We start from the raw sequence: 125,767 nt of genomic DNA, 5'->3' as shown, positions 1-125,767 counted from the left end.
TAGGCAGATGGCACAAGGAGCTGCACGACAGGTTTCATCATCATTTATGGCTTCCTGAACAGAAGGAAAGGCTTGCATCGTCGTGATCGGGAAAGGTGTCTCATCAGCAGCAGGCCGCTTTAGACTGAAACGCACTGCCCAGGGATGTCGTCTCCTGGGTTGAAAAAAGGAAGATTCATTCTCCCAAATCATGCATGGAAAGTCTTGGAGAATTATCGGAGAACAGGAGAAGTCTGTTAAAACCTGAATACTTTTTGTTGGGTATTACCGATTTTGATATGGACGATAATGAAAATAGAATATTCTTTCACATTTCGACAGCGGCCAGAATCCAGCTGGCCAGTCTGGAAATCCAATGAGGTCCCTACAATAGAACAATGGATACTGAAAATGTATGATGTGATGAATCTATTGACTCAAAGGTTAAAAACGAATGGAAATAAAGAAAAACAGACAAACTGGGACATCTTCACAGAATATCTTGACAAAGAAAGATAAGACCATATGAAGACAACAAGACATCTCGACAACCATAAAGAAAGACTCTTACTAAATTGTAGTTACTATAAGCAATGTTATCACTATATGTACTAGATGAGAAACATTATTGAACTGTTTCAACTTGGAAGCTTGTAATTTTTTAACTGCCCCCTACCTGTTGTTTCTTGTCCAAGATGTTCTCCCCCCTCCCATTCCACCCTTCCCACTCCCTATTCCCAGCACTTCACCCCCCCTAACTCCCCAACCCTCCCTCCACCCCCCCTCCCTTACTCACCTCATTTGTCTACCTTCCCTTTTGTTCTTCTTTTTTTATATGCATTGAAACTCATAATAAAGTTTATATAAAAAAAATGTAAGATACTACACTTAGGCAAGAAAAAGGAAATGCAAAGATACGGAACAGGTGACACCTGGCTTGAAAGCAGTCCAGGTGAGAAAGATCTTGGAGTCTTCGTGAACAACAAGCTGAACTTGAGACAAGAGTGTGATGCAGCAGCTTAAAAAGCCAATGGAATTTTGTGTTACATCCAAAGGAGTCTAGTATCTAGATCAAGGGAAGTAATGGTGCCTTTGTATTCAGCTTTGGTCAGACCTCTTTACCTGAAATACTGTCTCCACTTCTGGGCACCATAGTTCAAGAAAGAGATTGATTCTAAGCTGGAAGGTGTCCAGAGGAGGGCGAGTAAAAGGATCAAATGTCTGGAGACCATGAATTCCTCTGAGGAGCATCTTAAAATAATTGGTCTGTTTAGCCTGCAGAAGAGAAAGTGGAGAGGGGACATGAGAGCCATGTATACTTATGTGAAAGGGTGTCATAAGGAAGAGGGAGAAGGCCTGTTTTGAGACTGAGGGTGCTTCCAGACAGCAACAAATTACGAGTTTTAATCAGAGGCAAAAAAGAGGTCCACACCTCAACCCATTACGCAAAGTAGGTATTTGCAGTATAGTTGATTTTGCCCAGGGGTGCTCTTGAGGCGCTCTTGGGGAAAAATAGACCTTGACATATGTGAGTTGTAGTTACTGGGATGTATAGTTCAATCAAAGAGCATTCTGAACTCCACCAATGATGGAATTGAACCAAATATGGCACACAGAACTCCCACGAGGAACAGAAAATATATATCAGTGACTGGTTGGGGGGGGGGGGGTGGGGGTCAAAATACTGTTTGCTTACCATTGAAAATTACCTAGGGCCGCCTCTGGGTCCACATACAGACCTATTGGTTCCAGGATTTCTGCCTCCATCGTCCACACTTGCTGCTTTGTTGTGGGATTTAGAAGCTCCTAAGATAGCCACCACAGAACTTCCACTGGAAATTTGGGCAGGTTTTTTATTTAAAACTTAAGATGCGAACATGTGAAGCATTGTATAAGTTCAGTTCCTGGGTTATATAAGCTGCAGGACCATCTGTGTAGACAAGGTGTTTTTCCTGAGTTATACATGTCTGTCCCTGATTGCTCTTATTGTGAAAAGATGTACGATGTTGACTAGGCAGCCACAACTTTGTCCTGGCCAGAGAAAACGTGCCCTCTACACGTTTCATAAAGTTTCTGGAACACAAAGTTTTCACATTCTACTCAACTGTCACCTTCTTTTTAGGAACCCACCAATCAGGAACAGGCATTTAAAACTTGGGAACAAACCTAGATTAAAAAATCCTATGATTTCTGAGTGCAGAAATGATTTGAAGATATGGATTTTTGGCTCAGAACCAGAATATCCCCACACCTGAAAATCTCACATTTTTGCCATTTGTAGTGATTGTTTCCACATTTACAGGGAACAGTGCCTGGCCACCCTCCTGTTTGCTGCAGAAGTTCCTGGGATAAAGGTACATTCCGGACACGCCCTGGGACTTGGAGCAATGGTTCAATCAACTGGAAAGGAGATTCCAATGAACATTAGGCAGAACTTCCTGACTGTGCAAGCTGTTCAACAGTTGAACTCTCTACCTGGCAGTCTGGTTGGAAGCACCTTCCTTGGGGACTTTTGAACAGAGGGTGGATGGCCATCTGTTGGGGGTGCTTTGATGGTGCTTTTTCTGCATGGTAGAAGGGGTTGAACTAGATGGCCCATGGGGTCTCTTCCAACTCTATTAATCTATGATGGAGAAACAGAAATTTTAAAGTGGAACCGAGTATCCCAGGGATGTAACTCCGCTCTGTGAAATAGCCTCTGAAACCAATGCCAAGCAGAATAGTCTCCCCCTCCCCCTATCTACTCTTGCACCTCTTCCTCTCCCTACACAATTCAGCCTCCTCCTTGTCTCCTCGGCTGGACAATTGCCGACAGCTTTTCTTCGGATGTGGGCTGATTTCGTGCGCCAGAGAGGCATCTCGGTGCCAACGTCGTCTAACGAAAGTGTGACTATTCTGGGAAGTGGGTACCTTTTTAGCCTTTTCCTTTTTGGCGGCCCAAGGCCAGAAGGGGAGAGAAAGTGGGTACATGCTCTGGCTACTTCCCTGCTATTTGAAAAGCAGTGACTCAGCATGGAATGCCAGCGGCAACAACAATCCATCGCACCACCTTAGTTACGGGCTTTCCACACAGCCATATTACCCAGAATATCAAGGCAGATTCTCCACAATATCTGCTTTGAACTGGGTTATCTGAGTCCACACTGCCATATAATCCAGTTCAATGTGGATTTTATACAGCTGTGTGCAAGGGGCTGAAGTTAGAAAGGCAAAGGATGAATTGAGACTATTGGAAGGCCACGTTTGCTGACTTCGCCCAGCAATTCCTTTCTGGGTTGCTGTGAGTTTTTTGGACTGTGTGGCCAATATGTTCCAGTAGCATTCTCTCATGATGTTTTGCCTGCATCTGTGGCAAGCATTCTCAGAAGATGTGTTGGCAGTGTGGAATAATGTTTGGAGTGGGAGAAAGAACCCTTGTCTGTGCAAAGCAAATTATTATTATTATTATTATAACTTTACTTGTACCCCGCTAGCATCTCCCAAGGGATTCGATGCGGCTTACACAGGCCGAGGCCCCAAAACACATACAACAATACAATACCTAAAGCAAAATAAAACAGTTAAGCAGGAAAACAATAACAGTAACAATGCAACAAGACACTATTAAAACTGGGCCGGCCGGAGTAGGGGTACAGGATTAAAAGTGCTGATGTGGCGGGAGGGATGTAGGATTATAATATAAGTGCGATGTGCAGTGCGCAGTGATCTTGGTTCTACTAAAGTGCTTCTAGGATTTGGTGCTGGAGGTTCCTAGTCTGAGAAGGCACATCGGAACAGCCAGGTTTTCAATTCCTTTCTGAAGACTGCCAATGTAGGGGCTTGTCTGAGATCTTTCGGGAGGGCGTTCCAGAGTCGGGGGGCCACCACAGAAAAGGCCCTGTCTCGCGTCCCCACCAAGCGCGCTTGCGACGCGGGCGGGATCACGAGCAGGGCCTCTCCAGATGACCGGAGTAAGCGTGTGGGTTCATAGACAGCGATACGGTCACGCAGGTAGGGTGGTCCCAAACCGTTCAGGGCTTTATAGGTAAGCACCTGCACCTTAAATTGGGCTCGGAAAATAAACAGCAGCCAGTGGAGCTCCTTAAACAGGAGGGTTGACCTCTCTCTGTAATGAGCCCCGGTTAACATCCTGGCTGCTGCCCGTTGGACCAGCTGGAATTTCCGAGCCGTTTTCAAGGGCAGCCCCACGTAGAGCGCGTTGCAGTAATTCAGTCTAGAGGTGACCAAGGCATGGACCACCCCGGCCAGATCAGCCTTCGCGAGGTACGGTCGCAGCTGGCGCACAAGTCTCAATTGTGCAAAAGCCCTCCCGCCTGAGCTTCAAGCGTGAGCGATGAGTCCAGGAGGACACCCAAGCTACGGACCTGTGGCTTCAGGGGGAGTGTAACCCCGTCCAACACAGGTAGCCACCCTATACCCTGGTCCGGTTTGCGATCAACCAGGAGGACCTCTGTCGGGATTGATCTTCAGCTTGTTCGTCCTCATCCAGATAGACACAGCGGCCAGGCACTCGTCCAACACTCGAGAGGCCTCCTTGGAATTAGGTGGAAAAGAGTAGTAGAGTTGTGTGTCATCTGCGTAGAAATGGCACCCAACTCCAAAACTCCGGATGACCTCTCCCAGCGGTTTCATGTAGATGTTAAAGAGCATGGGAGATAGAATAGAGCCTTGCAGGACTCCACAGGTCAAGGGCCAGGGATCTGAGCAGGGGTCTCCCAGCTTCACCATCTGGGTTCGTCCTTCCAGGAAGGACCAGAGCCATGACAGAACCGTGCCCCCGAGACCCATCCCGGAGAGACGACCCAGAAGGATACCATGATCGATGGTATTGAAAGCCGCTGAGATGTCCAAGAGAACCAGCAGGGTCACACTCCCCCTGTCCAGTTCTCTACAGAGGTCATCCACCAAGGCGACCAAGGCTGTCTCGGTGCCGTGACCAGGCCTGAAACCAGACTGTGCCTGATCTAGGTAATTGATGTCATCTATGAAGCCCTCGAGCTGGGAGGCGACCACCTGCTCCAGCACCTTACCCAAAAAAGGAAGGTTGGAGATTGGCCTATAATTGTTCAGCACCGTGGAGTCAAGGGAAGCCTTTTTGAGGAGTGGGCGAACCACAGCCTGTTTCAGGTTAGATGGAAAAATCCCTTGCTCCAACGATGCGTTAACAATCAACACAAACCAATCAACCAACCCTTCCTTGGCAGATTTAATAAGCCAGGATGGGCAAGGGTCTAGAGCCGAAGTGGTTGTCCTCACAGCCCCAAGGACCTCCTCTACGGTCTCAGGAAGAACAAGCCTAAAAGAATCCCAGAAAATTGGACAAGCAGATGCCTCAGTCACCTCCTCTGGCACTGCGATGAAATTGGAGTCGAGCTCAAGGCGTATCTGAGCAACTTTGCCTGCAAAATGGTGTGCGAAGTCGCAACACCGAGCTGCTGGGTCGTCAACGATCTCCTCCACCACAGGTGGGTGAAGGAGCCATTAGCAAGCTTGAATGTTGCCATTAGCAAGCTTGACTACACAGAGAAGCCATTGAAATCCACAAGCACATGGACAATTTCAACAGAAAGTAGGAAAACATGAACATGAACAAAATCTGGCTACCAGGATTTAAAAAAACAAACAAACACCAGAATCAAGACATTAAATAATGAACACCACTCAGAAACAGGGGAACTCCAGACAACAAGCAGTCAAGTGCCAGTCAACACCTCTCAAGCAGAGGGTGTCTCCAGGCAACAACAGCCAGACCACCTCTATGCAGATACCCTCACTGGTTGACTTTGCAAACTTCATGGCTACTCTGTGCTAATCATTCACACTTGCTTCACAAAGACAAGGGTTTTTTTTCCTCCCATTTTGGGCATTATTCCACAGGTATCTATATACACTCTACTTACTTCACTACCTCTATGAAGATATCCTCTAGATACCCTCACTGATTGTCTTTGTAAACTTGTCTTTTCAATGCTTAAAACTTGCCAGTTGCAACATCCACACTCACTTCAAACAGAGAAGAGTTCTTTCTCCCACCCTGAACATTATTCCACAGATATATATACTCCACTTGCTACCTCTATGGAGATATCCTTATTGATTGACTTTGCAGCTTCATGGCTACTCAATGCTAATCAAGCTTGCTAATTGCAACATGCACACTTGCTTCAAACAGACAAGGGTTCTTTCTCCCACCCTGGACATTATTCCACAGGGATATACACCGCACTGGCCTCATGTCCAACAGAAGATGCCATTAGCCACAGATGTAGGTGAAACATTAGGAGAGAATGCTGCTTGAACATGGTCATATAGCCTGAAAAACTCACAGCAACCCAGAAAAGAATTGCTGGGCAAAGTCAGGAAACATGGCCTTCCAATTGTCCCAATTCATCTTCTGCCCCCTCCCCCCAACTTCTCACAGCAAACTCTTGGGGCCTTTCTCTACGGCACGATTATAGTGTTATCATTCCACTTTATCTTCTCTCCTATGGCATTTTGGATGGCTTTCAGTGTGATTTTGGAGCCAACGTTTTCAAAACAGAGGAGAGACTGGTGGCAGGGGCCGTGGAAAAGTGGCTTGTATTATTTAGGTATAATTTGTGTACCCCGCTTCTACTTTCTGGAATGTTGCAAAAAAATTAAAAATAATATCTGTGTTTCCAGCCATTCAAAGGTTGGTTCCTGCCTCCGACAGAACAATTAGTGGCTTTATGGGAGGCCTAAAGAAACTGCAGATGTGTCCTTGAGGGGAAAATGGGAGCTGGGCTTCTTTCTGATGGATGGAGGGTGTCTCCAGATAAGAGCACCTGGCTTGCAAGATTTCCCACTATGTGATGTATCAGCGAGTAATGCGTGCAGATCCCAGTAGGGTGGCCTTTTTCAGCTGACAGATGGCAATTTTGTCAGCGTCGATTGTGTTTAAGTGCAGGCTAAGATCTTTAGGCACTGCACCCAGTGTGCCGATCACCACTGGGAGCATCTTTACTGGCTTGTGCCAGAGTCTTTGCAGTTCGATCTTTAAATCCTCATATCGTGTCAGCTTTTCCAGCTGTTTCTCTTCAATCCTGCTATCACCTGGGATTGCAATATCAACAATCCATACTTGGTTTTTTAACATGATCATGAGGTCAGGAGTATTGTACTCCAAAACTCTGTCAGCCTGAATTCGGAAGTCCCAGTGTAGATTGATGTGTTATATTATTATAATATTACTAGCTGTCCCCTGCCACGTGTTGCTGTGGCCCAGTCTGTTGATCTGGAAAATAAAGTAATGAGAAAGTGCTGGTTTCTAATATATGTAATTTCTTTATGCTGGTGGATAAACAATATTTCTTGCTGTTGAGGTGGAGAATGTCTGATTTGCCTACTCTGGAACATGCAACATGTAATTGTCCTTCTTCAGGGGTCCCTTTTCAAATCTATGATACTATATCTGTATGTGTGTGAATCATATCTATCTATATCTATGGCTGGATGGCTCTTTGTCAGAAGGGCTTTGATTACGTTTTCATGCCCTGGTGAAGGAAGTTGGACTGGATGGCCTTGAGTATTTTCTGTTGGTCATGGGGGTTCTGTGTGGGAAGTTTGCCCCAATTCTGTCGTTGGTGGGGTTCAGAACACTCTTTGATTATAGGTGAACTATAAATCCCAGTAACTACAACTCCCAAATGTCAAGGTCTATTTCCCCCAAACTCTATCTATTTTCATATTTGGGCATATGGAATATCCGTGCCAAGTTTGGTCCAGATCCATCATTGTTTGAGTCCATGGTAGTCTCTGGATGTAGGTGAACTACAACTCCCAAACTCAAGGTCAATGCTCACCAAACCCTTCTAGTGTTTTCTGTTGGTCATGGAAGTCCTGTATGCACCAGTTGGTTCAATTCTATTATGCTATTTGAGTGTAGGTGAACTATAAATCGCAGCAACTACAACTCCCAATCTATCTATCTATATATCTATCTATGGCTGGATGGCTCTTTGTCAGGAGGACTTTGATTACATTTTCTTGCCCTGATGAAGGGAGTTAGATTGGATGGCCTTAAGTATTTTCTGTTGGTCATGGGGGTTCTGTGTGGGAAGTTTGCCCCAATTCTGTCGTTCATGGGGTTCAGAATGCTCTTTGATTGTAGGTGAACTATAAATCCCAGTAACTACAACTCCCAAATGTCAAGGTCTATTTCCCTCAAACTCCATCTGTGTTCATATTTGGGCGTATTGAGTACTTGTGTCAAGTTTGGTCTAGATCCATCATTGTTTGAGTCCACAGTGCTCTCTGGATGTAGGTGAACTACAGCTCCCAAACTCAAGGTCAATGCCCATCAAACCCTTCCAGTATTTTCTGTTGGTCAAGGGAGTTCTGAGTGCCAAGTTTGGTTCAATTCCATTGTTGATGGAATTCAGAATGCTCTTTGATTGTAGGTGAACTATACATCCAAGCAACTACAACTCCCAAATGACAAAATCATAATTTTTGTTTTAGTGATGGTCACTCCTTGTGTTGTGAGACATTTTGTTGCCAAATTTGGTGTGATTTCATTCATTGGTTCTTTTGTTTTTAAGGTACTCATTATACACAGAGCATTTATATATATATAGATTACTAGCTTTACCCGCCACACGTTGCTGTGGCCAACCTTCTCTCCCTCTTTCTCTCCTTCTTTCACTCCTTCATTCATTTCCTTTTCCTCTTTCCTTTCTTCCTTCTCTACCTGTTTACTTCCTTCCTTAGCTTTTTGCTCCCAACCTTCCTTCTCTTTATTTCTTTCCTTCCCTCCCTCTTTCTCTCCTCCTTTCTCTTCTTCCTTTGCTCCGTCTTTCCTCTCTTCCCTTTTTTCTTTCCTTCTCTCCTCCTTCCTTCTCCTCCCTCCCTTTTTCCTTCCTCTTTCTCTCCTTTCTTCCCTCTCTGTCTCTTTCCTTCCTTCCTTCGCTCTTGACTTCCAGACTTCCTTTTCCTTCTTTCTTTTCTTCCCTCCCTTTCTCTTCTTCCTTCGCTTTTTTCCTCTCTTCCCCTTCCCAAATTCCCCTTCCTTCCTTCCTTCCTTCCTTCCTTCCTTCCTTCCTTTTGACACCTTCCCTTCCCCTTCCCTTTTTTCTATCTTTCCTTCCTTCCTTCCTTTCTCCCTTCTTTCCCATCCTCCTTCTCTCTCTTTATTCTTTCTTTCCTACCTTTCTTCTTTCCTATACCTTCTCAACTTCTCCTTCCTTCCTTCATACACCTTCACTCCCTTCCTTCCTCCCTTCCGTCCTTCCTTCCTTTCTTTCCTTCCTTCCTTTCTCCGTTCTTTCCCATCCTCCTTCTCTCTCTTTATTCTTTCTTTCCTATCTTTCTTCTTTCATATACCTTCTCAACTTCTCCTTCCTTCATACACCCTCCCTCCCTCCCTCCCTCCGTTCTTTCCCATCCTCCTTCTCTCCCTTTCTTCTTTCTTTCTTATCTTTCTTCTTTCATATACCTTCTCAACTTCTCCTTCCTTGCTTCCTTCATACACCTTCCCTTCCCTCCTTTCTTCTTCCTTCCTTCCTTCCTTTCTCCATTCTTTCCCATCCTCCTTCTCTCCCTTTCTTCTTTTTTTTCTTCCTTTCTTGTTTCATTTACCTTCTCAACTTCTCCTTCCTTCCTTCCTTCCCGTTTAGGGGCGGGGAGGGTGAGGGTGGGAGTGAGGCGTGAAGTTGGGGGGCGTGGCTGGGGGAAGAAGAAGGAGGGGGAGGAGGTAAGGTTGGGGTATGGGCGTTTAGGGGCGGGGGAGGGTGGGGGTGTGGTGTGAACGTGGGGGGCGTGAGGGCGTGGCATGAACATGGGGGGCGTGGCCGGGGGAAGAAGAAGGAGGGGAGGAGGTAAGGTTGGGGTATGGGCATTTAGGGGTGGGGTGGGGGAGGGTGGGGGCGGGGCATGAACATGGGGGGCATGGGGCGTGGCGTGAACGTAAGGGACCTGGTCGGGGAAGAAGAAGGAGGGGGAAGAGGTAAGGTTAGGGTATGGGCGTTTAGGGGCGGGGCGGGGGAGGGTGGAGGCGGGGCGTGAATGTGGGGGGCGTGGGCGGGGAAAGAAGATGGAGGGTGCGTTGGAAAGAGGGCATATGGGAGGGTAGGGGCGGGGCGACGGTGGATGGGGGCGTGGCTTGCACAGAGGGTGCATTGGCCGGCCGGCCATGTGCGCACGCCGGGGACTTGCAGCGGGGCGCCTTTGCGCATGCTCAGTTGTTTTTTGTGATTGTGTGTTGAAATGTTGTTTAGAATTTTGAATCGGTTTGTGCATACCTTGTGGGTTGAGGTATGTGCATGGTAAATTTGGTAAGTTTTCGTCGAGAGGTTTTCGTGTTTTGCTGTCCCGTTGAACGCCCTTTCTCTTTTTATATATATAGATATGCATTATTATATTATTATTATATACTAGCTGTCCCCTGCCACGCGTTGCGGTGGCCCAGTCTGGTGATCTGGAAAATAAAGTAATGAGAAAGTATTGGTTTGTAATATATGCAATTTCTTTCTGCTTGTGAGTAAACAGTATTTCTTGTTGTTTCTTTGTCAGTGTTGATGTGGAGAGTGTCTGGTTTACCTACTCTGCAATATGCAACATATCATAGTCCTTCTTTAAGGGTCTCTTTCAAATCTATGATACTATATCTGTGTGTGTGTGTGAGAATCATATCTATCTATATTTATGACTGGACGGCTCTTTGTCAGGAGGGCTCTGATTACATTTTCTTGCCCTGGTGAAGAGAGTTGGACTGGATGGCCTTACGTATTTTCTGTTGGTCATTGGGGTTCTGTGTGGGACGTTTGCCCCATTTCTGTCATTTGTGGGTTTCAGAATGCTCTTTAATTGTAGTGAACTATAAATCCCAGTAACTACAAATCCCAAATGTCAAGGTCTATTTCCTCCAAACTCCATCTGTGTTCATATTTAGGCATATGGATTTTTTGTGTCAAATTTGGTCCAGATCCATCATTGTTTGAGTCCACAGTGCTCTCTGGATGTAGGTGAACTACAACTCCCAAACTCAAGGTCAATGCCCTTCCAGTTTTTTCTGTTGGTCATGGGAGTCCTGTGTACTAAGTTTGGCCCAATTCCATCATTGGTGGAGTTCAGAATGCTCTCTGATTGTAGGTAAACTATAAATCGCAGCAACAATTCCCAAATGACAAAATCATTTTTTTTGAGTGGAGGACATACATTGGGTTGTTAGGTGTCTTGTGTCCAAATTTGGTGTCAATTCCCCCAGTGGTTTTTGAGTTCTGATGGTATCACAAACGAACATTACATTTTTATTTATATAGATTATAATTTTACATTATTATTATTATTATTATTATTATTTAATATAATAATAATATTATATTATTATATTATATTTTAAAATAATAGTAATAATAATAATTATTATTATTAGTGTTACCCTTTTTGCAACCTATTCCAGTCTTCCTTTAGTTTTTAATCACATCCTCTCCTTCAGGGCTGCAATGCCTATGTCTCCACCTCAAGGCCGTTGTTTCAATTAAACATTGGATGACAGATCTATGAAAGAAATTCAAGATAGTGCACATCTGTGCAAGGGTTTTGTAACCAATTGCAAAGAAGCCGCACTGGTTGCCATTGGAGCAACGCAGGCTCAGAAACAGACCTTTCAAGAGATTGCGTGCCTCTTTGCTTGGAGCAGATAAAGGGGCTTTCAGGATGTTGCTTGAGTTCTTTCTGGCCCTTTTCTGCAACTTCAGCAACCCTATCGAATGGGAAAGAGGCAATTGCACTCCTTGTCTTCCCAGATCTGTCTCCACACTCCTTGGGATTATTTTGGAACATTTTCTTTCTTGGAGACTTGGAGGATCGTTCATCATATCCCACAGAAGCCACCCATGAATCCAGTGCTAAAAATGGTAAATATTTTTATACTATTAACATATCATATATATATCATATCATATTAATATAATATAATAAAAAAGCCTGTCTTTCCCTTACTGTCTAAATAATAATATAATAATGTAATAAATTATATAATATATATACTACATTATATAAATATATTCTAATTACAATAAGCAATATATATATATATATATATAATTAACATACTATATAATATTAATATATTATATTGTAATCTAAATTATATATATAATATTAATATAATATAATACAAATGCCTGTCTTCCTCTTACTGCCTAAATAATAATAATATAATAATATATTATTATTAATTATATAATATACATTCTACATATACAAATATAATAATTATAATAAATCACATATACTTTCAATATTAATATAATACAAATGCCTATCTTCCTCTAACTGTCTAAATAATAATATGATAACATTATTAACTAAATAATAATAATAATAATAATAATAATAAACTTTATTTATATTCTGCCCTCTCTCCCCAAAGGAACTCAGGGCAGATTCCAACAAAAGATGGCAAAAAATTCAATGCCAGATCCAAATCATAAATAAGAAACATAAAGCAAACAGTTAATCTACATCTAAGATAGCAGACATTACACATAAACTATATAAACACTTACGATTCTTTTTTTAAAAAAATTAAAATATAATGCAATGTTTTTAAACCCAGCAAAAATTTTAAAACCTGTTTGTATTTATTATTGTGATACTGTCGTTTAATTTTGTTTATGATCGTTTATATATGATATACTGTCTTTTTTATTTTTGCTTTTGATTTTCGCTTTGTTATGTATTGTGTTGATTTTGTTGTAAGCCGACCAAGTCCTTGTGGAGAGGGGGCTGGATATAAATAAAGTTTATTATTAAGTATTATTATTATTATTATTATTATTATTATTATTATTATTACACTGCCAGATAATCCAGTTCAAAGCAGATCATCTGGATTTTATTTGGCAGTTTTGAAGGGGCCATAGGCTGGATCTACACTGCCCTCATATCCCAGGACTCAATCCCAGGTGATCTGCTTTGAACTGGATTATACGAGTCTACACTGCCAGATAATCTGGGATAAGAAGAAAACCAGGGATCGGATCCTGGGATATAAGGACAGTGTAGACCCAGCCTTAGCTGAGCTGAAAAGAATGCTTGGTCAAGCTAGGTTTTCCAATACAATTGTGTCTCATCCGTTGGCCACCTGTTTGGCTTTACTTTGTTAATGTAATTAGCTGTTAAACTTGATGGATGGTTTTGACATTGCCTTTTTAGGATTGTCACATGGCAACTGTTTGAGTTGTTAGGATTGAATGATGGCTATTCTTTTTTAGTGCAGGGCACAGCTTGTTTGGGCCACCTTTGTGAAGATCAATGAATTTTATGGTCTAATGGTGCAAGTATTGGACTAGGGAGGCTAAAAGGTTCAGGGTTGGAATGCTTGTTCAACCATGGCAGCCAATAGCCAGATCGCACTCTCTCAGCCTCAGAGGAAGGTTAGAGCAAATCTTCTCTGCCCACGAAAGGCCCTTTTGGGACCTACAGTGTATTCCAAAGCAACCCTAGCACTTTCATGGCCGGAATCATTGGGCTGTTTCAAGTTTTCCAGACTGTATGGCCATGTTCCAGTAGCATTCTCTCCTGATGTTTCGCATGCATCTATGGCAGGCATCCTCAGAGGTTGTGAGATCTGTTGGAAACAAGGAAAAAGGGGTTTATATATCTGTGGGATGTGTGAAACCCTAATACCTTCTGCAAGCTCATTTGGGCTCTTTAGTTTTTCTTTGCAGCTGGCCTTGAAGAGTCATGCTTTCTTCCTAGTTGTGAGACACCTTGTACAACAGCGCCTCATACTGGCAAATCATGGTAACGAAGAAAGTGTGGAAAACAGTTGCCTAAAACCAAGGGGAAAGCTGGCACCTGAACTCACTTTCTTAGGAACAGAATTATTATTATTATTATTATTATTATTATTATTATTATTTAGATACACAACAAGATTAATAGACAGCAAAAATGTTCCAGAAGCATTCTGTCCTGACGTTTCACCTGCACCTATGGGAGCAATCCTCAGAAGTTGTGAGGTCTGTTGGAAACTAGGAAAATGGGGTTTATATATCTGTGGAATGTCTGGGGTGGAAGAAAGAACTCTTGTCTGTTTGAGGTGAATGTTTTAATTGGCTACCTTAATTAGCATTTAATGGCCTAGCAGTTTCAAGGTCTGGCTTCTTACTGCCTGGAGGAGCCTTTGTAGGGAGGTGATTAGCTGGCCCTGATTGTTTCTTGTCTAGAATTCCCTATTTTTTGAGTGTTGTTTTTATTTACTGTTATGATTTTAGAGATTTTAATACTGGTAGCAAAATTTTGTTCATTTTCGTGGTTTTTTCCTGTCTGTTGAAATTCTCCACATGCTTGTGGATTTCAATGGCTTCTCTGTGTAGTCTGATATGGTGGTTGTGAGAGTGGTCCAGCATTTCTGTGTTCTCAAATAATATGCTGTGTCCAGGTTGGTTCATCAAGTGCTATGCTATGGCTGACTTCTCTGGTTGATGTAGTCTGCAGTCCCTTTCATGCAAGCAGTAAGAAGCCAGACCTTGAAACTGCTAGACCATTAAATGCTAATCAAGGTGGCCAATTGAAACATTCACACCTACCTCAAACAGACAAGAGTTCTTTATCTCACACTGGACATTCCATAGATATTTAAACCCAATTTTCCTAGTTTCCAACAGACCTCACAACCTCTGAGAATGCCTACCATAGATGCAGGCAAAACGTCAGGAGAGAATGCTTCTGGAACATGGCCATACAGCCTGGAAAACTCACAGCAACCCAGTGATTCCAGCCATGAAAGCCTTCGACAGTATTAAACATAGTTTGTATTAAAAACAATTCAGTTAAATCCATCCATTAAAACAGGGGTCCTCAAACCTTTTAAACAGAGGGCCAGGTCACAGTCCCCCAAACTGTTGGAGGGCCAGATTATAATTGGAAAAAAATGAATGAATTCCAATGCACACTGCACATATCTTATTTGTAGTGCAAAAAAAAAAAACCACTTAAAAACAATACAATAATTAAAATGAAGAACAATTTTAACTTATTAGTATTTCAATGGGAAGTGTGGGCCTCCTTTTGGCTCATGAGATAGGATTGTTGTTGCATGCTTTCAAGTCGTTTCAGACTTAGGTTGACCCTGAGAGAGGGCCAGGTAAATGACCTTGGAGGGCTGTATTCGGCCCCTGGGCCATAGTTTGAGGACCTGTGCATTAAAACAACACAGATAAGATCAGGAACAGTATCTCCTTTTGTGCAATTCCAATTCCCAGCACAGGACATAGGGTTACCTTATGGTGTTAAATCGGTGGAGCGAGATGGCCCTCCATTGGGGGGCCCTGGATGGTGCTCTCCCACCAGGCAGAAATGGGTCAGACTGGATTCCCTTTGGAGCCAAATTGTCAAATGGTTCAATGTCCTTCTGGAAATGACTGGGGGGGGGGGGGTGATTTGAGACTGGAAATGCTTTAGGGACCCCTTCCGTACTGTCCTGATATCTCAGGATCCCATCCCAAATTATATGGAAACTCATATAATCCAGTTGAAAGCAACCCGAGATCAGACCCTGGGATATAGGGGTAGTGTGGCCGGGGCCCCTTTGACACTGCTATATAAAATCCACACGATCTGCTTTCAACTAGATATGGCTGTGTAGACTTAGATCATCCAGCTCAAAGCAGATCATGTAGATGGTCTGCTTGGATCATCTGGATTTTATGGCAGCGTAGAAGGCACCTGAGGGACTTTTTGAAAGCAACGATTCAAATGTGTGCAGATGCCTGCAATTTGTCTTTCAATGGCTTTCTCAGCTCAGGCATCTTGAAGAGGTGGTTTTGCCAGTTCCTTTCTTTAAAACAGAGCCAAGAGAACTTGGTCTCCCTTCCAAATACTAACAAGGGTTGACCCAGTTTAGCTTCATACCCGACAGACCTGGTGTGTCGGGTATGAAGGCCCCTGGGTATAGGATGTGCATATAGATCAAGTATGGACAAACTTGGGCCCTCCATGTGTTTTGGACTTGAACTCCCACCATTCCTAACAGCCTCAGGCCCTTTCCTCAGCTTAAGTGGCTGAGGGGGAAAGGGCCTGAGGCTGTTAGGAATGGTGGGAGTTCAAGTCCAAAATACCTGGAGGGCCCAAGTTTGCCGACATCTGATACAGATGTACAACTACTCAGCAGATATGACAGGAATATGATGTGAAGATCAGACATCAGACTGGGTTTCAACAGGCCCCTTCAACCTGTGGCCCTCCCAGTGTTTTTAGACTTCAGCTCCCAGAATTCCTGTTCAATGCACAAGCTGCCTAGGGCTTCTGGGAGCTGGAGGGTCACAGGTTATGCAGGCCTGCTGAGTGTATGTGTTGCAAAGGAAATGTAGGCACTGCACCTCCCCTCAACCCTAGAAGTCCCCACCCAGGCTTTCCTGAAACTCCATTTACTGAGGTTGGCTTGGAAGCACATGATAGCCATGTATAAATATATGTGAACGGATGCCCTGGAAACCAGGGCCCCTTCTACATGGCCATATAATCCAGATTATCTGCTTTGAACTGGATTATATGAGTCTACATTGTCATATCATCCAGTTCAAAGCAGATAATCTGGATTTTATATGGCAGTGTAGAAGGGTGGCCTTTGACTAAATGGAGGCACGAGTTCAAATTGCCAGAAAGGAGACTCCACCTGAACACTGGGAAGAACTTCCTGATGTAAACAGTGGAACTCTCTGCCCTGTGTTGTGGAAACGCCTTCCCTTGGAGGCTTTGAAACAGAGGCTGAATGGCCATTTGTCAGGAGTGCTTTGATTGTGCTTTTCCTGCATGAAGGCAGAAGGGGGTTGGACTACCCCCGGAAAAAATAAGAGACCAACATAAGCTTTCGGAGGGGTTTCCTCAAATGTTTATTGCATTGCTTCCATACGGTTTAGAATACCAATTTGTGAGGATAAACACCATTGGAAAGGGAAAAAGTAGAACGCAGGTAGCCCCGGAGCTGAGGCGTCTTCTTGACGATGGGCAGGAGCTGCGAGTCCACGGCCTTCTGGTCTGCCTTGCGCCGCTCTGTCACCTCATATTTCTGGAAAAATGGGAAGAGCAGTTTTTTCTTATTGGGGGAGTCGATGGGGCCCTCTCTCTGCCAAGGCTCAAGGCCCTTCCCTACGGCTGGACTACTGGGCCACCAAAGATTCCTTTGCAAGATGCCATGTGGCATCTTCGAAGAAAACTCCCATTGCGGCTGCGTCTTGAAACCCTTGCTTCCCAAAGGTCTAGGGATGAAAGCAAGGCAATAGACCTTTTGGACTTGGGATTCCTGATCCAAGGTTATATCCCAGGCCTAGTCATTCTGGTCTGTCCATAACTGAGAGCAAGGAACTCTCTCAAGACACCTGGCCATGGGTGGGATCCCAACACAGCCTTTATATACAAAAAACAGACCTCTCTGGAACTCCCTCCCTAAGGAGGTTAGAACTGACCCTTCAGCCCTCTCCTTTATAAAGCTATTAAAAACATACTGTATATACGGTTTTTCGGGTCTTTTTGAGGGCTGAAAAATCCTCCCTTGGCTTATATCAGAGCCTGGAGACAAGGCTCCGAAGCCGGCTGGCCATGGAGGAGGAGGACAAGCGGCGGAGGCAGCACAGGGGACCCCCGTTGAGGCTCCTATGCTGCCACGGCGCTGTTTCTGCCAATCCTCCTCCTCCTCCATGGAAGAGGAAGACGAGGAAGAAGAGGAGAAATGGCAAGGCGACACAGGGGCCGCTGCCCTTTCACCTCCTTTTCTCCTCCAGCTGGCCATTGAGGAGGAAGAAGAGAAGGGACTGCTGCCTCCGTTGCTCTTCTTCCACCTCCAGGGTGGCAGCCACCATTTATCTTCTTCTTCCTCCTCCTTCAGTTGGCCACTGAGGCAGGAAGGCAGCTGGTGGATCAAGGAGGGGGTATCTCCTCTGTGCTTTCATTTCCCACGATCAACCAGCTGCCTGGGGTCGCCTCCTCTTCCTCTCACTTCCACCCCTCAGAAGGGAGACGTGGAAAGCGGGGAGGGAAATGGAAGTGCACAGGAGACGCCTCCTCCCACAATCAAGCAGCCACCTCCCCACTTCTGTTCCCCTCCCTGCTTTCGAGGTCTCCCTTCTGGGGATGGGGGGGGGGGGGGGGAGAGGAGGAAGATGCAACCCCAGGCCTTGTCTCTCCTTGGCCAAGTCAGATGGCAGAGCAGGCTGCTGGGGAGGAGGAAGGGGAAGGAGAGCAGGCAGGCAGCCCCTTCGCCCCAGCAGGAGCTCCTGAGGTGCCTTGCAAAAGCAGGAAGCTCTCCCAGGCAGCCCCTTCCAAAGAGTCAAAGGAAGGATCCCCCCCACCCACAATTTCCCTCCCTAATCCTCCCCCCTCAGTTTTCCCCCACTTTTCTATCCCATTTCCCACCCCAGCCTTCCCTTTTTGTAGTTTCCCCCTTGCTATCCCTATTCCACAGCCCCTCTCCCTCCACTTTCCATCCCAACCTTTCCCAGGTTCCAGCATCTTTCCTATTTCAGTCTTGCCCCTTTTCCCACTGCAGTTTCCACTTTCCAGCCCCCCTTCCCACCCCAACCTTTCCCAGTTTCCAGCCCCCCTTTCCAATCTCAATCTTTCCTCCTTCCCCAGTTGCCCCCTTCCCACCCCAATCTGTCTTTTCCATCTATTCCCTTTTCCACCTCATTTCCCCATTTTTCAAACATCTCTTCCCATTCCAACTTTTTCCTGTTTCCAGTCCTTTCCCACCTCCTTCCCAAGTCAGTCTTTCTCACTTTTTCTTATTCATATACACACAGCATTTCCCCCAAAATGTATACAGTAGTTAAAATAAACGGTATAGTGATTATTGATTTTTTGTTACATTTATTTTACTCTATTATTATTATTGTTATTATTATTACTTTCATTTTATTCTATTTATTATTAGTAAATTTATTATTTTTCTCTACTATTATTATTATATTTCTTATTTTACTCTGTTATTATAATAATTATTTTTTCTCTATTATTATTATTACATTTCTTATTTTACTCTATTGTTATTATTACATTTCTTATTTTACCCAAATTATTATTATTGGAAGGCACATGTACACTGAAGGTTAGAATAATGATTTAATCAGAGTTGGACAGTCTTATATTAAATTACAGTTTTATGTAAATATGCAAAAGCATTTCATCTTACTGATGCCTCAATTATTGTAATTTTATTGGTATCTATTTTTATTTTTATTCTTGAAATTTACTAATAGCAGCTGCATTTTCCACCCTCGGCTTATACTCAAGTCAAGTAAGTTTTCCCAGTGTGTTTGTGGTAAAATTAGGTGCCTTGGCTTATATTCAAGTCGGCTTATACTTGAGTATACATGGTACTTGTGTACATTAGCTTATGGAGAGGAAGCGGAATAATATTTCATGGCCTCCATCCAACTGATCACCCTACTAGCATCCATTTATTTATTTATTTATGACATTTATATGCTGCCCTTCTCATCCCGAAGGGGACTCAGAGCGGCTTACAAGTAAAAAGTAAATACAATATATTATTATCATAGCACAATATTAATATTATATATTACATTGTACTATAACATTATACTGTAATATTAGTAATATTACATTTAATATAAAATATATAGTTGTATTACATTATACTATTATCAATATTATATGTCTATACAATATATTATATTATAAGCATAGTGCAGGAGACAAGGTGGAACTGCCTTCCTGGTCCCCCTCTTCACTCTTATCTCAGAGTAGCGGTTGGTGCTGGGGAGGGGCCGGCTCCCAACTGATGACACTGGAGGCAAGATGGAACTGCCTTCATGGCCCCTTCTCTTCATTCTGATCTCAGAGCAGCATTTGTAGTGCCACTCGTCATTTTATATTCATGCTCCTTTTTGAAACAGAACTTGACTGCTCCATGCATTCAATGAGGCAATAGTCTGTTTGCTTGTCAAGGATTGTTTTTATTCGTTTTGAATTTTATTTAGATGTTAATTTAAGATGTTATTTTATATTGCATGGGACATTGAATGTCCACCTTATTTTGGAAGCTGCCCTGAGTCCCCTCGGGGAGAGAGGGTGAGGTAGAAATATTATGTTCACAATTACATTAGATATTTTCTAATGTAAGGGAGCAACTTAATTTTTAGGGCCCTTCCACACAGCCATATAACCCAGAAGATCAAGGCAGAAAATCCCACAATATTTGCTTTATATGGCAGTGTGGACTTAGATAACCCAGGGCCCTTCCACACAGCCATATAACTCAGAAGATCCAAGGCAGCGAATCCACACTCTGTTTTGGACTGAGTTATCAGAGTCCATACTGCCATATAATCCAGTTCAATGTGGATTTTATACAGATGTGTGGAAGGGGCCTTGGACTGATCAATGGAGGTATGCTCTGATGTTCAGTGTTAACAATTCTAGAAAGCACTCGCATTTCACTAAAAAGGAACTTAAATATTAGTCGCAAATGGGGAGCACATTTCACCCAGCCTAGTCCTCTTGGATATTTGGAAGCTGCTTTATGGTGATTTATAAAAGGTGACTGGCACGGCTGCAAGTGCAGACTGCAACAGGGCTCCGGTCCTCCTGTCTCTGAAGGTCTTTTCTGTGGCACACACAAGCCCCTACCTCTTTCTCGGTGTCAAAGATTTCACCCTCCTGGTGCTTGGGTTTGCGCAACTTCTTCTTCTTGAAGTAGATGTCGTTGAGGTGCTTGGGGAGCTTCACGCTGGAAATGTCGACCTTGGTGGATGTGGCAATGACAAACTTCTGATGAGCCCTTCGCAGAGGAACACGGTTAATGGCCAGGGGCCCTGAAGGCAGGACAGAGAAACAAGATGGACTCTGAGGATTGTCACGGGGGTCCTCTGAGGCTAAGAGACGTGCCTCGCCCAAAGCCACCCAGCGGGTTTCCATGATGGATCAGGGGTTCAAAGCATGGGCTCTTAGAGGAGCCCCAGTCTAATGCTCAAATATCGATGCCAGAGGTTCTTAAAGTGTGCTCCATGAAACATATGGAGGGGCTCCACACTTCCCTCCCCCCTCCTAGCACCCCCCCCCACCTTGCTATTTCCCTCCCACTGCTCAAGGGTGCTTTGATTGTGCTTTTCCTGCATGGCAGAAAGGTGTTTCCCTGCGCTTTCTGCTTTTATTACTATGACTGCATTTTCGAAACTTATCCTGACAATTTTTGTGAATCTGTGCCGATTTTGATGAGGTGATATGCCATCTGAACATCATTTTGTGAAAGTTCTCGATAATCTCATTAGCTTGGCTAAATGTTAAGTGTTGAATCCACATCCTCCCCCCCAAATTGCTACATTTATTTTACAACCAATATTGTTTTTTAAATAATGTGGAAAGGGTAATTAGGCAGGGGTGGGGAAAGGACCGTGGAAGGGGAAATGATAGAAATGGGGAGGGAGGGTAAGCTTATAACTTCCAATCTTCTTAATCGGTTACTGTCCTTAATTATATGCTTTTCCTTTTCGCTCATCTTCCTTATGAGACAATTTTTCTTTTTATTGTTGTTCATTCGTTCCTGACTCTTCGTGACTTCATGGACCAGTCCATGCCAGAGCTCCCTGTCGGCTGTCACCACCCCGAGCTCCTTCAGTCAAGCCAGTCACTTCAAGGATGCCATCCATCCATCTTGCCCTTGGTCGGCCCCTCTTCCTTTTTCCTTCCATTTCCCCCAGCATCATTGTCTTCTCTAAGCTTTCCTTTCTTCTCATGATGTGGCCAAAGAACTTCATCTTGGCCTCTACTGTCCTTCCCTCCAATGAGCAGTCAGGCTTTATTTCTTGAAGGATGGACTGGTTGGATCTTCTCGGGGTCCAAGGCACTCTCAGAACTTTCCACCAGCACCACAGTTCAAAAGTATCTCTCTTCCTTTGCTTAGCATTCCCTAAGGTCCAGCTCTCACATTCGTAGGCGACTACGGGGAACACCATTGCTTTAACTATGCGGATCTTTGTTGCCAGTGTGATGTCTCTACTCTTCACTATTTTATGAAGATTGGTCATTGCTCTCCTACCAAGAAGTAAGTGTCTCCTGATTTCCTGGCTGCAGTCTGCAGCTGCAGTAATCTTTGCACCTAGAAATACAAAGTCTGTCACGGTCTCCATGTTTTCTCCCTCTATTTCCCAGTTGTCAAATCATTCTTGTTGCCATACTGCAACCCAGCTTTTGCGCTTTCTTCTTTCACCTTGATTAGAAGGCTCCTCAGCTCCTCCTCGCTTTCGGCCATCAAAGTGGTATCATCTGAATATCTAAGGTTGTTAAATATTTCTTCAAGCAATTTTCACCCCAGCCTTACATTCGTCAAGCCCTGCAAATCGCATCATGTGTTCTGCATGCAAGTTGAATAGGTTGGGTGAGAGGATACAGCCCTGCAGTACGCCTTTCCCAAACTTGAACCAGTCTGTTGTTCCATGGTCATTTCTTACTGTTGCTACTTGGTCCTTATACAGATTCCTCAGGAGAGAGACAAGGTGGCTTGGTATGCCCATACCACAAAGAACTTGCCACAATTTATTATGATCCACACAAAGGCTTTGGAATAGCCAATGAAACAGAAATAGATGTTTTTCCGAAACTCCCTGCCTTTCTCCATTATCCAGCGGATATTGGCAATTTGGTCTCTCGTTCCTCTGCCTTTTCTAAACCCAGCTTGAACATCTGGCAACTCTCGCTCCATGTGTTGCTGGAGTCTTCCTTGCAGGATCTTGAGCATTACCTTACTGGCATAAGAAATAAGGGCCACTGTACGGAAGTTTGAGCAGTCTTTCGCATTTCCCTTTTTTGGTATGGGGATATAAGTTGATTTTTTCCAGTCTGAAGGCCATTCTTGTGTTTTCCATATTTGCTGGCATATGGCATGCATCACCTTGACAGCATCCTCTTTCAAGCTGGGATCCCGTTGTCTCCTGCTGCCTTGTTGTTAGCAATGCTTCTTAAGGCCCATTCAACCTCACTCCTCAGGATGTCTGGTTCTAATTCACTCATCACTCTGAAAAACTATCCTCGATATTATCTTTCCTATAAAGATCTTCTGTATAGTCTCGCCACCTTCTCTTGATCTCTTCAGCTTCTGTTAGGTCCCTGCCATCTTTGTTTCTTATCATGCCCATTTTTGCCTGAAATTTACGTCCAGTGTTTCTAATTTTCTGAAAGAGGTCTGTGGTCCTCCCTATTCTGTTGTCTTCTTCCACTTCCATGCACTGCTTATTTAAAAATAGTTCCTTATCTCTTCTGGCTAACCTCTGGAATTGCGCATTTAACTGGGCATATCTCCCCTTATCACTGTTTCCTTTTGCTTTCCTCTTTTCTTGGGCTACTTCCAGTGTCTCAGCAGACAACCATTTTGCTTTCTTTTTCTTTGGGACGTGTTTTGTTGCCGCCTCCTGAACAATGTCGTGAAATTCTGTCCATAGTTCTTCTGGGACTCTATTTACTAAATCTAGTACTTTAAATCTGGTCTTCACTTCCACTGCATATACGCTAGGAATGTTAGTTACTGGTCTGTGTTTTCCCTGATCTTTTTAGTTTTATTCTGAATTGAGCAGTAAGAAGTTTGTGAGCTAAACTACTTATTAGATTTTACTATATTATCATTCTCCTTTTCTCTCGTAACATATTCTTTGAAAGGTAGTCCATCAGTTGGTTTCCTAGATTTTCCCTGGGACTTTGCTAATAATTAGGTCAATTTGTTCATACTCATAATAATTTCCACTATTTTTATTAGCTACTGTTCTGCTGAGGGTATTTCCTTTTCTCCCCAACTTCTTGAATAGACTATGCTTGCTGCCATTACTAAATAGTATGTCTTTATTTGTGTCCATAACCAATTATCTTGAGCCCATTTAATGAAGCATTCTTTGATTTGTTTTTCTTCTGGGGCACTGTAAGGCTCACACAAGGTTTTTGTAAGATGGAAAAAGTCCCCTCTTGGTCCCAAAATGACCCAGTGGAATCCAAACACTCAACGGAAATGGACCCAATGTCTCCAAGCAGGGTGCTGAGGTGTTTGGGGGCGGATGCACCCCCAATTGCCCACATCTGGTTCACTGGTGGAAGGGGCTGTTAGATCAAATATTCTATGGGTTGCTGTGAGTTTTCCAGGCTGTATGGCCATGTTCGAGAAGCATTCTCTCCTGACATTTCATTCACATCTACGGCAGGTATCCTCAGAGGTGGTGAAGTCCCTTGGAGACTAGGCAAGTGAGGTTTATATATCTGTGGAATGTCCGGGGTGGGAGAAAGAACTCTTGTCTGTTGGAGACAAGTGGGAATGTTGCAACTAGCCACCTTGATTAGCATTGAATTGCCTTGCAGCTTCAAAGCCTGGCTGCTTCCTGCCTGAAGGGAAACTTTGTTGGGAGGTGTTAGCTGGCCCTGATTGTTTCCTGTCTGGAAAGCCCAGAAATCTCACAGTAACCCAGTGATTCTGGCTATGAAATCCTTTGATAACACAAATATTATGTTTTTGTCTCCTCTTCTAGCTCCCATGACCCCAGGAAGGCACCCCCATGAACTCCGCTGCTGGTCAACCAGAGGAGCTTACCTGTTACGAGCAATAGCCCACTTCCAAGCTGCTTCAGGAAGACAACACGCTAAAAACACAAGATAGAAAAGGTTTGTGAAAAGGTAACCACGGGGAAAAGGCAACTCATCTACAGTGCTCACCTGCCCAAAGACAAGGGTCAGGGGGCTGCCCTTACCTTGCCTCGGTGGCGCCCGGTGAGCAGGATCACCACAGTCCCCGGGGTAATGGAAGCCCGCAGCTTTCTCTTATGGAGGGCAAAATTCTTCTTGCCGTGACTCAGCAGTTTACGGGGCACATCTTCTGTGGGGTAATATCGGGGCTGGAGGGAGACAAGAGTGCGGCGCAAACCTTAGGCCTGAACCTCATCACTTAGTTTTTCCTAACAAGTAAACATGGACCTAAAATTCTGAGTTTTGAGTTCACTTGCATGGCGGAATGCAGGCATTAAAAAGTACTGCAGAAAGAGAACGAAAAATTCTTGCTTTCTGAAAAAAATGGGCAAGCTTTTGACCCATTTTCAAGTGTCCCCAGTGGAAGCACTACAGTAGCCATAGATGCCCGGAAATCATGCCCAGAAGAGGGAAACCTCTTCTGAGCAGAATTCTGGGCACAATCAGCAGGGAAACCTGGCCAAAGGTGGAAAATATCTCCAGTCTTCTCCCAGCGCAAATCTGTGTGCAGTATGAAAATGCCACCGCTGCTTAGGTGTGTCCTTACCATTTTGCGAAGCTTGACCACCCGGTTGCCTCCATTCTTATCGCCTCCAACAGGTTTTGTGATTGTGGCTGGCTCCTTCTCTCTCTTCTTCTTCTCGATCTGCAAGGGAGACAAACATCAAGCGCTGTAAAGATCTCTGCAAACCAGCACACCTTCCACACAACGGCTCTAAGAACAGGTGCCTGCCTCCAAAGGACGTAGAATGACTACTGCTTCCCCAAAAGAATCAAGCCAGCTGTCTACAAGCGAGATCGAGTAAGTCCCCCCATTCTTCCCAACCCTCAGCTTCCAGACATCAGTAACATGGTAGCAAACATTGATGACTTCAATGTATTGTTGAAGGCTTTTATGGCCGGAATCACTGGTTTGTTTTGTTGTTGTGTTTTCCGGGATGTTTGGCCTCACAATCTCAGAGGATGCCTGCCACAGATGCAGGCAAAACATCAGGAGAGAATGCTTCTAGAACATAGCCATACAGCTCGGAAAACACACAACAAACCAATGTTGATTTCTCCCAGGTTTTATTACTTTTTTGAGATAATACCCATTTCAGGCTGTACAAGCCAATTCCTGACTTGTGGCAACTGTCTCTTAGGATTTCCTTGGCAAGATTCCCTCTGTTAGCCATTGCCTTCCTCTTAGGCCGAGAACCCAGTGGCTGAGCAGAGATTTGAAGCCAATCTCCCTAAATCCTAGTCCAATGAAACCACTACAGGGCATCTGAGCCCACTCTACATTTCTAGGCTGCGAGTATGTCCCCTTGCTCTACCCAAAGTGACTGTCTGTGGCTCACCCGCAATCCATGAGCCATTCTTTGCTAGTCTGCACTTTCCAGGAAAGTGTCATCATTGCTTAATATCAATGCAGTGCCAATCCTCATCACACTGGGGGGAAAAAACCCTTGTTCCTTCACATCAAATACTGTATTTACTCAAGTGTAATGCACACATCAATTTTCAAAACCCTGAAACCAAAATGTTTTTGCTGTTGAATGCACAGCGGCAAAAAGTCCCCTCTTTGTAATTTCACCCTTACAGTTGCTACCTGTTTAGAATTCCTTCTTTCAGAACAAAAGTGTGAGAACACATCATAGCTCCCAGTGATGGAAAGGAAAAGCTTGGGGTGCAGCTATGCTGTAGAACAGTACTTCTCAACCTTCCTGATGCCCCAACCCCTTAATACAGTTCCTCATGTTGCGGTAACCACCAACCATAAAATTATTTTTGTTGCTACTTCATAATTGTAATTTTGCTACTGTTATGAATCGTAATGTAAATATCTGAAATGCAGGATGTATTTTCATTTACTGGACCAAATTTGGCACAAATACCTGCTTCGCCCAAATTTGAATACTAGTTGGGTTGGGGGGAGTTGATTTTGTCATTTGGGAGTTGTAATTGCTGGGATTTATAGTTCATCTACAACCAAAGAGCATTCTGAACTCCACCAACAATGGAATTGAACCAAACTTGGCACACAGAACTCCCATGACCAACAGAAAATACTGGAAGGGTTTGGTGGGCATTGACCTTGAGCTTTGGAGTTGTAGTTCACCAATCTCCAGAGAACACTGTGGACTCAAACAATGATAGAGCTGGACCAAAGTTCGCACAAATACTCAATATGCCCAAATGTGAACATTGGTGGAGGTTGGGGAAAATTAACCTTGACATTTAAGAGTTGTAGTTGCTGGGATGTATAGTTCACCTACAATCAAAGAGCATTCTGAACCCCACCAACGATCGAATTGGGCCAAACTTTCCACAAAGAACCCCCATGACCAACAGAAAATACTGTGCTTTCTGATGGTCTTTGGCAACCACTTTGACACCCCCTTCACAACCGCCCCAGGGGTCCCGGCCCCCAGGTTGTGAAACACTGCTGTAGAATGAATCCACCTTAGTTGCCTTGCTTCAGTGCTAAGGAGTAATGGGGGTGTACTTTGGCCTTCTTTCCAAAGAATGCTGGTACCTCACCAAACTACAAATCCCAGGCTACGCCATGACAATTAAGCTAGAGGCAAGGATCTCTGGGTGATGCTCCTGAAGCAGTTTCCCTTTTGTCTTTGGCTCAGCAGTAAGAGGACCATATGGCACAAATCTCATGCGCACCCTCATTTTGGCAAGGTTATTTCGCCCCAAAAGGCAAGTGTTTGACTCAAGTAAACAGGGCCATGAAAGAAGCACTGCTGCAGAGAGCTTTAACATCCGCATCTCTTCTACCTTTGTTTCCGGAGCTTTGTATTTGCGTTTGTACATGGCTTTCCGGGCGTACATGGCCGAGCGGGAGTACTTCCCGATCCCTCGGGCCAGCACTGGGTTGCGGCTGGTGTGGACTTTCCGGACTCGCTTGGTTTTCTTCTCGCCTGCCATCTGAGTAAATCATAAAATGTTAGTCACTTGTATAATGCAAGGAAGAAAGGAGGGACAAAGAGGGAGTGAGAGAGGGCCACCAGAAACAATGACCAATCCGTCACGTTAGTCGGGACTCAGGCCCCTTCCACACAGCTGAATAAAACCTCGGATTATATGCCTTGAAATTCTGGGTTATATGGCTGTGTGGAAGGGACCTCAAAGAAATCTTCTATCAAGATCCCAAAGAAAATGTGTACAAGACAATGTCCCGATGGCATTTAACCCCTGCTCTCAAGCAAGACCATTTGGGAATTTGGATACAGATGTGACCAAACATTACAGTACACATCAACTGGAGCAAGAATGGTATATATGCACAATATTGGAAAAAGATAGAATCGCTGACAGCTGAAGATTTGATCATAGAAACTTTCTAAAGGACATAATTCGCAATGATGCACAGGGACAAAACCCAAAGTGACTATGGATGGACTGCCCCTCCCCTCCCCCCATTGCCCTACAGCATCCAATCCCAGATTATCTGCTTTCAAATGGATCATGAGTCTACACTGCCAAATAACCTGGGATCATATCCTGGAATATATATAGGGCAGCATAGATCCAGCCTGGGAAGCATTTTTGAACTTACACAATTGTGGACTGAAGGCTTCAAGTCAGTTTGAGGCAGGGGGAAATGTGTATATTGCAAATATCTATGCTAGAGAGTTCAACCTAGCATCCTTATCTTGGAAAATATTAGTCCTATGTATTCAAAGTAGTACATCTTAAATGCCCCTTTCCCAAAATGCTTGAGCCAGAAGCACTTGGGGGTTTTTTTGTCCCCAAAATGTAGATGTCTTTATTTAGCTGGAGTTGGAAGCCAAATCTAAACAAAGTACAATCAAAATTTTCCATAAGCCCCATTCAATATCGATGTATTGCATTTTAATCCTGCTTTTCTCCCCATTTAAGGACTCCAGGCAGTAAACAATCAGTATCCTGTCTCCAAAAGACAGCAACGTTTAGTCCAAAATTCAAAGCAGCCTGGCCCAAAGTTACCCTTCAACCTTGGTCCCACATTGCACAACCAACTCCATGGGCCAGTCTGGCTCTTTCTGCAGCCAAATCTCTGACATCATGGACCTGGTATATAAAAATATAACATATACAATGCAATACAAATATATGTGTATTTATCTATACCCTATTTCTCTCTCCAAGGAGAGGTAAAGCGGCTACATAATATATACACACACACCTACATATATTACATACACATGTAACATTGCATTGTATAAAGTATTATTTATTATATATGTTATATATCTACATATGTTATATACATATATGTTACAATGTAGAATGTGTATTACATGTAATATATATTACATATTACATGATACATTTTATTTTATATATATATATATACACACACACACACACACACATATATAAAATCTACATATACATCTATATGTGCAATGCTAGGGAAGGCTGGGAGTTGTAGCTTGGCCAGGGCTTCAAGGGCTGGCAGCTCCCCAAACTACAACTCCCACCATTGCCCTGCATGGAGCTTGAGCAGATCAACTGCATGGGATTCTACAGGCAGCTTACAAGCATGGTCAATGACCAGCATCATGTATCTGAAGATACATCCACCTAAGATATATAGGATTCCAAGACACAGGCCTAAGGCTAAAAGACACGAAAATAATGCAGGCCTATCATATAGAAGTTCAAATGGAAGCTTTGCAAGAGATGAGGTTCAAATGCAGGTTTACCCCGTAAAGCAGGCATGGGCCCATGTTTGACCATGCCTGCCGTAAGGCAAAACTGTCCCTAAAAAGACAAACTCAATGGCTCCGAGCGCGGCCTATCCTGCAGGGCGACGCCTTCCCGCTCTCCACTCCCAAAATAGCAACCCCTCGCCTCCCGCTAGACATCCCCGAAGCTCTCGGTGCCTCCCCGCCTCCCGGGCGGCGCTCCTGTGTGGAGGATGGCCGCGGATAACAACACCGAGATTCAACGGAGAAGAGCCGCGCCGCCGCCATCCTTACCTTCCGAGATGGAGCAAAAAAGGAGGCAACATCCGGGAACTCGGCACTAAAGGGAGTAAGTGACGTGACGTCAGCGCGCTGGCCGGAAAGCCTCGAACGTCCGACAGATGGCGCTCTGGACGATAGCCGATTGATGTTATTAAAGGTGTCAGAAGCTAATTGAGAATACACTTATAATGTGTAAAATACTACAGACAAAGTGCCCTTCCAGATAGGCCCTATATCCCAGGATCTCAACCCAGGTTTTCTGCCTTAAATCGGATTACGTGAGTCCGAACTGCCAGATCATTTGGGATAAACAGAAAACCTGGGATCAGATCCTGGGATATAGGGCCTGCCTGGAAGGGCCCTTAGACTGCATTATAGTCAGTGTGGTTTGTTCTCCTCCGCACTCGCATGTTGTGGGTTCCACTTTGTGGCCCCGTTTCTTAAGATTGTTGCTGCATCTCGTAGTGCCAGAGCGCAGCCTGTTCAGCACTTTCCAAGTCGTCTAGTTTTCTATGTGCCCAGGAGGGAGTCTCTCACCCAGTCTCAACCAATGATTCAAGTTGCAGGTTTTAGCCTGCCACTTTTGGACTATTGCTTGCTGAGGTATTCCTGTGAGTAGATCTTAGGAAGCTGTTTCTTGATATAAGGTGTTGGCTTGCTGGCTGATGTCTGAACAGAGGACAGGCCAGAGATGTCCTTTCATTAATGGCTGCTACTTCCCGACAGATGTCAGGTGGTGCAACACCAGCTAAGCAGTATAATTTCTCCAGTGCCACATCTACTGTTTTAATGTGATGAGATTTATTCCACGCTGAGCATGCGTATTCAGCAGCAGAGTAGCGAATTGCAAAGGCAGATGTCTTCACTGTGTCTGGTTGTGATCCCCAGGTTGTGCCAGTCAGCTTTCCTATGATATTATTTCTAGAGCCCACTTTTTGCTTGATAGTCAAGCAGTGCTTCTTTTGAATCAGAGCTTGGTCCAGGGTAACTCCCAGGTATTTGTGCGTGCTGCAATGCTCTAGTGGGATTTCTTAAGGTGAAAAGCACATGCCTGCGTTTCGGATGGATTAGGAATCAGCCAGATTTCGCTGTAATAGACAGTAAGAGCACCTAGAGCTTCAGAGAGCTTCTGTTCAACCATTTCAAAGCTCCCTGCTTGAGTGGTGATGGCACGATCGTCAGCATAGATGAAACTCTGTATCTCACTGCCAGTTTGAGACACAATTGAGCTATAAAAACATTAAATGCAGGCATTTCCTATCAAGACCAATCAAGAACCTTAAAGAAGTGCAATGATTTTTAACTTTGAATGTTTTGATGGTTTTGATCTGAAATTTTGAATGCTGTTTGTTTTTTTTGTTGTTCATTCGTTCAGTCGTCTCCGACTCTTCGTGACCTCATGGACCAGTCCACGCCAGAGCTCCCTGTCGGCCGTCACCACCCCCAGCTCCTTCAAGGTCAGTCCAGTCACTTCAAGGATGCCATCCATCCATCTTGCCCTTGGTCGGCCCCTCTTCCTTTTGCCTTCGACTTTCCCCAGCATCATTGTCTTCTCCAGGCTTTGCTGTCTCCTCATGATGTGGCCAAAGTACTTCAACTTTGTCTCTAGTATCCTTCCCTCCAGTGAGCAGCCGGGCTTTATTTCCTGGAGGATGGACTGGTTGGATCTTCTCACAGTCCAAGGCACTCTCAGAACTTTCCTCCAACACCACAGCTCAAAAGCATCGATCTTCCTTCGCTCAGCCGTCCCTAAGGTCCAGCTCTCACATCCGTAGGTTACGACAGGGAATACCATGGCTTTGACTAGGCGGATCTTTGTTGCCAGTCTGATGTCTCTACTCTTTACTATTTTATCGAGACTGGACATTGCTCTCCTCCCAAGAAGTAAGCGTCTCCTGATTTCCTGGCCACAGTCTGCATCTGCAGTAATCTTTGCGCCTAGGAATACAAACTCTGTCACGGCCTCCACATTTTCTCCCTCTATTTTCCAGTTGTCAATCATTCTTGTTGCCATAATCTTGGTTTTTTTAATGTTTAGCTGTTTGTGTTTAATTCTGTTTTAATGTTTGTATATTTGCAATTGGATACCAATGCTTTTATGTCAAGCCACTTTTGAGTCCCCTTTGGGGAGATAAAGTGGGGTGTAAATAAATATAACAATAAGAGCCAAGCTGAAGAAATGGGGCTAAAGTGGAGTCCACGACATGCGAGTGTGGAGGAGAGCAAATCCAGACTATCTACTACAATGCAGCTTGAGCCCTGCCACATACACAATGGAGGACCTTCTCACAGCGACACCAGAGGCACTCCAAGTGGGCAGCCCCTGGTCAAAGGACATTTGGGACAATGCCAAGTTTCTAACTTTGTCTGTGGTTTTTAAATACATTATCACTGTATTCTCGATTCGCTTCTGACACCAACGAGAACATAAAGCACACGGGTCTGTTTTCCCCCTAACCAACGAAGTCAGAGGCTGAGTTTGGCGGGAGTGTCCCGGATGTTGGGGTGGGGGAGGGGGTGGGGGTGGGCGGGGCTTGAGGCGGCGTCGCCGGGGGATGACGCGCGGAGGCGGGTGCAGCGCCGCTGGCCTGTGTGTGGCTGGCTCCCGCTCGGCTCCCGCGGCTGGCCCGGCTCGTGGGCGTCGCCTTTCCCCCTGCGAGGCCCCCGGGCCCCCCTCGGAGGACAACGCTGGCGGGGAAAATGACCTCCCGGAGGTAGGCCCAGCGGAGGGAGGGAGGGAGGGAGGGAGGGAGGGAGGGAGGGAGGGGGGTGGATAGCAGAAGGGGGGGTAGCACCAAGCTCCGCCCCTTTGGCTCTTCCTGTGCCCCCCCCCCCCCCCCGCCCTGCAAAGAGAAGAAGAAAGGACAGCAATCATATGTGTTGTCCAAAACTTTCATGGCCGGAATCACTGGCTTGCTGTGAGTTTTCCGGGCTATGTGGCCAGAGAATCATAGAATTATAATAGAGTTGGAAAAGACCCCATGGGCCATCTAGTCCAACCCCCTGCCATGCAGGATAAGCACCATCAAAACAGCCCCGACAGATGGCCACCCATCCTCTGTTGAAAGGCCTCCAGAGAAGGAGAGAGAGAGAATCCTAGAATAGTAGAGTTGGAAGAGTCCTCGTGGGCCATCTATTCCAACCCCCTTCTGCCAGGCAGGAAAAGCACCATCAAAGCAGCCCCGACAGATGGCCACCCAGCCTCTGTTGAAAGGCCAGAGAAGGAAAGAGAGAAATAGAATCCTAGAGTTGGAAGAGACCTCATGGGCCATCCAGTCCAACCCCATTTTGCCATGCAGGAAACACACAAAGTGATAATAATAATAATAATAATAATAATAACTTCATTTGTAACCCGCCCTATCTGTCTGAGGGGACTCAGGGCGGTTTCTAACAAAGCTGGCCAACATTCAATGCCAAAAAAACAAACAGGCAACAAATCAAATTGAAAACAAATAATAATAACTTCATTTATATCCCGCCACCATCTTCTTCCAAAAAGGGACTCGGGGCGGCTTAGGGACTCGGGCAACATCAATATAAACTTATAGTGACAACCCAAACATAACCAAAATTAAGAACTTTACAAAATTAAGAAATATACATAATATAACACTTCAGACATACTTACAAGTATAAATCTAATGAATAAAAAGCATTAAGATACAAGATAATTTACAGTGACCAAGTATCCCTGACAGATGGCTTTTAAACAGATGGCTCTGTTTAAAAGCCTCCAAGAAAGGAGCTTCCACTGAACTCCAAGGCAGAGAGTTCCACTGCTGAACAGCTCTTCTTACAGTCAGGAAGTTCTTCCTAATGTTCAAGTGGGATCTCCTTTCCTGTCGTTTGAACCCATTGCTCTGAGTCCCAGTCTCAAAACAGGCCTACTCCTTTTTCCTATGACACCCCTTCATGTATGTAAACATAGCTCTCACATCTCCTCTCAACCTTCTCTTCTTCTGCAGGCTAAACAGACCCAGTTCTTTAAGACGCCCCTCAAAGAGTTTATTCATGGTCTCCAGACCTTTGATCCTTTTACTCGCCCTCTTCCTCTGGACACCTTCCAGCTTAGAGTCAGTATCTGCTTTGAACTGTGGTGCCCAGAATTGGACACAGTATTCCAGGTAAAGAGGTCTGACCAAAGCTGAATACAAAGGCACCATGACTTCCCTCGATCTAGACACTAGACTCCTTTGGATGTAGCCCAAAATCCCATTGGCTTTTTGAGCTGCTGCATCACACTCTTGTCTCATGTTCAACTTGTTGTCCACGAAGACTCCAAGATCTTTCTCACCTGGACTATTGTTGAGCCAGGCATCACCCATCCTGAATCTTTTCCTAAGTGTGGTAGCCTACATTTGTCCTTGTTGAAATGCATTTTGTTAGTTTTGGCCAATCCGCTTTCTAATCTGTTAAGGTACTTTTGCTTCCTGATCCTTTTTTCTGTAGTATTAGCTCCCCCTCCCAATTTGGTCCCATCTCCAAACTTGATCAGCCTACCCTCTAAACCTTCATCCCAAGTAATTAATAAAGATGTTGAACAGAACTGGGCCCAGAACAGAACCTTCTTTATGGCACCCAAATAGTCACTTCTTTCCAGGATGAAGAAGATGAACCATTGGGGAGAATCACGTTTGGGTTCAGTTGCTTGACTTATTCCGGATCTACCTAACCATAGTTTTGGCTAGCCCTCATTGGACTAGTCTGTTTGCAAGAAGGTCATGGGGGATTTTGTCAAAGGCCTTCCTGCAATCAAGGTATGCTAAGTCCACAGCTTTCCCTGCATCTACCAAGCTTGTAACTATCAAAAAAAAAAAGAAAAAAAAAGAAAGAGGTAAGACTAGCTTGGCATGACTTGCTTTTGAGAAATCCATGCTGACTTTTAGAAATCACAGCATTCCATGTTCCACTAGCATTATTTTCTGATGTTTCGCCTGCACCTGTGGCTAATGGCATCTTCAGAGGTTCTGCTGCTGGTGAGTGAGGCAAATGGAGCGTGTATGTGTATGCATATATATATGTGTGTGTGTGTGTGTGTGTGTGTGTGTCTGTAGAATAATGTCCAGGGTGGGAGAAAGAACCCTCGTCTGTTTGAAGCAAGTGTGAATGTTGCAATTGGCCGCCTTGATTGACATTGAATAGCCTTGCAGCTTCAAAACCTGGTTGCTTCTTGCATGGGGAATCCTTTGTTGGGAGGTGTTAGCTGGCCCTGATTGTTTCCTGAACAGGTGGGATCCTCTCACCTCTGCAGGAGTCTTCCGCATACCATGCAGCTGTGGTCAAGTCTACAGGGAGAACACTTAACGCAGCATTGCCCAAACACGAATCAAGGAACATGAAAGGCACTTCAGACTAATTCAACCAGAGAAGTCAGCCATAGCAGAGCACTTGATGAACCAACCTGAACACAGTATATTGTTTGAGAATATGGAAATTTTAGACTTCATGTCAGGCTGCACAGAGAAGCCATTGAAATCCATGTGGACAATTTCAACAGAAAGGAAGAAAACATGAAAATGAACAAAATCTGGCTACCAGAATAAAAAAAAAAAACATCAGAATTAAGACAGTAAATAAAGAGCAACACTCAGAAAACAAGGGAACTCCAGACAGACGCAACCAAGTGCCAGTCAACACCTCCCAAACAAAGGATGCCTCCAGGCAACAACAGCCAGACTGCCTCTATGCAGATATCCTCACTGAATGACTCTGTAAACTTCATGGCTACTCAATGCTATTCAAGCTTGCTAAGTGCAACATTCACACTTGCTTCAAACAGACAAGGGTTCTTTCCCCCACCCTGGACATTATTGCATTTTCTACACTCCACTTGCTTCACTACCTCTATGCAGATACCTTCAGTGATTGACTTTAAAAACTTCATGGCAACTCAGTGCTATTCAAGCTTGTCAAGTGCAACATTTACACTTGCTACAAACAGACAGGAGTTCTTTCTCCCACCCTGGACATTCCACAGATATATTACACTCCACTTGTCTCACCTGCAACAAACCTCTGAGGATGGTTGACATAGATGCAGGCGAAATGTCAGGAGGGAATGCTACTGGAACATGGCCATACAGCCCGAAAAACTCACAGCAACCCACACCAATCATATCTTTCCTACCAGTTTTTAGGGTATCTTCTAGCCCAAGCCGCCCCCAGTTCCTCTTTGGACTACATTCCCCATCATCCCTCACCCTGGGCCTTATGGGCAGTGGAGTCCCTTTCATGCCTTCCTGGCCCTGGAGAGCCTTCCCCATTAGAAATAAATAGATAGATGTGTTCATTCGTTCAGTCGTCTCCGACTCTTCGTGACCTTATGGACCAGTCCACACCAGAGCTCCCTGTCGGCCGTCACCACCCCCAGCTCCTTCAAGGTCACTTCAAGGATGCCATCCATCCATTTTGCCCTTGGTCGGCCCCTCTTTCTTTTGCCTTCCACTTTCCCCAGCATCATTGTCTTCTCTAGGCTTTGCTGTCTCCTCATGATGTGGCCAAAGTACTTCAACTTTGTCTCTAGTATCCTTCCTTCCAATGAGCAGTCGGGCTTTATTTCCTGGAGGATGGACTGGTTGGATCTTCTCGCAGTCCAAGGCACTCTCAGCACTTTCCTCCAGCACCACAGCTCAAAAGCATCGATCTTCCTTCGCTCAGCCTTCCCTAAGGTCCAGCTCTCACATCCGTAGGTGACTACAGGGAATACCATGGCTTTGACTAGGCGGATCTTTGTTGCCAGTCTGATGTCTTTACTCTTTACTATTTTATCGAGATTGGACATTGCTCTCCTCCCAAGAAGTAAGCGTCTTCTGATTTCCTGGCTACAGTCTGCATCTGCAGTAATCTTTGCGCCTAGAAATACAAAGTCCGTCACGGCCTCCACGTTTTCTCCCTCTATTTCCCAGTTGTCAATCATTCTTGTTGCCATAATCTTGGTTTTTTTATGTTTAGCTGCAACCCAGCTTTTGCGCTTTCTTCTTTCACCTTGATTAGAAGGCTCCTCAGCTCCTCCTCGCTTTCGGCCATCAGAGTGGTGTCATCTGCATATCTGAGGTTGTTAATGTTTCTTCCAGCAATTTTCACCCCAGCTTTGCATTCATCAAGCCCTGCACATCGCATGATGTGTTCTGCATACAAGTTAAAAAGGTTGGGTGAGAGTATGCAGCCTTGCCGTACACCTTTCCCAATCTTGAACCAGTCTGTTGTTCCGTGGTCAGTTCTGACTGTTGCTACTTGGTCCTTGTACAGATTCCTCAGGAGAGATAGATAGATAGATAGATAGATAGATAGATATATGATATTAAAGATGAAAGTTCTTGAAGAGCAATCCAGGGGCTGCTGTGCTTGTTAGCTTTAAATGTCTTTCAGTGGTTTTTTAACTGGGAATTTTATATTTAATCCTTTTTTAATGTTTGCATATTTGTATGTTTTTGAATGGTTATGCTGATACTTTTGATGTGAAGCCCCTTTTAGTCCCTTTGGAGGAGATAAAGTGGGGTATAAATAAATATAATAAGAAGAATGTCATATATATGTGTGTGTGTATGTATATATGTGTGTATATATATATGTGTGTGTGTGTGTGTATGTGTGTGTGTGTGTGTGTATATATATATATATATATATATATATATATGGTGATGTGGATGCTTTGAGTCCCCTTTTAGGGGAGATAAATGGGGGCATAAATAAATATAATAATGTTTTGTATATATCTTATAATATAGGCATAATATAGATGTTATATATATATATATATAGAGAGAGAGTATATTCTCTCTCTCTCTCTAATATCTATGCTACACACACACATACACACACAAAAGCTTTGGTACCTGGCGTTGCCCAGGTTATTTGAAAACGTCAATTTTTTAATTGTACACAATGCATAAGGTTGTGGTGAACTACAACTCACATCATGCCAGGTTAAACCTGAAAAGCTCAATCAGTACTTAAAGCTTGTGATGCTGGACAAGTTTGCTGTAGATGCATCATCGGTGGGGTTCAATGTGCTCTTTGGCTATAGGGTAAACTACAACTCCCACTATGGTGAATCCCCTCCAGTAGGTTGAGTTGGTCATTGGGGTTCTGTGTGCCAGGTTTGGTCCAGATCCATCATCAGTGGTAGTCACAGTGTCTCTGCATGTAAGTGAACTATAACTCCCAGAAATGAAGGTCGGTTATACAAATATAAAAACATTCAAATATGTGTGTATATATGTATAACATCTACACACACACACACACACACATATACATTATATATATATATATATACACACACACACACTCGGAGACATACACATTATTATTATTGTTATATTTATTTATACCCCACATTTTCTGCCTCAAAGGGAACCCAAAGCATCCACATCATCATTTAAAATACATACATATATAAACATTCATATATATATATATATATATATATATATATAAATAACATAAATTATACATATGTATATATATGTTGTTATGATGTTTATTTATGCCCCATTTTATCTCCCCCAAAGGCACCAACATCACCATTATATATTATATATCTATATATTAAAAACATTATTATTACTGTTATATTTATTTATACTCCGTTTTATCTCCCCCGAAGGGGACTTAAAGCATCTGCATCACCATTTAAAATATATAAATATATGAATAAACACACACACACACACACATATATATATGGCCAGAAAGAAAGAAACATATTGGGAGGATTTATCAGTTTTTATTGAAATATGAAACAAGTGAAGAACAAGGAAAAGTCTGTGTGATAAATTGGGCAGGAGGTGGAATTGGGTATTTTTTAACACCAATCTTTATTAAGACGTGAAGGGGGGAAGAAAGGCGATGCCAAGAGAGTGGGGTTTTGTTACATAGAACAGTAAAATGGCTACAGCTTACCAAAGGGTACACTAAAACAGCGTCTCTCCAACATTAATATACATCCACTAGCACTCTCTGAACCTCACATGCATTGCCTGTTGATTTGCGCCCCTTTAGATCGTATATAGATGGATGGATGGCATCCTTGAAGTGACTGGACTGACCTTGAGGGAGCTGGGGGTGGTAACGGCCGACAGGGAGCTCTGGCGTGGGCTGGTCCATGAGGTCACGAAGAGTCGGAGACGACTGAACGAATGAACAACAAAAGATCGTATATTATCATAACTTTTATTTATATCCCACTTTATCGCTGTTGAAGAGGACTCAAAGCAGCTTAACATCAAAGCATTAGTGCACAATTTAAAATATACAAAAATTAAAACATTAATTAAATATATATATTATAATATACAATCTATAATATAATATTGGAAGGTGTTCCTCTGCTCCGTAAATCCAACCATTGCTAGGAGGAAGGGGTAAGCAAGTCCCAAATATTATATTTATATCTGTATATGTAATTTATACTGTATATAGTAAATATTTTACACGCACACACACACACACACACACTAGCTTGGATACTTGTCATTGCATGGATTATTTGAAAAAGTCATTTTTTTATTTTACAAAAAGCATAAGGTTGTGGGTGAACTACAGCTCACATTATGCCAGGTTAAGCTCATGAAACTCCAGTGCTTAAAGTTTGCCATGTTGGGCAAGTTGGCTCTCTAGATGCATAATCGGTGGGGTCTGTGTGGTTTCTGGCTGTAGGATAACCTATGGTTCCCACCATGGTGGGTCAGTCCCCTCAAATCCCTCCAGTAGGTTCAGTTGGTCATGGGGGTTCTGTGTTCCAAAATTGGTCCAGATCCGTCATTGCTGGTGGTCACAGTGTCTCTGGATGTAAGTGAACTACAACTTCCAGGAATGAAGGTCAGTTCCTCCCAAACCCCTTCAGCATGTTCAGTTCATCATGGTGGTTGTGTGTGCCAAGTTTTATTCAGGTTCATGGTTGATGGGGGTGGGGGTGGGGTGGGGGGGTCACAGTTTATCTGCTTGTAGGTGAACTACAACAACCCCAAATCAAGGTGATGGTCATGGGGGTTCTGTGTGCCAAGTTTGGTCCAGGTCCATCTTTGATGGGATTCAAAGTGCTCTTTGATTGCAGGTGAACTTTAAATCCCAGTAGCTACAACATCCAAATGTCATGGGCAGTTCCCCCCAAAACCCACCAGTATTCATATTAGGGCATATTGGGTATGCGTGCTAAGTTTGGTCCAGATCCATCTTTCTTTGGGTTCACAGTGCTCTCTGGATATGGGTGAACTACAACTCCTATAAATCAAGGTCAATACCCTCCAAACCTTTCCAGTATTTTTTGTTGGTCATGGGGGTTCTGTGTGACAAATTTGGCCCAGGTCCATTGTCGGGGATGGGTGGATCGGTCAAAGTACTCTGCCTTGATGCAGAGTGAACTACAACTCCCATCATGTTGAGTCAGTCCCCCAAACCCCTCCAGTATGTTCAGTTGCTGATAAATTCCTCTGTCTGCTGTGTGCCATAGAAAAGAGTAGGAAAGGGTTATGGGAGAGGTAGTGGGCGGGATCATGCAAATTCCACAGCAATGGAGAGAGTCTGAAACATTGAGATGTCTATGGTGGAGGAAACACATACAATCCAGGATGAAATTGTCCCCGCATGAGAGCATTCACTTGGGTGGTGGACAGTCTTGTGTTTGTGGAGGATATTGGCAGGGGTTTTACGTGTTCACAGTGCTCGCTATAACCTGCAATGTCATTGGAGGGAGGGCCTTTGGTGGCTCCTCATGGGTGGGGATCCTATCTGTTTGTGGAAGTGGGAGCCTGTCTGTGAAAGTGGGCATTCCAGCCACACACATGTGCATATTTTCACTTTTATTATGTGTATAGAAGATTTGTGTGTGTGTGTGTGTATGTAAAATATTTTGAATGCATTCCTCAGCTCTGTAAATCTAACAATTGCTGGGAGAAGCAAGTAAACAAGTCATAGAATCATAGAATCAAAGAGTTGGAAGAGACCTCATGGGCCATCCAGTCCAACCCCCTGCCAAGAAGCAGGAATATTGCATTCAAATCACCCCTGACAGATGGCCATCCAGCCTCTGTTTAAAAGCTTCCAAAGAAGGAGCCTCCACCACACTCCGGGGCAGAGAGTTCCACTGCTGAATGGCTCTCACAGTCAGGAAGTTCTTCACCGTGTCCAGATGGAATCTCCTCTCTTGTAGTTTGAAGCCATTGTTCCGCGTCCTAGTCTCCAAGGAAGCAGAAAACAAGCTTGCTCCCCCCTCCCTGTGGCTTCCTCTCACATATTTATACATGGCTATCATATCCCCTCTCAGCCTTCTCTTCTTCAGGCTAAACATGCCCAGCTCCTTAAGCCGCTCCTCATAGGGCTTGTTCTCCAGACCCTTGATCATTTTAGTCGCCCTCCTCTGGACACATTCCAGCTTGTCAATATCTCTCTTGAATTGTGGTGCCCAGAATTGAACACAATATTCCAGGTGTGGTCTAACCAAAGCGGAATAGAGGGGTAGCATTACTTCCCTAGATCTCTAGACACTATGCTCCTATTGATGCAGGCCAAAATCCCATTGGCTTTTTTTGCTGCCACATCACATTGTTGGCTCATGTTTAACTTGTTGTCCACGAGGACTCCCAAGATCTTTTTCACACGTATTGCTCTCGAGCCAGGCGTCCCCCATTTTGTATCTTTGCATTTTGTCCTAAACTTTCTTAAAGTTCATCCAACTCTACATGTTTCCATTGCATTCAGCTGTGACAGTTGAAGAGCTGTCAGATTGTATTCATTCTGCCTATTATTAGTATTATTATTATTGTTAACATTATTTTTACCCCGCCTTTCTCCCCAGAGGGGTCAAGGTGGCGAATGATCTTACACTTTAGTCGAGTTTCAAAAGCCCAATGTAAAAGTTTAAAAATATAATAATAATATTTATTATTATTATTATTATTATTATTATTATTATATTTACTTTACCCCGCTTTATCTCCCCAAAGAAGAGTTTCAAATATACACATATACAAACATTAATGCGGAATTATTTCTATTAATTATTTTTACTAATATTATTTTTATATATATATATATATATATATATATATATATATATATATGCCTTCTCGGATTTTTAATATAGGGTTTTTATGGACGACTTAGTGGCCTGAGGCCCAGGGAATTTTAGTGGTACATGTTGTATTTATTAAGCTTGTTGTATATGGTTTATGTAGTGTGTTATTGTTTATCTGTTTTATTTTTGCTTTTATGTCATGTGATTTCTGGTGTTTTAACTATTTTTTGCTGCTTTGAGTCCCACCCATGGAAGAAAAGCGAGACAAAAATAAATAAATAAATAAATAAATAATAATAATAATAATTTGGAGCCAGTTGTTGTTGGGAGACCCAGGCCCCTACATTGCCCTATATCCCAGGGTCTGATCCCAGATTATCTGCTTTGAACTGGATTATACGGAACAGAAATGGCTTTGGTTGCTTAGGTGGACGATCTGTAGGGAGAGCTTGATAGGGGGAGTGTGACCCTGCTAACTCTCCTGGACTTCTCTCTCAGCGGCGTTTGATACCATTGATTATGGTCTCCTTCTGGAGAGACTCGAGGGAGGGGATGGGGCTAGGAGGCATGGTGTTACAGTGGCTCCGATCCTTTCTCACGGGCTGAACCCAGAAGGTGGTTTGACCTCATGGCGAGTGAATGGTGGAGTCGCGCAGAGCTCATCGTTTTCCTTGGTGTTATTCAATATCCACATGAAGCCGCTGGGAGACATCTTCCGGGGTTTTTGAGTTTGGTACCATAGGTATGCGGATCATTCTCAACTCTATTGCTTATTTTCACCTGATGCCAAGGAATCAGTTCTGCACCTGAACTGTTGTCTGAAGTCAATAATGGACTGGATGAGGGTGAACAAGTTGAAGCTCAGTCCAGATAAGATGGAGGTACTGCTGGTCTCTCGGAAGATGGATCTGGGAATAGGGTTACAACCTGAGCTGAATGGGAAGCCCAGGTGGCAGTGCTGACTATTTGGCTTTCACACAATTCAAGCTTGTGCACCAATTGCGCTCATTCCTGGCCATAGTGGTACATGCAATGGTTCCATCAGATTGGACTGTTTCAACACGCTCTACGTAGATCTTCCCTTTAAAAGTTTGGTTCAGGGCCATCCTACTTGAGGGACCGCATCTCCTTCTACCAGCCCACACAAGCCCAGAGATCATTAGGAGAGCCCCCTGTCTCGGTCTCAGTCTCGGTCCCACCACCGTCACAGGTTCACTTGGTAGGAACGAGAGAGAGGGCCTTCCTTCTTGGTGGTGGCCCCACAGCTCTGGAACTCTCTTTCCAAAGAGGTGCGATCGGCCTCCTCTTTACTGGCCTTTTGCGCACAAGTTCAAACCTTTCTATGGAATCAAGCCTTTCCCGATAACCTATAATAGGCAATGACCAGGCAACTATTGATAAAGCACATCACTGAAGACTATCTCGGACTTGGCAATGTTTACACGGCCTCAAAAAGCGGAGCTTCTAGGATCCTCAGTTTAATGTTTTGATGGAAAACCTCAGTAGTCTGAGGCCCAGGGATTTTTAATGGTACATGTTATATTTATGAAGCTTGTTTATATGGTTGATGTAATGAGCAGTTTGTTTATCTGTTTTATTTGGGGTTATGATGTTGTGCTTTTTGTGTCATGTAATTTCCGTTGTTTTAACCATTGTTTGCTGCTTTGAATCCCACCCATGGGAGAAAAGCTGGGGATAAATAAATAAATCACGGTTACATCCAGATTGGATGATTGCAACGTGCTCAATGTAGGTCTGCCCTTGAAAAGTGCTCAGAAACAACAGTTTGTACAAAGGTCTGCAGCCAGGCTTCTAACGGGGACTGATCTCAGGGAGCATCCCATATTTACTGAGACAGCTCCACTGGCTGCCTATACATTTCTGAGCCCAATTCAAGGGGCTGGTTCTTACCTAGAAAGCCCTGCAACACTGTTTCTCCCTATACATCCCGAGGTGAGTGCTGAGATCCTGCAGGGAGACCCTTCTCTTGAAACGGGCCCCTCCACTAACATGTGTCTTTGCTAAGCCAGGCATGTTAGCAGAAAGAGAGATGTCAGTCTCTTGCGTTTCCTTCACCCCGATTCTACATCGCCTTCTCCTCGGGCATCCCCTCCCAGTGACCCCTTCTCTTCTCTCTCTTCTCCCCAACCTTTTCTGTATTTCTTTGCAAAGGAAGGCTCCCAAATGTCCTGCTTGCCCCAGGTGCTCGCTGCCTCGTCCTGAACTGCCTCCCCACGTTTTCCTGAAAGGCTGCTCTTTGCTGTGGCCCCTCCCTTGGGAAGAAAAGGGGAGGGCCAGGCAGCAACTATAAGCCCCCTGCCACAATCAAGGCCTTTCAACAGATGGCCATGCATCCTCTGCTGAAAAACCTCCAGAGAAGGAGACCCCCACCAGACTCTGAGGCAGCATATGCAACTGAGACTGGATCTACATACCCTATATCCCAGAATCTGATCCCAGATTATCGCCTTATCCCAGATTATCTGGCAGTGTAGACTTACATAGTCCAGTTCAAAGCAGATAATCTGGGATCAGATCCTGGGATATAGGGCAGTGTAGAAGGGCCCTGAATTAAATGGCCTTGAAGGCACACAACAAGCACAATCCTAATGAACTTGACTCTCTCCTCAACCAAAAGCAGGCCCACCCTTCCCATTGAAAGACATGTATTTTTACATTGGTTGAAATTGTTCTTTGTATAATATATATTGTATTGGCTTTCATGGTTTTTTTTCTGCACTACAAATAAGGCACATGCAGTTGCATAGGAATGCATTCCTTTTTTTCCCAGACTATAGTCTGGCCCCCAACAGGTGAAGGGATCTTGAACTGGCACTCAACTTCAAAAGTTTGGACACTCCTGGCCCAGAACCTTGCAATGGGTGGGATCCCGGCATGAATCCTGCCTCCGTCCGTGTCTCCGGAAGCCCTGAGCATACTTTGGGCTGCCCCCGGCCGCCTCCTGACCTTCTATTTCCAGCCTGGGCTGCATGCCTCTTCCCACTGGGAGCCAAATATACCTGGGGTGCCAGATTGCGAATCGAGAAGCGCCCTCGGTTCACACTGCAGCCGGAAGCGGCTACCTTCCTCCGAGGTTGGCTGCAGAGGGGCTTTTGAGGGTTTGGGCTCCATTTTGGCTTCTTTCCAATTGCATCCAAAAGGCATGGCAAGAAGGCTTTCCCACCCTAGCAATGCCTTTGTTTCATCCTGAAGCTAAAAGAATGCCCAGCGTCTAGGTTGATTGTAGGGGGCATTTACACTGTCGACTCAATGCAGTTTGACACCACGGTAGTCACCATCACTCAGTGGATAATGGGAGTTGTCGTTCGGTGAGGCATCAACATCCTTTGGCAGAGAAGACTAAGGGCCCATCCAGACAGGCTCTATATCCCAGGATCTGATCCCAGGTTTTCTGTTTATCTCAGATTATTTGACAGTGGGGACTCATATAATCTAGTTTAAAGCGGAAAACCTGGGATCAGATCCTGGGATATTGGGACTGTCTGGAAAGGACCTAAGGCCCCTTGTTACACTGCTGTATAAAATTCAGATTGTCTACTATGAACTGGATTATATGGCAGTGTAGACTCACATAATCCACTTTAAAGCAGATCATGTAGATTATTTGCTTTGATAATCTGGATTACATGGCATTGTAGAAGGGGACTAAAGCCCCTTGCACATGGATGTGTAAAATCCCACATCTGCTTTGAACTGGGTTATATGGCAGTGTGGACTCAGATAACTCAGTTCAAAGCAGATACTGTGAGATTTTCTGCCTTGATATTCTGGGTTATATGGCTGTGGGGAGGGCCCTAAAGCACCCTTTACACTGCCATCTAAAATCCAGATTATCTACTTTGAACTGGATTGTATGGCAATGTAGACTCAATGTGGAGTTATCTGCTTTGGATTATATGGCATAGTAGAAGGGGACGAAATATCTTGCAAAAATACAACATCCATTATTCAGTAACAGTGAGCCATGGAGGCTCAAGCATTGCCAAACTGGATTAATTCTGCAGTGTAGATGACCCTAGAATCTGTTTTTGATTGTTTTGCTGTTGTGCTTCTCATCAAGGAATTATTATTATTACTATTATTATTATGATTTAATCTATATCTATATATATAATAAAGAAGAGTGTTTGTTTGTATGGGAAGGACAGAGGTGCGGAGGGCGGAAGGTGTTTGTGCCAGCGTTCTGATTGGCTGCCGCTGTGGTGCTATTTGCATATGGTCTCTGATTGGGCAGCTTCAATAGGAGCCCCTGGTGGAGAAGAGGGTTCATGGCAGAAACGGGGCATGACAGAAGGAAATTTGCATATGGTCTCTGATTGGCCAGCCTCAAATCCAACATTCCGAGATGAGAAAGAGAGGAAAGGAAAGGCCAAAGGGGGCTGGGTCAGAACACTCCCAATACAGACCGAAATAGGCACACAGAGCCCCCATCACCCACTCTACATCCTACTGCAGTTTGGGGGAGGATGAACCATGGATGATGGGACTTGCAGTACCACCACTCACATTCTGAGACCGCTGTTAACCTCTTCCAATGACTGATCAGGACCAAACTTCGCACAGAGACCTCTCATGACCCACTTTACGTCCTGGTGTGGTTTGGCCAGGGATGGACCGTGGATTATGGGACTTGCAGTACCATTGCTCAATTCTTCAGACCACTGCAACCCTCATCCAATTACCAATAAATACCAAACTTGGCACACTGAGTCTCCATGACACACTCTACATCCTGGTGCGGTTTGGGGGAGGATGCACCATGGACGATGGGACTTGCAATACCTGCACTCCCTTCCTAAGACCATTACAACTGCCAACAATGATGGATCAGGACCACAATTTACACAGAGAGCCCGCATAACTCACTCTACATCCTGGTGCGGTTTGGAATAATTTGACAATGCATGATGGGACTTGCAGTCACTTCACTCACTTCCTGAGACCACTGAGACCCTCGCCAGTGACTCATCAAGACTAAACTTGGCACATGAAGCTTCAATGACCCACTCTACATCCTGGAGCAGTTTGGAGGACGACAGACCATGGATGATGGGACTTCAAGTACCTCCACTCCCCAAGACTGCTGCAAAACTCATCTAATGACCAATCAAGACCAAAGTTGGCACACAGAGCCCCCATGACCCACTCTACATCCTGCTGCAGTTTTGGAGAAGGGTGGACCATGGATGATGGAACTTCCAGTACCTTCAATCACATTCTGAGACCTCTGCAAACCTCATCCAATGACGGATCAAGACCAAACTTGGCACATAGACCTCTCATGACCCACTTTACGTCCTGGTGTTATTTGGAAATCTTTGGAGATGGATGATGGGACTTGCAGTACCTTTGCTCTCTTCCTGACACCACTGAGACCCTGGCCAATGACTAATCAAGACTAAACTTGCCACATGGGGCTCCAATGACCCACTCTACATCCTGCTGCAGTTTGGAGGAGGACAGACCATGGATGATGGGACTTCAAGTACCTCCACTCCCTTCCAAAGATTGCTGCAACCCTCTTCTAATGACCAATCAGGACCACACTTGGCACACAGAGCCCCCATGATCCACTCTACATCCTGCTGCAGTTTGAAAGGGGATGGACTTTGGATGATGGGACTTGCAGTACCTTCACTCACTTACTGACACCACTGCCACCCTCATCTAATGACTGATAAAGACCAAACTTGGCACACAGAGCCCCCATGACCCACTCTATATCCTGCTGCTGTTTGTAGGAGGATGGGCCATGGATGATGGGACTTCAAGTACCTTCACTCACTTCCTGAAAATAATGCAGCCGTTATCCAAAGACCAATAAAGACCAAACTTGGCATACAGAACCGCCATTACCCACTTTCTCTAATAACCCGGGCAACGCCGGGTCCCCAAGCTAGTATATAATAAAGAAGAGTGTTTGTTTGTATCGGACAGAGGAAGGACATAGGGCGGTGTATGTGGCAGCGTTCTGATTGGCTGCCGCTGTGGTGCTATTTGCATATGGTCTCTGATTGGCCAGCTTCAATAGGAGCCCCTGGTGGAGAAGAGGGTTCATGGCAGAAACGGGGCATGACAGAAGGAAATTTGCATATGGTCTCTGATTGGCCAGCCTCAAATCCAACATTCCGAGATGAGAAAGAGAGGAAAGGAAAGGCCAAAGGGGGCTGGGTCAGAACACTCCCAATACAGACCGAAATAGGCACACAGAGCCCCCATCACCCACTCGACATCCTACTGCAGTTTGGAGGACTATGAACCATGGATGATGGGACTTGCCGTACCACCACTCACATTCTGAGACCGCTGTTAACCTTATCCAATGACTGATCAGGACCAAACTTCGCACAGAGACCTCTCATGACCCACTTTACGCCCTGGTGTGGTTTGGCTGGGGATGGGCCGTGGATTATGGGACTTGCAGTACCATTGCTCAATTCTTGAGACCACTGCAACCCTCATCCAATTACCGATAAAGACCAAACGTGGCACACTGAGTCTCCATGACGCACTCTACATCCAGGTCCAGTTTGAAGGAGGATGCACCATGGACGATGGGACTTGCAATACCTGCACTCCCTTCCTAAGACCATTACAACTGCCAACGATGATGGATCAGCACCACAATTTACACAGAGAGCCTGCATAACTCACTCTACATCCTGGTGCGGTTTGGAAGAATTTGACAATGGATGATGGGACTTGCAGTCACTTCACTCACTTCCTGAGACCACTGAAACCCTCGCCAATGACTCATCAAGACTAAACTTGGCACATGGAGCTTCAATGACCCACTCTACATCCTGGAGCACTTTGGAGGACAACAGACCATGGATGATGGGACTTCAAGTACCTCCACTACCCAAGACTGCTGCAAAACTCATCCAATGAGCAATCAAGACCAACGTTGGCACACAGAGCCCCCATGACCCACTCTACATCCTGCTGCAGTTTTGGAGAAGGGTGGACCATGGATGATGGAACTTCCAGTACCTTCACTCACATTCTGAGACCTCTGCAAACCTCATCCAATGACGGATCAAGACCAAACTTGCCACATAGACCTCTCATGACCCACTTTACGTCCTGGTGTTGTTTGGAAAAATTTGGAGATGGATGATGGAACTTGCAGTACCTTTGCTCACTTCCTGAGACCACTGAGACCCTCGCCAATGACTCATCAAGACTAAACTTGGCACATGGAGCTCCAATGACCCACTCTACATCCTGGTGCAGTTTGGAGGAGGACAAACCATGGATGATGGGACTTCAAGTACCTCCACTCCCTTCCAAAGATTGCTGCAACCCTCTTCTAATGACCAATCAAGACCACACTTGGCACACAGAGCCCCCATGATCCACTCTATATCCTGCTGCACTTTGAAAGGGGATGACTTTGGATGATGGGACTTGCAGTACCTTCACTCACTTACTGACACCACTGCCACCCTCATCTAATGACTGATAAAGACCAAACTTGGCACACAGAGCCCCCATGACCCACTCTATATCCTGCTGCTGTTTGTAGGAGGATGGCCCATGGATGATGGGACTTCAAGTACCTTCACTCACTTCCTGAAAATAATGCTGCCATTATCCAAAGACCAATAAAGACCAAACTTGGCGTACAGAACCGCCATTACCCACTTTCTCTAATAACCCGGGCAACGCCGGGTCCCCAAGCTAGTATATAATAAAGAAGAGTGTTTGTATGGGAAGGACAGAGGAAGTGTGGAGGGCGGACGTGTATGTGCCAGCGTTCTGATTGGCTGCCGCTGTGGTGCTATTTGCATATGGTCTCTGATTGGGCAGCTTCAATAGGAGCCCCTGGTGGAGAAGAGGGTTCATGGCAGAAACGGTGCATGACAGAAGGAAATTTGCATATGGTCTCTGATTGGCCAGCCTCAAATCCAACATTCCGAGATGAAAAAGAGAGGAAAGGAAAGGCCAAAGGGGGCTGGGTCAGAACACTCCCAATACAGACCGAAATAGGCACACAGAGCCCCCATCACCCACTCGACATCCTACTGCAGTTTGGAGGAGGATGAACCATGGATGATGGGACTTGCAGTACCACCACTCACATTCTGAGACCGCTGTTAACCTTATCCAATGACTGATCAGGACCAAACTTCGCACAGAGACCTTTCATGACCCCCTTTACGTCCTGGTGTGGTTTGGCCGGGGATGGACTATGGATTATGGGACTTGCAGTACCATTGCTCAATTCTTCAGACCACTGCAACCCTCATCCAATTACCAATAAATACCAAACTTGGCACACTGAGTCTCCATGACGCATTCTACATCCAAGTGCAGTTTGAAGGAGGATGCACCATGGACGATGGGACTTCCAATACCTGCACTCCCTTCCTAAGACCATTACAACTGCCAACGATGATGGATCAGGACCACAATTTACATAGAGAGCCTGCATGACCCACTCTACATCCTGGTGCGGTTTGGAAGAATTTGACAGTGGATGATGGGACTTGCAGTCACTTCACTCACTTCCTGAGACCACTGAGACCCTCGCCAATGACTCATCAAGACTAAATTGGCACATGGAGCTTCAATGACCCACTCTACATCCTGGAGCAGTTTGGGGGACGACAGACCATGGATGATGGGACTTCAAGCACCTCCACTACCCAAGACTGCTGCAAAACTCATCTAATGGCCAATCAAGACCAACGTTGGCACACAGAGCCCCCATGACCCACTCTACATCCTGCTGCAGTTTTGGAGAAGGGTGGACCATGGATGATGGAACTTCCAGTACCTTCACTCACATTCTGAGACCTCTGCAAACCTCATCCAATGACGGATCAAGACCAAACTTGGCACATAGACCTCTCATGACCCACTTTACGTCCTGGTGTTGTTTGGAAAAATTTGGAGATGGATGATGGGACTTGCAGTACCTTTGCTCACTTCCTGAGACCACTGAGACCCTCGCCAATGACTACTCAAGACTAAACTTGCCACATCGAGCTCCAATGACCCACTCTACATCTTGCTGCAGTTTGGAGGACAGACCATGGATGATGGGACTTCAAGTACCTCCACTCCCTTCCAAAAATTGCTGCAACCCTCTTCTAATGACCAATCAAGACCACACATGGCACACAGAGCCCCCATGATCTACTCTACATTCTGCTGCAGTTTGAAAGGGGATGGACTTTGGATGATGGGACTTGCAGTACCTTCACTCATTTACTGACACCACTGCCACCCTCATCTAATAACTGATAAAGACCAAACTTGGCACACAGAGCCCCCATGACCCACTCTATATCCTGCTGCTGTTTGTAGGAGGATGGGCCATGGATGATGGGACTTCAAGTACCTTCACTCACTTCCTGAAAATAATGCAGCCGTAATCCAAAGACCAATAAAGACCAAACTTGGCATACAGAACCGCCATTACCCACTTTCTCTAATAACCCGGGCAACGCCGGGTCCCCAAGCTAGTTGTTTATATTGTTCAGAAAAAACAAACACGAAGTCTGCAAACAGATATAAAATGCAAGAATACAAACCATAAGACAAAAAGAAGTAGAAGTACATTTTCCTCATGCTACTACTAGAACCACTAAATACTGGCTAAATAATAATATTTAATAGTAATAATAATAATAACAATAACAATAATTATATTGATTTGTAGGCTGCTTTTTCTCTCAACAATCTCAAAGTTGCAAATAGTTCAAAAAAGAATTCAACATACAATATAAAACCTAAAGGCTATAAACATTAAAATAGAATTAAACCAAACACTATTTAAAAATGAATGGTGAACATTATTAAAGACATTGAAAACCTATTTAAAATAGCAAAAACACCACGCCACACTCCAAGACTCGATCTTAAAAACGTTCTTCTTAAAAGCCTGAAAAGAAATAAATTCTTCAGACAGTGTTGTTGATATTATTATTATTATTATTATTATTATTATTATTATTATATTTTATATTATTATTGTTGTTACTTTTATTTGTATCCCACTTTTTCTCTGTAATAAAGATACTCAGGCCAGCTTACAGTCAAACCATTATAATACAGTGGATAGCTGTGAGTTTTCCGGATTGTACGGCTATGTTCCAGTAACATTCTCTCCTGATGTTTCACCCACATCTATGGCAGGCATCCTCAGAGGTTGTGAGGTCTGTTGGAGACTAGGCAAATGGGGTTTATATATCTGTGGAATGATGTCCAGGGTGGGAGAAAGAAGGCAAGTGTGAATGTTGCCATTGACCACCTTGATTAGTATTGAATGGACTTGCAGCTTCAAAGCCTGGCTACTTCCTGCCTGGGGGAGTCCTTTCTTGGGAGGTATTAGCTGTCCCTGATTGTTTCTTGTCTGAAATCCCCATTTTCTGAGTGTTGTTCTTTATTTACTGTCCCAATTCTAGAGTTTTTTAAATACCATTAGCCAGATTTTGTTCATTTTCATGGTTTCCTCCTTTCTGTTGAAATTGTCCACATGTTTGTGGATTTCAATGGCTTCTCTGTTTAGTCTGACATGGTAGTTGTCAGAGTGGTCCAGCATTTCTATGTTCTCCAATCATATGCTGTGTCCAAGTTGGTTCATCAAGTGCTCTGCTATGGCTGCCTTCTCTAGTTGATTTAGTCTGTAGTGCCTTTCGTGTTCCTTGATTCATGTCTCAGCAATGCTGCTGCATTTGGGGGTCCCTATGGAGGCTTCTTGTCCACAGCTGCATGGTATATGGTAGACTCCTGCAAAGGTGAGAGGATCTCTCTTGTTCTTTGCTGAACATAGCATTTGTTGGATTTTCTTGGTGGGTCTATAGATAGTTTGTAGATTGTGTTTCTTCATCAGCTTCCTTATGTGGTCAGTGGTTCTCTTGAAGTATGGTAAGAAAACCTTTCCTCTGGGTGGTGCTTTGTCTTGACTCCTGTGGCTTGTTCCTGGTCTTGCAGCTCTTCTGATGTCTGCGGTGGAGTCTCCATTGGCCTGTAAAGCCCAGTTTAGGGGGATCCATTCACCCTGAAAGAAGTGGGCTTCGCAGATTCTTTTTGCATGGTCTGCCATGGCTTTAATTGTGCTTCTTTTTTAACCTAGGTGATGGTTGGAGTGTTTATGTAGGTATCTTTATGTGTATGTAGGTTTTCTGTAAACTGTGTGGCCAAATTGTTGATTGGGTTTGTCAATGACTAGGACATCTAGAAATTGCAGTTTTCCTGTTGAGGTGGTCCAAGAACTTGCTGAGTTCTCCATGGCTCCAAATGGTGAAGGTGTCATCCACATATCTGAACCATATAGTGCAGTGTTTCTCAACCTTCCTAATGCTGTGACCCCTTAATACAGTTCCTCATGTTGTGGTGACCCCCAACCATAACATTATTTTCATTACTACTTCACAGCTGTAATTTTGCTATTGTTATGCATGATATATTTTCATTAACTGGACCAAATTTGGCAGAAAGACCCGATACGCCCAAATTCGAATCCTGGTGTGACTGAGGGTGATTGATTCCATCATTTGGGAGTTGTAGTTGCTGGAATTTATAGTTCATCTGCAATCAAAGAGCATTCTGAACTCCACCAATGATAGAATTGAACCAAACATGGCACACAGAACTCCCATGACTAACAGAAAATACTGGAAAGGTTTGGTGGGCATTGACCTTGAGTATTGAAGTTGTAGTTCACCTATGTCCCGAGAGCACTGTGGACTCAAAACAATGATGGATCTGGACCAAACTTGGCATGAAAATCAATATGTCCAAATGTGAACTTTGGTGGAGTGTAGGGAAAATAGACTTGGCATTTTGGAGTTGTAGTTGCTGAGATTTATTGTTCACCTACAATCAAAGAACATTCTGAACCCCACCAAGGTTAGAATTGGGCCAAACTTCCCACACAGAACCCCCATGACCAACAGAAAATACTGTTTTCTGAAGGTCTTTGGCGACCCCTCTGACACCCCCTCACGACCCCTCCAGGGGTCCCGACCCCCCAGGTTGAGAAACACTGATATAGTGGGCTTTTTTGTTGCTGTTTCCAGGGCTTTTTTCCAAAGTATTCAGTGTAGAAATTTGCTGCAACCAGGCTGAGAGGGCTCCCCATGGCTACTCCATCTTTCTGTTCATAGAATTCATTGTCCCACTGGAGTAGCTTGTGGTGAGGCAATGGTGAAACAGAGCTGTGATGTCTTCTGAGAAATTCTGGTTGATTCGTGCGATGGTGTCTGCTACTGGGATCTTGGTAAACAGAGACACCACAAAGCAGATCAGTTTGTCATTGGTGTTGAGCTTGAGGTTGCTGACCTCGTAGAAAAGAAAAAAAAAAAACAACCCAGAAAACTCACAGCAACCCAGTGATTCTGCCATGAAAATCTTTGACAACACATTTTAATGCAATTTATCGTTAAAATAGAATTAAAAATTAACAGTATTAAAAACGTTCAACTCTGGCTTGTCCTGACTTTACGATCCCACGTTTTCTATTCCAATCATTTCCCCCTCTGGTTTTCCCAGAATGTAAAATCATGAACACGGATGCATTAATGCTGACAGCAAATTGGAAAGAAAATTTGTCTGTGTTAATGGTTGTCGGGAAAGCTTCCGCCTGTAATTGGTTGTATTAATTGTCGCCAACGAGTTGCTTTCAAATTAAAATAGTCTCGACGGAGACGGCCCACCCTTTCAAAGTAATGAATAAATGCATATATATATATATATATATATATATATATATAAATTATTCACCAGGTTAATGTTTGTGATTACATTAAAGACATTTGAGTGAAGTGTAGAAAATAGTTAATTATTTTAAAAGGTCTGAGCTTTCCGATCCCTTGGGTTTTTGTGAAAATGTCAGAAAATGATCCTAAATAATGATCTCCTATATTACCTAAACTTGGGAAACAGGAGGATATTCCCAGCCATATCTGTGTTGAATATTTTGCTGATTTGAGGTGGAAAATGTAATCGAATGGCCTTGCCATGGGTACTGTGTTTTGAAAATGGGTGCCATTGCCTTTCGGGTCGATTGCAGGCATATTGTTAGCCATGAGGATTATTATTATTATCACCGTCATCATCATTAGCTATGATTATCATTGTCGTTAGCCATTAGTATTATTGTTAGCCGTTATATTATTAGCCATTAATGGATCTCCATCTTCCCTGTTGAGAAATCCAATACACTATGGATCTGAGCTCCCATTGCATGCCATTTGTGCCTGCTTGATTGGTTTTGATTTCGAAGGTGGAGATGAATAAGGAATTCCATCATGGAGGACTGTTTCGAGCACTAGACTAGACTCGACCACAGTTCTATCCCCATTTTGGGGATGGAACTCTCATTCATTGGCATCCCTACCAACCCTTGTTTGTACTCTTCCTCATCCACCCATCCAGAGTCTAAATCTACTTTAGGCTTCACTACAGCTCGCAGTCCGGATGCGGCCCTCTGAGGTCATGTATTCAGCCCTTGCCCTCAACTGTAAACCTAGGGTCACCCTAAGTCTGAAAGGCACACAACAACAACAGTCTTAATTAACTTGACTCTCTCATCAGCCCAAAGCAGGCCCACACTTCCAATTGAAATACTGGTAAGCTTATTGTTCTTCCATCTAAACATTGTATTGTAGGCTTCTGCAATCTGGGTAAACCTTGTGTCCCGGCTTTCAGTGGAGGTCCCGATCCATTTTTTGGGAGCCTTCCGAATTCAGGAGGACAGATACCTGTTTTCGCTCTGGGGTGCCAAAAGATCCATTTTGTATCAGCCCATTATGGGGGGGGGCGGGCTTCTCAGGCTCCTATTCCTGTCATTTTAGGCATTTAAGCTGTTTCTACTCTAAAGGAGAGGCGCTGGAGGCAGGCGCACCCACTTTCTTTCCCGAGTCTGCATGCCACATGCACTCTTTCCAAGGCATTTAAAGGTGGCAAGTTCTTAAAGCTGTTTGTTACTCTAGAGGAGAGGTGCTTGGCTGCAGGCAAGTACGTGCTTTAAGGAAGCTTCTTGTTCTTAGAACTGCCTACTCTAGAGGAGACATGCTGCAGGCAGGCTTGTGTGCACTTTCTCTCCTGGACCTGCACCACACCAGCAGCCACGCACTCTTTCCAAGACATTTTAAGTAGGCTTCCCACTTCCAGGTAAGGAAGAGAGATTACCTCCTGGAGCTAATCCTGGGCTTCTTTAAGAAACACCTCTTTTTTCCTGGCACGCTTCAATCTCCTTTCTGCTTCCTTACAGCTGTTTCTACTTTCTACTCTAGAGGAGACATAATTGGTCATAGTTTTCAGGGAATGAAGGTTTTCTTTTTGTTTCCCCAGGGAGAAGCGCAACAGAGTTCTTGCGACCCTGGAGAAGGTAGGAAGTGGTAGGCTCCATGGCAGTCCCCTCGGTCTTAAGGTCCTGCTGATTAATGCTAGATCCGTTAATGGTAAGACTGCTGCCATTCAGGACTTGATCCTGGATGAGAGGGCGGATCTGCCGTGCATTACTGAGACCTGGTTGGATGAGCTGGGGGGAGTAAATCTCACTCAGTTGTGTCCACCGGGTTTCGGAGTGCATCAGCAGGCCAGACGGGGGGGGGGGGGGGCGAGGAGGAGGGGTTGCAGTAGTCTTTCGGCAATCCATCGCCGTGGTCAGATGCGCTGTTCCGCAAGCACCTGGGTTTGAGTGTGTCCACCTGAAGGTGGGGAACCGTGACAGTGTGGGGTTTCTGCTGGTGTACCGCCCACCCCGCGACCCAGCAGTTTCCCTGTCTGTGCTAGCAGAGGTGGTCTCCAATTCGGCCCTGGCTTCCCAGCCCTTGGTGGTGCTGGGAGATTTTAACATCCATGCTGAGACCTCCTTGTCCGGCGCAGCTCAGGACTTTATGGCCGCCATGACGACCATGGGACTGTCACAAATTATATCTGGACCCACCCATCAGGCTGGACATACACTCGACCTAGTTTTTGTGGCGGACAGTGGAATGATCAGAGTGGAAGAACAAAACATCCTTCCGGTGTCATGGTCTGATCACTATCTGATCAGTTTTAGACTTTCTGCTACCCTCAACCTTCGCAGGGGTAGAGGACAGATTAAAATGGTCCTCCCTAGGAGACTGATGGATCCGGATGGATTCCTGAGGAATCTTGGGGTTCTTCCTGCCATGGAGCCTGGCGATTCTATCGATGCCTTGGTGGATCTCTACAATAGGGAGATGTCAAGGGCGATAGATACGATTGCTCCCGAATGCCCCATCTCGTTGCGACGTGACAGGCTGTCTCCCTGGTTTACTGGGGAGCTGGCTGTGATGAAGCACACGAGAAGGGGGCTAGAGCGCAAGTGGAGGAGATCTCGGGACGTGTCTGATCAAGCACGGGCTAAAGCCTCTCTTAAGGCATACGGGTGGCCAGGGAATCTTTCACGACCACCCGTATAGCGTCTGCAGCAAATAGATCATCGGAGTTGTTTCGGGTTGTCGGGGAACTCCTTCACCCACCTGTGGTGGAGGACACCTTTGACGACCCAGCAACTCGGTGTTGCGACTTCGCACACCATTTTGCAGGTAAAGTTGCTCAGATACGCCTTGAGCTCGACTCCAATTTTTTCACAGTGCCAGATGAGATGACTGAAGCATCTGCTTGTCCAATTTTGTGGGATTCTTTTAGGCTTGTTCTCCCTGAGACCGTGGAAGAGGTCCTTGGGGCTGTGAGGGCGACCACTTCGACTCTAGACCCTTGCCCATCTTGGCTTATTAAATCGGCCAAGGAGGGGTTGGTTGATTGGTTTGTGTTGATCATTAACACATCGTTGGAGCAAGGGATTTTTCCATCTAATCTGAAACAGGCTGTGGTTCGTCCACTCCTCAAAAAGGCTTCCCTTGACTCCACGGTGCTGAACAATTACAGGCCGATCTCCAACCTCCCTTTTTTGGGTAAGGTGCTGGAGCGGGTGGTCGCCTCCCAGCTCCAGGGCTTTTTGGATGACATCAACTACCTAGATCAGTCACAGTCTGGTTTCAGGCCTGGTCACGGCACCGAGACAGCCTTGGTCGCCTTGGTGGATGACCTCCGTAGAGAACTGGACAGGGGGAGTGTGACTCTGTTGGTTCTCTTGGACATCTCAGCGGCTTTCGATACCATCGATCATGGTATCCTTCTGGGTCGTCTCTCTGGGATGGGTCTCGGGGGCACGGTTTTGTCGTGGCTCCGGTCCTTCCTGGAGGGACGAACCCAGATGGTGAAGCTGGGGGATGCCTGCTCGGATCCCTGGCCTTTGACCTGTGGGGTCCCGCAAGGCTCTATTATGTCTCCCATGCTTTTTAACATCTACATGAAACCGCTGGGAGAGGTCATCCGGAGTTTTGGAGTTGGGTGCCATTTCTACGCAGATGACACACAACTCTACTACTCTTTTCCACCTAATTCCAAGGAGGCCTCTCGGGTGCTGGACGAGTGCCTGGCTGCTGTGTCTATCTGGATGATGAGGAACAAGCTGAAGATCAATCCTGACAAGACAGAGGTCCTCCTGGTCGATCGCAAACCGGACCAGGGTATAGGGTGGCAACCTGTGTTGGACGGGGTTACGCTCCCCCTGAAGCCACAGGTCCGCAGTTTGGGAGTACTCTTGGACTCATCGCTCACGCTTGAGGCTCAGGCGTCGGCGGTGTCCGGGAGGGCTTTTGCACAATTGAGACTTGTGCGCCAGCTGCGACCATACCTCGCGAAGGCTGATCTGGCCGGGGTGGTTCATGCCTTGGTCACCTCTAGATTGGATTACTGCAATGCACTCTACCTAGGGCTACCCTTGAAAACGACTCGGAAATTCCAACTGGTCCAACGGGCAGCAGCCAGGATGTTAACCGGAGCTCATTACAGAGAGAGGTCAACCCTCCTGTTCAAGGAGCTCCACTGGCTGCCGTTTATTTTCCGAGCCCAATTTAAGGTGCAGGTGCTTACCTACAAAGCCCTGAACGGTTTGGGACCACCCTACCTGCGTGACCGCATCTCCATCTACGAACCCACGCGTTCACTTCGGTCATCTGGAGAGGCCCTGCTCGTGATCCCGCCCGCATCGCAAGCGCGCTTGGTGGGGACTCGAGACAGGGCCTTTTCTGTGGTGGCTCCCCGACTCTGGAACGCCTTCCCAAGAGGTCTTAGACAGGTCCCTACACTGGCATGTAGGGACCGATGTGCCTTCTCAGATTAGGAACCTCCGATACCAAGTCCTAGAAGCACTTTAGTAGAACTAAGATCACTGCACACCGCACACTGCACTTACTTTATAATCCTACATACCTCCTGCCACATCAGCACTTTTAATCTTGTACCCATTACTCTGGCCTGGCCCAGTTTTATAGTGTCTCGATGTATTGTTTATTGCTGTTGTTTATTCTGCTTAACTGTTTTTAATTTGCTTTAGGTATTGTATTGTTGTATTGTGTTTTGAGGCCTTGGCCTATGTAAGCCGCATCGAGTCCTTCGGGAGATGCTAGCGGGGTACAAATAAAGTTATAATAATAATAATAATAATAATAAAGCTGTGATGCCGAAAAGCAGAGGAGGAGTTGAGATTGGCTCCCACTTGCATTCGGGTTGGGTGGATTTTGTACTGGGAGGGCCTTTACCGTTAGGAGTTCCCAAACTACCAAAGGTACTGAAGGAAATGGAGGAAACGGTAGAAACGAATTCCACGCACAAGTCTATTGTATTGTTTTTTCCTGGTGTTTTTTTTACACTACAAATAAGATATATGCAGCATGCATTGGCATCTTTTATGTTTTCTTCAAACCATAGTCCGGCCCCTCAGCAGACTGAGGGACTATGAACTGGCCCTTGGCGTAACAAGTTGGAAGACCCCTGGTATAACTGGAGGAAGTCCACTGATATTGGTGATATTGGTTATGGTACTTTCCAAAGTGTTGATGACTACCCAGCCCCATTCGTTTGCTTGTCTCTAAATTTGAGACCAACATGGGCAACTGTCATCTTGGCTCGATTTTCCTTGCACTGAGCCCAGCGTAAATACCTGTGTCGCCAGTACTCCGAAGTGCTTCTTTGGCCTTTCATGTACCTTGAGCTGCTTCCACCCCAGGGTGGGAAGCCCAGCGTAAGCCCAAACGTGGAATTCGCCAGATTTCTAAAAATAACGCCTGCTGGGGTTGAACAGTGGAGGCAGCGAATGCCGAGCCCCTGCGGAGGCCTGCCAGGCCCGGTGAGGTGCTATCTTCCTTTCATTTTGGGGTCGCCGTGGGAGTCCGTGACCAAGGGGATATAGGGAGGGCTTGGGCACCTGAGCGAGACATTGCTGGGCTGCAGCGGAGCCTGTCATCCCTGTGACGCGTAAGGAGACTCCGCCAGGGCTGAATCGTCTCCAGGATCCATCTGAGCTCCAAGCATGAGGTTGCTGTCTTTGTTTGCCTTGCTTGCTCAGCTGTCGTGCTTGGCATCTAAAATAAGGGGTGTGCAAAACGACCAAAATCCGTTATGTTTCCATTCTGTTTTTGTTTCGTATTCCAGGTTTTGTTTTCAGGAAGATTCCGGAAATTTAGGAACAGGGCCGTTCAGATTCTTAATTTGGGATCTGGAGTTCCGCTTTGGGAAGAATATTCCTGAAAAGAGAACCAAGGGCAGGAGAACAGGACAAAATTCGAAACAAAACCAAACGGATTTCTGCAATTTTGCACACACCTATAAAACTTGTTCTTTCAAGATGGTCTGGCATTTTTCTCTGGGTTTGGAGATAGCTTCTGGTGACCAAGGCTAACCTCCATGCAACTGTCTCATAAAGCTGTAAATTGTAAAAGGGTTGCTTTCCTTTCCTTTCTCGTGATTGGGATGCAATAAGGGACAGAAACGAAGGAAAGGCTGGTGTGTCATGACCCATCTCTACTTTCGTCCCAAGTCTTTTGGGGATGCTGGTTGGAATGTTCAGGCTGATTTACTTGATTATTTGGAGGTCACCTAGCTGAGAAAGATCCAAGTTCTCTTCTTTTAGAATACCTCGTGTCTCTGGCTTTGTCCTTGCTGACTTTCTAGCAGGTCACTGTAGGGGTGTTATTGAATGCAGAATTTCAAACTTGTTCTAAAGTGGGCTTTGAAAACAGTTTTAAGAAAATGCTTTGCAAATGGGGTTTTAAAGAATGGTTTGATCCTGGGCAACATTCAGGGGCTCCCACCGGTCAGGGAAGTGATAGACGCTTCCATAGACATAAAAAAGAGGGTTTTGAAAGTTGTCTGGAGCAAGGCAGGAGAGATTAGTCATCCTGATTCATTGTAGGAGTGAAAGATGGGTTTGCAAACCGTGGGGGAACTCCATCCCTCAGGATAATCGATTAGGGAGAATTGGATCCTATTTTCTCCTGGTTTTCAAATGTCCCCAAGCATTGCTGAGGAATTCCACTGTGGAGAAGAAACATGTGGGTTTCTTTTGTGTGTAAAACCCCTGTTTTTCTGCACAAAAAGTGTTCTTTTTCCTTGTATGAAACTTATTTTCTGCACACACAAAAACCCACGTATTTTTCTCTGCAAAAGAACTCAGCAGTTGCATTGAGATGTTTGAATATGAGGCAAATACTGTGAAAGAGATGTCATATTCTCCCTCAGAAGGGACGAAACCACAGAGGACAGAATGGTTGAGGACCTAGATCCCACGGCTGGAAGTTTGGGTTGAATTTGAGACAGTGGCCCACTTCTGTATTAGATACCTATTTGTCACGTGTCACTGTCAGATCAGGTTTGACTTAGAAAAACCCTACCCTGTTACCGCTTTAAGATTAGTTATAGCCAAAAAAAAAGAAAAAAAAAGCAAGGAAATGATGAACTCGAAATGGATGATTGGTACAAAGAGGTGTGGGACAGCGCAATAAAGGATAAACTGAGTTGTGAAATAAAATGCAAAATAGGATCAATGAAAAGAAATGATTTTGAGGCCATATGGGGCGGATTCTTAGGATATATATTTGTCAAAGAAAATGGAATAAAACCAAATCAACATACATTAGCGTTCAATATAAGAATTATTATTATTATGAAGAAAGCCCAGAGCTGACCAGGGAATTCTGGAAGCTGTAGTCCCAAAATGGAACATTTCTAAGTTTCCATTCTGACTGTCAGAAGGTTCACAGTTCAAGTCTACCTACCCACAGTGCATGAATGTACCGACCCATTTATTATTATTATTATTATTATTATTATTATTATTGTATTATTGTTATTATTATTACTGCTACTACTACTACTACTAGCAACTTGGATACCCAATGTCAATTTTTTAATTGGACAAATGTATAAGGTTGAGGGTGAACTACAACTCATATCATGACAGGTTAACTCAGAGAAGCTCCATCAGTACTTAAAGTTTGTTATGTTTGGCAAATTTGCTCTGGATGCATCATCGGTGGGGAGTGTGCTCTCACCATGGTGAGTCAGTCCCCTCAAACCGCTCCAGAAGGTTGAGTTAGTCATGGGGGTTCTGTGTGCCAAGTTTGGTCCAGGTCCATCATTGGTGGAGGTCACAGTTTCTCTGGTTGTGGGTGAACTGCAACAGCCAGAAAGGAAGGCCAGTTTCGCACCCCCCCCCCCCCCCCCCCCAATCAAATTTCAGCATATCAGGTATGTGTGCCAAGTTTGGTCCAGATACATTGGTGTTTGGGTTCACAGTGCTCTCTGGATGTAGGTGAACTACAACTCCCCAAAATCAAGGTGAATTTTCCCAAGAGAACTCCAGTATTCCTTGCTGGTCATGGGGACTCTGTATGTCAAGTTTGGTCCAATTCCATTTTTTGATAGAGTTCAGAGTGCTCATTGATTGCAGGTGAACTATAAATCCCAGTACTTAAAACTCCAAAATGTCCAGGCCAATTCCCCTCAAAACCCCCAGTGTTCAAATTTGGGCATATAGGGTATGCATGCCAAGTTTGGTCCAGATCCATCATTTCTTGGGTTCATAGTGTGCTCTGGATGTAGGTGAACTACAACTCCTCTAAAGCCCTCCAAAGACCTCCAGTATTTTTGTTGGTCATGGGGGTTCTGTGTGCCAAATTAGTTCCAGGTCCATTGTTGGTAGTGTCCAGAGTGCTCATTGATTGCAGGTGAACTATACATCCCAGGACCTGTAACTCCTATAAATCATGGTGACTTTTCCACAAACCTCTCTAGTATTTTCAGTTGCTGATTCCCCAGTGGCGCAGTGGGTTAAACCCTTGTGCCGGCAGGACTGAAGACCCAACAGGTCGCAGGTACAAATCCGGGGAGAGTGTGGATGAGCTCCCTCTGTCAGTTCCAGCTCCCCATGCGGGGACATGAGGGAATCCTCCCACAAGGATGGTAAAACAGTATGGTGTTGGTGGAGGACATTGATTGGCAGGGCTCTTGTACATGTTCATGGCGCTCACGATAACCTGCAATGTCATTGGAGGAAGGGCCATTGGTGTATCCTGAGTAGTGGGAGCTAGAGCTGTTTGTGGAGGCAGGAGCTTGTCTTTGTAAGAGCCGTAGCAAACTAGGATTTTGCAAGAGCAAACTAAGCCAGCACGAGCGATGCTCCGCCTCTTTCTCCGCCTGTTTCCCTTTGCTAGGGCAGCGTTGCGAGCATACGCTCGTGCCGCAGCAAACTACAGGAAGCTTGCGCTCGGGCTTGCTCCGAAGCCCCGCCTTTTTCCCCCCGAGGCTGCTCTCTCTCTTGCTAGCGTGCCTGTTTTCCATTGCAGAGGGCAGGGATGCGAGCGTACGCTCACAGTTGAATTCTACCAACTGCGAGAGTACACTCGCATCGCTTCCCTAGCAAGGGAAAACAGGCACACTAGCAAGAGAGAGAGCAGCCTCGGGGGGGGGGGGGAAAGGCGGGGCTTCGGAGTGAGCTCGAGCACAAGCTCGCTCTCGCTTCCAGTAGTTTGCTACGGCTCTAAGTGGACATCCCAGCCACACATACACATTTTCACTTTTATACGCATTTTCACTTTTATGTGTATAGACCAGTGGTTCTCAACCTGTGGGTCCCCAGATGTGTTGGCCTTCAACTCCCAGAAATCCTAACAGCTGGTAAACTGGCTGGAATTTCTGGGAGTTGTAGGCCAAAACACCTTGGGGACCCACAGGTTGAGAACCATTGGTATAGATGAATACAATTAAAAAAGAAAAACCCTATCAATGCAGGACTTCCAAGAGATCAACATTATCCCCTTTCTCCAATGATTCTTTGTCATCTCATAATTTATCTCAAGTATGACAGTTTAATATTACCCTTTGAGGAGTATTTTGGCTTGGTTTGCTCTTGGAGCCGAGTTGGATCTTTCACTATTTGGATATTTTTGTCCCCCACCATCAAATACTCTGTAACTGTTCTCTTTTCAATATGCGGTGGCAGTGCAACCCAACAAGAAATTTTAGGTAGGCACAATCTCCCCATCAACCTGTCATTCTGTGACTAAGGACCCTGTTCCTGTTCCCAGGTGGTTCCACCCCAACATCACTGGTGTGGAGGCTGAGAACCTGCTCCTGACTCGAGGCGTGGATGGCAGCTTCCTGGCCCGACCCAGCAAAAGCAACCCGGGCGACTTCACCCTCTCGGTTCGGTAAGCTGAGTCAACGAAATCTTTTTGTGTTCTAGGATAGACCAAGGCTCCTTCCTTCCTTTCTCCTTTCCCCTCATACACATACATTCTTCCCCAATCACATCCCTAGCAACAGCCTTTGTGGTACAAACAGATAGACGAACACACATATGTATGTTCACTTTTATTATATACTGGCTTGGGTACCTGATGATGCCTGGGTTATTTGAAAACGTCATATATATATATATATGGATTTTACGAATGGGCATGTTGGCATGTGTGGTAAGTTTGTGTCATCAGTGGGGTTCAGTGTTCTCTCTGGCTGCAGGGTGAACTACAATTCCCACCATGGTGGGTCAGTCCCTTCAAACCCCTCCAGCAGGTTCAGTTGGTCATAGGGGTTCTGTGTGTCATTCGGCCCCAGTCTATTGTCAGTGGGGGTCACAGTGTCTCTGGATGTAGATCAACTGCAACTCACAAAAATCAAGGTCAATTCCCCAAGACTGCTTCAGTATGTTCAGTTGGTCATGGGAGTTCTGTGTGCTAAATGTGGTCCATGTCCATTGTCAGTGAGGGTCCCAGTTTTTCTGAATGTAGGTCAACTACAACTCCCAGAAATCAAAGTCAATTCCTCCCAAACCCCATCACTATGTTCAATTGGTCATATGAGTACTGTGTGCCAAGTTTGGTCCCAGTCCATCGTTGGTGAGGTTCAGAGTACTCTGATTGTAAATGAACGATAAATCCTAGGAACTACAACTTTCAAATGTTAAAATCACTAAATGCCACCAGTATATAAGTTATGCATGTCAAGTATGGTCCAGATCTCTTGTTTGGGTTTATAGTGATAACTGGATGTAGGTGACCTACAACTCCCATAAATCATGGTCAACCCCCCCCCCCCAAAAAAAACCCCAAACCCCTCCTGTATTTTGTGTTGGTCATGGAGGTTCTATGTTCCAAGTTTGGTCCCAATCCATCGTTGGTGGAGTTCAGAGTGCTCTTAGATTTCAGGTGAACAATAAATCCCAATACCTACAACTCCCAAATGTCAATACCCCCAAACCCCACCAGTATTCAGATTTGGGCATATCAGGTATGCATGCCAAGTGTGGTCCAGATCCATTGTGGTTTGGGTTCATGAATGTAGGTGAACTCTCTGAATGTAGGTGAACTACAACTCCTATAAATCAAGGTCTGCTCTTCCCAAACCTCTCCAGTATTTTGTGTTGGTCATGGGGGTCCTGTGTGCCAAATTTGGTCCAGGTCCATTGTTGGTGGGGGTCACAGTGCTGTCTTGATGTAGAGTGAACTACAACTTCCATCCTGTTGAGTCAGTCCCCCAAACCTCTCCAGTATGTTTAGTTGCTGATCAATTCCTCTCTGTTTGTAGTGTGCCACAGAAAAAGAGAAAGAAAGGGATATGGGAGAGGCAGTGGGGTGGGATCATGCATATTCCACACCAATGGAGAACAAGATGTCAGTGGTGGAGGAAACACATACAATCTAGGATGACATTGTTGGTCGAGGACATTGGCGGGGGTTTGTGGCTCTTGTACATATTCATGGTGTGTGCAATGGCATATCAGTGGTCTAGGGTTAGACTAGTCTTCATACCTGCAGGAAGGGAGCTTTGGATGCTCCCATACTTGTTCCTGGGAGTCAGTGTTTTTCCCCCTTCTCTGCCCAGGCGCAATGGGGCGGTCACCCACATCAAGATCCAGAACACAGGTGACTACTATGACCTCTATGGCGGAGAGAAGTTTGCCACCTTGGCCGAGCTGGTCCAGTACTACATGGAACACCACGGGCAGCTCAAGGAGAAGAATGGCGATGTGATCGAGCTCAAGTACCCGCTCAACTGTGCCGACCCAACGTCGGAAAGGTGAGTTTTGCTTGGAGGGGCTTTGTTTGGAGCCAAACTAGTGCCTTCCTGTTTTCAAGGGGTTATCTGCCTCAGTGTTTCTATTGCCTGGGAGCGTGAGGTGGAAGGTGTCATCGGATAGATGCCCTTCTGCCCTCTGACGAAGATGCAAGATGTGACATGCCTCAGTTCCACGTTCCACGCTCTTTCTCCAGGTGGTTCCATGGTCATCTGTCTGGAAAAGAAGCCGAGAAGCTGTTGACAGAAAAAGGAAAACACGGCAGCTTTCTGGTCCGCGAGAGCCAGAGCCACCCTGGAGACTTTGTCCTGTCTGTCCGGACAGGAGATGACAAAGGGGAGAGCAACGATGGGAAGTCCAAAGTGACCCACGTCATGATCCGATGCCAGGTAAAGAAACGGGGAGGTTGCTGGACTAGGGCTGGCTCAGGAAATGGAGGGAAGTGCCTGATGTTTTCAGTGCAGAGATGAAAAGCTGGGTCTCCAGTTCTGAATGTAATAATAATAATAATTTTATTTTTTACTCGCCTCTCCTTGTGGCTCGTATAGTATAGCTGTGCCTCTCCCCTTTGCTCACAGAAGCATGGCACGTTGAGGCCTTTGGCCTTTCATCAATGCAGTGGGTGGGGTGTTTGCATCCCAAATGGATTTATATAGGAGGAGTCTTTACTCCCAGGGTGGCTTACACATTGTTGACTGGACAGTTCCCTGCCCTCTGACTTATACTTTAATAAGAAGAAAAAGGGATAAAAGCCAACTAATGTTGGCTGCTCTTCTCTCCCTCTGTGGCCAAGGCAGTGGCAGTAGGGATGGAGAGAGGGGCATCCATCAGTTTCTGGACCTAGCCTTTTCAATGATCAGTTCTCAATCAAATCTTGGTTCCGCAAGATCACAGGTGGTTTCAGAGGGGCAAAAAACACAACTGAAGAATCAATAAAAGAGAACCAATATATGTTTCTGTCCAATTTTTAGTCAAGAATTACAGCATCTGTTGACATTCAGACTGGAGTTTCCTAGGACTGTGAATATAATTTTTTTTGTCATGTCAGGAGCGATTTGAGAAACTGCAAGTCGCTTCTGGTGTGAGATAATTGGTCGTCTGCAAGGACGTTGCCAAGGGAATGCCCAGATGTTTTTGATGTTTTACTATCCTTGTAGGAGGCTTCTCTCATGTCCCTACATGGGGAGCTGGAGCTGATAGAGGGAGCTCATCTGCGCTCTCTCCGGATTCAAACCTGCAACCTGTTGGTCTGCAGTCCTGCTGGCACAGGGATTTAACCCACTGCGCCACAAGGGGCTCCGACTAATGTTATGCTGACTATACAGATGGGTCGTTCCCTTCCTAGGTTACTTTCCAAGTTTTATTCACTGAGTTCCTGCCCCAGAATAAATGTCTGTGCATGATCAAATGCAGGTTCTTTTGTGCCAAGCGGCTCACTGGGCCTCTTGTCTTGCTTTTCCTTTCAAAGGATATGAAATATGATGTTGGTGGCGGGGAGAAGTTTGACTCCTTGACTGACCTGGTTGAACATTATAAGAAGAACCCCATGGTGGAGACCCTGGGCACCGTCCTTCAGCTGAAGCAGGTGAGAAGGCAGGTGTGAGGGCTTGCTTGATGGCCCTTTCACCCCTTTTTGTGGAGGTCCGGGGCAAAAAACGTGGACCCTCTTGGATACAAATGTTTCAACCATCAGCTTGACCCATGGAGTCTCATCTGCAAATCTCTTTGGCAATTCGACACCCCATTCACTCTCTGAGGGTTCAGTCGTACACTGTTTTCCTTCCTTTTTTCTTCTGACCTTTCATCGCTTTGTAGAGCTCAAGCCTACAGTTTGGACTCCCGTTTGGGGAGAAAGGCAGGATTTAAGGCAAGCAGATTGTTAAATAAAACCCTATACTTTCCAGATGTATTGTTGTCTTCCTATCAACTTAGAAAGTTGCACGGGTTTTTGCCATCTTCAGTGAGGAAGGTGCCACACACCCTAATAATAATGATGATAATATAGTAATAATAAGTTACTAAAATAATAATTATAATAATTATAATAATAATAATTATTATTATTATTATTTAACAGAAGGAGAGAAATAGTGCATAGATAATTCCAGGAAGATGCTACACACACACACTAGCTTTGGTACCTGGCATTGTCCGGGTTATTTGAAAAAGTCAATTTTTAATTGTACAAAATGCATAAGGTTGTGGGTGAAGTACAGCTAACATCATGCCAGGTTAACCCTGAGAAACCCTACCAGTATTTAAAGTTTGTCATGTTGGGCAAGTTTGCTCTCTAGATGCTGAATTCTCCCCAAACCTCTCTCGTATGTTCAGTTGCTGATCAATTCCTCTGTTTGCTGTGTGCCATAGAAAGGAATAGGAAAGCGTTAAGGGAGAGGCTGTGGGTGCAGTCATGCAAATTCCGCACCAATGGTGAGCGTAAGAAACACTGGGATGTCTGTGGTGGAGGAAACACATCAAAACTAGGATGAAATTGTCCCCTTATGAAAGCCTTCACTTGGGTGGTGGGCAGTATGGTGTTTCTGGATGACGTTGGCAGGGCTCTTGGAGATGTTCATGGCGCTCACTATAACCTGGTTGCTCACTATAACCTGCAATGCTATAGCTGTTTGTGGAAGTGGGAGCCTGTCTGTGTAGATGGACACCCCAGCCATGTAAGTGGACCCCCCAGCCACATACACACATACATATGTTTACTATTATTATGTGTATAGATTATGTTTCTTTATGCCCTGCTTTTTTTCTTTCCACAAGGAGACTCAAAACGACTCACACGAAAAGCATTTCAATGCCGTTTAAAATTACCAACCTACAAACATGCACACAGAATTTAGTAGCGTTGGTATTTTTTTAAAATGTCGTTCAAATCCTTCTCTCCTTGCAGCCTCTCAACACCACGCGCATCAACGCAGCAGAGATCGAGAGCCGGGTCCGGGAGCTGAGCAAGCTGGCGGAGACCACCGACAAAGTCAAGCAGGGCTTTTGGGAAGAATTTGAGGTAATTTGCTCGATGGGACCAACACAAGACCCTTCCATGTCCTACAGCAGAGCGCATGCAAATGTGTCCATTGGTCCTTGCTCTCCCATCTTTATCCTATAGCGCCGCTAGGGGGAGTTGTGGCCTTGCTTGATTCCTCTTTTTTCCCCAGGATGAAAGCTCTGTTTGCCAAACATTGAACGTGGCTGTACATTCCTTTCCCAACATCTTTGGGTTGGGAAGGTCTGTAGAAACCTGGATCGTCCATTTCCACCTTTCATTGTTTCCTCTCTCAGAGAGACGTTTTGCTTCATCCCTGTGGTCAGCTTGGTCCCTTTGGTATCACTTTAGTATATATGTATATTTATACAACATTCCCATTTTTCCCCACACACATACAAGGGAGAAAGGTATGAAACTCAGGAAGAAAGGAAGAAAGAAGGTGGGTATAAAGGAGTGATTGTTTGTAAATGAAGCCTTGACCAATATCTAATATTTCGTAGTAGAGAAGTGCGGAGATAGGAAAAAAGGCAATGTACGTAGTTATGGTTATTACATCTAATTCTTTGTTTCTGTTACACTTATTTTCATTACTTAAGATTTCATATCTGTCCTCTCTAACAAAGATTTCATATCTGTCCTCTCTAACAAAGAGAGGAGTGATATTATTAGTTTTCAATCTGAAAGTCGTGCCTTTTAATAATAACAACAATAAAATAATAATAAGATATTAGATAATTATTAAATAATAATAATAATCATCATCATCCTTGGAGCCCCTGGTGGCACAGTGGGTTAAACCCTTGTGCCGGCAGGACTGAAGACCAACAGGTCATAAGTTTGAATCCGGGGAGAGCGCGAATGAGCAAACAAACCAATCAAGCAATGAGTAAAACAACATCAAATTAACATATAATGGCTAACCCAGAGAATAAGTACTGAAATAAACATAAAATATCTATTCATCTTGTATTTTCTCATATTGTTCTTTCTTCTTTTCCAGCCTTTGTCTCTCAAAATTAACCTCAATTATTCTTGCCAGATTGTTTTCTTTTAGATCCTTCGTTGTATTGCATTTGCACAGAACCGCCCAAGAGAGCTGTTTTGAGTGGTCAGGGGAGTATTAAACCCTGCCCAGTCTGGAACCCCTGACCAATCAGCAGCTCGTTGTGAAGAATTTTCCAGGTTCTTTGCAGATAAAGTCGCTCAGATCCTTTCCGATATTTACACCAGTGTTAATGCAGTCCCTGTGGAAGTAACTGAGGTATTTGTTTGTCATAGTTCAAACAAATACTGAGGTATTTGTTTGTCATAGATAATTATTAAATAATAATAATAATCATCATCATCCTTGGAGCCCCTGGTGGCACAGTGGGTTAAACCCACTGATTCCTTCCAACTTATTCAGCCTGAAGACATGGACAAGATCTTGGGAGGAATGAGAGCGACTGCTTGTTCTCTGGACCCTTGCTCATCCTGGCTTATTAAATCAGCTGGAGGTGTGGGGAACGGGGACTGGCAGAGTGGGTGAAGGTGCTGGTTAATGCCTCCCTGACTCAGGGCATAATGCCAGATAGCTTCAGGGAGGCCATAGTAAGACCCTTATTAAAGAAACTGGCACTGGATCCCACTCAACTGAGTATTTATTGGCCAGTTTCAAACCTCCCCTTCCTGGGCGAGGTTCTAGAGAAGGTGGTGGCTTCACAACTCCAAAATTTCTTGGATGAAACTGATTAACTGGATCCATCTTAAACTGGTTTCAGGCCTGGCTACGGGACAGAGATGGCACTGGTCGCCTTGGTGGATGATCTATAAAGAGAACTAGACAGGAGAAGTGTGCCCCTGCTGGTTCTCCTGGACCTCACAGTGGCTTTTGATACCATTGAACATGGTATCCTTCTGGGGTGGCTCTCTGGGATGGGACTTGGGGGCACTGTCCTGCAGTGGCTCCAGTCCTTCTTGGAGGGCCATACACAGATGGTGGAGCTGGGGGACTCCTGTTCGACTCCCTGGCCGGTCGCCAGTGGGTTCCCTCAGGGTTCAGTTCTGTCTCCATGCTGTTTACCATTTACATGAAACCGTTCGAAGAGATTATCTGGAGTTTTGGAGTTTGGTGTCAAATTTACACTGATGACACCCAACTCTATTACTCCTTTCCACCCAATGCCAAGGATGCCATTCTGCCCCTAAACTGGTGTGTGTGTGGATGAGGGCTAATAAGTTGAAGGTAAATCCAGAACAAACAGAGGTGCTCCTGGTCAGTCTGAATGCAGACCAGGGTGTGGGATTACAGCCTGAGTTGGACGGGGTCACACTCCCCCTGAAGACACAGGTTTGCAGTCTGGGGGTGATCCTGGACTCATTGCTAACCCTAGAACCTCAGGTGTTGGCGATGGCTAGGAGTGCCTTCGTACAACTAAAACTTGTGCACCAGCTGCTCCCATACCTTGAGATGGCAGTTCTGGCCATGGTAGTCTATGCCTTGTTACCTTCCCGTTTGGACTACTGCAGCGCTCTCTACGTGGGGCTGCCTTTGGAAGCTGCAACTAGTTTGGAAGCTGCAACTAGTTCAGAGATTGGGAGCCAGGTTACTAACTAGGGCTCCATAAAGGGAGAGATCCACTCCCAAGTTACGGCAGCTCCACTGGCTGCTGGTCTGCTTCTGGGCTAAATACAGTGCTGGTCATTATCTATAAAGCCCTAAATGGTTCAGGCCCAGACTACCATATATATTTGAGTATAAGCCAAATTTTTCAGCCCCTCGGCTTATACTTGAGTCAAAGTTATTTATTATTTTACTCTGTTGTTGTTGTTGTTGTTGTTGTTATTATATTATATTTACATTATTATTATATTTACATTATTTTACTCTATTATTTTATTACATTTATTTTACTCTATTATTGTTATTATTAAATGTATTATGTTACTCTATTATTATTATTACATTCACATTATTTTTACTCTATTATTTTTATTACATTTATTATTTTATTCTCTTTAGTATTATTGGAATGATACTTAAGCACATTTACATTGAAAAAGTTAGAAAAATGGTTTAATCAGAGTTTGACAGTTTTATCTTAAATTATAGTTTTATGTAAATATTCAAAAACATTTAACCTATTGATGCCTCAATTAATGTAATTTTATTGGTATCTATTCTTAATTTGAAATTTACCAGTAGCTGCTGCATTTCCCTCCCTCAGCTTACACTAGAGTCAATACATTTCCCAGTTTTTAATGGTAAAATTAGGTGTCTCGGCTTATATTCGGTTTGGCTTATACTCAAGTATAGACGGTATTTGAAAAACTGCATCTTTGAGTACAAGCCAGCATGAGCACTGCAGACTGAGGAGGAGGCCCTCCTCTCGGTCCCACCTTCATCTCAAGTGCGGCTGGTGGGAACGAGAGGGAGGCCTTTTCAGTGGCCGCTCCCTGCCTCTGGAACTCCCTCTCTAAAGAACTAAAAATGGACCCCTCTCTCCTCTCCTTTAAAAAGCTTTTAAAGACCAATATGTGTAATCTAGCCTATGGAGAGGAGGAGGATTAGCATCTTTCATACATATTCTCGCTCTGATATCAGATACTTCCTTAGACTGCTAACGCGATATATTATATTGTGCTTTTAATGTATAGTACTTTAATTGGTCTGATTCCTTGTTCTTCTTATGTTTATTTGGCTTAACTCCTCACTTAGGTTGTTTATAAGTTATATTGAGTTATTTGATTTTTTGTTTAGCTTTCTTTGTTGCTTACCTGTTATTTGGCATTTAATATTTGCCATTTTTGTTATTCTCTCAGGGAGAGAGGGCGGGTTATAAATAAAGTATTATTATTATTATCTTTATATAATTCTAATTCTAATTATTACCTAAGGAATCTAAAAGTTCAAGATAGTCCATTAGTAAGTTAATATTGTGTGAACAAAATTGGCTATGTATCATTATCATTATTCTCCCTTGAACAGCATATCAATTTCTATGTCCTTAGTTTCTAGTCTATTTAAGAAGTGTTAAATCAGCCTGTTTCAATATCTCTTAAGTGTGAGGTAGATGTATTACACAAATGTGTATTTTTATATAAACATTCCAGATCTAATTAAAAAGGTGTTGTTCCAACCATTGTCCAGAGTTCTTAAATGTAGGGATAACAGATAATACATAATGCATATTTTTTTTGATCAACAAATCCTGATACAACTATCTTCTTCCAAGGGCCCTTCCACCCAAAATACCACGGCAGAAAATCCCACAATATCTGCTTTCAGCTGAGTCCACACTGCCATATTTTATATTTTTATTTATCGTTTCAGAAGCGAACTGAGGGTACTGTTGTAATGTATTTAGAAACACAAGCAAAGTTTAAAAACTTGGCATTATACTAAATGTCCTTTGACCAGAAGCTGGCCACTGGGAGTGCCTCTGGTGTTGCTGTAAGAAGGTTCACTATTATGTATGTGGCAGGGCTCAGGCTGCATTGTAGTCAGTGGTCTGTGGTTTGCTCTTCTCCACACTTGTATGTCGTGGACCCATTTCTCAAGGTTAGCTCTGCATCTCATGGTGGCAGAGCTCAGCCTGTTCAGTACCTTCCAAGTCACCCAGTTTTCGGTGTCCTCAGGAGGGAGTTTCTCATCCGGTCTCAGCCACTGATTGAGGGTTTTGGACTCTTGCTTGCTGAGGTGTTCCTGCAAGTATCACTGTAGATCTTAGGAAACTATTTCTTGATTTAAGATGTTGGCATTCTGGCTGTTATGTGAACAGAGGATAGGCCGGAGATGTCAATGCCTCGGTCCTTTCATTACAGGCTGGTACTTCCCGATGAATGTCAGGTAGTGCAATACTGGCCAAACAGTATAATTTCTCCAGCAGTGTAGGGCATAGACATCCTTTCTCAATAAGAGCCACATCCACTGTTTTAACGTAGTGAGATGTATTCCACTGGGCATGCATACTCAGCAGCAGAGTAGCAAAGCACAAGGGCCGATGTATTCACTGGGATTCCTTCTCAGTTAATCCTCAGAGCTCAAGATGCTTGTCTGTTCTTAAGGTGAAAAACGAATGTCTGCATTTTAGATGGATCAGCTGGTTTTCCCTGTAATAGGCACCTAAAGTTTCAGAGAGCTTCTGTTCAACCATTTCAAAGCTCCCTACTTCAGCAGTGATGGCAGAATCATCAGCATAGATGAAACTCTCTGTCCTTCTGGCAGTGGCAGATCATTTGTGTAAATGTTAAACATTGATGGAGAAGCACGCTTCCCTGAGGCAGGCCATTCTTCTGTTCTCACCATCTGCTTCTCTGGCCCTGGAACTCAACAAAAGAGCTCCTGTTTTGTAGCAGATTTCCTATGAAGTGGGTGAAGTGATAATCCTTTATGATATATTTTTTTCTCAGGAGGAGTTGATGATTTACAGTATTACAAGCTGCTGACAGGTCTATGAAGACCGCCATGTATCCCAGTTCAATGCAGAAAATGTGTGATTTTATTAAGTTTAGTTTTGTGTAAAGTTCCAATTCTTCTTGAATTTTTTTTAGCCACAAACATTTCTGCACACAAGCTCCGTTTCCAGGCAGTTTTTAGTGCAACATTTGCAGGGTTTTTACGCCTCCCCTCCCATTAATTACTTGGTTGGTGCCAAGTGTTGGCTCCAAACAGATAATTTGATGAGGTCCATTGTTGAAGGAGTTGAGGGTACTCTTAGGTTGCAGGTGAACTATACATTGTTCTTGTTATCCATTTTACTGGCTCTTCTAGTTGCCATCTGGAAATGAAGTCTTGTTTTCCTCTTGAATATCTCAACTGCATTTCTAAGGATCATTAACAATTTCTATCACTTGATTCATATTCAAAAACCAGTAATTGGAAGATTGTCTCCATCTTTGCTGTATACCTTTTGGTTTTCCCGTAGACTCTCCAGCAGCAAGAATGCAAGCTTCTCTACAGTCGTAAAGAGGGCCAGCGCCAGGAGAATAAGAACAAAAACCGTTACAAAAATATCCTGCCCTGTGAGTACTGTTTCATCCACATTTCTGTCTTTGAACTTTGTCTTCCCTAGTCTGGAGTCCTCCATGGGGTATAAAGTGTGGTATAAATATAAATAAATAAGTAATTGTAATAATACATTCTAATATTAATAAAGATACATAGCCACTTTGAGTCTCCTTTGGGAGAGCTAAAGTGGGGTATAAATGAATAATAATCATAATAATCATAATAATAAATTCTAATATTAATAATAGATACATAGCTGTCCTGATTCTCCTTCAGGAGAGATCAAGCGGGGTATAAATAAATAAATAAATATTTATTTAATTATCGTGTCAGAAGCAAACCAAGGGTACAGTTGTAATGTATTTAAAAAGTTTAAAAACTTGGCATTATACTAAATGTCCTTTGACCAGTAGCTGGCTACTTGGAGTGCCTCTGGTGTTTCTGTAAGAAGGTCTTCCATTGTGCATGTGGCATGGCTCAGACTGCATTGTAATAGATGGTCTCTGCTTTGTTCTTCACCACACTTGCATGTCGTGGACTCCACTTTGTGGCCCCATTTCTTAAGGTTGGCTCTCCATCTCGTGGTTCCAGAATGCAGTCTGTTCAGCACCTTCCAAGTTGCCCAGTCTTCTGTGTGCCCACGAGAGTCTCTTCTTCGGTATCAGCCATAGCTTGAGGTTCCGGGTTTTAGCCTGCTACTTTTGGACTCTCGTTTGCTGAGGTGTTCCTGCGAGTATCTCTGTAGAGCTTAGAAAACGATTTCTTGATTTAAGGCGTTGGTGCGCTGGCTGATATCTGAACAGAGGATGGGCCGGAGATGTCACTGCCTTGCTTCTTTCATTGTTGACTGCTACTCCCCGGCGGATGTCAGGTGGTGAAATACTGGCTAAGCAGTATAATTTCTCCAGTGATGTGGGGCATTGACATCCTGTGATAATGCGGCATGTTTCATTAAGAGCCACATCCACCATTTTAATGTGGTGAGATGTATTCTACACTGGGCATGCATATTCAGTAGCAGAGTGGCAAAGCGCAAGGGCAGATGTCTTCACTGCATCTGGTTGTGGTTCCCAGGTTGTGCCAGTCAGCTTTTGTATGACATTATTTCTAGCGCCAACTTTGTGCTTGATATTCTAGCAGTGCTTCTTGTAAGTCAGAGCATGACCCAGGTAACTCCCAAGTATTTTGGTGTGCTACAATGCTCCAGTGGGATTTCTTCCCAGGTCATCCTCAGAGCTCAAGATGCTTGTCTGCTCTTAAGGTGAAAAGCATACGTCTGTGTTTTAGATGGATTAGGAATCAACTGGTTCTCTCTGTAATAGACACTAAGCTCACCTAAAGCTTCAGAGAGCTTCTGTTCAACCATTTCAAAGCTCCCTGCTTGAGCGGTGTTGGCATGATTGTCAGCGTAGATGAAACTGTCCATTCTGTCAGTGACTGGTCATTTGTGTAAATGTTTAACATTGATGGAATAAGCACATTCCCCTGAGGCAGGCCATTCTTTTGTTTTCGCCATCTGCTTCTTTGGCCATGAGAAGCAGATGGCGACATGAGAGGAGCCTCCCCACCATATTGTAACACATCCAAGCATTCCCTGGGCAACGTCTTCGTAGATGGCTGATTCTCTCACAACCAGAAGTGACTTGCAGCATGAATAAATTATTATTATTAATAATAAATTCTAATATTAAAAATAGATACCTAGCTGCTTTGAGTCTCCTGCGGATCAAGCAGAGCATAAATAATAATAATAATAATAATAATAATAATAATAAGAAGAAGAAATTTTAATATTAATAATAGATACATAGCTGCTTTGAGTCTTCTTTGGGAGAGCTAAAGCAGGGTTTAAATAAATAAATAATCCCCAGCACAGTCCACGGCAATATCAGTAATTAGTCAGTAAAAATAAGAGCAGATGTTTAGTCCTTGACTCCGCTTCTAACGTAGCTCGGCCCAAAAACAGTTCATCATTCTCTGGTTTCAAGCCCGAGTTGAATGCCAGGCGATGAGTCCTCTGTGAAATCTGACCTGCAGGCACCTTATTGCGACGGGGAGAGAGGAGGCCCTGAGCCACCCATTTTGAAAGCAGGCCCCTTTATACTCACTTATCAATCTGAGATGGGAAAGAGCCGATGGCTGTGAGGCTTCTTTGCCCGGATGCTGTTCCGACTTTCCCCGAGGGACTGGCTGAGGGACAGTTGACAAGGCTTGCTGGTGGTGTCACTTTCCTAAGGCGCCCCTTGTGTCTCCTCTTGCCAGTTGACCACACCAGAGTTGTCCTTCACGATGGCGATCCCAATGAGCCGGTGTCTGACTACATCAATGCCAATATTATCATGGTAAGAATACTTTTGTTTGCGCGGGGGGTGGGGGGTGGATTTCTATTGCTCTGTGGGAATATTTGGTGTTTCATTGGCTGCATGGAGTTTGGGGCTGGGTTTTGTAGCCACGCTGCATATGTCTTATTTGAAGTGGCAAAAAAAAAGAAAAAACCTCATGAAAGAACACAATACAAAATATAAAAAAGAACAATTTTTACCAATATAAATGTACCAGTCTTTCAATGGGAAAAGTGGGCCTGGTTTTGGCCATTGAGACAGTCAAGTTAATTCAGGTTGTTGTTGTTGTGTGCCTTCAAGTCGGGGCGATGATGGGGAGCCTACCTTTTCCACTGCCCTGATCCCCAAGAAGGAAGGAACAAAGAGGAAGGAAGTCAAGAAAGGGAGGGACGCCAGGAGAGAGAGGGCCACTGGAAATGTGAACAGGGGCTGCAGTTGTCCCCTGGGTTGGACTTTGGACATGCTTACCCTAAGCTGAGCTCACCGCCGAGGCTTTGGGCAATCCAAATGCCTGGAGTTGGTTGGCAGAAGGCTTCTGGGAATTGCAGTCCCAATGAAAGCCCTTTTCTGGCCCTTTGAAGGCGACCGGGCCTGCTGATCTCCCTCTCCGCTTGCAGCCAGAGTTCGAGACGAAATGCAACAACACCAAGCCCAAGAAGAGCTACATTGCCACCCAGGGCTGCCTCCAGAACACTGTGAACGACTTCTGGCGGATGGTGTTCCAGGAAAACTCCCGGGTCATCGTCATGACAACGAAAGAGGTTGAGAGAGGAAAGGTAAAGGGAGAAGTGGGCGCACTGGTGTTCCGTTCCATTAAAAGCACGCGTATTCACTATCTAAATCAGTGGTCCACAACCTTTAAGAGACCGTGTACCACTGAGACAAAAATTGAATACATCGTGGACCATCAAGATCAATCAACCCCTTTCCCCACCACCCAGACAAAAATACATTTTAAAAGTGTTTAAATTACTAGAATGTCTTAATCATATTAACATTCACATAAACATTTTTTATTTGGTGATATAAAGACAAAACACCACAATGAGATGTAATGAAAAATATGAATGTGATTTTTAAGTTTGCATTTCTTTTACTAGGTAGGGAATCCTTGAATCGATACTATTGCTCAGTGCCATGCATATGTCATGGCATTGAGTAATAGTAGACTGGATCTTGATAGTAGACTCCTAGACTGGCTGGTTCTTGGGCTTCAACATCCAGCTTGGAAGAATGGGCTCCCAAGAGCTCTTCCATTGGCTCAGCCCAAGGGAGAAAGCACGCCCACGTGCTTTCTTCCTTTCCCTTGCTTCCTTACGAGAAGCCAGTGATAGAGCTTCCCTCGGCCCCTGCCTTCACTGAACGGCAGACTTTGAGTGCTTCCTCCTCCTTGCAATCCAGCCTGCGAATGGGGCTTCCTTCCTTGCCTCAAAAGCAGGTAAGGAATGAAGGATTCAGTGTCACCATTCCTGCTCCCTCCCTTTGCTCAGTGTTGCACCCTTCTTGACCTGCGCTTGAGGAGACTACTACCAGAGTCCCATTTGCAATCTCCTTGAAACCCAGCCCCCTGCCACCTGAGTCTGCAAATGGGTCTCCTGGAACAGCAGTTTCAAGCCCAGGCAAGGAAGGAAGGATCCACACTTCAATTCTTGCCCCCTTCCTTTACCCAGTGTTGGATCCTTCCTTGCAAACCCAGATGGCAGGAGGCTGAGTTGCAAGGAGGAGACTGCAGACGGTTCTCTGGCAGTAGTAGCCTCCTCAAGAGCAGAGAAAGGAGGAAGGAAACAAAATTGGGCAAAAAGGGAGGAGGGGGTTGTATCTTTAATTCCTTACCTGCTGTTTTGGCAAGGAAGGAAGCCCTGTTCATAGACTGGATTGCAAGAAGGAGGAGGCAGTTGAAGCCCTCAGGAAGTGAAGACGGGGGCCAGGGATAGCTCCATCATCACTGGCTCCTCTTGAAGAAGCAATAGAAGGGGGCACGTAGGTGCTGTTGCCTCCCTTTGGCTGGGCCAGGGGAGAGGAACACTCTAGGCCTGAGTGCTGACAGGAGCCAGGGCTCTGGGATGAAGGAGAAGGGGGGGGAGGCAGGGGGGCAAGAGAAAGGTGTGTGTGTGTGTGTTTTTCGGGGGGGGGGGGGTTATACCTGCGAGGCCACTTCCTCAACATGCTGTGCCGACTCAGGTTTTCTGGGAAATACCCCCATGGACCACGTCTCTGTTTCTTGTGGACCACCTGTGGTCCATGGACCACTGGTTGGGAACCACTAATCTAAATATAGGATTCTGTCAAGAAATGGCTGATTACCCAAGTTTGTCATCTACAGGCTTGCTGTCTCACTTCTCCAGCTCGCTTGCATCTTTGCCTTGCCCTCTGAGAAGGCCCCCCTTAGAACCTCTCCATGGCAATGTTCTAGAGCAGTGGTGTCCAACTTGTAACCCTCCAGGTGGTTGGGACTTCGGCTCCCGGAATTCCTGGCCATTGGACACACTTGGCTAGGGCCTCTAGCAGTTGGACATCTCTGCTCTAGAGGGTCTTCTTGCTGACATTCTAGACCTCTTCCACTTTTCCTCTCTCTCTGATGTTGCTTTTCGAACTGTATACTTCCCTTATGTGCCTGCATCTGAGTACTGCACACATACATACCCGTGTATGCATTTTGGGGGCCCTACCACCACATGGGGCTTGATTTTTTTACATTGAAACCCTGTCAGTATTTTAAGTTGGATCATGAAGGCTCTGTGGGCCACGTTTCGTCCAGGTTATCCTATATAAACCAGTGTCTGAACCCAAGGGGCAGCTGGGCTTTCCACAGAAGTTGAGGAAGCAGGAACCCATTTTGTTTCCTTCTGCTTCAGGGTAAGCTTTGTTTGAATTTAACAGCTTTCAGGGCTGCTTTCTTTGAGAGGCGGGGCTTCCTGAGTTTAAAAAATAACTGCTGAGAGGCGGGGCTTCCTGGTTATCCTATATAAACCAGTGTCTGAACCCAAGGGGCAGCTGGGCTTTCCACAGAAGTTGAGGAAGCAGGAACCCATTTTGTTTCCTTCTGCTTCAGGGTAAGCAGGGTAACTCGTACACTCAGTAACCTATACTTTCACCCCTGCATACAGACAACAACATCAAACACACACCAAGAGCATTAGCAACCTCCAGATGGAACAAACACGAAAACTTCCCATCTCATGCACTAGCTGTGGCATGTTCAGCTTTTTCACACTACAATTACTCAATTACATCTGCCCCAAGTGTACACAGATCACTCGCATGGAACACAGGATACGACAACTCGAGGACCGTATTAAGACCCTTAAGGACATTCAGGAACTTGAGCTCTTCTTAGATACCACACACCACACTGGCCTAGACACGCAGCCCATATCACACCAACATTACGGGGAGGCTCAACAGAACAGCACCTCAGATGTGGACAACCCTCAGGCTTGGAGAAATGTCACCCTTAGAAGGACACATAGGACCCAGAAGCCTCCTCAGAATACCTCTGCTCAGCTGCAGTTACACAATAGATTCCAAATTCTCACACAACTAGCACCTGACCAAGAAACACAACATATTGGGGAAGACCAGAATGGCTTAGATACTGATCAGTGGCTCATCCTTGATCAGTGTGCGGGGGACAGCCCTGACTGGGACAACACTTTACAACATTCACACTTGCACAATCCTGCAGGTGTACCATCCCCAACCATAGACCAGGAGCAACAGGAACACATACAGGAGAACCATAGGCTCTCGGACGAATCTCAATGGATTGTCCTTGACGAATGCACCGGGGATGTCGAGGAGGAGGACAACACTTTTCACCTACACAATTCACACCAACAGGATCACTTTTCTGGAGACCTACACACTACATTGCACAAAAGGGGCGCTGTCATTCCTGAAAGTAAACAGGTCTTGGTAGTAGGCGACTCCCTCCTTAGAGGAACGGAAGCTGTCATTTCCAGACCAGATGGGATGGCTCGAGAAATATGCTGCCTACCGGGGGCAAAAATACACCATATCACTCAGAGACTCACCAGGCTCCTCAAGCCCTATCACCGTCCTCCCCTCATGTTGATTCATGTAGGAACCAATGATACTGCAAGGCATACGTTTCAAAAGATCACAAATGATTTTCGAGCTCTAGGAGCAATGCTAAAAGAATGTAATGTACAGGTGGTCTTTTCATCCCTCCTCCCTGTTGTAAGACACGGACCCACAAGAGCCAGAAAAATAGTACAGGTCAATGACTGGCTTAGAAAATGGTGTCAGGAGGAACGCTTTGGCTTCCTCGACCATGGCCTGCTATTCCAGGAGGATGGCCTACTGGCAAGGGATGGGGTGCATCTCACACAAGTAGGAAAACACTTTTTTGCTCACAGACTCGCAAACCTCATTAGACGCACTTTAAACTAGGTCCACCGGGGGAGGGGGACAACAGCCTTGCGAACACTACTTTACCCATAATGTCTGGGAATCGCCAGAAGGCTAAACGGAGGGCTGCACAAACACAACAAGGACCACGTACCAAAAACACAATAATACCAATTAAACAGCTCAAGGGAAGATCCCAGGGGCTCACATGTCTTTACACTAATGCACAGAGCATGGGAAATAAACAAGACGAACTCCAACTTCTAGCACAACACCACAAATATGATATCATAGCCATCACTGAAACCTGGTGGGATGACTCCTATCGCTGGAATGTAGATATCGAGGGGTATAACCTCTTTCACAGAAACCGAACAAAGGGGAGAGGAGGCGGAGTAGCCTTATATGTCAAAAACACTTATGCTGCACAAGAAATTCAAGACAGCAATCTGGGAAACCAGCTTGAAATCATCTGGATAAGAATCAAGGGAACTGGGACTCAAAAAGATGTCGTTGTAGGCGTCTACTACAGACCCCCAAGCCAGGAGGAAGATCGTGATGAAGTCTTCTGCCAACAGTTGACCAAACAGGCACAGAAAAGAGATGTAGTAGTCATGGGCGATTTCAACTATCCCGATATTTGCTGGAAAACAAACTCGGCCAAGAGTACAAGGTCCAACAAATTCCTCGCTTGCCTTGCAGACAATTTCATGGTCCAGAAGGTAGAAGAGGCAACAAGGGGATTGGCTACTCTTGATCTCATCCTAACAAATGCGGAGGACCTGATCGATGCGGTCGAAGTGGTAGGATCCTTAGGGGCAAGTGACCATGTGCTCCTGCAATTTGAGGTACAAAGGAAGGCCGAAACTAAGACAAGTCAAACCCGCATTTTGGACTTTAGGAGAGCTGATTTCCAAAAAATGAAGGAAACGCTGAGCAGCATTCCGTGGACACAGATACTAAAAGACAAGGGAGCTACGGATGGATGGGAATTTCTCAAGAGTGAAATACTCAAGGCACAATTGCAAACCGTGCCAACAAAGAGAAAAAATAGGACAAGTGCAAAGAAGCCAGAATGGATGTCCAAAGAACTTCTAACTGTGCTGAGACACAAAAGAGACATGCACAAGAAGTGGAAAAAGGGAGAAATCACCAAAGAAGAATTCAAACAAATAGCCAACACCTGTAGGGAAAAGGTCCGCAAGGCTAAAGCAAAAAACGAGCTCAGACTTGCCAGGGACATTAAAAACAATAAAAAGGGCTTCTATTCTTATGTCAGTAGAAAAAGGAAAAACAAGGAGGCGATAGGACCTCTTCGAGGAGAAGATGGGGCAATGCTGACAGGGGATAGGGAAAAGGCAGAACTACTTAATGCCTTCTTTGCCTCGGTCTTCTCACAAAAAGAGAGTCTTCAACCTCAGCAAGATGGAGTGGATGAGGGATTGGAGGACATCCAACCCCAAATTGGGAAAGAAGTCGTCCAGGAATACCTGGCCGCTCTTAATGAGTTCAAGTCCCCAGGGCCAGATCAACTACACCCCAGAGTATTGAAGGAACTAGCGGAAGTCATTTCGGAACCATTGGCAACCATCTTTGAGAGTTCTTGGAGAACGGGAGAAGTTCCAGCAGATTGGAGGAGGGCCAATGTGGTCCCAATCTTCAAGAAGGGAAAAAAGGACGACCCAAACAACTACCGTCCGGTCAGCCTCACGTCGATACCGGGCAAGATTCTGGAAAAGATTGTTAAGGAAGCGGTCTGCAAACACTTAGAAACAAATGCAGTCATCGCTAATAGTCAACATGGATTTATCAAAAACAAGTCATGCCAGACTAATCTGATCTCTTTCTTCGATAGAGCTACAAGCTGGGTAGATGCGGGGAATGCCGTGGATGTAGCGTACCTGGATTTCAGTAAGGCCTTCGACAAGGTCCCCCATGACCTTCTGGCAAGGAAACTAGTCCAATGTGGGCTAGGCAAAACTACGGTGAGGTGGATCTGTAATTGGTTAAGTGGACGAACACAGAGAGTGCTCACTAATGCTTCCTCTTCATCTTGGAAAGAAGTGACAAGTGGAGTGCCGCAGGGTTCCGTCCTGGGCCCGGTCCTGTTCAACATCTTTATTAATGACTTAGATGAAGGGCTAGAAGGCATGATCATCAAGTTTGCAGACGACACCAAATTGGGAGGGATAGCCAATAGTCCAGAGGACAGGAGCAGAATTCAAAACGATCTTGACAGATTAGAGAGATGGGCCAAAACTAACAAAATGAAGTTCAACAGTGACAAATGCAAGATACTCCACTTTGGCAGAAAAAATGAAATGCAAAGATACAGAATGGGGGACGCCTGGCTCGAGAGCAGTACGTGTGAAAAAGATCTTGGAGTCCTCGTGGACAACAAGTTAAACATGAGCCAACAATGTGATGTGGCGGTAAAAAAAGCCAATGGGATTTTGGCCTGCATCAATAGAAGCATAGTGTCTAGATCTAAGGAAGTAATGCTGCCCCTCTATTCTGCTTTGGTTAGACCACATCTGGAATATTGTGTCCAATTCTGGGCACCACAATTCAAGAGAGATGTTGACAAGCTGGAAAGTGTCCAGAGGAGGGCGACTAAAATGATCAAGGGTCTGGAGAACAAGCCCTATGAGGAGCGGCTTAGGGAACTGGACATGTTTAGCCTGAAGAAGAGAAGGCTGAGAGGAGATATGATAGCCATGTATAAATATGTGAGAGGAAGCCACAGGGAGGAGGGAGCAAGCTTGTTTTCTGCTTCCTTGGAGACTAGGACGCGGAACAATGGCTTCAAACTACAAGAGAGGAGATTCCATCTGAACATTAGGAAGAACTTCCTGACTGTGAGAGCCGTTCAGCAGTGGAACTCTCTGCCCCGGAGTGTGGTGGAGGCTCCTTCTTTGGAAGCTTTTAAGCAGAGGCTGGATGGCCATTTGTCAGGGGTGATTTGAATGCAATATTCCTGCTTCTTGGCAGGGGGTTGGACTGGATGGCCCATGAGGTCTCTTCCAACTCTATGATTCTATGATTCTATGATTCTAGGTCCACCAAACCACGGAGGCGCTTTCGCAAAACAAACATCAATCCATACTTTTCCATCACATCTGGAGATGGAAATGGGAAGAACGTGCAGTCTTGCTGTGGGACTTTGGGTGCCAACTCTTGTCGTTTGGCACCCAAACCTTGGGTTTCTGTCTCTGACAGCTTCTCGAACCGCACATGGTGTTAAGTGGCAAACTAATGTTTAATTGCGTCAAACTCGCTCAATTTTGCTCTCTCCCCAAAGCCATGTGTTTTTCTGGAAGCTGTGGGTTCTTTTTACACCTGGCGTGTGTTTTTCACACAAACATTTCTGCACACAAGCTCTGTTTCCAGGCAGTCTTTAGTGCAACATTTGCGGGGTTTTTGCACCTCTCCTCCCATTGTTGGCTCCAAACAGATAATTTGGGGAGTGAGGTCCATCGTTGGAGGAGTTGAGAGTGCTCTTAGGTTGCAGGTGAACTATACATCCCAGGACCTACAGTTCCTATAAATGATAGTGAATTCACCCCAAATCTCTCTTGTATGTTCAGATGCTGAACAATTCCTCTGTTTGCTGTGTGCCATAGAAAAGAATAGGAAAGGGTTCAGGGTGAGATCCATTGCAGGCAGAACTACAACTTGCATCATACTGAGTCAATCCCCCAGCCCTCTCCAGTATGTTCAGTTGCTGATCAATTCCACTCTGTTTGCTGTGCCCCACAGAAAAGAGTAGGAAAGGGTTATGGGAGATGCAGTGGGCGGGATCATGCAAATTTCACAAAAAGGGAAGGAGTCAGAAACACTGGGATATCTGTGGTGGAGGAAACACATCAAATCTAGTCTGAAATTGTCCCCATATGAAAGCCTTCACTTGGGTGGTGTGCTGTGTGGTGTTTATAGAAGACGCTTACAGGGCTCTTGGACATGTTCATGGTGCTCACTGTAACTTGCAGTGTCATTGGAGGGAGAGCCATTGGTAATTTTCACTTTTATTATGTATATAGATGTGAATGTGTGTTTATACATTATTTGTTATTTATAAAGTACATGTTCTTATTTTAAAACATGTAACTAAAAAAATGGGAGAGCCTCGGGGGGGGGGCAGAATAGCTTAATAGCATTTCAATTTAAAAATTTGCTTTGTGAGAAGAGGGATTTGACTTAATAGCTCGGTCACGGAACAAATTCAACTATTAACTCAAGATATCACTATATTGGAAAAGAGGCCACGTGCATGAGCTTGTTTTCCGCCACTCTAGAGACTAGGACACAATGGAGCCATGGGTTCCAATGGCAGGAAAAGAGATTCCTCCTAAACATGAAGAAGAACTTCCTGATGGTAAAAGCTGTTTGTGCATGGAGTTGGTACAGGCAACTTTGTACCGTTTTGAGCCATCTTCCCTGCCTGAGGTTCTCTGCGACCCCTGCTGCTGGGCGCTCCATTCCTAATGGGTTCTCCCTTCCCAATGGGTGCTCCCTTCCCAATGCATGCCCCATTTCTAATGGGTGTTCTGATCCCAATGGGTGCTCCATTTCCAATGGGTGCTCTGTTTTTGGGAAACCCAGGGCCTTGAGGAGTTCCTGTGCCACTCTCCCTTCCCTCCATTGGCGCAAGACTGATTCCCCCATCCCTCAGTCTTCTCCGCGTTGCTCTTTCCCAGCGTGCGCTCGCTCCACCGCTGTTCTCTTCTGCACAAGGCCCCGAGCAGCAACAGCAGAGTGGCTGCGCATCACAATACAAAAAATGAAAGGAAAGGGATAGCGGAGGAGGGAGGACTGCTCTTCCAGAGATCTGGCATTGAGAGGGAGCCGCTTTCCCTCGGCCTTCTCTTCCTCCCCGAAGCTTGGCAGACGGGGACACCCTCCTCCTCCCTTCCCTGCCAGCGGAACCTCGGCGATGTAGCATTGCGGCCTTGCGGGAGGCGGCGGGAGGTCCTGGTTTTGTCAACGTTTCGGGGGACCATCTGTTCATCTTGCTCTGGAATGCACTGCTCATCTTGCCGGGAAGCCTTCCCGTTGGTGCTTGGCTCCTGCCATTACTCCTCGGCTCGCGTGGGGTGTGTGCTTCCCCAGAAATCTCTGGTGTTGATTAAACATGGATTGGTGCGAGAGAGAGAGAGAGAGAGAGAGAGAGAGGAAACTAAGAGAGGAGGGAGCCTTCCCTACCTGATTCTGGAAGAGGCCTAGAGCCAGTGCATGGAGCAGCCAACGTAGGAGGAGGGTGGGCAGCAGTCCTGTCGGGATTTGGACCTTTCTTGGTTCAATACTGCCACCAATGTTGGCCCCGGGTGGCATTTGGATGGGCACATGTTTTACAAATCTTTTTAAATATGGGGTGGAAACCACAAAAATGGCCCTGGCAGGAAGCTTGAGGTACCCCTCCCCCCCGGCAAGCATTTGGATATTTGGATGTGCTGTGGGCTTCGCCTCATGTAAGCCGCACCGAGTCCCTTGGGGAGATGGTAGCAGGGTACAAATAAAGTATTATTATTATTATTATTATTATTATTATTATTATTATTATCTGGCTTGAGAGCCCTTGGCAGATCGGCAATGCTGGGCACAGTAATCCAAACCACCTGGAGGGTAGCAATGATAGTAACTGTGATTTTTTTTTAAATACCGGTGATATTTAACCCTGTTTGTATATTTGTAGGTTTTAAGCTGTACTGAAAGGCTTTTTAATGTACGCCTCTGTGTGTCTCCTTGCTGGGGTATAAATAAACATGGCGGTACTTTGCTTGTGCTTTTCCTGCATGGCAGGGGGTTGGACTAGATGGGCCATGAGGTCTCTTCCAACTATTGTTCTACGATTCCATGATTAATAATAATAACAACAACAACAACAACAACAATAATGGTAATAATAATAATATGTCTGGGTAGGCAATGCACTGCCCTCCACTTCAAGTTGTATTACAATTCTTATTCCTCACCACCACATTGTGCTGGCCAGGAAGCTACTGGGTAGGCAACTTGTTGCCCTCTTGATGTTTTGGGTCCCGGAGTGGCTTCGATGGTTTCTATGGCACGGATTTAAGAAGAGTATGTTTTTTAAGAAACTCATTATCTGCCCTTTTGCTTTTTCTCTTCTTTCCAGAGTAAATGTGTGAAGTACTGGCCGGACGAACATGCGCTCAAGGAATACGGAGTGATGCGCGTCCGGAATGTCAAGGAGAGTGCGGCCCATGACTACACATTGCGGGAGCTCAAGCTCTCCAAGGTTGGACAGGTGGGTTAGCGTGCCCATTTGCTTGGCTTGGCATCCTTTACATACCACTAGGATTATCTGGAAGCACCATCAGGATGAAGGTCCGTTGCATAATTACGAACATGAATGTAACAGCAGAAGCAATGTTGATTTGGGACTCTGTTTTGGGAGGGAGCAGAGGGAGAGAAACACATAATTAGCAACTGTCAATTAAAGACAATATATTAAACCTGGTGAGTGGGGAACTTTTCATTCCCAAAATATTACTGAACTCCAGCTCCCAGGATTTCCCCTTACTGGCTAACCTGGCTAGCACTTCTGGGAGCTGAGGTCCAATGGTTCTGCCAAGGGCTAAAGATCCCCCATCCTGACTTGGAGACATTGAATGGCTCTAGTATCACCAGTGAAAATCCTGTGAAGCAGTCCTCCGCTTTGGAAGGTTTGCCTCAGCAGGTAGTCAACTCTCCAAACCAAGATTGTATGGTCATCTGTTGGGAGGGCTTTGATTGTGTCTTCCTGCCGGGAAGAAAAGGCTTGGACTCAACAGCCCTTGGGCTCCCTTCTGACTCTAGCCTTTTGTGATTCCAGGGCAACACAGAGCGAACGGTGTGGCAGTACCATTTCCGAACCTGGCCTGACCACGGCGTCCCCAGCGATCCGGGTGGCGTTCTCGACTTCCTGGAAGAAGTTCATCACAAGCAAGAGGGCATTGCCGACGCTGGCCCCGTTGTGGTCCATTGCAGGTACTGCCCTGCCCCAAGCGCACCTCCAGCGTAACATGTTACAAGAAGCACAAATCCCTATGCTACATGTGAGTTTTTCCCCCCCCCCTCTCCTTGACAGTGCCGGCATCGGACGCACTGGAACATTCATTGTGATCGATATCCTCATCGACATCATCCGAGAGAAAGGTCAGTTCCCTTTGCTTTCCCGCTGCTTTCACTCCAGACCTCAGCAAAGCATCACCGTTGGTTTTCAGGAGCCCTGGCCTGCTGTGGATGATGGACACTGCACTCCCCATGCATTGCAGCACTTCCGAGCCATTACTGATGTTATCATTACCAGGCCATACCCCATCTTTTCTTCAGTTGGGGAGGGGGGGGGCAATTGATGATATCTTCAGGAAGGGGTGTGGCCTGCTAGGAACATCAGAAGACCAGATTCAGTGCCAGGGTGCTAGCTGCAATGCCCTACTGCTGCAGCATATGCAGCCAGGATTTTACCACTGGATTAAACAGGCAAGGGTTGGAACCTGGGGCAGGATAATCTCTGGAACGAGCCTCTATCCAATATGGCTGTCTCTTGTCCCTATATCCCATGATACCCAGTGTTTTTCTCTTCCTGGCCCCCTTTGCCCAGGTGTGGACTGCGACATCGACGTCCCCAAGACCATCCAAATGGTCCGCTCCCAACGCTCAGGGATGGTGCAGACAGAGGCCCAGTATCGGTTCATCTACATGGCGGTGCAGCACTACATCGAGACGTTACAGCGCCGGATCGAGGAAGAACAGGTATGGTGCTTCTCAGGCCTTGAAATGGGGGACAGGTTTAGAGGAGACGCACATCTAGGAAGCAAGACCTGTTCCAAGGGTGTTGCGTGACAATATTAACAGCCTTGTGGCTGGTTCTTGAGGTTGGGGGCACCTTTCCAGACCGGGCCAGGCTGTGTCACCTGACTTTGTCCTCTTTCTTCCAGAAGAGCAAGCGGAAAGGGCACGAGTACACCAACATTAAGTACTCGCTTGCGGACCAGGCCAGCGGAGACCAGAGCCCCCTCCCGCCGTGTACACCCACCCCAACCTGCCCGGAGTACGTAACTGGGTGGCATTTTCAGGGAGTCCAGACCAGCCAAAGACTCTCTTGTTTGGCTCTTTAGTACCTTTGGGCTGACTTGAAAATCCTTGGTTCTTGTTTTTGACAGGATGAGAGAAGATAATGCCATGCGCGTCTATGAGAATGTTGGCCTGATGCAGCAGCAGAAGAGCTTCAGATGAGACAAAAGGAAAGGGCTTCCTTGCGGGGAAAGTGAGTTACCATTTTTCCTCGCATAATAGTCGCACTCCCATTTTCTGGGTGGAAAAGGAGTATTTTTGGGTTCTTCACACAATAGTTGCAGAGCTGTTCGGGGCTGATTTTCCCTTCCTTCATTCTCCAAAGGCAAGGCAGTTTAAAAAAAATGAAATGGAAGTCTCTGGAGCTCTGCTCTCCCCTCCTTCTGCCTTTCTCCAAATGACATGCCTCCCGGGAGTTTCATTCCTAAAAACACTCTCTCTTCTATCCTGTTACAGATTTTGAGATCCAGTTGTCATTTTTTTTTCAATACGAAAGTGAAGCGGAGCGACTTGGGACGCATCCCCACAACGAGTGGACTTTTGACAGCGACGTAGAGCTTCCTTTTATTTATGGTGTTTTAACCCTTCCGTAATCCGCAGAACTCGAGACCATCCTTTTTTCCGAAAACTCTTTTTTTTTGTCTCCGGAACGGCTGGTGTCCATAATTACCAATAAGCTTTGCTTTCCATTTTCAGACACAAAGTGCAGACCAATACTCTTGTTGTACTTGAAAGTTTTGATTTGCCCCCTGGATTTCAAGGTTTCCTGACCTTTTTTCAAATGAGTTTTTTTAAAAAACCTTGCCCTTTAAAGCTTGTTCCATACGAGAGCTTCAGGGAGCAAGCTGGTTGTCTCGATCCAACCGTTGTCCTCCGTTTCTCCCTTGGCTCTGTTTTGAGGGAATTGGCAATGACCGCTCAGTTTCAATCCAGCTTCTCGTCCTCATGGCGTTCCATGTTTGGACTATTCCCCCCCCCCCCCCGAGGTGTTTTTTGTTGTCCTAGAACTTCCAGTGATGCGGTTTTTGCACCCGATTGAAATCAAAAAATATTTCTAACAATCTTCCCAGCAATAGTGGGTGTCAGAGCCAGTTGCTTGTGAGGAATTCAAATGATGTTTCTTACATTGATTCAAGGGCTTGGGAGGGGAAGGAGCACTCAGCATCCAGGGCCTCCTTTGGGGATGACTGGGATGGGATGGGGAGGGTACAAAATGGGGGCCTCTTCTGTATGTCACTTCCTCTGCCTGCCAGCCACCTATATACACTCTTCTTTTGGGACCTGCTGGCAAGTGACCCAGGGGCCTTCAGGGTCGAGCCTTGGGTCGGTGGAAGTGGCCTGTGCATCCTTCCTGGTGCCGGAAGGGCATTCTTTCCTCACCTCACCTGCGGTAGCCAATGCTCTTTTGCCGCACCCTCCCTTCTGCCAGACTTTCTCTCTCAACGCTCTGCCTTTTTTTGAAGTGCCTTCTTTCCCACTGAGCCGGCATGGCTTGGTTGGGTCCTTCCTTCCTTGTGGCTTCCATTGGAGAGGTGTCCTAACGCTTCCGTGGGATGAGCCCCTTGTCGGGGTGGAAGTGTTAGAGGCATAGCTTTCCCTGCAAAAACTTTACCGTTTGCTTAAGGGCTCTGCATGTGTCATATTCGTCGTACCTGTGTCCTGCTGAGATCCAGGCAGCTGGGACAACGCAATGTTTCTGCAGCTGATCCAGACCTTTGCCCATGAGTTGCTAATTCCTATAAACTCACATCAACAAGAGAGTCTCTGCCATTGTTGTTCAGTATAGAAGCTGGCTGCTTAGATCTCTCTCTCTCTTCCAGGAATCGGAGATGTAACTCTTTACACAGTGCCATTAGAATTAGCAAGCTTTCCCTTGCTGCCTGTGAAAGCAGTTCCTAGAGAAGTTGTACCCTGAAGCCTAGAACACATAAAACATAAGGTTGCAATTTCTCCTATGACATTGATTTGGCCATAGTTTTGCTTTGTGAGCTTCAGGGAGTGGGAAGGCCTGGGTGGAGGCCTTGCGCTCCCTGGGACTCACGTTTCCCCATTATATCAGGGCATTGGGAAGCCCTGGCCCTGGTTTGCCCACTTGCCTATCTTAAGGACTAGAACCTTGTCCTGGAAGTTGAATTCTGCCCCTTCGCCTACGTTGTTCTGAACTGCAGCATGTGCATAGCCCAGTGGGAGGAAGGGAGATCTTTGGTCTTTGCTGCCCCTTTCTTTGGCTTCCCTTTTTGGTCGTGTGTCTTGTCTTCAACCATGGAACTCCTGTCTTTGTGTCTTTTGCCTCAGCCTCATGGTCCAGCACCCATGTTGGCCTGGTTGGGGCCCTTTTTTGCCTTCCTTGCACCTCCTGCAATCACAGAGGGCTTATGCAAAGCTTGGTGGCGGTTGCGGCTGATAAGCGAGCACTTCCATTTGGGATGGGGACAGCCCAAGGAGACCTCCAGTTAGGGACAATGTTGGCCAGAGCTGAAGTGCCTCTTGCTTGGAGCAGACAACGGTGACCGTGTCAATATTGGCCATTTCATTCTTTTGGTTGTCTGCCCTGCCTGAGGTGGAAGGCTTGGGCATCTTGACTGATGTGTTATTCACAATGAGAGGAAAAGCCATGGAGTCAAAATTTGTACGGGGTTTGGTGGAAGTGTTCCAGTGGATTGGGGACGTGCCAAACAGTGCTGCTCCCTGTGGCACAGACTGGGAAATGGCTTCCATCGAGGTCCATGTTGCCTCCCCATCTTTCCAGTGCTGGACTGGGGGGAAAGTAGGTGTTTTGAAGGAAGAGTGACGGCAGTGCGGTGGTGTTGGGTAGCGAAACTTGGCATGTTTGTGAGATGGGGAGAGGAAGGGCCAGGCCAGGTCTTCTTGCAGGAGTGCTTTATGCCTTAAATTGGGGAGGGGGGAGAAGCTCAAGCGAGACTAGTCTTTTACAAAGCCTTGCCATTTCCATTCTCCCCCCCACCCCACACACAAATTCCCAAAGGGCCACTCCAGTTTCATGGCTTCTCAATGGAGGAGATAGAATGGGAAGGATAGGAGTTTTTAGCAGAGGAACCAAGGAAGGAAATTCAATGAAGGAGGGAACGCTGCCTTTAGCATTGGCCTGGGTAGGATTGGTTTGGATTCATTACCTGCGTCCTCTCCTCATGGTGCGTTGAAGGCTGAAATGTGGGGCCTCGGATGTGTGCTGAACCCAGAAGAGCGTGTAATAAAGGAATGTCCTTTTTGAAACTTGAAACAGAACTACCTGTCTTGATGATTGTGTGAGGAAACGGACATGAGCGAAATGCTTGGGCCTTGCTGCGAACCCAAAGCAGACGAGTTCGGCGTCCGTCTTCCTCCCTCCCTCCCTCCCTTCCTTAAAGCGATCTCTTGACTTTTGTATTCTTATCTCCAGCTGAATGTCAATGGCACAAGGAGGCATCTGGCCCCTTGGTTTGGACTGTAGTTCACAGGGATGTGTATGTCTTAAAGCCTGGCATCCATTCTCTGTCTGTGTTTGTGGACAAAGGAAAGGGAGAGGAGTTGACTTGGCTCAAAGAGAAAGCTTGGTTTTCTTTTTCTGTCGGGGAAGGCCTTCCCTCTTGAGCTGGGTTTGTGCCATGCTCTTGGCACTCTCTTTTTCTTGGACAGGAAGGGGCAAAACCTGAAATGGAGAACCTTTTGCTCCTCTTCTCGGCGGCTGAGAAAATCGAGTCGCTTCACTGCTCCCCTCTTTCCTTCTGCTTTTGGGGACAGGTTTTTGGAATGACCCTGGGGATGCTTGGTACCCACATCTTCCTAGTTGGGATGCCCCTTGCAGGAGGGATGGATTTACTCCAGTCCGTAGCAGCTGGCACCTCAAATATTTCCCAATTTCTCATGTTGAAGGAATGAGGAGAAGCTTGGGATGCCCAGTGCGCCAGGTCGAGGGCACAGGTGGCATCCGTCAGCATTGGCCGGAGGGGCATCGCTTACTGAATGTCTGATCTATCCTGCATTTTTATTTTTTGAAAAACCTTGACCAAATCTTCTGTGATTCCCTCTCTCCTCTGAAACTTGTGTTTTTCAACAATAGCCATGAACTTTCCTAGTGGACTGTTAAGCGGAACTTGAGGGCTAGTAACTTGATGTTATCTTTGAACAAGCCAAAAGCTTTCTTGGTCTGTGCGATGAGTTGAAGAGTTGTCGTTTTGGCTGGCTTTACACTGTCCAATGGATTCAGTTGGACCCCATTTTCTGAACCTTGGTTCGATGCTCTCCAATCCCGGGAGTTGTCATTGTATACAATCTTTCATCTTCTCTGCCTCACAAAACTACACCTCCCAGGCGTTGGTGGTATCCAATTGCGCCAAAGTGGAGCCAAACGGCTTTTCTTCAACAGTGTCGACACACTCACTGTGTTGTTTTTTCCTCTTCGTTTGGGGTTCTTCCTCCGAGTTGTAATCCGTTCTCACAACGTCACTTTGGGCCTATGTTTCTTAATTTATAAGGTTCCCCCCCTCCTCCACAGCTCTGTCATTTTAGAGCTAAATTTCCCCAAACCTTTGTTCCTTCTTCCCAGCGACTTACGAAGAATCATGAGGTGGGGTTCCAAAGCACAGCCGTCTCCTTTACTAAGGAAGGCACCCAAAATGTCTTTGATCATTTGTGTTTCATTTTTTTTAAAAAAATGTGAATAATGTCTGTGTCCGGGTCCTCTCCGTTCTCTTCGGCTTCTGCGCTGCAAACGCTTGCGCGGGTGAAGGCCCATTGGATCCCAATGTAAGAGATTGCCCGGTGTCTCTTGGCTTCTGCCCATATATTCTCGTAGCCCTGCTTTCCTCAACCCGGAGGGCTCCCCATGGGTCAAACTACGTCTCCCAGAAGCCCCGGGAGACGTCGTCTGACCCGTCAAGGGCCCGACTGGGAGGAGAAAGCAACCGTAGACCATCCTTGCCATTGTCGACGTGTGACATTAAAAGGTTTGAAACAAGCCAACATAGATCATATATAGATACAAAAAAAACACAATAAATCTTTTAGTGATTGTCTGTTACCAGCCTGTATTTATGGAGGTGAAATGGCTGCATTGCTGACCATGCTGTGATTTCTTTTTTTTTTTAAATGGCTCCAAGGCTTATCAGAGTTAAAAAGCATTATTTGTAAAACGTCACAATGACAAAAAAGGAATTAAAAAAAGATCCATTTTCTTACACTTGTCTCCTGAATGCTCTTTTTAAAAACGCCAAGCCGTTTTTACGCGGTGCATTGGCATACATTCGTCAGTAGTTTCTCTAATTGCTGGTCTTTATAGCTGCACAGAATTAGGATCATTTGAGTTGGGATTCAGAAGGATCGAATACAGGACCTTGGTAAGACGGAGGTGCCCATGTTATGCTGGAAGTGTTTCCAACCGTGATGCTTTCTTGGCAAGATGTGTTTAGAGGGGCTTTGCCATGGCTTTCCTCTGAGGCTGAGAGAGCATGGCGTACCCCTCAGCGTGCATTGTTTCCTATGGCCAAATGGGGATTTGACCCTGGTCTCCAGAGTCCGGCACTTAAACCATACAGGTTGGGTGAAGATCTCAGATGGGTGACACCTGGCTTGGAAAGGTAGTTAGGAGTTTTAGGAGACCACAAGATGACCACAAGCCAACAGCGTGATGTGGCAGCGAAAAAGACCAATGTGATTCTAGGCTGCATCAATTGAAGTTGAGGGAAGTCGTAGTCCCATTCTATTCTGCCCCTGAGGGGCCTTTCCCTGCCTCTTAGCCCTTTCCTTTTCCCCCATCAGTGGTCATGGTTCTGCTGGAAAGCAGTGTTTTAGAGCAGGGGTTCTCAAACTGTTCTCCGTGGAGCCCTTAACTTTTTAGAATAACAACTACTACTACAATAACAATCATAATATGCTTGGTTTATATTCCGCCCTTCTCCCCTAGGGGACTCAGAGCAGATTACAGCATTTACAGTAGACATAGGCATTCAATGCCTTACAATCATATACAATGAGACACACAAACACAGACAAGGCAAAGGCTTCTCCTTTCATTTCCTACTTCTGGAGGCGGTGCTCATCTTGTGCTCCGGGATGGTGTTTTTCTCCCTTTTCAAGCCAAAGAGCCTGCATTGTCACCTCATGGTTGTGTGGCGAGCAAGACTGCTTGGAGTGTCTCTTTGCCTTTTCCTGCTGAAGCGGTACCTATTTATCTACTCACATTTTCATATTTTCGAACTGCTAGGTTGACAGGAGCTGGAGCTGACAGACGGGAGCTTACCTTGTCCCTTGTATTTGAACTTTCAACTTTAGGTCTGAAGTTCAGCAGCACAAGGGTTTAACCCATTGTGCCACCGCATTATACAATGTCTAGTTTTCTCCCTGGAAAAAACCATGATGGAATCTCTAGGGAATGCATTACAAGAATTCTTAAAGGAGGGAGTTCTGTGAGCTCCCTCAATATCATGTTCTGAAAGAGTTATGCCATAATTGGCACACAACTCCATTGCAAACTTAATTAAGGCTCCTTCCTTTCCTGACTTCTTTGGACATGTCCAAAATGAGCTCGCCGAAACACAAAGGAATGATGGAGAGTTCTTGTAATCTTGAAAACTTAGCTTTCCAAAAGAGAGCATTTTCCAGCCAAAGATAACCTCACTGCTTTGGGAACCTTTGGATTTCCCTCTCCATCTTGGCTTCTGTAGTTCCCATGCTTTCAAGCATTGGTTCATCCTTCCTTCCATCCTCAGTCCTTTCATTCCCTGCTTTCTTTTATCTGAAGTTTGAGACGGGACCTAAGGATGGAGAGCAGGAGATATAGGATGTATCTTGGAGATGGGACGCAAGAGCAGGAGATATGGGATATATCTTGGAGACAGGACCTAAAAATGGAGAGCAGGAGATATGGGATATAGCTTGGACCAAAGAGCATGAAATATGGGATATAGCTTGGAGATGGGACCTAAGGAAGGAGAGCAGGAGATATGGGATATAGCTTGGAGAATGGACCTAAGGATGGAGGGCAGGAAATATTGGATATAGCTTGGAGACGGGACCTACAGATGTAGGGCAGGAGCTATGGGATATATCTTGGAGATGGGACCCAAGCACAGGAGATACGGGATATATCTAGGAGATGGGACCTAAGGATGGAGGGCAGGAGATATGGGATATATCTAGGAGATGGGACCTAACGATGGAGAGCAGGAGATATGGGATATAGCTTGGACCAAAGAGCATGAGATGGGATATAGCTTGGAGATGGGACCTAAGGATGGAGAGCAGGAGATATGGGATATAGCTTGGACCAAAGAACATGAGATATGGGATATAGCTTGGAGATGGGACCTAAGGATGGAGAGCAGGAGATATGGAATATAGCTTGGAGATAGGACCCAAGAGCAGGAGATATGGGATATATCTAGGAGATGGGACCTAACGATGGAGAGCAGGAGATATGGGATATAGCTTGGAGATGGGACCCAAGCACAGGAGATATGGGATATATCTAGGAGATGGGACCTAAGGATGGAAAGCAGAAGATATGGGATATAGCTTGGAGACGGGACCTAAGGATAGAGGGCAGGAGATATGGGATATAGCTTGATGATGGCACCCAAAATGGACAGGAGATATACTACTACTCCTCCTCCTCCTCCTCCTCCTACTACTACTAATAATAATAATATTAATAATTGGAAACGTCTCAAAGCACAGCAGACAAAGAACTAGTACAAGAAAACTGCACTCCAAACCAGAGCTGACAGCTGGCACAACAAAGCACTGCATGGGCGGTTCCTTGACAAAATTGAAGGAAAAGTTGACAAGGAGAAGACCTGGTTATGGCTCACAAATGGAACCCAGAAGAAGGAGACAGAAGGCCTGATTCTTGCAGCCCAGGAGCAAGCCATCAGAACAAATGCAATTAAGGCCAGGATTGAAATCTCAGCTGATGACCCACTGTGCAATGAAGCTGATGAAACCATAGATCATATCCTCAGCTGTTGCAAGAAAATCGCACAAACAGACTACAAACAAAGGCACAACTCTGTGGCCCAAATGATTCACTGGAACGTATGTCACAAGTACCACCTGCTAGCAGTAAAGAATTGGTGGGATCATAAACCTGCAGAGGTCGTGGAAAATGAACATGCAAAAATACTGTGGGACTTTCGGATCCAGACTGACAAAGTTTTGGAACACAATACACCAGACATCACGATTGCGGAAAAGAAAAAAGTTTGGATTATTGATGTCGCCATGCCGGGTGACAGCCGCATTGAGGAAAAACAACAGGAAAAGCTCAGCTGTTATCAAGACCTCAAAATCGAACTGCAAAAGCTCTGGCATAAACCAGTACAGATGGTCCCAGTGGTCATTGGCACACTCGGTGCCGTGCCAAAAGATCTCAGCTGGCATTTGGAAACAATAAACATCGACAAAATCACAGTCTGTCACCTGCAAAAGGCCACCTTACTTGGATCTGTGTGCATCATTCGGAAATACATCACACAGTCCTGGACACTTGGGAAGTGTTCAACTTGTGATTTGTTGATACGAAATCCAGCATATAGATCTTGTTTGCTGTGTCATACTGTGTTTTTGTGTCAGTAAAATAATAATAATAATAATAATAATAATAATAATAATAATTATTATTATTATTATTATTTTATATCCAGGTTTCTCCCACTAAGGGACCCAAAGCAGCTTCCAACATGTTAAAAATACAGATGATCAGACTTCGCAGTGTACCCATTAAGGCCCCGAATCCCATCCAAGCTTAGGCGCTAATCAGGGCCAGCTCTGGATAGTCCTTAGGTGGGAGGCCACGGACAAATGCCTGTCGCAGGTGGCTCTATTTTGGAGGGAAAGACTAGCCAAACCACCTCCCAAGAAAACCTGAGAGCTGTTATCAAATAACCAAGAAATCTGACTCCAACATGTGAGGAGTCATCTCCCAAGGAGTCCCGAAAGACTCTCCGGAGAAGCAAAAGGACAATGACAATTTCCCCAATTTACCACAGTTGCTAATAATACCAGTGATTGGCAAGTGTCAATTATTTCTGGATTCTGAAGAGGGCTTTTTGTGAGGGGAAGCAAGCATCTGACTGAGGGATTCTATTTTGGAGAATATCGTTTCTTTTGGAGGAGGCAGGAGGAGGAGAAAATAAAAGCTGATGGCAGCAGGAGGGAGAAGTCGTGCTCTCGCCGTGTGGTTCCAATTCTTCTTGTTTCCCTGTCGAGTCTGAGAAACATATATCCAGACTACACAGACTACATGTCAGGCTACACAGAGAAGCCACTGAAACCCACAAGCATGTGGACAATTTCAACAGAAAGGAAGAAACCATGAAAATGAACAAAATCTGGGTACCAGTATTAAAAAACTACAATTATAACAGTAAATAAAGAACAAAACTCAAACACAGGGGAACTCCAGAGAAGAACCAATCAGGAACAGCTCATCACCTCTCAATAAAGAATTCCTCCAGGCAGTAACAAGTCACACCTAAAAACTGTTAGGCCATCAAATGCTAATCAAGGTGGCCAATTGAAACATTCACACCTAGCTCCAACAGACAAGAGTTCTTTCTCCCATCCTGGACTTTCCACAGATATATAAACCTAATTGTCCTAGTTTCTAATAAACCTCACAACCTCTGAGGATGCATGCCATAGATGCAGGTGAAACATCAGGAAAGAATGCTTCTAGAACATGGCCATACAGCCTGAAAAACCCAACAACCCAGTGATTATGGCCATGAAAGCCTCCGACAATATATCCAGACTGTGGCAAACCAAACACCAAGCCATTGATCAGGAAAGGGCCATTTCCTATGTGACTACAGGACTCAAAGAGGTGCCAAGGAGGGACTACCTCGAACCTTTGGCAGGCTTTTTACCCATCAATGCCACCCAGTGACTGGGCTAGGGGATGCTGGGAGCTGTAGCCCCCGTCAGGCACTTTCCCAAGCTCGGTTGCCACTGCCAGGTGTATTGTGCTGACCTATCTGCGCCCTTGGGACTCTAATCTGAACCTGGTGGCATGGCCTCCTGGCATTTGGGCATCTTTGAAACAAGCTCCGCACCCTGGTTGGGAAATGCAGCTGGGAAGTGGCATCTCAACCCTTCTCTCCCCCCCCCCCCACAACCCTTTTTCGTCTCCTCGCTCCCTTCATCTTCGCTTCCATCAGTGCCAGTGGTCCCTCAGTTGGCATGGCGATGCTCCTATTTCTCTTTCCCTGCCAGGTGCAGTCTCGAACCTGGCACTTGGTGGATTGGGGAGGCCATTTCAGAGCCCAGATGCAGGCTTCCGGAGGATGCTACTGATGCATAAAACCATGTGCCCAGTTCTGTGCCCCCTCCGTGTTGGGTCTCTCGCTTCATGTCTGGCTCCTCTGGTCCTCAAAGGGGAGGAATCTCAGGGTGAACGTGTCTCCTCGAAAATGATGGCTCTCTATATAGCTGGCAGCTACTTGGTTAGTCCCAACTGGAGTAGATCCATTGATTTTGGAAAGGAGGGGGAGCAGTGGCTTGAACCTTTCTAGCTTCCCTCTTCTTCTTTCTCTATGTCAGTGGTTCTCAAAGTGTGCTTCACGGAGCCCTTGGGGTTTCCTGTCGTAGTCAACTGTGAATCGCACATTGTGGTATTCCTGCGCCTGCGCAAGCCAACATCGGAACCTTCTAGAAAGCCTAAAGAATTGTATCCCCCTCCTGGCCCCGCCCCACCCTCTCTCGAGTATATAAGACCCCTGGGAGGGGCCAGCCACCAGTCCTCTTTTTTCCGCCATCAGTAGGCTTTCAACTGTGAACCTTTCAGCTTTGATCTAATGGACTTGGACTGACTTGATGACGAGGTACTCTGATCCCCCTTCGACCTGGACTGGACTTCGACTACTCTGCTGTCTCTCTATCCTCTTGACCTTGGACTGGTATGGCGACAACTTCTTTTAAAAAGTGCTCTTTGTGCCCTAATGTCCTCCCGGACACGGATGGCCACGAGCTCTGCTTGGCCTGTTTGGAGGAAGTGCACCTCTCCCAGCCTTGTGTCATATGTGCCGCTTTGACTCCGCAGATGCGGAAAAACAGAGAATTGCGGCTGAAGGCGGCCCTTTACGAAAGGGCCCTAATGCCTCCCCCTGCTGTTAGGCCTCCAACGACTGGGGAGACCCCACAGCAGGCTGCGCAAAATCCCTTGGCCTTGAAGAAAAAGGCAAAAAAGCAGAGGGACAAGGCCCAACAAAATGGCCGCCCGGCAATTCCCGTGAAAGGGCCAAGCAAAAAAGCGGGAAACCCACCAGCGGCCGCTGCCGAGATCACCGCTCAGCCGGCTTCCCACCAGCAAAGGGAACCATCGCTGCCCTTACCTTCGGGAGACCGCCCAGCGCACGAGGAGCGTGCGATCCTGCAGGCCTCGGCACAGGCATCACTGGCAGCGCCAGCAACCTCTTCGGCCCAGGCTGCCTCGCCGCCGATGCTCTCCTCTCCGAGAGGGGGGACCGATGCCGACGCACGCTCCTGGGAGACGGCGTTGGCTCCCATGCCTCTCCTGACTGCAGCCAACCTCGAGCCACTCGACAACGAGGGATCGGCCTCAGCTGGGGGTGTGGCCATTCCCCTGCAGGAGGCCCAGCCCCCGCGAAGGGCGGAGGCCCTTGGCCCGCTGACGAGCTCTCCAGCGGCCGAACAGAGCCTCGCGGCCTCAGCCACGACATCGAGAGCGCCGACGCCGAGGGAGAGGAGGCGGAGATCACGCTCCCCATCGAGGCGCAGCCATCGATCCAGAGGGAACCGACGCCGGAGGACGCCGAGGGGAAGTTCGGAGCCGGGATCCCCCTCATCCTCCTCAGCCTCTGATTCTTCCTCCTCCTCCTCCTCCTCCTCCTCCTCCTCCAGAGGATCTAGGAGGGCCTGGCGATCCAAGAGATCTCACTCATCAGGGTCTCAGTGGGGTCGGTATGGACCCAACCCATATCCATACCCTGGGATGTGGCAACTGGGACCTTCGGGGCACTTCATGTTCGTCCAACAACCCAGCACCTCCTTTGCCCCTTTCCCCAGAATGGATTCCATCCCGGGGCTGCAGCAGAGGGGCTGTGGGACTGCCACCACAGTTTTTCCACAACCACCGCCTCTGCCGGTGCAAACAGCTGCTCCTGCCAATGCTGGACTTGGACGTATGGATTGTGCTGAGCGTAATAATTGTGTTGATTGTACTCTTACATGTACTGACCGTGACACTTGTGTAGACCGTTCTGTTTGTGTTGAACCTAATGCTTGTACAGATGTGATCTTATACCCCCCCCCACCCACCCACTCCGAACCACTAGGCACTCCCCTGGTGACTCAGGAAGGGGTTGCTATTATGGAGGAACAAAATGTGAACGAGGCAGAGGACTCAGACTCCTCAACTGAGCCCGTCGAAGTGTCACAAGCTAACACAACTTCTGATTCCGCTCCATTGTCAACCGAGTTTAACAAGTTTTTGTCTCTAGTAGACAGAATGATTAAGGCATTAGACATATCAGCCCCTAGAGCTCCTGAGCACGTGGAGGATCCGATGTTCCCATCGGAAGAACAAAACGTGCCGGTCTCCACGTCACTACCCATGTTGCCTTACCTAATAAAATTGGCAAAAATTCTGGATTCATCTCCAGCCAGCATGACCGCTACCCCCAGAAGGGTTGACTCTCTCTATAGAATTGACCTTGCGGCAGCCAAATGGGTTTCCAACCCCCCAAAGCCCAACACTGTTGTGGCTGAAGTGGTAAAGGCAAAGAAGCCAAAGGGAATGCTCTCTGCCCCACCTGACAAGGAAGGGAAAAAGATAGACCTGCTAGGGAAAAAAGCACATCTGGCAGCAGGCCTTGTCACCCGTATGGCGCATTATGCGACATACATGAGTGGCTATCAGACATTCCTCTGGTCCAAGATGCTCCCATACTTGGAGAAGCTCCCTCCGGAGGGATAGTCCTGGATAGCCCTCTTGCTATCCAAAATCCAGAAGGATTTTGCTAAGCACTTAGCGGAATCCGCGGGCCACCTATTTGCGACAGCAACATCAATACGTAGACACGGCTGGCTGAGAGCAGCCAACCTCTCAGAAGAGGGCAAAGCATTGGCGGAGGACCTCCCTCTGCATGAGGAAGGCCTCTTTAACCCGGAGACAGACGTTACCATCAAAGAAAAACAGGAGGTGCGCCAAGCGGCCAACAAATTTGGATATACTTGGCAGCCCTACCAAAATTGAACTAGGTGGCAATCAGCGCCAAATACCTACCGTAAGAATTTTACTAACTCTTACTCAGGGTCATTCAAAGGGAGGGGCTCCTCATCCCCCAGATATCAGGGGAACAGGAAGAATAATTACCCACCAAAAACTAGATATCAACCCTACCAGGGAAAGCCGAGGACTCAAGGCGCCTCCCGGAAGCGCCTTTGATGCTTCTGCTGAGAGTAATGATGTGTTTCCGGGCGAAATCGACCCTCCAGTTGAGGAACCTTGTGTTATACCTGCTTTTTCCCTCGTTAATGTTCAACCCCTACCTTATCTTCCATCATTGCCAAGTGTATTAGGCAATAGGTTACAAGTTTTTAATGACAATTGGGCTGCAATTACCTCTGATAAATGGGTACTATCAATAATCAAACAGGGGTATGCTATCGAATTTGACGAAACGCCCTCGGTGGGAACAGTCAAGGTTACTCCCCCTTCCCAAGTGTTGTCTCAGGAAATCGAAACACTCTTGAGTAAGGGCGCCATTTCACCGGTTCATACTGCGATGCTCGCTCATTGTTTTTTCTCACGTTATTTTGTTGTATCGAAACGTGGAGGTGGCTTCAGAGCCATCCTCGATCTCAGAGAACTAAATAAATCAATTTCGCCCAAGAAATTTCGCATGATTACTCTCGTCAATAATGCCGCTCATACCTGATGATGCCTGGTTTGCTACCATAGACTTACGAGACGCTTACTTTCATTTGTCTATAGTGCCACATCATCGTAGGTTCCTTTCATTCATGGTAGGCCATAGAGCATTCTGTTATAATGTGCTCCCGTTCGGCCTAAGTACAGCCCCACGCCTGTTCACTAAGTGCATGGTGGTGGTGGTTGCCCACTTACGTACCCGCAGGATCGTAGTTTATCCATATATAGACGACTGGCTTTTGATCACGTGGTCAGCCATTCAGCTTCAAGAACATGTTTCCATTGTGTTATCTCTCCTGCAGTCATTGGGCCTGGTGGTCAACATGGAGAAATCCTCCCTACGACCGTCCCGTTCCATCCTTTTTATTGGAGCGTTCCTGGATGCAGTCTCGAAGAGGGCATATCTGCCACCAGACAGATTCATCAACCTCCAGACGCAGGTTCGGCTGACTATGAAGGCCAGTACGGTATCGGCCAAGCAAATCCAGACTCTTCTGGGTTACATGGCTTCTACCACCTCGGTAACCCCGTTTTCACGCTTACGTATGCGCCCCCTCCAGTGGTGGTTGGGTTCGGTGTTCAACCCTCTCAGGGATTCCCCTCAGTCTACTTTTTCCCTTCCACAGGAGGTACGCCAGTCCCTACAATGGTGGACTCAACAGGATTTTGTTTGCCTGGGGCTTCCCTTCCAACCCCCATGCCCTTCCAGATCGATAACAACGGACTCATCCCTGACGGGATGGGGAGCTCACTCCCAGGGTCTGGTGGCCCATGGAAGGTGGTCCCCGAATGAGGCCGAGCTTCACATAAACGTATTGGAGCTCCTAGCCGTAGAAAGAGCGTTAAAATAGTTCAAGGGACTGATCCACAACGAGGTTGTTCAGATATTGACAGACAATACAACAGTCATGTATTATCTGAACAAACAGGGGGGCACTCATTCGAGACAACTACTGAATCTCACCTTACAGATCTGGAACTGGTGTATTCAGAGGGGAGTGTATCTTCAGGCTGTCCACCTCCCAGGACAAGAGAATTCCCTGGCAGATGCGCTGAGCAGGAACCCCCTAGGGCACCACGACTGGTCCCTCGATCAGGCAGAAGCCCTTCACATATTCCAACTATGGGGGTTCCCGGAGATTGACCTTTTCGCCACCGCGGAGAACACGAAGTGCGACAGGTTTTGCTCGCGACTGAGGTCTCCAACAATACAGGGATGGTTAGGAGATGCATTCCTCCTAGAATGGAGGGGCGCACTAATGTATGCCTTCCCCCCATTTCCTCTACTGACAAGAGTGGTGGCGAAAATTCAAAGAGAAAGAGCCCATTGCATACTAGTGTCCCCTTGGTGGCCCCGTCAACCATGGTTTGCTCCTCTCCTGCAGATGTCGAGGGGGAACTTCAGGAGACTCAGGAGCAAGGTCAACCTTCTGACGTCGCAACGGGGTCGGGTTCTTTACCCGGATGTCCATCTGCTCAAACTAATGGCGTGGTTGGTTCTGCCGCTGTGACGGGGCCAGACACGGGTCTTCCGCAAACAGTTCTGTCTATTATAGAGGCAGCTCACAGGCCCTCCACCAAATGCTCATATATATTCAAATGGAAGCGGTTTAGTGAGTTTGCGAGACTAAAGGGTCAGGAGCCAGATTCAGCTCCTATCTCGATTGTTCTGGAGTTTCTAGCGTCATTATATGACTCGGGTCTTTCTAATTTCTCCCTGAAATGCTACCTAGCGGCCATTTCATGGTTTAGGAGGAAGAAAGGCCTGGGATCTTGCTTTATAGATCCCCTGATGAAATGCTTCCTGAGAGGTCTGAAGAATATTAGACCAGAGGTAGCTTCTGTTGCCCCTTCTTGGAGCCTGGAACTAGTGCTTTCGAGATTGATGAAGCCTCCTTTCGAGCCCATGGCTACAGCGGAGTTGGGCTTCTTGACCTGGAAGGTGGCGTTCCTGGTGGCTATAACGTCAACTAGGAGGGCTAGTGAACTCTGTGCCTTAAGGGTTGATCCTCCGTATTTGAAATTCCATAGTGACAAGGTTGTGTTGCGTACGGATGTGTCATTTTTACCAAAGGTGGCTACCAGGTTCCACATTTCTCAGGAGCTAGTCTTGCCAGCCTTCTTTCAAAACCCGGAAACTCCTTTGGAAAGGGGTTAGCATTACTTGGACGTCAGAAGGGCGTTAGCCTATTATGTGCAGCGAACGGCTGAGTTTAGAGGTTCGCCTAGACTATTTTTAAAGTACCGTAGAGATATTAGGGGTCTCCCAGTGTCTTCGCAGCGTTTCTCTGCTTGGATTGTGTCAGCAATCCGCTACTGCTACAGGTTAGCTGGAAAGGATGTGCCTCAACAGGTTCGAGGCCATTCGACTAGAGCAATGGCTACCTCTACAGCGTTCATGACGGGTGTTCCCTTAGAGGCGATCTGTAGGGCAGCTACTTGGGCCTCTCCCACTACCTTTGTCTCTCATTATAAGATTGACAAGGTATCTAGGAGAGAGGCTGAATTTGGTAGATCAGTGCTGTTTTCGGCGGTGGCATGACCCCACCAGCCAGAATAATAGCTCGCTAGTCTACCACAATGTGTGATTCACAGTTGACTACGACAGGAAATGGAAGGTTGCTTACCTGTAACCGTGGTTTCCTGAGTAGTCACCTGTGAATTCGCACATACCCGCCCTCCTACCCTCGAGTGTCATGCCACACCTTCTGGCTGCTGTGCGGCGGAAGAGGACTGGTGGCTGGCCCCTCCCAGGGGTCTTATATACTCGAGAGAGGGTGGGGCAGGGCCAGGAGGGGGATACAAATCTTTAGGCTTTCTAGAAGGTTCCGATGTTGGCCTGCGCAGTAGGGTTGGGCGGTTTTGTTTGTTAATTTCGTAATTCGTTATTAATTCGTATTTAAATTAGCTTACGATCCGATATTGAGCCATGCAGGAGTAATTAAAAATCGAAACGATTTTTTTCAATTTATTTCATAATTGTTTCGTAATTGTTTCGAAATCGTTTCGTAATTGTTTCGAAATAGTTTCGTGATTGTTTCGTAATTATTTCCGTATGTCTGGTGCAAGTTTTAGGGTTGTTGTTTGTTTTATCAGTGATAAAAAATAAATTATCACACCAACAGTCAACAACAGAGGGAGAGGGAAGCTTCAGAAGTTCCCCCTGTCCCATTTGGAGGGTTTTTTAGCATATTGCGCAATCGCGTCCGCCATTAACTAATCGATTCGTAATTGTTTTGAAATCGTTTCGTAATTGTTTCGTAATTTTACGAAATTTCGTATATTTTGAACTTTTTTAAAGGAAAATTTCGGAATTCTTTTAAAAAACGAAACTCAAAAACCCACTAAAAACGAATCAAGTTTAGAAACAAAATTTTCCGTGGTTACCCAGCCCTACTGCGCAGGCACAGGAATACCACAATGTGCGAATTCACAGGTGACTACTCAGGAAACCACGGTTACAGGTAAGCAACCTTCCATTCTGCGAAGCATAGAGTCATAGAATGATAGAGTTGGTCGAGGCCTCGTGGGCCATCCAGGCCAACCCCCTGCCAAGAAGTAGGAAAGTCGCATTCAAAGCACCCTCATCAGATAGCCATCCAGCCTGGTTAAAAGCCTCCAAAGAAGGAGTCTCTACCACACTCCAGGTCAGAGACTTCCACTACTGAACAGCTCTCACAGTTGGGAAGTTCTTCCTCATGTTCAGGTTGAATTTCCTTTATTTTCTGTAGTTTGAAGCCATTGTTCCATTGCATCCTAGTCTCCAAGGCAGCGGAAAACAAGCTTGCTCCCTCCTCCCTATTACTTACCCTCACATCTTGATCCATGGCCCTCATCATGTCTCCTTTAAGCCTTCTCTTCTGCAGGCTAAGCATGCCCAGCTTTTGAAACTGATCCTCACAGGGCTTGTTATTCATACCCTTTATTCTTTTAGTTGCCCTTTTCTGGCCACATTCCAGCTTAAAGTCAACCTCTCTCTTCAATTGTGATGCCCAGAATGGGACACAGTTTGATTCCAGATGTGGTCTGACCAAGGCAGAATAGAGGGGGAGCATGACCTCCCTGGATCTAGGCACTCAACTCCTATTTATGCAGGCCAAAATCCCATTGGCTTTTTTAGCCACCGAATGACATTGTTGGCTCATGTTCACCTTCCTCCCTACGAGGACTCCAAGATCTTTTTCACATGTCCTGCTGTCGAGCCAGGCATCGTCCCCCATTCTGTATCTTTGCATTTCCTTTTTTTTTTTTTTGCCTAAGTGGAGTATCTTGCATTTGTCCCTGTTGAATGTCCCTTTGTTAGCTTTGGCCAATCATCTCTCTAATCTGGTAAGATCGTTTTGAATTCTGCTCCTGTCTTCTGGGTATTGGCTCTCCCCCCAGTTTGGTCCTGTCTGCAAACTTGATGATCATGCCTTCTAACCCTCATCTAAGTCATTAATAAAGATGTTGAACAGAAGAGGGTTGGACTAGATGGCCTCTGGAGTCTTCCTCTGAAATACCATTAAGTTTATGTTTGTTAAAATTGTTCTTCAAAAGTTTGCCCATGCCTGATATATATACATTATATATAATATAATATATCATATCTAAACATTTCTTGGTGCTCCATAAGAAATCTTTGCTTCAAAAAGGGCTCCACTGCTGGAAAAGTTTGAGAAGCCCTGCTCTATGTGAAAGCCCAGCAAGCTTTGCCTCTGCAGTGTCTTCCATTATGTTTACTCTCAGTGGGCAGGCAAAAAAGGCCGTTTGTGTTGCACTCTGGCCTGAATTCGCCTTTGCACCCAGCACCACACAAGAGTCCAGTAGTACTATCTAAACAGTTTATTGAAGAAAGAAAATATAAAAAAAGGCAAAAAGCAGTGTCAAAAGCAATGTCCAAAAAGCATCAGGAAAAGGCTTTCAAAAGGCAATAGTCCAAACATCAAAGTTCTGTCCAAAAGTGACAAGGTACATGAAAAAAAAAAAACAGGAATCAAAACATAGGCATAAATCCATAACCAGGAACACTGGGACTTCTTCCAAAACACGAATCCATGAACATGAGCACAAGACCTTCCCAAAGATCTTAGACATAGGCTTGAATGTGGAGCAAAAACAAGACCCAAGGTGTACATGGTAACGCCATGTTGCCTGCTCCTACCCTTTCAGTAAACAACACTAAGTCCTGCCTTTGACATCTAGTCTGTTTCAAGGATTTCTCAGAGTCTCTGTGACCTCCGTAATCTGACTCCCTCCTCCTGGAGATTGAGTGTTATACTCCTACTTACCTCAGGTGTTTTCCCAGGGGAAAGATCTTTCCCTTCCAGGTCCTTATCTTCCATTGCCAAGGAACTACCAAGGGAAAAGTCTTCCCTATCTTCCGATGCCAAAGCATCTCCATCTCCTCCCTGGTCTGAAGCTGTTTCTGCCTGACCAGACACAGACCTATTCTCCCAGATAGAATCATGATCCAAAATCCCCTCATTTCCCACACTGGAAAGCCCACCATTCCTCACAACCTCTGAGTGAACAATCCCCTAGTCTTCAGCCTCTGGCTGAACCACAACACTTTGGATGACAACTAAACTGCTTTCCCATAGGACAATGGGCCTACAAAAAAAGGGAAAGCAAAGGGAGATGAAAAGGGAGGCACTAGGATATCAAATGGATGGCCAATGGGTAATAAGGCCTGAGGAGGAAGCTCAGTGTGAGAGCACTGACTTGAAAGGTGTCCGTTTCTGCCTGGTTTTGCTGCTATGATGCCCACTTTGGACCTCTCCCACAGGATCATCCCTGAGGCACAAAAGGCCAAATCTGGGCTAGATCCGACTCTGCCACCTTGTGGGGAAGACATCCTTGGCCCATGGCTCTGGGAGAAGGGGTCCTTCTCTCTGTTGGCTTGAAGGCATGGCATTTCAGCCCAGGAACCTTGGGGAATGGGGCAATCCTGACATGGCAACCCCATTGGAATGGAATGGGATGCCAGTCTGGGGTCAGCCCTTGCCTCACCTCCCCATCAGCGACACGATGGAGAATCAGATTTATATTTGCAGAGGTCTTCTCTCTGTATCCCTTCTCTCTGGCTCTCTTTTGGGTGCCAATCCAGATCTGACCAGAGGCAGCGCTGGCCAATGCAGCCAGGTTGCTAACAGGAGCGGGGCTCAGGGAGCATACAACTCCTTTGTTGAATCAGCTCCACTGGCTGCCAGTCTGCTACTGGGCTCAATTCAAAGTGCTGGCTTTAGCCTATAAAGCCCTAAACGGTTCTGGCCCAGTCTATCTATCTGAACGCATCTCTCCCTACAAACCCCCAGGAACTTAAGATCGTCTGGGGAGGCCCAGCTCTCGATCCTGTCTGCTTCGCAGGCACATCTGGCGGGGACAAGAGACAGGGCCTTCTCTGTGGTGGCCCCCCCGGCTGTGAACTCCCTCCCTAGGGATATTAGATCAGCCCCCTCCCTCTTGACTTTCCAAAAAAGAGTAAAAACTTGCCTCTTGGAGCAAGCATTCGGAACCCCGGAGTAAACAGACAAACTAGAGTTGGAAATTGACCCAGGAACGGCCAAGACAATGTAACGGATGAAGATTTGAACGAGAGGACATAGTCTCTTTTTAAATTGTTTATTATGCACTGTCGTTTATGTTTAATCGCACTTGATGTTTTTGCTCTATCAATGTATGTATTTTGTTTTGGCATCGAATTGTGCCGACTGTGTATACCGCCCTGAGTCGCCTTTGGGCTGAAATGGGCAGGATAGAAATAATGTAAATAATAAATAAATAAATAAATAAATAAATGAGGGAGCCTTCGACAGTCGAGGGAATGGTCCCCTTGGATGAAGCGGCAGCACCAGAAACCTTCCTTGCCTCTGGCTGGAGGCAACCCAAATCTTTCCTCTTTCCCTTACGTTTGAGAAATCATCCATTTGATGAAACAGCCAGCAGCGACAGCAGCAGTTATGTCTTTTTTGCCGTACAGAACGACAAAATACACCTTCTCTAGGCCTTTTCTACAAGCTCCAGCATGACACTATGAGTCTGCTGTTATTCAATGTTTTGCAAAGTCACTGTGACTTTGGCTCTATTTTATTTTCATTTCTGTTGCGACCAGCCTTGGATCCCATCTTGAGCGTCTAGGTGGAAACAAGTCTTCGTCTTGTATTTTGCTTTGCTCAGGCCTCACTTGGAGGAATATTGGGTCCACTCCTGGGCAATTCAAGAAGGAGATGTCAAAAAGGGTGGGTGGCTGATTGTGTTTTTGGGGGATCCCTTCCAACCTTATGATTCTAAGATGAGAATATTGGTGGCCCTGTGAATGTCTCTATTCTGGGCCAACTCTCCTTTCAACTCTCCTATGGCAAACATAGGAGAACATCTGTGGCATCTGCTTTTCCCTGTCGCCTCAGCGGGTACCTTGCACCAGCCTTTGCTGCACATCAGGCCAGGGATTTCCATAGCAACCGTTTCCTATCTGCCAACATTTTGCAGATGGAAATGGGGGCATGTTCTGCCAAACAACCTCAGCATGGGGCCAGTAGAACCAAAAGAGATGGACAAGGAAAGGCAGATATGTTACAGACAAACCTGCAGCAGTTTGCTTTTGCCCGAGCTGACTGGGAAGGGCAAGAGCCTGCCCTCTCCTCTGCCTAGGAGTGCCACATTTCTGCCCTTGGAGCTCTTTATTGGTCTTTTGGAAAATGGAAATCTCCATAACCTTTTTGAGAATTTATGATCTTTGGAAAGGCATGACCTTGTTAGAAGTCATAACCTTTTGAAAAAATGATGTCATAATCTCTTGGTAAAAGTATGACTTGTTAGAGTCATAACCTTTTGGTAAAATGGCATTCATATAAGGCACTTAGGTTTCTCAGCTATTCAACTGATGTGCCTAGGTATGTCTTTGAACTGTTAGGGACAAAGATATGCCAATGCACAAAAAACTTATATATATATTCAGCAGAGTTTCAGAAGTGTTCTTTTTAGTTGCCCCAAAACATCTACTCTCTCTTAAATATATTTGCCTTTTAAACCATGCTTTCAAGAGACACTTCTTCAAAAGCAACATTGTTGGTTTACTCACAAACTTCATGTATTTAATATTTACTGCATTTATATACCGCTTTTCTCATCCCTGAGAGGACTCAAAACGGTTTCCAACATAATAATAGCAAAATTCAATGCCATATATACATGTGAACCAAAGCATAATATCTAGACAATAACATATAACTACCAATTAAAACATTAACCATATTAAAACAAAAAGCATAAACAACATTAGACATTAAAACATAAAATTAAAACATAGTATAAACATTTAAATCATGTAGTCCAAAATTGTAATCAGAAGCCATTCCAATTATCAATTGCACATATTCCGTATTCAATTCTTGCACTGCTCCCTGACGAAAGGCTTGGTCCCACAGGCATGTCTTTGCTTTCTTTCTGAAGGCCAAAAGGGAGGGCGCTGATCTAATTTCACTGTGGAGGGAGTTCCACTGAGAAAGCTCTGTCTCTTGTCCCCACCAACCGTACCTGTGAAGGAGGTGGGACTGAGAGCAGGGCCTCCCTAGAAGATCTTAACCTCTGCGATGATTCATAGATGGAGATGCATTTGGAAAGGTAAGCTGGGCCGGAACCATTTAGGGCTTTATAGGCTAAAGCCAGGATTTGAATTATGCTCGGTAGGCAGCCAATGGAGCTGACGTAACAGGGGTTACGTGCTCCCTGTACTACGCTTCGGTGAGGAACCTGGCTGCTGCCCATTGGACCACTTGAAGCTTCCGAACAGTCTTCAAAGGCAACCCATGTTGAGCGCATTGCAGTAGTCTATTTGAGATGTAACCAGAGTGTGGACTACCGTGGCCAAGTCTGATTTCCCAAGATGTGCAACTGCCGCACAAGTTTTAATTGTGCAAAAGCTCCCCTGGCCACCACTGAAACCTGGGGTTCCAGACTCAGCAACCAATCCAAGAGGACTCCCAAGCTGCAGACCTGCGTCTTCAGGGAGAGTTTGACACAATCCAACAGAGGCTGTAACCCTATACTCTGTTCGGCCTTTCAACTGACCAGGAGTACCTCTGTCTTGTCTGGATTGAATTTCAATTTGTTTGCCCTCATCCAGACCATCTCAGCTGCCAAGCATCAGTTCAGGACTTGAACAGCCTCCTTAGCAGCAGATGGAAAGGAGTGATAGAGTTGGACGTCATCTGCGCGCAGATGGCATCATACTTCAAAACTCCGGATGATCTCTCCAGCGGCTTCATGTAGATGTCAAACAAAATGGGGGACCCTGCAGAACTCCATAGAACAAAGGCCGCGGGGTGTCTCCCAACAACATCTTCTGAAAATGACTCTCCAGGAAGGACTGGAGCCACTGTAGAACAGTGCCTCCGAGCCCCATTCCCACAAGGCATCTGGTACCATGGTTTATGGTACCGAAGGCCACTGAGAGGTCCAAGAGAACCAACAGGGACACATTCCCCTTGTCCACTTCCCTGCGTAGATCATCCCCTAATGCGACCAAGGCCGTTTCACTTCCATGATCCGTCCTGAAGCTAGACTGCGACAGATCCAGATAATCTATTTCATCCAAGAACACCTGGAGTTGCGAGGTGAGGAGGAGGAGAAAGAAACTGGAATGTTTTAAAAGCCGGTGACAAAGTGGGATGGCAGAGGATTCATCAGGAGTCAGGCCCAGGGCCTTGGAGAGCTCCTTCAGGCTCAAACTCAGAGCAGATGGATCACTTGGTTGATCTGCAAGTCAAGGGCTCCACGGAGCACAGTTTGAGAACCTATGCTGAGTCTATGCCAGTGTTTTTCAACTTTCCTAATGCTGCGACCCCTTAATACAGTTCCTTATGTTGTGGTGATCCCTGACCATAAAATTATTTTCGTTGTTACTATTATGAATCATAATGTAAATATTTGATATACAGGATGTATTTTCATTCACTGGACCAAATTTGGCACAAATACCCAATATGCCCAAATTTGAATACTGGTGGGGTTGGGGGGATTAATTTTGTCATTTGGGAGTTGTAGTTGCTGAACTCCACCAACGATGGAATTGAACCAAACTTGGCACACAGAACTCCCATAACCAACAGAAAATACTGGAAGGGTTTGGTGGGCACTGACCTTGAGTTTCTGAGTTGTAGTTCAGCTACATCCATAGAACACTGTGGACTCAAATAATGATAGATCTGGACCAAACTTGGCACGGATACTCAATATGCCCAAATGTGAATACTGGTGGAGTTTGGGGAAAATAGACAACATTTGAGGGAGACAATCCAAACCAGAAACCCCAGGATGACGTAGCTGTGAGCCCAATCCATTTGAGTGGGATCAAACTGCATCCATCCTATGGTGCAGATGCCACAAGATCTTCCGATGAAAACACCCTCTTTTCATTCACTTGTTTTGAAAGAGGGAAATCCAAAGGAAAATAATCTCCAAATGGTATTGAACCCCCACCCAATTAGCACATATTATGGGAAATATCTCAAATGCTGGCTCAAGTGTGGGGGGATAGGTACATTCTCCCACATGTGGTGGGATTGTATCAAAATTCAGAACTATTATGGCATAATAAGGACTGTAATGGAAGACATAATAGGGAAAGAATTAATGTGGGATAAAGCCAGGTTCATGTCCCTCACCATAAAGGCAAAGGAAGATAACAATAATTGGACAGAAATCCTAAAATATGACAGCCGCAATACAGGCCACAATAGCCCGGGGATGGAGAGACGATACAAAATGGGGTTTGGAAACCTGGTGGGCCTATCTATCAGAATATATAATTAATGATTTTATCAATCAAAGGAAAAACAAGTATATAAATAGTCAAAGAGAACAAGACTGGTTTAGGAAATGGTCTGTGTTAATTGACAAAATAGACAGAGACGACAAATACAGTATTTTAAACCAGGCTTTCCACATGGTTAAATTGATGTAATGACATGATTTAGAATTGCTGTTCCAGGGGGGTGGAGGGAATGGGGGGGGGGGGTTGTTGGGTGATACATAACTAAGGAATGTATAGAATGTCAGTTAAGGAATATTTACTCTTGGAATAATGTTTATTGAAATAAGCCCTGTATGGCAAAAATTTTTATTGATTGTTGAGATGTATCAAAATATGTTTTTTTTAAAAACCCCAAAAAACTTGTTTTGAAAGAGGAATGCAGCATGTTCCTTGGATGTTCAAAACAAAGCATGTTTGCTTTGATGGGGAGGGGGAATATACTGGTGGGGGGAGAGAAGAGAGATGGATGTTGACAGCCCTTCAATTTAGGTGCGAATGCATTTGTGAGCGGATGCCTCTTTTTCCCTCTACGAAAAAAGCTCAACCGAGAATGGATGTTGGCACACCTGATGGCGAAACGGGGACACAGCTGACAGTATCGAATGAAGCTTGCAATGAAGTTGTGTTTAGCAGGACAAAGCTAGAGAGAGCCTCCTTAAACTACAAATCCCCATTTGGCCTCAGAGGCACAGCCATAGTGGCCAAGAAGCATCTTCTTGCAGCACAGAACCAAATTGGGTCCAGCTCCCAGTGCTGACCCAGTGCTGACCCAAGACCTTCATTGCAGATGGGTGATGAAAGGAGTTCTTGTTTCACAAGGTCTTTTACTTTCTCATTCTCAGGAAGGCCAAACTATAATTCCCAGGGTCCCATCGCCTGGAGCCCGGTTGGCAGTTCAAGTGTTCTCCAACTGATTTCATTCTTTATAGTGTCGACACACCCAATGTTGCAGAACTCTAGCATGACAATCTAGATGAGTTGGTCAGACCACACCTGGAATATTGATTCTAAGCTGGAATGTGTCTAGAGGAGGGCGACTAAAAGGAGCAAAGGTCTGGAGAACAAGCCCTATGAGGAGCGGCTTCAAGAGCTGGGCATGTTTAGCCTGCAGAAGAGAAGGCTGAGAGGAGACTTGATGAAGCCCATGGATCAAGATGTGAGGGGAAGTCATAGGGAGCAGGGAGCAGGCTCGATTTCTGCTATCCTGGAGACTAGGACGCAATGGAACAATAGCTTCAGACTACAAGGGAAAAAAGGAGATTCCACCTGAACATTAGGAAGAACTTCCTAACTGTGAGAGCCGTTTAGCAGTGGAACTCTGCCCTGGAGTGTGATGGAGGCTCCTTCTTTGGAGGCTTTTAAGCAGAGGCTGGGTGGCCATCTGTCAGGGGTGCTTTGAATGCAATTTTCCTGATTCTTGGCAGAATGGGGTTGGCTTGGATGGCTCACGAGGTCTCTTCAAACTCTATGATTTTATGATGCTATGAATAAGTCGAAGGCTTTCATGACCAGAATCTCTGGGTTGCTGTGAGTTTTCTGGGCTGTCTGGCCATGTTTCGGAAGCATTGTCTCCTGATGTTTCGCCCACATCTATGGCAGGCATCCTCAGGGGTTGTGAGGTCTGATGAGTGTTGTTCTAGAACTCATTTGACGCTATTTCTTAAGCCCCAAACTACAAATCTCAGCACTCCCCGGGAAGGAGCCAGAGCATTTTAAAGCGCTACCAAAACTGCTGTACTTCAGTGCAGATGATGCGCTATACCTACCGAATTGGCTTCCTGGGAAAGGCGCTCAGAAATAGCCCTTTGGGAATGGGAAGTCCCAGCATCCCATCGCCATGGTCCATGCTGGCCAAGCCTGCTGGGAGTTGTAGTCCAAAAGAAACAGAATGAATGAGAGGAGAAGATGAAATGGTAGAGTTTGATGAAGATTGGCGCAAGTACCCTGTAGGCCACAAAGATGCCCATGGGGGGCTTCCTGGAAAAGATGGCCACAAATCCCAGAATGCCTCCAACCAAATAGAGAGACGTCCTTATATCTTATGGGGCAAAAAGAGCTTTCCAAGCCTGAGAATGGAATGGAGTGCTTGGCAAAGGGCATGGCTGCCCCCCTGAACAGATGCTCAGTCTCCCCGTTGCAAGATTTTGCTGCAGGTCCTGCTTGTAGCTCCCTTCTTACATAAGGCAGCCATCGAGAAAGGCTTTTCCTTCCCCTCCCTCCCCCTTTTCTTCATGCCTTCTATCTCCATCTCTCTCTGAACTTGCTTGGCTGCCGTCGTTTTAATTGAGCAAATGTTGCCTGATTTGCATCCGAAGCCGCCAAAGCAGCGGCAAAGGAGGGGGTCAGTCCCTGTCTCCTGTTTGGCTTTTCTTTCTTTTCTTTTTTTTAAAATGCCTTTCAACCTCCAGCATCTTTAAGGTTTCGCTCTCATCGCAGCCTTTGATATGCTTCGAAGCTCGTTTCTATTATTTTTTTTAAAAGAACCCTAAACAAATATTCCTTTAAAGATTGTTGCTTCCCCCCCCCCCCCCCCTTACAGGAAGCTTTCATCTTCGGTTTCTTCCAAAAAAAGGCTTTCAAATGAGCCTTCCTTCGGGTATTCTGCTGTAATAACTATGGGTTTGTCCTGTTATATCCATGGCCTTATCTCATAATAACTAGGGCTTGTGCTGCTATAGCAATGGTTCTTAACCTGTGGGTCGTGGACCACCAGTGTGCTGCGAGCACGAAAATCTGGTCCGTGAGCCTCTTTATTTATTTGTTTTGTTTTATTTCCGCTCCTTTCATGCCGCCTGCCACTCTTTCCCTGTTGCTGACCATGGCATATGTTCTGTATCAAAAACTAGAGCTGATGTGGTCTATCCAATGCAATTTTCTGAATCAGCACCCCAAACCGAATCTAAAGTTGACCCAAAAACTGATTTGTAACCCTTTTGGTACCAATGTTGGAGAGTGGTCCCTGGTCAAAGTGGTCCCTGGTCAAAAAAAGGTTAGCAACCACTGTGCTATAGTAAAGCTAAAGGTTTCCTCTTGACATTATGTCTACTTGAGTCTCATTCTGGGGGTGGCGCTCATCTCCATTTCTAAGCCAAAGAGCCAGCATTGTCCATAAATGCATCCTAGGTCATGTGGCTGGCTTGACTTCATGGAGCGTCGTTACCTTCCTGCCTGAGCAATACCTATTGATCTACTTGCATTTGCATGTTTTCAAACTGCTAGGTTGGCAGAAGCTGGGGCTAACAGTGGGTGCTCACTGTCTGTTGTAGTAGAGCCTGTTAGTAACACTGCAAGTGGTAGTATGGGTGTCAGAAGGGGGGAAAGGAGTGCTCGTGAGCAAGAGCTAGATGAGGAACAGCAAAGGAAAAGGATCCGGGATAGACTTATGTCACCTACCGACGAAGACTCCTTCGAAGGGTTTTCTGAGAGCGAAGGGTCAATGAGTGAGGGAGAGGAAGGAGATACAGTGGATGTGAATAGGGGAACTAAGAGGGTTACTCGGGAGCAGGAATCGGATGAGGAGCGACAAAGGAAGAAGATCCGGGATATACTTACTGCTCCCACAGATGAAGAGTCCTTCATGGCTTTCTCTGGGAGTGATGGGTCTGGGAGTGATGGGGATGACACACTGGATTGGACTAAGGTACAAGAGGTTCAAGATGTATGTACTCAGCCAACGTCTAGTGACATGTTTGTGAGGTTTTCTGGTGTTGGGGATTGGCAATCGGGAGACACTGCTGAGTCTTGGGGAGATCTAAGTATTGACAAAAGATGGAGGAGTTGGAGGGATGGGCGTCGGAGTTCAGGTGTGGAGTCAAGGACAGCTGTAAGAGATAATGGTGGGACAGAGGTCAGCTCATCTTCGGATGATGAGGTGTAAGATAAAAGTAGGTTTTGAAATGGAGGATCTTTGCAGAAGGCAAAGTGTTGGTTTCATGCCTTGGGTTTTGTCGCTGCCATTTTCGTGTTGGGTTTGGGTCCTGGATCTGCAGGTTGCTGCTTCTGTTCGTGTGTGTTACAACTCCGCTTGGATTCTCGTGAGTGCAGATTTCCCTTTCTTGACTTCGGAGCGGTTTTGACTACGACACTGCCTACGTGGACTTTGGAACCTCGCAACTTCGGACTTGGCTTACTTTGACCTTAGACTTCGTTTGAATACGTCTTCTTCTTTGCCGCTCTTTGTTTGTTCACCCTTTACTTGTTTTGTTATTTTGTGTGACTTTTGAAGCACTTTAGTTTAATCCAAATCTTTTCTCCGGATAATCCGGATTATTGCTTCAGTTTGCTTTTTGAACTGGAACTTGTTGTTACTTTTGAGTTTTGACCAGGGACACTGAAGTAAGTGTCTCTGAGTCCCTTTTGCTTTGTGTTAATAAACTCTACTTTTGGACATACTCTTGAGTCTGGTTCTTTAAGGCGTCTGGGTTCCGACACTGCCCTTTTGATCAACAAGTTCAGCGGCTCAGCGGTTTAACCCGCTCTGCCACCACGGCCCCATTGTGCTGCTATATTCATAGCGTTACCCCATAATAACTAGGGCCTTGTCCTATTATATCCATTGTCTTACGCCGTAATAACAAGGGGGTTATGCTGCTATATTCATAGCATTATCCCATAATGACCAAGGCGTTGTCCTGTTTTATCCATGGTCTTATCCCATAATAACCTATTAACCCACCCCTTGGTGACACAGCGGGTTAAACCACTGAGCTGTTGAACTTGCTGACTGAAAGGTCGATGGTTTAACTCGGAGCGGGGTGAGCTTCTGCTGTTAGACCCAGCTTCTGCCAACCTAGCAGTTTGAAAACATGTAAATGTGAGTAGATCAATAGGTACCACTTCAGCGGGAAGGTAACGGCACTCCATGCAGTCATGCTGGCCACATGACGTAAGAGGTGTCTACAAACATTTCAGCTTAGAAATGAAGATGATCACCACCACCCCCCTCCCCCAAGAGTTGGAGATGACTAGACTTAATGTCAGGGAAAACATTTACCTTTACTTTTTATCTATGGCATTCTCCTGTAAGAACTGGGGTGTTGTTCTATTATATCCATGGCCTTATCCCATAATAACTATGGGGCTGTCCTGTTATACCCAGGACCTGATTCTGTAATAACCAGGATGTCATCCTGCTATAGCCATGGTTTTATTCTGTAATGTCTAGGGAGTTGTCCTGTTTTATTTATCTATTTATTTGCCATATTTATATCCCACCTTTCTCACCCCAGTGGGGGACTCAAGGCAGCCTTACAACAGGCAGCAATTCAATGCCACACAGCCATGAAAAACAACTGGGCTCAGCTTATTAAAGCTGTCAAAGAGAAAGACTCAGCCACTTTCTGGCATATTACATCAAATGCCCAAAGATCTGATCAACCTATTGTGGATTCCCACATCCCTCCGGGGATGTGTCAGAATAGTTGTAGTTATTTCATATGTATGTTTTTCAATGTGTTTGTATTAGCATTGCAATGTATTAGTATTGCTTTTCAAAGATGGATTCAGTCATGTTCATTTATTGTTCAGTTCACATATGCAGAATTGTTATTGTTACAAAGTTACAGGCCAGACAGTGAAACTGTGATAACACAAAATTCCTTTGCCCTGAGAAAACTAGGGAGTGTACCAGCCAAGAACATAGATAAGACAGAAGGGCGGATCTCTTGTTTGCTGTGTGTTTTTCTTACTATGCTTTGTTCGTCGCCATATTTTATTCTCATCATGTAGTCGTTTGTGGATGGATGCTTCTAGTAAAAGCTACCTTGAAACTTAAGAAGAATGCTGACTGAGTTTGTTTATTTTGAAACCTCACGCTTGCTGTGCCAAGACTGGAGAGCCTAACTCTGACAATTTGGGAGGCATATTTCCAGAATCTCTATATGGACACCTTTACTGGAAGGGACTGTCCCAACCTCGACACAGAGAACCTTCCACCATGGCCACCTGTATCAGCTACAGAAATTTAGAACCTGGTTGCCCAACTATGATCAGGCAAGGCCCCAGGAGAAGATCTTATCCCAGCAGAGGCCATAAGGAACAACCTGGATTTCTGGACCCCCATCCTAGCCTCACTTTTTACATGTATTGACAACCATGGCCAAATCCCCAAGGATTGGGGGCTTGCAATCATTGTTCCCATCTACAAAAAGAAAGGGAAAAAGGATGATCCTGTGAACTATCGACCAATCAGCCTCCTTAACACTATCAGCAAGCTATATGCTAGACATCTCCAATGGAAACTCCAAAATTGGTTGGAACAAGAAAGCATATTAGCTGAGGAGCAAACTGGATTCAGGGAAGGTCGATCCACCATAGATTAGTGCCTAGTGCTGCAACATCTTGTGGAAAAATATTCCTCCCAAAACATAACCTCACTATATGCTGCTTTTATAGACTTTAAAACAGCATTTGATTCCATCTCGCGAGTTTAACTTTGGGAAAAACTGGAGAGTTCTACAATTGATCACCATCTATTATACCTAATATGCCAACTTCATGAAAAGACCACACTCAAAGGAAGATGCAACCCACAGGCCCCCTCACTGAGGTTGTTGAAACAGGCAAGGGTGTCAAGCAAGGTTGCATCCTGGCCCCTTTGCTGTTCAACTTTTATATAAACTCCATAGTGGACCAGCTTCAAAATATGGACTTCCATCCCCCAAAGCTGTCGGGAAGACAGATGATGCTTTATGCAGATGATGCTGCTGTACTCTCTAGAACATCCATTGGGCTCAAAAGAGCTCTGAGAGCATTAATACAACATTGCAACACAGATCAGCTCCAACTTAATTACAATAAAACCAAAATCATGGCTTTCGCTAATAGGCCCAGGACTTACTCTTGGAGCATAGATGGTCATAAAATTGAACAAGTTACATCCTTCAAATATCTAGGTGTAGTTCTCCAATCTAATGGTAGCAGAAGAGCTCATGGGGATCAAGTAGCCAACACTGCGCAGGGGAGCTCAATTGCCATTCTTAAATATCTTAAGTCAAGAGGGGGTCACTGTCCACCGGCAGCGCTCAAACTGTTTGAAGCTAAGTCATTAGCCCAACTCTTGTATGGCACTCAGCTGGGCCCCTTCCCCAGTTTTGCCCCATTAGAGCTGGTTCAGTCAAAGTTTCTGAGATCGGCCTTGCAGGTACCTAAATGTGTTTCTAATGCCACCCTGCGACTAGAGATGGGCTTTATGAGAGTGGAGGCCAGGGTGTGGGTGGCCATACTCAACTTCTGGCTCAGACTATCCCGTGCAACCCTTGGTCTTGCCCCATTAACCATGGAGGATGACTTCCAATCCACATGGAAGCAGGAGGTAGCATCCAAAATCTCCAGGTCTACTATTCGCTATGGATTACAATCAAGCCAAAGCACTTATTAAACAACCTATCACAGACACACAACGCCAACTAGATCTGGCCTTGGGTCCAACCTTCCTTATCAATTAAGACAGCAGATATCTTGCCTCCCCTATGGCATATTTAACAAACTTAGAGGTTCCTATTCATCAAAGGGCTTTCACCCTGGCTTGATGCCACGCTCTCCCATCAGCTGTACTCGAAGGGCGCTATCGGAAGATCCCTTTCCCAGAGAGACTCTGCCCCTGTGACTCGGGTCATGTAGAAACAATAGAACGTGTGCTCCTTCAGTGCCCGTTCTACAGGGATATCTGTGCCAGGCTTATCTTACCTCTGATATACAAGCACCCAGGCCATTCAGGACAATTTTATACCTCCCTGCTACTTGCAGATACTAATTCAGCTACAACCTACAATGCTGCAAAGTTCTGTGCAGCAACATACAAAATCCGTCAGGGAATGACTAGTCCCAAAATTTAACTGTGTGTCCAGTAATCTTCTTCCCTGAATCTACAATTTGGTGATGGATCTGTGCATTATATGTTTTTACCCTGTTTCCCCTTCCGCTCCCTCACCCATATTGTAGTTATATTTATATTTTTAATGTACCAAACATACCAAGTTTGTATGAAAATGTCACTTCTATTTCCTGTGCTGGTCAATGACTGAAATAAATGATTTGATTTGAATGCCATACACACATAAAATAAACAATTACAATTAAAATCAAACAATTAAAACATGAATTAGTAAAACATCAATTAAAAGTCATGCAATCCAAAACATAATCCAGGGCTGTTCCATTTGTCCATCACATTGATTTGTGGTCATTTATTGCACTGCTCCAATTATTTGTCAAAAGCTTGGTCCCAAAGCCACGTCTTAAGTTTTTGCCTGAAGGTCAGGAGAGAAGGGGCTGATCTGATCTCGCTGGGGAGGGAGTTCCAATGTTGAGGGGTCCTGTCTCTCATCCCCACCAGTCACACTTGCAAAGGAGATAGGACCGAGAGCAAGGCCTTTTTGGACAGTCTTAGCCTCCTAGATGGTTCATAGAGGGAGATACGTTTTGACAGGTAAGCTGGGCTGGAACCATTTAGGGCTTTGCAGGCTAAAGCCAGTACTTTGAATTGTGCTCGGTAGCAAACTGGCAGCCAGTGGAGGTGACATAACAGGGTTACGTGCTCCCTGTACCTTGCTCCGGCAAGGAACCTGGCTGCTGCCCATCGGACCACCTGAAGCTTCTGAACAGTCTTCAAAGTCTACTCCATGTAGAGTGCATTGCAGTAGTCTATTTGGGACTTAACCAGAGCATGGACTACCTTGACCAAGTCTGACTTCCGAAGGTATAGGCGCAACTGGCACACAAGTTATAATTGTGCAAATGCTCCCCTGGCCACTGCCGAAACCTGGGATTCCAGGCTCAGCGAAGAATCCAGGAGAATTCCCAAGTGCAAACCCATGTGTTCAGGGGGAATGTAACCCCATCCAACACAGGCTGTAACCTTATACCTTGTTCAGTTTCAATTTGTTTGCCATCATCCAGACCATAACAGCTGCCAAGGACCGGTTCAGGACCTGAACAGCCTCCTTAGCAGAAGGTGAAGAAGAGTGATAGAGTTGGATGTCATCTTCATACAGATGGCACTGAACTCCAAAACTCTGGATAATCTCTCCCAGTGGCTTCATTAAACAACATGGGGGACAATACAGAATGCTGTGGAACCCCACAAGGCAATGGCTGCGGGGCCGAGTAGGTGTCCCCCAACAACATCTGGGAACGACCCTCCAGGAAGGACCAGAGCCATTTCACAATAGTGCCTCCAAGCCCCATTTCCGCAAGGCATCTCAGAAGGATACCATGGTCTACAGTATCAAAAGCTGCTGAGAGGTCAATGAGAACCATAATATCCTATTATAGCCATTATCCTGTAATAACCAGGGCCTTGTCCTGTTGTATACATGATCTTATCCCATGATAACAAGGGGATTACCCGTGATCTCATCCCATAATAATGGGGTGGTCCTGCTATAGCCGTGGCCAAACCCAATTTGGGAAGGGCTGGAAACTGACTCCAGATTGAACAGAAGGCCTTGGCCAACACAGAGTGGAACCCACCTGGGTCAAGGATACTGGGCAAAGGTTTCAGATGGCACAAGGCCTGGAAAAGATGACATTTTGAGACTTTCCCAGAATCCCCTACCCCACTTGGGCCAGTCCTGGCAGTCCAGATACACCAGGTTTCTCAAGCCTTTTCAGCCACAGAGACCTTTCTGAAGCAAAGGTTTCTCATGGAGCCCTAAAAAATGTTTATAAATTTTATATACCAGGTAGGCTAGTGCAAAAAAAATCTGAAGTTTCAGAAATCATAAGAAAATTGGAAGTTTGGTAAGTTGGAAGCCATATCTGAAGCCGAAGGCTTTCATGGCCGGAATCACTGGATTGTTGTAGGTTTTTTTTGGGCTATATGGCCATGTTCTAGAGGCATTCCTTCCTAGGGGGGAATGCCTCTAGAACATGGCCATATAGTCTGAAAAAACCTACAACAACCCATATCTGAAATGTTTGCGCAACCCACACAAAATATTTTAGAATCAAAACTTACCCCATACTTTTCGTTTTAGTTTTGTAAATCTCAGAAGGCTCCCAAAGTCAGTTTCATATTCAATGCAAGGCAAGGAAGCAAAGACAAAGGCTGCCTTGGTGCCTTGCCATTCCTCTGTGAAATTAATGCAGTCTCGGATTAGTAGCGGGCAAAAGAGGGAGCAGCACAGAATTCTGGGAAATGTAGTTTGGGAAGGGAGGAGCCCTATGCCCAATAATTCAAAAGGCCCTGCCCTAAACTACATTTCCCAGACTTCATCAGCTGCATCAGCATCAGAAAGCACCAATCAGGATAGTAAAGAAAGAGGTCTGTCTCTCCCTAAAATTTGGAAAATTTGTCAAAAATCTGTGGATAAGTGAAACGTTCTGAAATTTGGTGGACTAATGGTGGTAAATGTGTTCTACTATTGTAGCAAGTTTCCACACCAATAGCTTTAAAAATGCGGGAGAAAGGAGCCCTAAATATAGTTATCTAATTATGTGCATGCATAATTACTGGAACGAAATAGTAACAAAATTTCGTTAGTCTTGTTATAGTAATAAAATTTTCACTAAGCATACTTTAGAAACACGTTAGAAAGCTTGGAGGGGGAGGGGGAGGAGAAGGAGGTAAGAACGGAGCCCCTCAGTATGCTTCGTGAGCCTCAAAAGTGCCGCAGAGCACATTTCGAGAACCACTGGATTAGATAGATGATATCGATTAGGCATCCTCAATTTGCAGCCCTCCGGTTGTTTGGGCCTCCAACTCCCAGAAGCCCTAGCCCAGAATTCTGGGAGTTGGAGGCCCAAACAGCTGGAGGAACACCGTATGAGAATGCCTGATACAGATAGGTGATAGATCAGATCAGATAGATAAGTGATATATCGAACATATTAGACTTGATAGATAGATAAACAGAATATACTAGAGAGATAGAACAGATTAGATCGATAGATGGTAGATCAGATAGGTGATATAGGTAGAACAGATTAGATAAGTGATATAGGTGAGGTGGGTGGAGAGATAGAATAGATTAGACGATAAAGAGATTGGCTAGATCAATTAGATGACAGAACAGATTATATAGATGATATAGAGAGAGACTAGTCAGATTGATTCGTCAGATGATAGAACAGATGGATTGTAGATAGATGATAATAGGGAGGAGAGATTCGATAGATAGATGATAGACAGACTAGATAGATAGATTCAATAGATAGATATATAGATAGATCTATTTGTTGCCCGATACTTGATTCATGAGTAACGTGTTGGCACTGCCTACCTAAACA

General features: G+C 45.5%; 2 protein-coding genes across 4 annotated transcripts; one reads left to right on the top strand and one right to left on the bottom strand.

Moving 5' to 3' along the window:
• Positions 1-16,812: 16,812 nt before the first annotated feature.
• On the bottom strand, positions 16,813-29,708 carry RPL6 (ribosomal protein L6). 2 transcript variants are annotated; one of them, XM_060786089.2, is made up of 7 exons: positions 29,643-29,708; positions 27,454-27,603; positions 25,232-25,330; positions 24,690-24,833; positions 24,533-24,581; positions 20,596-20,780; positions 16,813-17,017 (listed from the first exon to the last, which is right to left on the bottom strand). In XM_060786089.2, the coding sequence occupies exons 2-7, from the start codon at positions 27,601-27,603 to the stop codon at positions 16,865-16,867; spliced, it is 780 nt and encodes a 259-aa protein (XP_060642072.1). In that variant the 5' UTR covers positions 29,643-29,708; the 3' UTR covers positions 16,813-16,864. The 2 variants fall into 2 exon arrangements, with proteins under 2 accessions (XP_060642072.1, XP_067329177.1); XM_067473076.1 differs by lacking the exon at positions 29,643-29,708 and adding an exon at positions 29,367-29,405.
• A 2,483-nt stretch (positions 29,709-32,191) lies between these two features.
• Positions 32,192-94,944, top strand: PTPN11 (protein tyrosine phosphatase non-receptor type 11). 2 transcript variants are annotated; one of them, XM_060786092.2, is made up of 16 exons: positions 32,192-32,344; positions 64,089-64,211; positions 65,884-66,078; positions 66,273-66,465; positions 67,545-67,661; positions 68,979-69,092; positions 74,981-75,077; positions 77,326-77,405; positions 78,023-78,181; positions 87,913-88,044; positions 88,612-88,766; positions 88,867-88,934; positions 89,383-89,534; positions 89,720-89,832; positions 89,945-90,048; positions 90,312-94,944. In XM_060786092.2, exons 1-15 carry the CDS (start codon positions 32,331-32,333, stop codon positions 90,015-90,017), a joined length of 1,785 nt encoding a protein of 594 aa, XP_060642075.2. In that variant the 5' UTR covers positions 32,192-32,330; the 3' UTR covers positions 90,018-90,048; positions 90,312-94,944. The 2 variants fall into 2 exon arrangements, with proteins under 2 accessions (XP_060642075.2, XP_060642074.2); XM_060786091.2 differs by having other exon boundaries at positions 77,987-78,181.
• Positions 94,945-125,767: the final 30,823 nt, after the last annotated feature.

The sequence above is a fragment of the Anolis sagrei genome, chromosome X, assembly GCF_037176765.1.
Source record: "Anolis sagrei isolate rAnoSag1 chromosome X, rAnoSag1.mat, whole genome shotgun sequence".
Classification (NCBI taxonomy): domain Eukaryota; kingdom Metazoa; phylum Chordata; class Lepidosauria; order Squamata; family Dactyloidae; genus Anolis; species Anolis sagrei.
The sequence above is the reverse complement of the archived record's forward strand: the minus strand, read 5'-3'. Positions and strand labels throughout refer to the sequence as shown.

Excerpts from the sequence above, each read along its gene's own strand:
- RPL6 (XM_067473076.1), bottom strand. The coding sequence starts at position 29,390 with ATGGGCCCATGCCTGCTTTACGGG. Across the intron at positions 24,582-24,689 it reads CCGGGCGCCACCGAGGCAAG|CGTGTTGTCTTCCTGAAGCA; the intron begins GTAAGGGCAGCC and ends TTGTGTTTTTAG. Across the intron at positions 20,781-24,532 it reads TGGGCTATTGCTCGTAACAG|GGCCCCTGGCCATTAACCGT; the intron begins GTAAGCTCCTCT and ends TCCTGCCTTCAG.
- PTPN11 (XM_060786091.2), top strand. Across the intron at positions 88,045-88,611 it reads AGCTCTCCAAGGTTGGACAG|GGCAACACAGAGCGAACGGT; the intron begins GTGGGTTAGCGT and ends TTGTGATTCCAG. Across the intron at positions 88,767-88,866 it reads CCCGTTGTGGTCCATTGCAG|TGCCGGCATCGGACGCACTG; the intron begins GTACTGCCCTGC and ends TCTCCTTGACAG.